The sequence below is a fragment of the Uloborus diversus genome, chromosome 7 (genome assembly GCF_026930045.1).
Source record: "Uloborus diversus isolate 005 chromosome 7, Udiv.v.3.1, whole genome shotgun sequence".
NCBI lineage: Eukaryota > Metazoa > Arthropoda > Arachnida > Araneae > Uloboridae > Uloborus > Uloborus diversus.
The window spans coordinates 93,568,187-93,712,365 of record NC_072737.1 but is presented as its reverse complement, the minus strand read 5'-3'; the positions used below and the strand labels follow the sequence as shown (position 1 = coordinate 93,712,365).

At 36.0% G+C, this 144,179-nt stretch overlaps 2 protein-coding genes across 2 annotated transcripts; one reads left to right on the top strand and one right to left on the bottom strand.

Moving 5' to 3' along the window:
* Positions 1-24,328: 24,328 nt before the first annotated feature.
* Positions 24,329-92,748, bottom strand: LOC129225977 (uncharacterized). The gene is made up of 24 exons (XM_054860547.1): positions 92,644-92,748; positions 86,885-86,963; positions 85,728-85,804; positions 82,423-82,546; positions 79,009-79,148; positions 78,707-78,809; positions 76,792-76,964; positions 71,242-71,382; positions 69,914-70,001; positions 67,878-68,029; positions 65,717-65,824; positions 61,860-61,946; positions 59,936-60,065; positions 54,312-54,427; positions 46,489-46,552; positions 44,041-44,167; positions 39,097-39,206; positions 37,483-37,601; positions 37,312-37,366; positions 35,688-35,957; positions 32,512-32,757; positions 30,041-30,292; positions 27,587-27,655; positions 24,329-24,682 (listed from the first exon to the last, which is right to left on the bottom strand). Exons 2-24 carry the CDS (start codon positions 86,949-86,951, stop codon positions 24,543-24,545), a joined length of 2,958 nt encoding a protein of 985 aa, XP_054716522.1. The 5' UTR covers positions 86,952-86,963; positions 92,644-92,748; the 3' UTR covers positions 24,329-24,542.
* A 12,968-nt stretch (positions 92,749-105,716) lies between these two features.
* On the top strand, positions 105,717-123,753 carry LOC129226793 (E3 ubiquitin-protein ligase RNF146-B-like). Its single transcript, XM_054861422.1, has 4 exons — positions 105,717-105,732; positions 110,298-110,446; positions 119,169-119,338; positions 122,955-123,753. Exons 1-4 carry the CDS (start codon positions 105,717-105,719, stop codon positions 123,217-123,219), a joined length of 600 nt encoding a protein of 199 aa, XP_054717397.1. The 3' UTR covers positions 123,220-123,753.
* The last annotated feature ends 20,426 nt before the right edge of the window (positions 123,754-144,179 follow it).

Sequence of the window (144,179 nt, the reverse complement as noted above, 5' to 3'; positions counted from 1 at the left end):
CTTCCATACTTTGCATTTCCTCATAGATATGCATGGTTTACCTAAATAAAAATTTTCATTGAAATCTGTGACATGTCAGCCACAGCTGATTTGCTCATTTCGCATGGAATGACCCTAATACTAAATCTATGTTCAAATCTGTGCGCCTCCTTTTTTCATTTTGCGCCTTGTTAAGAGGACTCATTTTTGTCGTCATGCTTGCAAACGTTTGCGCTGTGAACTCCGACGCGAGCGGGACCAAAAGTGGGTGGTAGCGTCTATGCTGTACACACACACTTCGCACACACACAAGGCCGACGAGAGGATATGTCAGCCTAGATGGAAACTAGGTGCCCGTTCCTTGAGGCAGTCCGGCTCGGAATCGTAGTATTGTCAATTTTTATTTGACAAGTTTTAGGGTTTAAGGAGTGTCCGGCAACCAAAGTGACGGACAAGCACAGTGGCGTAGCTAGGGAAGCGCGGAGGGGACGGACCGCCCCGGGCGGCACTATTTGAGGGGCGGCAATTTCACACTTTTGATGCGAAAAAATTTAACGCGTTATCACAATAAGGAAATCATGCTTTTGATCTATTACTGGAGGCAAAAAAGAAAAAGGTCTTCAAATTATAAGGTTTTAGTACGACTGTGATAGTAAAATTACTCTAACACAAAACGTATGTTTTTCTTGTGGACATCTCAGCACTGTTGTTTGTTTTTCTCTTCCTTCCTCTGAAGTTACAGACTGAGGGAGGTGGGAGTGTACAGTCAAGGGACCATGTTTTATTTATTTATTTTTTTGCTGTTAAGGTAAACTATTACGAAGGAATCAATAAATTGCATAACCTTTCATTATATGATGAAGCAACCACTTGATTTTAAGTAAGTTGCGAGGAAACCACCGTATTAAATTAAAAAAAATAATAATAATAAATAAATTATAAAAAAAACCCACTTTTTTGAAAGGAAAGTGACAATAAGAGTAAAAGGAGAGAGGTCTCAAATGGTGGGCGATTTCTTGCTCACTTTCAGGGTAGCATTATCTGTTTCAACAATTGCTTTGATTGGTCATCGACTCAAAATTATCATTAAGATAGAATGCATTTTATGTTCCTTTTATTAAAAAATTATTCACAACTCGAATAATAATTCCTTGTACTACTGCATTATATCAACTAATTCCTTTATACAATGAGTGTCACATTTAGTCATTCATTTTAAGGAAAGGTTTTCAATTAGTAAAATAACCTCTAGGAAAAGCCTTTCACATTTCGACCTCTATTAGTGAAAAAGAAAATCATTCAAATTTGGTCCCGAAACATTTCAAAGGGATAACTTCCACCCCATCCCTTCACATCTCATCTTTTAGCCTAATATTGATTATTGGGTTTTTATAACATCAATACCAACAAATTCCTGAGGGCGATCAAGCCCTGACTCTTCCTGCATAATGATCAAAGCTAGTCTTTAGGAAATCATCGAACTTTAAAATCCCCATCTCATCCAATGTCTCCAAAAACAGCTTAAAGTTGGATTTTTGAAACTTAAACTTCAGAAATATTCTGAGGCGCTTGAACTACGTGCACGAAATTACCTAACGTCATCACAGTGGGCTCCAAATTTCGCTTTTAGAAATGTCTGAGGGAAGACCGCAAATCCTTTTTTTTCTCAGTGGTGAAGAGCTTAATATGAGCAACAGTTTCGAAAAAGATTCGAAAAGATTCGAAGGGGGGTGGGAAACCCCCCTTCGAACTCTCTCTCATAACATTGTCAGTCAAACAATGGCTGAAGCCGCATTTTTAGGACGTCATTTTCAAAAAGTCTTAAGGGGAAACGGAAAACCATCTGACTTCTCAACATTTTTGGAAACATTTGGAAACTTATGCCGTCAAAGATAGCCTACAATTGCGTTTTTGAAACTTCGGCATCGAAAAATTTCCAGAGGGCTCCTGAACGTTCCCTATTCTCTTTAATGTCATCAATGATAGACTAAAATTGATTTCAAGCTAGAAAATATTTCGGGAGGAAAATCCAGTCTTTGTTGGAGTTAGACCCTTACACTACTAGATACAGCCTACATTTACGTGTTTTGAATTTTGTTGAAACGCTTTCCGAACAGCGTCCCTGAACCTTCCCCAAAATCTTCACGTATCCAAAGATAGCCTAAAATTGCTTTTTTAACACTTCAGCTTCTCAACATTTTCTTGCGAAGTCCCGACCCCCCTACGTCACCGAAGAATGCATAAAACTATTTTTAATTTTGAAAAAAAAAAAAAAAAAAGGAGGGAGCTATAGTCATCTTTACTATAAAGCGTCACTAAAAATTGCTTAACATTCCGAATTTGGACTTAACTTTTGTAATGTTTCTGTGGGGCTCTGAATTACTTTTTTTTTTCTTCTGCAATAAAAATAAAAAGAGAAAAAAAAGTTTCTTTTCTTGTTTATTAAAATATTATTTAAATACTTTTGACTCTTTAATGTGTTACCTATTTCCCATCAAAAAGGGCGGCAAATTGAGGAACCTCCCCGGGCGGCAGAAAGTGTAGCTACGCCACTGGACAAGCATTGGCTTTTGGTGGCACTGCGACACACACTCATCATATACACGTACTCGTGATTGCGAAAAATATAATTTGAATTCAAGATGCAAAAAATTCCTTTTTTTTTTTTGGCACCTTCAGGGGTTTTTATTCTCTTGGAGCCTTGTTATTATTATTATTATTATTATTTATTTATTTATTTTTTTTTTTTTTGTGGGCCCTTTGGTCCACCCAAGCCATCACGTTTCTGTAATCAAGCCGATCAATGAGCGAAGCCAACTCCGACCGATTAGCAGTCCGATCTTTTGAAAGAAAAACTTTTAAAACTTCATATATGCCTTATTTGTTCTTTCCACCAAAGATAAAGATCATCCACTGCATTGACCTTCTGTGTACAGAACTACCCTATTTTATCTGGACAAAAATAAAATTTGTTTCGTCTTTAAATTCCATAATCTTTTCCTTTAATAATGTAATGATTAGTTAGATAATCCTTAAAGTATTCTTGACATTGGTGCCAAAATTCAGATGGATTTGAGCCGAGAAATAAATGTTGCTAGGTACAGTACTTTCCGATCTTTTGGTTAAGAAAACCTAAAGCACCGATGCGGTCACATGGTTCAACTACGACGACAGAACACGTTTTGCGTGAACCTTCCAGTACTTTACTTTAAAATATATCACGGGACCTAAAATCGTTGCTTTCAAGAAATGAAGGCTTCCCTCTCTCTCTCTACGTTTTATCTATTCTCAATTGACATAATCACGTAAAGAAATTTCATTACAAAAAGCAGAGCTGGCTTTAATATTGTCCTTTGGCAACGGGTTGAATATTTCTTTCCGGTCTCGCTCAACAATAGGTTAAAATAAATATTAATCATTTGGGAGATATAACCATCCAATGTTTAAATTAATTAATTAATTAACAAAAACGTTTCCGATTCGATCCATCGCGCTTCGAAACCATGCTCGTCACAACTGAATTACACCCAAAAAATTTGATCAAAATCGGTCCAGCCGTTTAAAAGCCTTATGGTGACAAACGTCCGCACAGATGATTTTTATATATCAAGATTATAGAGGCCTCGACAGACGTTGTTCTGTTCAAACCATAGACTAATAATAAGAATAGACCGAGCTATGGCAACACTTTTGCTGCTCATAAACCAAACCATGTGACTGGTGGATATCCTAGCAACAGCGGGCGTTGATCGTAGCAGACGATCGTGTATGAATTAAAAATTCAAACAAAACTTTATCAAGATGTGAAGAAGAAATGATATTTAAAATAAAATAGGGTGAAACAAAAAAGATCATTAAGGTTATTTAAGGTAACCAAAACACCAGATCACTTCAAGAAAAGTTTTTTACCTGGGGCCGCAGATAACTCGCATTTCAAGCAAATAAAAATACTAGGCTGGAAATTGAAAATTTTATTATGAAAAATCTAAATGTAAATGGTTTTGAATAAGAACACTGTTGTAGGGTATTTCATATTTTTTATCAATAAAATAAATACAAGATTGGGACGTTGCTAAAAGGGGGGAAGAGAGGGATCTAAAAGCTTATATCTTCCTTTTAAGTCACCAAAGCTTGCCTAAAGTGCGTTTTTGAAACTTTTAAGGAATTCCTGGGAAAAACTCCCGAACCCCATTCCCTAGTTTAACGTCATTAAAGATGGCCTACATCAGCGTATTTGGGATTTCAGCTCCGAAAAATTCGAGGAGAGTATTTCCGCCGCAATCGACCTTGAAACGTTCCCACCCCATCCTTAAATAGCGTCAGAAATCAGTGTCGAAACAACTTCGGAGCATCCTTAAGCATCTCCTTCCCATAATATCATCGAAAATCGCCTAAAATTACCTTTTTTGGGATTCAATCTTTTTGACCTATTCCCAAAAATTAAATTAAAACCTCAAATTTAAATCTAATCACCACAAACCAAGCAATTTTTGCAACTGGTCATAGTCCTTTCCCTATCGATCTACTTGGTTTCTTAATTTCAGGTTCTGTATCATGTAAAAGTCCATGTCATGGTGTCATGGACTCACAGGTACACCAGACCTTTATATCTTCCATTGTCCACTTACATCATCTTTTCGCATTAAATATTACCCCTCTAATTTCTCTTTCCGAAGTTTCGATTGTTTACCTGGTGAAAGCCCTCGATCCTCTCTTCTTAGTAACATTATGAAAGATCGTTTATAACTCCGTTTTCGAATCTACATCCTACAGTATCGAAAAATTTAAAAGAAAGTCCTCCCCCCTCCCCCTTTGTCATCATCAGTAAAGCACGTCAGAAATCTCTTTTTTTAATGCTTCAAATTCGAAAAAATTCCAATGAGAGCCTCGCAATAACTCCTCCTCCTAATAGTCCAGGATCTGAAGGGGGTTGAGCATGCATGGAAAGGCTGACGTAATATTATTTCTGATTATTGTTACAGGCACGATGATGATTATGAAACCACATGTCGTCGCCCCCTGGGTGGTCGACAATCCCGGGGGAGGTGGAAAGCAGTGGGGGGAGCCGTTTGCTAAAATACTGATAACTCGCGCACTAGTTGAGATAAAACACTGAAAAAAGTGTCAATCGACGCAACAAAACAAGGGCTTCATAAAAGCTAAATATGATTGTGGAATTATCTTTTTTGGTTTCTGAGTAAAATTCCATTTTTCGCAAACAAGCAAAATTTTTGAATAAAATGCGCAAAACAAACTTTTTTTGACCAAAATAAATTCGAAATCAAAATAAGTACTGTTAACGCGTTGACAAACAAAATGACAGTAGCAAACTAGAACACTATTCATAGAATAGTTCAGGATCTGAAGGGGGGTTTTGAGCATGCATGGAAGACCTGACGCAAAATTATTTCTGATTATTGTTACAGGCACTATAGTGATTATGAAAACACATGTCCCCCCCCCCCCTTGGCGGTCGACATCCCCGGGGGAGGGGGAAAGCAGCAGGGGGACGCCGTTTACTAAAACACTCATAACTCGCGAACCGTAGGAGGTAAAGCGCTAAAAATGTGGCAAAAGATGCAACAGAACAAGGGCTTGAAAAACCTAAATATGTTTATAGTTCTATCTTTGTTGGTTTATAAGTAAAATTCCTTTTTTAGCAGCCATGCAAAAATTTTGAATAAAATACGATAAGCTTTTTTCCAAAGACAAGTTCTTTTTTAAAGTTATTTAACCGTTTAGGGAATCAATAAAATCGGAACCTTCATCATTCAGTTAGTTTAAAACTACTTAATTATTACCAACGTGAGCGTTAAAAAGCGAAATAGAAAATGCAAGCACTGCCTAAGTTAGCGCTTTGAATAAAACGGCAGTATGCTAAGGAGAAAAAAATAGCCTTATTACCCTTATGACGAACTATTCATTCTTTAGTTTACAAACTTATTCTAATTGCAAAGTATTCAATTATGGCTTTAATTTTGTTATATACTGCTTTAAATTTGAGAGGAACTAGGGAACCAGGCCCACAGTAGTTTCAATTCAAATATAATTTTAATTTATTTCTATTAATTTATATTTTCAATTTGCACAAAAGAATATTGCGGGTATTGTTTTGCGGATATTGTTTTTTATAATTTACCCAACAAAGAACAATGATACAAGAAATAATATGTTCGAAATAAATATAAAAAATGAGAAGCATCTTTGAGCTTTTATGAGAAAGAATATAAAATTATACACTAGAGTTCTAAAAAAACTAATTAAATAAAAGTAGTAAAATAATGCGTATTAAAAAATAATTGCAGAATATCAATATGCGTACATAAAGCATTAATATATCAGAAATTCATACTCTTTTTTGTTGACTTGTAATTGTTCTGTTGAATCGTTCTCTTCCGAGTATTTTATAGTTTATGGGTTTTTGCTTTAGTCTTAATAGCACAGTATTTACAGCAAAGATGAATTATTAATAAAACATTTACAAGATTTACAGGTCTTGCCTGCGCAGGGTGGAATTAAACTCTCTGGTAACACTGGCTGCATCATAAGGTGTGGGGCTTTATTTTCATCCAAGTGAAACCCAAACTTGGTTACATCTAAAGGAACTGCTAAGGTACAGGGGAATTGATTCAACAGCACAGTTGAGCAATACTTCTTGGAAAACACATGTAACGTGAGAGCACATGTTGGAAAGAATTGCAGGAGCATGGTAGAGAGCTGATATTATATTTATTTCTGATGGAAATGATAAGAAATTATTGTGTGTAGTGGTTGCATTCGCAAGAAATACCGATTTTCTTGAAATTTTTTTTTTTATAATACAGCTTCTAACAGTTGAAATTCTGAAGCACTCAGATATTGTTTTAATGATAACTCTAGTGTACAAAAAACAGTTTCCGACTTTTTTGGTAAAGTGAAAGCATACTTTTTTGTTCCTATTTTACTTGTTGAATCGCAGACGGAAAATGCATTAAAAGCTTGTAAAATTTTAGATGTTTTTTCCGTAAGTGCTCCTGAAGATAGATGCCATCGTAAAGCTCTTTTCCTTTCCACAACACCAGCGCATGAAATGGCAACCTCTGTCCTTTAACAAAGATTGCCAATAAGAATTCATTAGTTTCTGATCTATAAACTATTAGTTACTTTTTCCCCTATTTTGCACTGAATCATATGCAGGAAGATAGATTCTGTTGCATGCTTCGTCCTGGTTGGACTCGGGCATTTCAGAGAAATTTATTACTTGACTCTCAGATTTTAAATAATATTCATTTTCGTTTAACGGATATGTTACGTATTACATACTCTGAAATGTACTTTTAAAGGTTCTTTTTATTTTCAGGAATGGCTATGACGCGAAACCACTGGTTTGGTACCTAGTGTTTTTTTTTTTATTAGCGAAGGAGATTTTCCTGAACTTCTGGTTTTTAAGTTATGAAAACGACAGTGAGATGTACTGATCGTGTTTAAGGTCCACTCGTGTAGTTTGACTATTGGAGAGAAAATTTTATTATTTTTTATTTGGAAACTTGCAAAATCTTTGCTGCATTTGAAAGTAGTGTTTGGGACATTATGGACCAGAGTCATTCCATCGATAATTTGAACTTTGTTCTTAAAATAGGGTGCTTCTTCTAGAGTTTTGCTGCAAGAAGTATCATTTTCAATTACATACACGAAATCGGACCTCTCGCTTTGCTTCAGTGAATCATACTGATGAACCTAACCCAGTGGCGTAGCGTAGGGGGGGGGCAAAGGGGGGCACTCGCCCCGGGCGGCACTTTGCTAGGGGCGGCAAATTCTGTAATACTTCATTAACATCGTGAAGGTTTTTTTTTTTTTTTTTTATTGGGACGGACCCTTTGCTAGGGATGTATTACTAAATCAACATCAAAAAGGTTTTTTTTTCTTTTGCTCTTCAGTTCTAACTTGTATCAGGAAATTTTTCTCGTTGAGGTACGAGCACGCAATACTGGAAACTGACATGCATGCGGACCATTATCCCTGGCGCTAACATAGAAAGACGAGAAGAGAGAGGACAATCTCGTTGGAGATTATTATAAATCACAAAGATCGACAAGCAGGCAGGGGCGGACTGGGTCCCCTAAGGGCGCCAGCCTTAATTACCAAAGGGCATGAAAGAGCTGAGGTTCAAGGGCGCAAAGGTTTTAAACGTGAAAAAATTAACAAAAGCGCATAGGTTTGAGGGCGTGAAAAAACGAAAGCGCACTGGTTCAAGGGCGCCAAAGATAAATAAAGTATATGCAGTCGTACAGGTTTGAAGCAGGCAAAAAAAAAGAAAGAAAAGAAAAAACGAAGGCACACAGAGGACGTTCAAGGGCGCAGGCCAGTCCGCCCCTGCAAGCAGTCACTGCCTTAACTAACGTGATTGCGCCTCCACGTGTTTCCCACTAAAAAAACCTTATGCGCCCTCGTTTTTTTTGCGCCCTTGTTCCTGATCTCCTTTTTTTTTTTTTTTTTGCGCCTTCGAACCGCTTTCTTTTTTTCTTCATTTTATTTTATTTGTGCCTTCAAACGTGTGCGCCTTTTTTTTTTTTTTTGCGCCCTCTTTTCGAACCTGTGCGCCTGTTTCTTTTTTGTGCCCTCACACCTGTACGCCTTTGGGTTTTCTTTTTTCTCCCTCAAACCTGAGCGCCTTCTCTCTTTCTTTGCGTCCTTGAACATGTGCGCCTCCGGGTTCTTTTTTTTTCTTCTTTCGTTCTTTTTTTTTTTTTTGCGCCCTGGAACTTCTTTTTTTCATTTTATTTCATTTGTGCCCTCGAACGTGTGCGCCTTCGTTTTCTTTTCTTTGTGCCCTTCCCTCGAACCTGTGCGCATGTTTCTTTTTGTATTTTTATTTGGCCCTTTGAACTTGTGCGCCTTTGTGTCTTTTTTTTTTTTTTTTTTTTTTTTTTTTTTTTTGCGCCTTTTGAGAGTCAAGGTTGGCGCTCTTTTAGGGGACCTAGTTCGGCCTTGGTAGAAAAATCTATTTTTGGGTCCAAAACGTAAATTTCGAATAAAAAAAGAACTATTCATCGAAATTTTGTCGAAAATGTCTATAAACCTTGCACTAAACTCGATAAACTGAAAATTTTAACGGAATCGGTCCGGTAGTTTCTGAATTTACCCAATACATATCGATTTGGATGTTGTGTTTTATTTATATAAAGATATTAATGCTAAATTACAGGCACACTTTATTTCATTCGTAATCTTCAGTGCGATCGTAATTTCAATAAATATACATAATTCGGGAAGGTTCGGACATGGGGCTCATAGAAGTGAAGCCGATACTTAGATTTTACATCGAAAAGAAAATGATTGTACACCAAAAAGTACAATCAAAAGCAAATTGCGAAAAAAAAGAAAAAAAAAAGTTCGTTTTGATGATTTTTTTAAATATTGTAGGGGGGAGTGCCACCTTGAGGGTCCCTCCTTGCTACAAATGCTCATCTTCTTAAACTTTTCTTTTCTCTAGTCCCCCAGAAGAATGTTAAAAATTTATATAATGCTCCCTCCCACACCAAATAAAAATATTGGCTTAGAAAAAATTGGGAGGGGGAGGAGGTTGATCTCCAGAGCTCCAAAGCGGAGCGGGTAATAGGGTGAAACAGTGGTCATATTTGCAGATTCGGATCTATAAATTTTGGACCCCCTGCAGCTAGCAGTGTATATTTGCAACGTGAATAAGTCTTAGCGCTATTTTTTTTTTTTTTCAGTTTCTTGGGCCGTCGCGCCCTTCTACGCCGTGCCCTCCCCCCCCCCCGCACTGCGGAGTCTACGGGTACGCAGATCCGGGCTTGTATATTTGGATTCAAGGAGTCATTTTAAACAAGAAGTTCTGCCTAGAACTAAACGAGCCTACTTTCCCATATAGCTATACTACTTTCTAGTACCTGAACAATATTCTCAAAAAATAGCTAAAATCGCAAATTGTTTCAAAAATATTTTTTAAATATTTTAAGCTGATTTCTAGGAATAAAATATTCCTCACTTATCTTAAAAAAAGCAGCACCTTTTAAACAAAGTAGCTAATACACTTTTTTCCATTAAAAAAATTCTTTAACAGCTTTCGAAACGAAAAAATAATAATTAAAATTAATAAGCTTATTAAAATAAATACATCATATTAAAAAAATCTTTTCTTTTTCCCCTGTTGCCAAAAATAATTTTTAAATGAATTAATGCAATTACCAAAATAAATAAAAACAATAAAATGTCAACTTAAAGAAATAATTTTCATTGTCAAAAAAAAAAAAAAAAAAATCGTCTGCGTATATCTTTATGTAGAAACATGAATGACTTCGAGTTTATTCGCCGAAAACTGAATGCCTAAATTAAAACTTTAGCGTGAAAATAAAAACAAGTCATATCATCAATAATTATTTCACAGTTAAAACCATAGCTGTGGAGTCGGAGTCAATCTCATTTTGGGATAAAGGAGTCGGAGTCGAATATCCAAAAATCGGAGTCAGTCATCTGTCCTCCGTGTATAATTTTTTGCCAAAGTTACGAAGTCAGGGTCAAAGTCGGGGAGTCGGAGTTCGATTAATTATCGGGCACAGGAGTCGAGTCGGAGTCAGGTGCCCCTAAATTGTCGGAGTCTGGAGTTTGGCGTCAAGAGATGTTTCCAACAAAATTTGTTTGAAGTAAATTCGCCTTCAAGTACGGAATCTACATTGACTTTCAGTTTCCCCGTAGGCGCTAATGTTAAGTTTTTTTGAATTGTTCAAAATTGAACAAAAAATAGTTCAAATCAAAAATAGAAATATGGGAATGAGGTGTACTCGCCGAGATCTTTCGAACAAAAAAAAGTTTGTTCAAATCGGACTATTCATTCAAAAGTTATTAGGGGGGGGACAGACAGACCGACAGACAGACAGACATTTTTCCCCATCTCAATACCCTACTTTCCGATTTTTAATTTTTCAATATTTATTTAATTATTTTACTTATTTTTGATTTTTTTTTTTTTTTTTTTTTTTCGCGATATTTTTAAGATGCATTTAGCCTTCTTTCATGCTTTTTTCTTCTTTTTCTGACTTTTACTGGGAAAGTAGGCTAAAAACGACATTTTATGCAACATTTTACAGAAACGACTAAGACAATCAATATTGATAGTGCCGTTAAAAGAATTTCCGTTGATGAAAAGTGGAAAACTAAAATTTTAGGTTAAGAAGAAAAAATCTTTTCAAGTATAAAAAAATGTATCGATCAGGTAATTTATAATCATATTTTTTTTTAAGCTTCTTCTTTTCAATAAAAGGTTTAAAAAATACTATTAGTATACACAGTTTTAGATCATGTTTTAAATGTTTGTATCTGGGGAAAATATTATCTCTCATAATGCAATGATTTTTGAAAATATTTATTAGAATTTTTCGATCAACAGTATTTCCTGTTGGAGTAAGATTATATTAAAATGTAAAACATGTTTCGGATAATAAAATCTTGCTTTCGTTGTGTAAAATATTAAGCATGTCGTTTTTTTTTTTTTTTTTTTGTGTGTGTGTGTGAAGGGGGGGGGGATTCATATAGGAGGACAATGAAAGAGGGGCGACGATTTTGGTGCCTGCCCCGGGCGGCAGAAAGCTACGCTACGCCGCTGACCTAAAACCTAGCATTGGGCTTATTGTATGGGAATGATTTTTAGATGTACTAATATCACTTTCGATTTGTTTCCCAGGTTAAATGTTTTTTTTTTTTTTTTGGTTTTCATTTGCTGTTTTGCAATCGCTATTTGAGACATTGCCATTGCAGGACTTCTCTGCATAAGAGGCTATTCACATTTTCTTTAACGTTCCACTGAAACTTTGATGCTGCTTATGTGGCAATAGCCTCGCTCACTATGTTTCATAACTCAGGTGTAAAATCTGCAAAAGGGTTATCCTGATAGTTTATCCTTTCCCTAATTACTTCGTACTTGCAAGCTTGCATGTTTTAATTTTTTAAAAAGTGCTGTTGTGACCCATACTAAGCAGCTATAATGCGTTAAAGGTTAAATAAGTAATTACTTAACTGGGACATTGTTTTGATAATATTACGAAATAAAACCGCCAAAACAGGAGAGCCACAAAATTTACTTTGGTTTATGTCGAGTCTTCAAGGTACATTCCGCAAACTTTTTTTTTTTTTTTTTGTGAATTACCTCAAATGTTTTTTGAGTTTGCTTTTATTTCACTTTTCAACGCTTTGATAATAATTAAGTAATTTTAAACAAACTGGATAATGATATTTCAGATTTTATTGGTTCCCTAAACAGTTAAATAATTTTGGTAATGTGAAAAAAAAATGCGTATTTTATTCAAAATTTTTGCTTGTTTGCGAAAAATAGAATTTTACTCAGAAACTAACAAAGATATGATCATAGTCATATTTAGCTTTTATGAAGCCCTTGTTTTGTTGCGTCGATTGCCACTTTTTTCTGTGTTTTATTTCAATTAGTTTGCGAGTTATGAGTGTTTTATCAAACGGCTCCCTCCATTCCTTTCCCCCCTCCCCCGGGGTTGTCGACCACCCAGGGGGGGGGGGCGACGACATGTGGTTTCATAATCACCATCGTGTCTGGAACCATAATCAGAAATAATATTGCGTCAGTCTTTCCATGCATGCCCAACCCCCTACAGATCCCGGTCTATGAGCTTGAGAATCAAAAGTTATCCGAGCCTCTTTCTCGAACGACTCTCGAACTTTTATGGCTGACTGCAACCGTCGTAGTCATCTCAATTCATGAAGGTTATAGAAGAGTGGATTGCTATGCTTAAAACATCATCTAAAAGACTGCCGATACCCTGTCATTGCTTTTAGAGAGAAAAGGTTTTTTTTTTTTTTTTTTTAACAGAAGTAACTGTAAAAGTATCATTTGCTCTGGAAGTAATGATGCTTCAAGAGCAAAAAGAATTGATCTGATTTTTAAGTATTGGATTCCACGAACAAAATATAAAATATGCATGCCACAACGTCGCAAGATAAAATGGCTGACTCGAGCTTCATTCTGCAGTGTCGAAGCATGGTCCCGCTAGAAGACGCTGACGCTTAATGGGAATAGACAATTTATGACTTTTCTGTGTTAAACCTATGCAACTCATGCTTCCACAAATCTATGTCAACGTTTCAAAGTTAGTTTATTTATGATTGGACTTCGCCCATTTTGACCGCAAGAGACACTGAACGAAACCCCTGCATCCACCAATCAAAGGCAACTTAATGGAAACAGGGGTTCCCTGTAGCATCCTCTTTGTTGCTATGAGTTTCAGTGACTGTCACGGCCTATAAGAATTAAGTGGGGCCATGGTCAAAGACAGAGTTACTATCTAGTAGAATTTTAATCAAGAAAAAGTACTAGCTGGAGGTAACTCAGCTTGCCGCGGACAACTTTTCTGCTTAAAATAAATTGGTAAGAAAAATTAAAAATGGTCATTTTTCTGGGAATATAGTTAACAATTTATGAATAAATATCACTCATGAAAATTCGTAGCATGTGATAAGATTGTGAAAATAGGTAGGGTCAGTTGGGATAAATTGGAACATGGGGTGAAAGGAAACAAACTATATTATCATTTTTGTGGTGATTTTTAAAACTAACTGCTGGTGCGTGGAGATTAGACAACATAAAGAAGGTATTCTGAGAACTGCGCAGGTTTCCAAACAATTGTGCAGGCGTCATCATTGCTGAAGAAGACACTAAAAAAAGTTGCTCTTTAAAATATAGTATCCTACATTTTTCTCTCCAGCTCGTTTACAAGTGCAAAGTAACTGGTTTCAAATAGTTTTATTTGTTACATAGAAGGTTACCAAAAACATTTAGCTATGAATTTCACTTTCCTTGCTATTTTTGATATGCAATGTAGGTGTTTCCGTTTACTCCAGGCATGCTGAACTCCGGGGTAAACGGACACAGCCATGTTTGTCATTCTTTTCAATTTTTTGGAAAATTAATTGCTGGTGTACAATTTATTCATTTCTCTTTATTTAATTTTTCTTTTTGAATGTTAGGTTGCGCTTAGAGAATTCAGTGAATCGTATGTGACCCACGGGCAGGCGACTGAGTACCGTTAGGGTAGAACTTCTTAGAGTTCTAATACAAAGGTATCTGTATTCTGCGATACCTACCTCAACCTCATGAAAAAAGAAATCAAATTTCCCTTACTGCGAGTCTCTAGGGCAATGACAACATACTGAGCTAAATGTAAACAGAAATTCATTCACTATTAATCATGAAATCAAAGTTTTCATAGTTACTCTGAAAGAGTGTGTAATCTTGGGCACAATGCTCAAAATTTTATCTCTCAATTCATAAGAAAAGAAGGGACTTATCTAAAGTAGGAACGAGGCCTGTCATTTCAAGTTTTTTAATACAGGGGGAGGGAGAGGGGGGGGGGGTAACTTAAATGATTGGGTAAAGGGCGTGAATACAATGCATTTTGAAGGGAAAAAATACCAAAATACAAAGAAAAATGCAAAATTACATTATATTTTGAAAATCCAGGAGGGTCAATTAATCCACCCCCTCTGATTATCCAAATGCCAAAACAGACATGCTCTAGTTATAGAACTTTAAACTGTCTTTTGAAACTAGTATAAGCGAAGCATGATACGTGATTAATATCTTTCCAAACATTGCCTTTTCTGCTCTTTGAAAACTTACTTGTCAAAATAAATGAAAAATTTAAATGTAAGTTATTTATTTTTGGATCTTTCAACAGAAAGCTAAATACACAGCTAACTTGTGACCCTGTTTTGCAAACTATCGCACTTTTTGTTCAAGTATTTCATAATGTATAACATGTATTTTTCTATTCTAAAACAGTTAAAGGCTACATTGACCTTCCATTTCCTAGAACTCTGGACTTGAACTAGCCTCGTCATAAAAAGTTGATAATTTTGCGTTTGTTTCGTAGTTTTCCAGACGACTTGAGTTCCTGATTGAACTTGTTCTTGACTTTTAGCTTCCTAACTGAACCAAAATGACGCCGTAAGTAACAACCACACCGGCTGTTGTTAGGATAAAGCCACGATTGATGATGAACAATCCCCATCCGGTAACACATACCTCGTCTGCAAAGTGGTTTGCTAGCTGCAGCAAGGCGGCAGCCGAACTAGGTCGCATTTCTTGAGCCCGACGAGGCAGAGAGTGGAGTACGTTCTTCACATCTAGGGCGGACTCGTTCACACCAGCACCTCTTAAACTCAAAGCCAAAAAGCAGAACACAATTTGGGCCAGTTGACAGAGCTGATAGACAATAGCACATGCGTCCTTGGGAACCAATGACTTGGAGACTAAGTAGCTGGTGACGGAAAAAATTCCGGTGACCATGTACCCGTATAAGAAAAAAGAGATCAGGGAAAAAGCACCCTCTGACCTGCCCAAAATCCTCGTTATACGGTTATGCAGAGAAGAATAGTCTGCAAAGACTTCTTCTGGAGTATTCAAATTTGCCTTTTCATGGAGTCGGCACAAAAATGCTCGATTGATGTCCTTCAAACGTCTGAATATCAGTCCGGTCATGAGTATAGAAAGAAGCGGGAATGATCTGAAAAGCAGAACGTTCGTTAGTCTTAGAAAGATTATGGGAACATATAAATTGCCATCTTGGCGATGCCCAAAGAAGAGAGCAAATAAATCTCTCCAGGCTGCGCTGCGTCTGTCTCCAGAGAGAAAACCTAACAATGCGAGGAACAGTGGAAATATGATGGAAAATCCACACCCGATAATGACCAAACGCGACGAAGTCTTAGATTTTTGAATCTTGAGGTGTTCACTCAGTTCAGCAATGTCTTGTACACATTTTCGGATCTGCTTCTGCTTCATCAGGACAGCAAAACGTACACTCATGGCAGCTAAATACGCGAATGTGGAGATGAAAACATGTCCAGAAATATGGGAAGCATTCGAGAAAGCGACATAGAAATTCGAAGCGATAATGTAAATGGAAATCAGGCTGAGAAAGATATCAGAGCAGAGGACTAGGAACACCTTAATGCCATGGTAAGAATCCCTTCGGATGAAGAAAAGTCCTGTAAACCAAAAGGCTTTCATGATATTTTCAAAATCTTTATCTTTTATTGCACTTCGCCGGGGAGAGATGACTTTGCACTGTTTTCCTGGAGTCATGTTGATCAAATATGTTTCTAAACCTCCAGAATTTCTTCAAAACGTTTTGTAAGTGAATTATATTTTCGACAACAGTTTCAGCTTTTTCTGAATAAGATGTAATTCTAAGTAAATATCTTTCATGGCAAAATTTTGCTTTTGAAATTCTTCTTCGATGTAAACCAGTTACACACAATCCTACCACAATCTGAGAAAAACTGGACTTAAGTCTTGCGTTTGAATTAAATGAATATTTCTGACCATATAAACTGAGGTAGACTTTCATACGTAGTCTTTTTATTGGGCATGCGTAACAGGGTATTGAAGAAAATGCAGCTCATAATTGAAAAGAGAAGTAATGTCACGTAAGAAAAGAATATTGATTGAAGTCAAGAAAAGACGACGAGAGAGGCAAATTATATCATTTTGTCACTGGACAGCCCTTTCTATAATGATTCATTGCTGATGATTGTTTCGGAATCGGTTATATATCTCACCAACCCTATTAAAAAGTGAGAAGGTTTCTTTCAATCGACAAGGCAGTGCTTATTATTTGTTCCGAAGAAACGTTTCGATTTTATGACATCATTTTGTTCATGAGAATTACAATTACTAGAATACATGGACGCATCCATTGTTAACGTCAAATATTGCTGCGGAGAGAAAGAAAAGGTTTCAGAGCCAAGTTCTTAGAGCAATTAATTATTCTTGAAACATAATGGAGAAGAACTATTCCTTAATTTAACTTTAGATGGAGATTGATGAATATTTTGAAAGGTAAAAGCCAAACTAATTTCTTGATTAAATTTTGATGTAAATTACAATTTCGTGTATTGCATAATTTAGTTTTCTGTATGAATTTTCTTCAAACGATTTCAAGTAACGATGGGAGGATTCATATGCATTATGCAGCAGTTTGAGTGCCGCAGGTGCATTAGTACAAAAATTCCTAAGTTTCTGTACTAAAGCTGCAAATATTGCGGTTATCTGCTGCCTACATGCACCTCTTGGGATAAAGTCACTGTTTCTAGCTACACCTAGTCTCTGGGGGAAATCGAAACCTTGTGGGGTTAAGATTAGCAGGCTTTTTTTGCTAGCATATAGTCATAAAATCAAATTTTTCACTTCCAGGCTGCTCGCAGCGGGAAAATAGTCTTTTTATGCAAAGTCAAAAATTTCATCTTTCAAAATTCAACGAAAACGAATCAAATGATCTAAAGCTGTAACAACGAAATTCCGTTTCAATTTACCTCAACGGACCCAAACTTTTTTGGCGCAAACAAGAGTGAAATTTCAGCACGAAACGGAGTTAATGCTGCAGAAGTGTTGACTATAGTGACGCTGACGCTCTCCATAAATGATGTCACACTTTTTTTTCATAACTTTTTACCCCCTCCTCCCCCCAACCCCTCGGCACGTCGCGCTACTTCTCATAAGAATTATATATTGCAAAAAATGCGTGGTGTCACACTTCCTGTAATCCCCTCAGGCTCAGGTGTACCCCCGAAGTTAGGACAGAAGTTCTCAATTTGACGAATGGCACTCCAAATTTTTCCGAAAGATAAAATACTGGTATGCACATACAAGTACATCTAATGCAAAGGAACGTTCGGGCATTTAAAAATTGCAATACTGTAATTATGTCTCCAAATTTGCGGAATCGTCTGGCAAAATTTGCTGAAGGGGGAATTTTCGGAAGGTCACAGTGATCTCCCGTGACCCCTGAGCGGAGATGAGTTCGGGTTCGAAAGAAACTTTCTTGCACCAAAAACCCTCTACAGTCTGACATGATTTAATGAAATGTTAGTCTCAGCTGTTCATATTGCAATAGTAATCGTAAAAAATAAAAATAAAATAAAAATAAATTCACATTGATTGAATTGATTTAAATGATTGTTTCTTTTTCTCACAGCATGATAATGTTTTTTTTTTGCTTTGAATTTGTTTGGAGATGAACGATTGAATATCTTAGCTTCAGTCCGAGCCCGCTTCGGGCCCCGGCTCGGGCTGTCGGACACGAAATGAGCCCGTCTCATCTCTGTTTAGCGCCCTATCCCTTGTTATTCAAACTGTCACAATTTCACGAACTCCCCTTACCTCTGAAAACGTTACATGATTTGTAAACAATCCCTAATAACTTCTCTATGGGTTCTGTTTTAAAGCTATGATTTGTTAGATTCGTTACAATAAACTATCACTTCGTTACCGAAAAAAAAAGCATTAATCTATATTTGCTGGCCATCTGGACGAAAAATTAGTTTAATGTGTCTTTTCCCTCATTTTCAAACTCTGGGTAAAAACTAACTTGTTGGTATCGCACATTGCTTGCACAAAAAGCATGCCATGTTGAAATTAACATCTCATCTTGATTAAAATTTTTCCAAAAGAAAAATTCATGTTAAAAATTATGAACTTAATTCAAACGTTTATACTGAGTACTATAAATAAAACTATATACTACATATTAGATAATTTTATAAAATGTCCATTATCATTTCTATATTAGTTACAGCTTTTTTGAACTGATCATTGAATTTTCTGTTCTTGTCAAAAATGTTTTGTTTTTGGTTCTTTTCATGAAAAGCCCCCAATCTTAGTAGTCTTTTAATGACTTTCAGATAACAATGTGCTTTCTCTGAAACAAAAGGTAATTAGCAAAACAGAGGCTATCTGTATAATGGGTGCATCGTTACAAAAATTCTGAAGTGTGTAGTATCATTGTTTTAAAATTGGCTGTTTGGCTTACCTTTAGTTTCAGAAAAGCTCATTTGATCTGAAAGTCATCATTTCACTACTACTGACATGAACGTACTTTTCAAGTCATTTTTTAGTACATGAACGCTATTTTCCTAATTTTTACTTATCAGCCGATGAGCAAAAATGAAAGCGGAAATTACTTATTTTGGGCTAGTTAATCATAGTTTTGTTTTTGCACCACTTTGAGTGCCTGAAAATTATTATGCAGGTAAACTAAAAGTTCCCCTACCATAGGTTCAGGTTTTTTCTTTCTTTCAATTAAAAAAACGGAGAGAGAGAGGGAGAGACTACTATCCCCCGAAGAGGCACACCCGGCTAGGCAGGGGAAAAAAATGTTTTGTATTCGATTTTCAGCCTAGAAGGATCCTCACATCCCCACCGAAGTAAAGGGTACGGGAGGGACATAGGGACTGCGACATGAAAACGTTGCATGATAAGGCGGGACTAAAAAACGAATCGATGGCTTTTAATAAGGTTTCTCGATAAGGGCAATTCTACATATGGGAACATTCATTAATTTCGTAAGGATGATTTTGGTAATTTTGACCTCAACTCCCCATGTAAGGGTACGTAAGATTTTTTAACCCCTCCCCCACCTCTATTCTTACGTAAGATTCCATTTCTTTTCCAAATAATAAAATAACGGATTTTACATCACAGAAGCATTATTAAATTCATTATCATTAAATTAAAAAGAAATATATACTAAAAAGTTGAAATCTAGACTGAATGTTTTTTCGACATTTTTTTCGTATATGATGTCATACTAATTAAAAATAAAACATGCCACACAATGCAATAATTTTATTACTTAGCTCCATTCATTCTTTGTAAAACAATTAAACAATAGCTCATCCTAATACGTTTTTACTTTCCAGACACAAATGGAATATCATCCCTGCTAAACCACTTGACCGCGCGATTTCTAATGTAAAATATCGATTTAGAAGATATTACGTAAGAATCGGTTTGACCCCCTCCCCCCCAACAAAGTAAGGGTACGTAGAAAATTTTCAAAGCCCCCCTCCCCCTCGGAACCCTTACGTAATTAATGAATGGCCCCTAACGAGTGAAAATTACTCATTATGGTGATCTATTCCATACTTTTTGGAAATGCAAATCCAGATCTCGGGCGTCAGTAAAAACATCATTTTTTGCATTTGAAAGTTCTATTTCTCCGTGTTCACTTTTAGTACATATAATACGTTTTAAATACTTTTAGAGGTGTAGGAAAGTGTCTAATAAAACATTGAAAATTCTTTTTTGATTCTCAAGACTATTTCTGTAAGCTTGGTTTGCACTAAAAAGTATGAAAAAAATAAGCATATGATTTCTTGATTACAACACTCAAAAATTTATATTTATGTCAATTCTAAAGCAGTTAGTAAAATTTAAATTTAAATTAAAAACTGAAAGAAGAAATGTAGACGGTATTGCAAAAGCTATCTGTAGAAAGTTGTATACCGTCGATTCCTCCCTCAAATTTTTAGTTTAAATTTCATCGGTTGCTTTAAGAATTTTCCCTTATGTAAATATATTAATAAGACTGACAGCAGTTTTTGAGTGTTGTAATCAAGAAATCATATATTTATTTTATTTCACACTTTTTAGTGTGAACCGAGCTTATAGAAAGTTTTTAGAATTAAAAATTTTTTTTTTATATTTTATTTGAAAGATTTTTCGTTTTTAAAATTAATTTGAGGTGAAACTTTTTTAAAATTTTAAGTATATATAACTGTTACCTATTTTCATTTTTAGAGAACGCATTGACTTTCGTTTTAATATAAATGTATTGCGCATAAAGAGAGAATGACGCATATTATGCATTATCTGCTCCAAATATTGCAAGTTTGTATGCTTTATTTAGAAACGATCTTGAACAAGTATAGAAAAAAAAAAAAAAAAAAAGCTTTTAAAAACACTTTCCAACTGATGATTGGATTTGAATCAAAGAAATCTCGTACACCTGCATTAATTGAAAAGTTTAAAATTCCCAAAATTCAAACATATGCTTGCTTAGGTTCAGCCTTGAAGTTCCATGGTTAAATCTTAATATATAAAAATCAATGTCCTGAGATAACATATATATATATATATATACATATATATATATATATATATATATATATATATATATATATATATATATATATATATATATATATATCAACGCACAGCCGAAACCGCTGAAGCTTCAGACTTGAAATTTGGCAGGCATGTCCGCATGATTACAAAAGTAACCACTAAGAAAGGATTTTTCGAAATCTCAATTAGTTCAGGAGAAATTAATTAAAATCCCTTAATTTCTGCGAAATTAAAAACCTGTCATTGAAATTCAAATCCCTTATTTTCGAAGGCTTTCCTCCATTCAAATCATTATTCAGTACTTCATCTCAACTTTTGGTCGATAAAACGAACTGTAAATTTGATATTGTTTTTGTTTCTCACGTGGTTCTTCGAGGCTTTTCTCAAGTCAAATCATAATGTTTCTGTCTTTTGCTTTTATTTTTTCAAAACTAGAAACGAAGTTTTTACGAAAATCATCACAGGCGGACTATCCTTCTGAATTTAGAAGAGTGCAGTTTCCTGTTAAAGTTTGCTTTGCAATAACCATTAATAAGTCACAAGGACAGACATTAAAAGTAGCTGGGATCGATTTAAGAGAAGACTTTTTTTCACACGACCAATGTTATGTAGCTTGCTCCAAAGCCAGTTCATCAAGCAGTTTAATAATTTTAGCAACAGAAAAAGAACTAAAAATGTTGTATACAAAGAGGTTCCAGCTTAAACATAGGTATAACAATAAAATGTGGATGACCTGTGTTTGCAAAGATAATCAATACTTTAAAAGGATCGTTAATAACAGTTAAAGATCGGTTGAGGACAAAGGCATATATGTAAGGAGTCCAGGGGCACCGGGATCTTCCCCAAATTAGAAAAAGTTATTGGTAATAAGTAATTATTATAGGGGATTTTCGAAACTAGGTGCACCAAGCACTGTTAACCCCTGCTAATTCCATTACGCAAGCAATGCCGGGTACGGGAATGCTAGTTTAATAATAAAACGTTAACTTTATAATTACAATTATTTTTCATTGTTTTTGGCAATAATTAAAAAGCAGAAGATTTCTAATTTTATAATTACTACTAGCTGCGTCGCCCAGCTTTGCACGGTCTACCTCGAAAATAAAAGTTGTGTCAAGTGACGTGTGTTCAACACTCAGGTTTGAAAAAATCAATCAATCAATCAATCAATCAATGAAATTGTGAGGCAGATTGCGGAAAAATAACCAAAAAGTAAATATTTTAATTCCCCCGATTACAGGAAAAGCCTTTAAAACAAAAGCAAGAATTTTACTTGTTCATATTCGAGAAACAAAAATGGCAACAAATATTTTATCTCAATGATTTTCTTCACGCTATAAATTTTAATAAAAGCATTGTTACGGAAAGTTGAGTTGAAGCACTGAATAATAATTTAAATGGAGCCTTCAAAAAATAGGAATTTTATATCAAAATCTAAGTGTCTTAATTAATAGTTTTTAATTGATAACCTGTTAAATAGCCAAACATAAAGACGGGAAGATTATGAATTCATCGATACCTGGTTCGATGGTCAGTTCACTGTCGTTCGAGAGAAGTAACTCGGACATAGATGACTATACATAGATGCATAAGCTCAGTTTTTAATTATATAAGATTTTTTCCATTTTTAGGCTACCGGAAGTAGAACGCTGGCTTAATTACAGAGAATGTAAATTAAGACATAGTCTTTAAATAAAAAAGACATGTTTTGAGAAGTATTACTACTAACACATAAAGCACATTCTTCCAAGTTTTTAAACGCAGCTATTATTCAGTAGGCGTGTAAAGAAGTAGTGCAAGGTCCATATCAGATTTTGTATTACAATTTTAGTAAAACCTACTCATAAATACCCAGATATGATGGAGAGAAAAAAATCCTTTTATACACATAAACATTACACATCATTCAAAATTTCTGACCTTTCTGAACTTGATAAAATTTATTCTAATTTTCTATTTGTAAGAGCAAGAGTCTACTGCAAATTCTCAGTGCACAATAGAAGCACGTATTATTTTAATGCAGAAAAAATGTTCCCGTCTCCTTAATGTGTACCGACATCTATTCCGAATGTGCTCCGTTTAAAAGAAAGTGTACTAAAATGTTTTTAGACTCTATTCCAAAAGTGTGTTTTGCTGAAGATGGTTATTAAGTTTTTCATTGGGAATAAATTTGAGAAAAGACCGGGACCACATTTAAGAAAAGGTAGGAGACACATTTGAGAACAGATTGAGAACTTTTGGGCACGCTTTTGAAATTATTGCTTTCTTACAACTTTAGGGACTTTTCAACCGACGAGGTGTTTAACTTGAATCAATGTTGTGATTAACCAACAAAATTTATTTTGTCTCATCACATTGGTAGACCTTTTCATTCATTTCCCCTGCTTTTAATTTCTTAAATGGATTGAAACAGTGAGAAGCAAAGGAATGTAAGTGTACTTTTTAAAGCTTTAATGCGGGCAACGTACAAACCCTAGGCATGCTTTCTTTGAAAAGTTTTCTAAATCTTGCTGTGAAGCAGCAATCAAAGCTACTAGCACCATTTCATGCCTCAAAGCAAATAAAAGTTTCTTTTACCATTTTTGCTGGTTATCTAATTATCTCCACACTTTTAATTTGGAAACTACATTCATCTGCAGGAAATACACCGCCAGCTCAGTCATTTCATCCGAGGACTGCAATCGTGCTTATTAGCACTCATCAGCCCGGCTTAGGCTCTTAAGGAAGCAGAGAGTGCCAATCACACTAGTAGCTAATATAGAATTAGCACTGATCAGACGAGTGACCGAAGCAATGGTTCGGTTCAACTTTAAGATTGAAGGTCTAAACATGGTATTTTCAGTAAGTTACCGCCCTATAGCCAGGGCTAGTGCAGAAATACATGAAATACACCGCCAGCTCAGTTATTCCAGCCGAGGACTGCATGTTCGCGATTATTAGTACTCCTCAGCCTGGCATAGGAAGTGACTGAGCTGGAGGTGGAAAACCTCTTAAGGAAGCCAAGAGTGCCAAACAAACTGGTAGCTAAAATAGAATTAGTTCTGTCCAGACGAGTGACCGAAGCAGGCTAGGGCGGTAACTTACTGAAAATACCATACCTTGCCTTCATTCGTCGAGTTGAACCGAACCATTGCTTCGGTCACTCGTCTGGTCAGTGCTGATTCTATATCAGCTACCAGTTTGTTTGGCACTCTTGGCTTTCTTAACAGGTTTTCCACCTCTAACTCAGTCACTTCCTACGCCGATGAGTGCTGATAAGCACGAAACTGCAGTCCTTGGATGGAATGACTGAGCTGGCCGTGTATTTCATTTATTTCTGCTTAAGCCCAGGCTATAGGGCGGTAACTTTCTGAAAATACATTCCTCCGCTTCTAATTGATTCAATTACGCATTTGTTTATTAAAGACTACTTCAGAAGATTTCATAATGGAGATTTATTTGTGACTACATATGATCTATTAATAGTTTGTTGCTAGCTGATTATGATAATAACATTACATGAAGTTTTCTTGAGCACATGTCAGCATTCAAACACACAATCACAGACAGTACATGCTGACTTCGAACCAAAATAAGTCTGTCCTTTGGAAGGGAGCAGACGCAAAAGTAATGTCTTTGAGAGATAGAGCATGAACTACGTCTCCTGCTTCATGAATCGAACTGTCATGCCGGAATCCGTGTGTCTTGAACGGAAGTAGGAGTATCCTACGAAGCCAAGACCTCCTAGGAACAGGCCTAGGAACAGCATGCCTACCACCATACCGGTGAAGCCCTCTGCAATAAAAGTAAGAACGTAAGTTGTAGATAAAAACTATACTTTATGCGTGTTTGAAATCATAGAGTAAAGAAATTACATAGAGAGGCCCCTCTCTACTAAGAAATTGAAGCCGAAAGTTGCACGCTGTATCCCAAGATCCTTAGCTTCTTGCTAAGTATTTTGGGATACATCTTGATTCAAAACATTCCATTACTGAATCTCAATTGGTTGTGAAACTAAACTTAGATATTGTTGCAATTTTATGAAGCACGTTTTTGAAATTGCAATAAAACATGAATTAAAATGCAAACCAATCCACCAGCTACTTTATTCAGTCCCTTTGCAAGATTGGTGAAAACTATTTTCACGAAGCGATCATGTTATGATAACCCCGCCCATCATTGCACCGCTGTATTCCACAATTCCGGCTTCAATTTCATCTCCTTTTTACCATAGACGGTACCTCTCTATGTATATTTCTTCACTCTATGGTTCGAAATACAGTGAACTCCCGATTATCCGCCGAATGGAGTGGTACAACTGCCACAAATAATAAAAGTAATAAAAATTCGCGGATAAACCACAAAAAGGCTAAAATGAGGGGGCAAGGACGGATACAGGAATCCTTGGAGGGAGGGGGGATCAAAAGAGGGAAATTAAGGGAGGGCCGACATTGCCAGTTTAGAATTTTAATTCTGGAAAAATTACAAAGTCTCCGAACCCTATCCCCTAATGTAATCCAATATCGTTTAAAATTGTATTTTTGGAACTACAATTTTGAAAAATTAGCAGAGGAAAGAGCTTGAACCTCATTCCTTCCTCTAATGTTACCAAAGATGGTTTAAAATCGCATTTTTAAGACCTCTGAAATATTGCAAAAGTTTTCTGGTTGAGAGTTCCATTAATTTCTTTGCAGATTGACTGAAAAATACTTTTGGAACTTTAATGTCGAAAAATTGCCTGCAGAGCACCTCAAGGGATAGCCCCTCCCTTGTATCCGTTCATGAATGAAGGACTAATAAGAGGAAAATTATTGTTCCTCAAAAACTAGGCTGCATTGATGCATTATACTTTCTACAAACAGTGAAAATATATGCAGTATAGTACAAATGCTTTGTATTTTTACCCAACAGAACTTAACATCAAAAAAGAAAAGGTGTATATACGATGAAGAAAGCGCAATAAATAAGTAAATAAGTAAGCAAATAAATAAAACAAAAGCAACTAAGTTTAAAACTTACAATTTTTCGACCAAAAAAGAAAGAGTCATTGGTGTTTCCGTTTTGCTACGAAAATATATGTTCCTGATTGTTAAATGACTCGTGGATAATAGGGAGTTTACTGTAGACAACTTTCTACTCATTATTTTCATGGCTAACTTGGTCCCTTTTCTCTGCACTACTGATATTGCAGCTAAAAGAGTTTTAACTATTGAGAGTAGAGATGGAGAGAATGTAGCTTTCAAGTCTTGAAGCAAGGATCTCAAGTCACGTGATATATTTTGAAGTAAAATATCGGAAGAAGTCACGTTTCTTTCACTTATTTCAGGTAAAATGCGTCTCCCGTTCGTCGATGTAGAACCATGTGACTTGGGTGCCTCAACGTTTTCTAAGCCAACGATTGACTTGCTCCCTTCAGTTACTAGTTAATGTTCGAAGGTTTTAGCTCTGTATTACGGGCAATAGAAAAAGTTGCATAACAAGTTTAAGAAGGTAAAACTTTTTGAGAAGTAATTCGCAGACTAAATACCTAAATATTCAGATGGTATGAAAAAGCGACATGCAAACGAGCGATTTCAAAACTGTTTACACGTGCTCCAATAGAGAAGGAGAATGCATTCAACTTTTATCTATTGCGTAAAATTATGTTATTTTAGTTACTACTATGAAATAGGGGACTTTACAACGTAAAGACGATGACAATTAGGAGGCTGCCAGGCCAGGAAGAGTTGTCTGGAGAAGTTTTAAATTATTAAGATCTCTCCTATCGCCTGCAACTATAGGTCTGCAACCTATCGTTTGAAAACATTTTAGTGTGATTTATTTTTCACATTGTTGATTTAATTAAGCGCAAGATATGACCAAAATCAACCTCTTGGTGCGATTGGTGCTAAAATTGATTCAACGCCTGTTGTGTAAGTCCAAATTTATTCCGAAATTTCATCTAAAACGTAGAATTACTTCTTGAGATGTAGCATTCACTGTGAACAAGAAAGAATATACCATTGCACCACCTCTTATGAGCTATTGGCATCAAAACCAAATCAGCTTTTATACCCTCTAAGGTTTACTCGTGGAATAGTTCTTGTTTGATTCCTTTCATTACTTCTAGAGTCAAAAGTAACAGTCAAAAGTAACGAGAAAAAACATTCGTTCGATTTCTCAATCTCCATTTTAGCTATTAGAACAAAAATTGAATCAGCACCTATTTCTTTTAGGTTCAACTTGTGGACTAAATTTTGTGTGATTCCGCCCGTTATTCCTTGAGATATAGTAGTCATATGTAATGGAGAAAACGTTCGATTGATCCACCCCCTGGAGGAACTAGCGCCAAAAATCAATGGACACCAATTCACATTTGGGCGGATCACAGTCATGCAAACACACACAGACATTTTCGAAAAATGGTCATATAGACTTGCAAATCCGCCAAAATTTTAAATTCGGAAATTCAAAATTTTTGCGAATCTACTTTATTTTATCTATTAGATATCGAAGACATTAAAAATTATACTATCTTCAAAAAAGGAAGTTTTTCTCAAAAAGCTATTGTTTAGCAGTTGAAATCGCCATTATTTATTTTTCTTTAGATAAAACTTATGTATCTACCAACCCTATTTCGATCCAAGAGAAAGATCCTTAGACTAAAATGAAATGTTTCAAGAAAATAAGTGAAGCCTTGTCTCCATAATATTTACTCACTTTTAGTGTATCCAGACTTTTTTACTGGCATCTGTTCAGGGGTTCCGTAGTCTTCAATGTTTTTATTCTCTAAAAGCAAAAATAAACAGAATGTCATTAACATATATATGAATATATTACAAAAATAATGAATTAACGTGTATGTTTGCGGCGTGCTTCCCAGAAAAATGGTAAGGTCTAAATACATGAAATTTTGCACACAAGTGTATTTTCTGCCCACGTTGCTCACCTGTTATCCAACAGATTTTCCATTTGCGGCAAGTCTGGTGGTCTTGGAAAACAAAGAAGCAGAGTAGTGGTTTTTGTTTTAACCTCTGCTTTTCTTTCAAGAAAGAAACACTCGATTCCCTTAAAAGCTAAAGCAATCAAACACATTCTCGTATAATTAAATATTATCTTCCCGTTAATTAAAGACTTAAATTACAGTAGAAGCTAAAATGTGCGAAAAAGGCGGGACATGACGATTGTGAATTCATCAATTTTTTTTCATAGTTAATCGCTTATGAAAAAAAAAGCGTGTTTAATAATGCTACCAGAAATTCAAAAGGAAAATGTTGTTATTTTTTATTCAAAACACATTTTGAACATAGTTCCGATCATTTCAAAGGAAGTTCCAAACATTTTATTTCCCTTCTTTTCAAAATAATTTATTTTCTGTAAAATGTTCTAAACTGTAAAAAGAAAAATTAAAAAACATCGTATGCGCCGCACCAGTATCCGCCACATCGGCAAATTATAAACTTTTTTTCTCGTAAGTGCCGCGGCTCTAATGCCCGAAAATACGGTATAGTTTTGAAATCCTTGTGCGCATCAAGCTATTAAGGGATCAAAGACACATGAGGGACTTGCTCCTAGTGGTATCTCTCATCTTCATAAATAACTCTTGCTACTAGATTTATTGTACTTGTTTTCGTCCCCTCCCTCAACATAACATTTCCAAGAAGCAGAGAATTGTTAGTTTTTTCTTTGTTCACAGAAATTTTTGTATCCTATTGGTTTCTTGACTTGACAGCTTAAGAAGAGAAAGGTCCCACCAATGTATGATCTACAGTGAAGATATAATTCTTCAAAATATGTGAACTTAAGAATGCAAAGATATCTGCTAAAAGAAGCTTAGTTTTAAAACTTTGAAATTTAACTAGGTCTTAGACCCACCATAGGCTTACATAATTGGCATGAAAACCAGTTCCTTGTAACGTCAAAAAATATACCTGCAGTTATTTGCAATTTTGTTCTTTATAACATCAACATCGTTTTAGCCAACGAACTTTTGCAAAATGTATTTATTTCTTATGATTATTATTATTATTTTTTTTTTTTTTGAATCTGACCCATCCTCCCCCTCTTCAGTTTTTTTTTTTTTTTACGTGATAGACAATTATTAGCTTGCAGATACTTTTGAGTTGCATGCGCAAATACTTTATATTTTTATCTTACTCTGCATGAGGGACACATAAGAGTTTCCTACCATGACGCTCACGAAATGTCACGAAAATGTCTTCACCTGGTTGCAGCAAAGCGTTTACCCCCCGTTTCGCCGACACTAGAATTTTTTTTCCCCATTTCATAAATCAAAAAAGTATGCTTAAACGGGAAAACAGGTAGGATTGAAACATTGTGTCGGCGAAACGGAGGGGTATCAACTTCCGACTGTCAAACTCACAAAAGTTACGTAGCAGTGATTTCACAATTTCATAAGGATATTGATCACAACTTTATTGTTGCAGCAGAGTTCACATGTAACGCGTCGGAAATGTGTCACAACGTAATTCCTGTGAGTGAGTTGTCACAATTCTGTCATTTTATGACTGTGATCGTTGTCACCCCTAGTGATGTTCGTGTAACTTCCTATTGACACATTGAGCTATCAGCTGGCTCTGTGCCTCCGCGAAGTAGTATGTAGCACGTTCCCCTAAGATCTCTCTAGTTATTTTCTCCATGAGTGAAGCGGAATTCAGTTCTGAACCCTATACTATTGCTAGAACGCCTACTGCCATAATGTTTGGTAATGACACCAATCCGGATGATGTCATTGATGTTAAAGAGTTCCTTGACATCAGTCCTTGACATCAGTCAATGAAGCTCAATGCTCAATTAGGACCCAAAGACACTTTAATTCCAAGTAATTACAGAAAATGGGAAATAGTTCAATTAAAACCGTTTTAGAGTTTCATTTTACTAAGTTAAAAATTAATTTTTGGTTTAAATTCGTTGGCATAAAATTAGTTTAAATTATGTTATTACAAATTTGTAAGCCCTTTTACTAGATGCCGCTTGGGAATTTTAGACTTTTTCACTTTGACACATTGACATACTATATAATAAATACTATATATCGTCGCCTCAGAACAACAGTAGGATATCTTAGTGTTATTCCTGGGATTAGATGTCTTAGGGTAGAAAAATACAAGTGGTAATCGAGTTTTGGCTCGTTCTTAAAATTTTTGCACTTACTTTCATAATGTCGACATTTTGCATCTACTCTTGTCTTGGCACCTTTGTCGGTGATAGTGCCCGTGCTGAAAGTGCAGCTGCTGTCTGTGCCCAGGGGGTGAGACGGGGGGCAGTAGTTGAAAGACTTGCAGTTTTTGATGCGCTCTTCAGAGCATGCTCGGGCGCACTCTTCAAGGGTGATCTCCACCCGTTTATCATTATCATCGTCTAGCAACGTGTGACCCATGTTCTTGAAATCAGCTGCGTATCTTGCTGCAACGATAGACATCAAAGGAAAATTAATGTACACGTAAGTATTACAATATATGGAAGCAAATATAAAACAGTTCGTTGAAACATCCAAAGTCTCCAGTATCTCAGTTTTGTTGGGTTTGGGCGTTAAAATCTCCCATGTTTGGGCGTTAAAAATAGGACCTTAAAGTCTGGAATGGACAAAAGAAAAAAAGCCTAATAAAGAACCTGAGTATATTTTTATACTGGTAGCTGAAAATACATATGCACATCAGCGAGGAGTCCGCCAAAGATGGTATTGCTCCATGTTCAAAAGGGAAGAAAAAAGCTCATGTATAAAGACCAGGGTTGCCAGATTTAAGAACAGTAAAAACGGGAAGGCTTCTAAGAGTGAAAGCGGGGGGGGGGGGGGGGGGGGGGGGGTTGAGGGTTGAGAGCAATTACAGGATATGGTGTATTTTTCAAGGGGTGCTTTACGACGTAGAACATTTCTTCATGAAAAATCTGAGAAATTCAATTAATCGTATCAAATATAAAAATCATTTTCATTGCGATTGCCGACGCATGCGCAGGGATATATTTCCAACATTAGTCAATGAGCAAAGAGGAAGCAATAATTGGTCTGCCGCTTATGACAGAACAAAAACCAAATTGAAACGAAAATTAATTTTTGCGTTTGCTGCCACATGATTTTCTTTTCGCTCTTTTTGTCACATTTTTTGCTTTCCTTAATTTTTTCCCTTAAAATAATGCCTCGTTTTGTAAAATATTGTTACAAGGTAGAATACGAGACTTTAGCCGTCCCGTATGGAAGTTCCCCGGGACGCGGGACAATTTTCCGAAATACGGGACTGTCCCTTGAAATCCGGGACGTCTGGCAACTCTGATAAAGACACAAGTTGCCACCCCCATTTCAGGAGCTAAGGCAGAAATGGAAGCACATGCCTAATAGCTCATTACAGCATTCAGAGACTGCAATTAAGTTTTGTTTCGACAGCTCAACTATGAGATGGTATGTAATTGCGGTATTTCTAATACATGTTTGTTTGTTGCACTTTTTGCTCAAATTAGTTTGTTATTAATACATTTCCCGTTTAAGCATTTTGTTGATGATGTTTCAAATCATTTTATTCTCATAACTACTTAAATTTTTTCCAGCATGATTTCTTTATACTTTTGCATATGGGAATCTATTAAAAGCAGAATAATAAGGAATTAAAAAGGAAAGAAAGAAGAAGAAAAAAAAAGGCTCGTCTTGGTTAAATATGTATTAAACTACTCACATGAAGCGAACAAAGAAGTAAAGGAATATATAGGGTAAACCAGAGGTCCTTATGTACCTAGGGTCACTCTACTTGAGTTGAAAAATATTTAACTCCGATTTGCAAACGATTTTTTTATAGACTTGTGTAATACTCTCTAATTTATATCGTAACCCTAAAGCAAAATAATAATCAACATAGCTGTCTGATTGAAAAGCTGCGCAGCAAGGTATACCATTATATAAAAGCTTCAAAAGGTACGCTAGGAAACAAGGAATAGTCGCACTGGTGGCACTGGAAGCGTTCGGAAACTCAAAATGTTGACGTCACCCACCAGCGTTCAGAAACACTTCTCTGGCGGAAGATCCGGCTACGACCGCTTTCACCCACATCTCACCACGGTCTCAACGTAATTAACGAGATCATATGGTATTTTTTGACCAATTCGGTGTTTCAAGTTTAGCCCTCCTTTTGATTGGAGCGTGTCAGCTGTTGAGCTAGAATAGCCTCGCTGTGACCACCAATGTTTTTAATCACAGCTGTTCTACCGGCCTCACCAGAAAAGTGCCAGTGACGTCATAACCGCATCTTGACTAACTACGCGGTCTAACCCTCGGAATGTTGCCGATCGCAGCTAAATTCATTAGCTCCGTTCACATAGACCTTTTCTACCCCTGAAAAAACGCGAAAAAATCGCATCCCGGTTATTTCCTGCGCAAATAAGGATCTTTCTTTCACCTGTTTTCGACTGGAGTAAGTGCAAGGGTTTGTTTAAGCGAAATAAGTTTTTTTACTCGCTGGGTATATTTTTTAAGAATGCTGGGTAAAACGGCTTTCTCGGGTACAACTATACTACCTCTTTCCACTTGCGAATGGTAAATTTTCTAACCGGTTTTTTTCGGAGCTAGAGCGGAGAAAGCTGAGGCACAGAAGTCTCATGAGAACGCGGCTACTGTGAGTAGCATTTACTGGACTTACCGGAGTAGTGCGAGCAGGCCTTGTCTTTCACGCTTCCGATTTCTGAATCTTTGATATCAAGGATATGCTTGGAATGGAGGTCGCAAGTCTTTTGTCCTTTGCAGTACTCGAATCCCCTGCAGATGAACTTGGTCTCTAAGCGACATTTCTTGGCACACTCATCCACGTTCTTCACATCGTAGGTGGCATCTCTCTCATGCGTTATCACTTTTCCAGGATACTCGTTGTAGTAGCTCATGAACTTCACTGGAAGAGAAGCATGACCTCAATTATTATGACAGTTCATTAACCCTCTTAGTGGCAGGACCAGGGGCGTGCACAGAAAGTCAAAGACGGGCACCAGGGCCCGTCACAAATGACTTTTACAGGCCCCCTCCATATTGTTTACCCCTACGTCTTTTAACCCCTCATTTCAAAAATCTTGGTCCCGGGCCAACAGGTGTCCATTCTCACCCCCCTGTGCACGCCCCAGGGCAGGACACGCTCACTCAATGTTAAACTTCATAGACCAACCCAAGTATATTCCCTGTTACAACCGTGCTATATCTTCTCACATGTGAACGGTAAATTTTAAAACCGTTTTTTTCCCCCGGAGCTGGAGCGGAGAATTGCGAGAGGCAAAAGTCTCATGTGAACCCGGCTGCTGTGATTAACGTGTTCAGGACTTACCGAACTTGCCGCCATAAGAGTTAAAAACATACGTACACAAACGAAAGTGCATATAAAATGACATAGATATAATATTTCGGAAATAGCATCTATTATTATAAAAATGCATTGTATGGTCTGTTTAAGGCCGTATGTGTCAATATAAACAAACACTCATGTGGCTAGCACAGGGAAGGTAAAAGCAGTGCCTAATTTTTGATTTTTCCGAGCCGGGAAAATCTTAAAACTGCCACTCTTACACACCTTCTTTCAAGTTTAATCGAAAACCCCCACATAATTAGGGTGAATTGCTGCCTGGGACAAGGGCTAAGGCTTGATCTCCCCTAGATCCGCCACTGAGTAAAAGTGACATTTTTGGAGATGCATAAGTGCATGAAGTCCTGAGCTTCAGAAGAAGCTTGCTTCAAGGACACATAATTTACTTGCTTAAGAGCAATTTAAGTGGCTTATTTAAGAAATACACGAATGATTTCATTGAAATTAAAAAAAAAAAAGTAAATAAACCACAAATTGTCAGGGAAATGTAACAAATAGCTATACTTTGAGGCTGAAATTAAGCCCTTTCAACACTGCTGAAAGAGCTGAGAACTCAAAAATAAAGTTTTAAGTGCACATAGTTCAACGAAAATGATTAGATGTTGCTACCGAATTGGTATAAATGCCTGTGTATTTTGGTTTACGTTTATTAAGCCTTTTTAGCACTAATGAAGAGATTTCATTGAAAGTCTTGAAGTAGCTATTTTCAGCGTTTTCTCGAGGATTTGGGGTTTATTTGAGTTATTTTTCCATTTTAATCACTAATTCCCTCAATGCATGTTGAATAATTTTTAATTTAGCATGAATAGTTTGTTTAAGTCCTGCTGGTTCGTTGTAAATGTGCATAAGAGGATCTTCATAGATGGATAGGCAAAAAGGGTTTGTGAGATTTAGGTATACTCAGAGAGTACAAGAGCACGATGCCTTGCAAGAGAGACAGACATGGTTTTGTGAAGGATACACAGGTGACTTTTTCAAAAGACAGAGTCGTCCGATCAGTAAATGAGCTCTTAATCCCAATTTCATTTTCAGACACTCAAAATATCTGAAAAAATTTTTGTGTTTCGTTAATGACAACAAAAATATTTTTATTGATTCTTGTGATTATTTAAGAAAAATAAAACTATGAAACTTTGTAAGTTTTCTGCTTTGGCTATTTCGGGCTTTCAAATGAAAAGTGGTGTAGCAACCTAGTTAATGAACTCGTCTATCCAGCAAAAAAACACAAAAGTTTTCAGTCACTTTCCTTTAGGAATTGTACAGAAGAAAGTTGCTGTTGCCAATTCTCCTTTAAAAAAAGACTTTCGGGATCTTTTATTTTATAAATACCTAATACGAGATGTTCATTCACTAATTGAACAACCCAATAAGTATATTCTGTAAGTTACCGCCGTATAGCCAGAGCTAAGGCAGAAATACATCGCCAGCTCAGTCAATTCCAGCCGAGGACTGCAGTTTCGTGCTTATTAGCACTCATCAGCCCGGCATAGGATTAACTGAGCTGGAGGTGCAAAACACCTCAAGGAAGCCAAGAGTGCCAAACAAACTGGTAGCTAATATAGAATTAGCACTGACCAGACGAGTGACCGAAACAAAATGTGTCAGTGCTAATTCTATATTAGCTACCAGTTTGTTTGGCACTCTTGGCTTCCTTAAGTGTTTTCCACCTCCAGCTCAGTTAATCCTATGCCGGGCTGATGAGTGCTAATAAGCACGAAACTGCAGTCCTCGGCTGGAATTGACTGAGCTGGCGATGTATTTCATGAACCCAATAAGTGAATTTTTCAAGCGGTGATAAGCCGTAAGTTACCACCCTTTAGCCAGGGCTAAAGCAGAACTACAAGCATATCCCAACGTCCCAGTTATGACACACAGAGATTACAGTTTCGTCCTAGTTGTGAACTCGTGCGTCTGAAATGGTTAATAACCGCATTGGAGACTGATGTCCTTTCATTGAAGCTGAGATTACTTTAAAAATGGTTGTTAAAAAGCTGGTATAATAAATTAATTTTAGCAACCAGTCTGAAGTTAATCTCAGCATTAGCAGCAATTTTGTTGACTATTCCAGATTGACAAGTCCACAACAAGGACAAAGCTGCAATCTCTGGAAGTCATAATCGAATTGTGGGTATATACCACTGAGAAGGGATAAAAGGTGGAGAGAGTGAAGCAGTCAAATATTGAAACAAGGATCTCAAGTCACGTGATACATTTGAAAGTAAAGAATGGGACGTAATCAGGTTTCTTTCATTAGCGTCACATAAAATGTGTCTACCATTTGTCGTGTACCACGTGACTTGGGATCTTTGTCTCAGCGTTTCCCTAAGTCAATGCTAAGACTTGCTCCCTCTAGTTACTAATTCCTGCTTGAAGGTACATACTTATAGTCTTTAAAAGGTGGTTTATCAAAACAATCACGATACGAAACTCCCCGGTATCCAGTAGAAATCGGTTTGCAGAATTGTACTCACGGATGTAAATGTAGCAGTTTTTGTCCTGAACAGCAAGCTTGTTCTGGTCCTCGTCGGTGGAGATCATGGTCGAGCTGATGCGGCACTGTTTGTCTCCTCCGTCGGGACAGTAGGAGAAGGATGCGCAGTCTAGACCCTTGCTGTTTTTGCAGCTCAAATAGCACTCGTTCAGCGTGTTTGCCGATGGAAGCTCATCGACGGTGGGGTCTTTCTCATTCAGCTTCGCAAAGTCGATCACCACGTTGTAGGGACCTTCTTTCTCGTCGCCACCTAGTGATTGAAAAGAAATTTAACGCTAGTCTAATCTTTATTATTATTACTAATAATAAAGCTCTAAGTCTCTCTGTCAGGAGGATGTCTGGATCTCTGTGACGCGCATAGCGCCTACACCGTTCGGCCGATTTTCAAGAAATTTGGCACAATGTTATTTTGTAGCATGGGGGTGTGCACCTCGAAGCGATTTTTCGAAAATTCGATTTTTTTCTTTTTCTATTTCATCTTTAAGAACATTTTCCGGAGCAAATTATCATAAGATGGACGAGTAAATTACGAATTATCATGACGTGGAATGGGAGAGCGAATGAACATAGCCAATTGGCGAGAAGTTCGTCATCCATTATTTGTAAATATACATGCAAGCCGAATGACTTTTTAATTTTCAACTACGGGCAAAGCCGTGCGGGTACCACTAGTACAAGATAAAGTAGTAGTTGGCAACTTAAATGAGCTGAAGGTCTACTTTCCAAGTTTGGTGTGAACACAAGGTCGACTTGTATGAGGGGGAGGGAGCATGACGCATACACAATGCTGACATAAAATTGTAGGTCATGTTTTACTTAAAAAATAATAATAATGATAAATGAAAAATACTTCGTTTCTTCTTAAATAGTTGCTTTAAATTGTAAAAATGGTGTTTTGATACCCAAACTGTCCTTTCAACCGAGTTTTAACCTGAGATCAATTCATGGAGATTCCTTTTCAAAGGGACTGGGGTCAGAAACAATGTCCCTTAAATAGAGGTCTGAGCTGTCCAAAGAGATGACGGTACCCGGGCAAATATTTTCTGTCGTCCCCCCTCCCTACCCAACGCAGAATAGTGAACCTGATATGGAAAAGTACCGAGCATTTTTATATTACTTTTCACGTAACTGAACATGCCATCTGAAATCTGTGTGTACCATCAAAGGCAAGAATTAAATATAGTTGGAGCAAACCTAACCTGACAGCGCCGTAATGCTATGATTAGGATCTGCGTAACCTTTATACAATGCTGCGAGGCTAGGTTGACCCCAACTATAATGTATTTGCATTTTAATATTTTTTTTAAAGAATAGTACTTGAAAATAAATTTTAATACATCAAAAATTTAATTTATTGCACCCTGTCATATTTTAGCTCCTGGGGCGATCGCCGTGCTCGCCCCTCTTTAGACGGCCCTGATATAGAGTACCTTAAAGGGAGAACTACTGTACAATCATAAGTATTGCGAATGCACACTAATCCAAGACAAATATGAAACTGACTTAAATATCTTAATAAAAAATAATTTTCCATCCGAAATAAAGAGTGTTAGCGATTTTTCAACTCTAAGTTGCACGATCATTAGTCAAATGGAGAAACTCACCTTCGTTTGGTCCATTTCCATACTCGATGTCATCCGCTTTCACGTTCTTTGTTTCCTGTAAAAGAGGGTGAGATATCAGAATGTTTCTCAAGTGATTTTGCAGTTATAGTACAGTGACTTTATAGTTCAGGATGGGGAAAAAGAGCAGGAAGGATAGAATGCTGCTATTACTTTGAGAGCTTCGTCAATGACGACTGTTACTCCAAACGTTTTCTTGCTAACAGCTTCTTCCAGTTTCAGAAGAGCCTCGCCTAAGTACTGCTCCTTGTTATTCGAGTTCCTTTCAGCCCCTTTTAAAGATAAATAGAATGAAGTGTTTTAGAAATGAAAGATAGAATGGACGATTTGTTTCCGATATGAACATTTCAATTAATGGCTAAACCAGAGGATTCTAAAATGGGTGTCGTAGAGAGAGGCAATGGGTGGCACGAGTGGGAAAAATTTGGGGTTGGGAACCTCTGGGTCTAATATTCAAGCTGAATGCGAAAAAAATGCCCACTAGGTGCACAGTTGATTAAATAAAGTAAAAACATAATGTACAAATAAAGTTCGACTTTTCAATTAGGTAAAACTTTACAAGCCATGGTTTAACAAAGCATTGCTAATCTTCTAATAAATTTTACTTTCATATTTTGTTACAAGGGAATCGCTCATTAATAGCTCAGGGAAAGATTACATCTCCAGTTTGTTTACATGCTGCCTCTATTTTGCCGTAGTCTAATTTTACAAAACGTTCACGGTTAAGAGAGACTTGGAAAGTTTTTCGCAAAGTTTACCGAAACTTTTTTCGGAGCATTTTACGGAAACGTCACTTTTACACAATGCTTCATAATATCTACCCATGCCGAAACAATCAATCTTGAAAACTCTAAAACCAAAAGATGCATTGTGAAATTGTCGAGAGAACAAAACTTGAATTTCAGAGCAAAAGCAGGCCCTGAAATTCAAGTTTTCAGAGATGCTCTAATTTTGTTTATTCAGAAATATTAATACCGCATTCCGCATTCTATCCTCTGCCAGTGAACGAACGTACCGTGAACTTGGAAGATGACTTATGGTGAAAATTTCTTCTTTTTGAGTTTATGAACATTTCAGCTTTCTGCCTGCTCTTAAAGCTGATTGCGACTTTACTACCGTAAAAATATTTTGTTTCACTGATATAATACTACTTTTTTAGTATTTTGCGGAGATATGTATGGGCGTAGCCAGCAGAGGGCAGGGAGGGCCAACTGCCCTTCCTAGAAGTGAGCCTTTCTTTCTCATCCTCCCAATTGTCACCAAAAATAATTTTAAATTACATTTTTAGGACCAATTTAAAAAGTGGCCGATCGGATAGGTAATTGTACTCCTGCTAAGTTGTAAACAAAATGCTAGAAAAGGGCACTTTTTCTCTGACCCCCCCCCCCCCCGTAATTGCCGGATTCTTTTGAAATTTGTTTTCTGATTTCATCTATTTTTAAGGGAAGAAAAAAAAATGTCAATCAGATGCTCGCTCCATAAAGACTTGTCACCACTAAGTTCAAAATAAGTTTAATGCGTATGGTGGCAGTACTTGTACTAGACAGGCTTCATTTTTTGTCCGCTTCTACTTCAGTCCAAATGCTGAAGTTTATTCCTATTTGGGGAATTATGTCACAGTTAATAGAGGAGGAGCTATTGGCGCATGCTGAGTTGGGCTGTTGTCACAACAATAGTTCTGAATAGTGAACTCAGCTCAACTGAACGCCAATCTTGACATTAGAAAGGATATTATAAGAGGACTCTCAATAAAGTTATCATACTTACTGATGTATTCTTGGCATTTGGTGCCGACGGGTTTCTCTGGATCAGCACCATCTGGTTCCAGGAGGTCTTTGGACTTAAGAAAGCAGCCATTTTGGCAGTAGAAGAAACCTCTGCAAAAGGAAAAAGGAGAGATCATCAAATCGAGTCACAATGCTATTAATAAGAGCGGTTATAAGCAAACTGAATCACTGTCCACATGTTTGATTGGCAGCGCATTACGTGCAAATTCTAGTTACTTTTATATATTCTTACGTATCAAAACTTTCAACTGTTTTTTAGCCTATTTTCCAGTAAAGGTTTTTATTTATTATTTTCAAAAAGGCTTGGTAAATAAATTACAGTGGGTGGCTAAATTATTAGAGACAGTTCTCATATTCTAGTATTTTCTAATTTAGGCCCACTTTTTTAAGAAACAAAGCATGAACCAAAATGTTTTTTAATTCTGAATTGCTGCTGGTATCATTATTATGGTTTTTAGAAGTGGCAACATTAACATTCTGCGTCATATTTGAGGTTATATCTGTTTTATTCAATAATGCATAAAAACAGCTGTTGTCGAAAGGTTATATTAATCATCTCTTTATAGTATATAAAAGTAAGGTTTTATTGGATGGAAGTCTGTGGAGAACGTGTGTCCAGGAGCCCCATAGCGCCTACAGCCTTGAAATTTTGTACAAAATTACTTCGAGCCCCGGGGGTGCGTATCTGGGGTTTTATTTTTTTAGAATTCGAATTAATTTTCTTGTAATTAATTTTTTAAGCTCAAATTTTACGAAAATTGCCAGTTATTGCCTATTAAGGGGTGAAAAATTACTTGCATATATTAATATTATATATCATAGGAAAGAGTGAAATTTTCCGCGTTCTACGCAATTTGTTTCAATGCTCTAACTTAAATACGGCGGGAGTTATTTGCGTTTTTAGCTCGAACTTTTTTAGGCTTAGCTAAAATTTAGGCATTACTTTCTTCATTAAATCTAACAGTAAAAAGCGAAGGAATTTCCCTACAGTTTTCTTTTTGACACCACTGAAAAGAGCAGCTTTTTATACTCCAGATCTAACTCGACCTATGGTCGAAAAACTGAGCTTCTATCTCTAAAGGGAGAAAAGTTACAAGCCGTTAAAAATACAAATTCGAATAATCCTCATCTCCATTAAAATTATTGATGTTTTATTTGGCGTTGCCATAGTTACGTCTTTTTGATTCGCATGTTTCTTCTTTCCCTTATTCACAAACTTTAAGGGTTTCGATTAGGCTCAACTCAGTTCAAGCCCCGAGCTAAAGAGCATAATACACTCCTGTTTTGAAAATTGTAACACCACGAAGGACTTACGCGAGTGAGCTGAAAATTGCAAGAAATGTAAAGTAGGGCATGATATGCAAATGATTATAATTGCAGGCCGGTAGCGCATGCGTATGCTGAGCAGCGCCCTCTGAACGGTGGATCGAACCGAACATCAATAAACGGCTGTAGCGAGGCGTGTATGATTATCGGTGGTTTTATGCTAGAGTAAACGCTAACTGAATCTTTACTATGCCGCTTCGACGAAAGAAAGCGAAATTTGAGCAAATTTCGGAGTTTGAACGGGGCAGAATCGTCGGCCTTCGTGAACCTGGATTGTCTTATCGTGCAGTAACCGCTCGTGTGCAGTGTAAAAGCAGCACAATCATGCGTGTTTGGAAGTAATAGACGGACGAGGGTCGGACAGCTCGAAAATCCGGGAGTGGACCCCGAAATGTGACGTCAGCTCGCGATGACAGACACCTGTTGCGTATGGCGCTGACGGACCGCACAGCTTCTTCTAGACAATTGGCAGCACAGTGGTCAACAGCTACAGGTGTTTCATTGTGTGCTTCATAAATTCAGAGACGTCTGCTGCAGCGTGGGCTGCGCGCAAGGATTATTTTACACAGGATTCCTCTCACGCAAAACCATCACCGTCTGCGGCTACAATGGGCCAATGTACATAGGAGCTGGAGTGCTGATTGGCAGCAGGTCGTCTTTTCTGGCGAATCCCGCTTCAATTTGTGGCACCATGATGGCCGAATCTGTGTCAGGCGCTATGTCGGTGAACGGCACATTCCGGAGTGCATTATCGAACGCCACAGGGACGAACACCCGCAGTAATGGTCTGGGGTGCCATAGCATATCATGGACGATCACAATTGCTACGAATTGTGGGCAATTTAAACAGTACCCGATACATAAACGAAGGTTTACAGCCCCAAGCCATTCCTTTCCTGCAAGGATGGCCAGGGGCTGCATTCCAGCAGGATAATGCCCGTTCACACGTCACCAGGACTGTCAAATCCTACCTTGATTCGCAGCAGGTACAGCTTCTTCCTTGACCTGCATATTCCCCGGATATGTCACCGATTGAACATGTGTGGGATTCGTTGGGCGGCGTCTCGCTCGTGATCCTCGTCCTGTCGCTTCGACAGACGAACTTTGTTGCGCATACAAACAATATGGAATACTCTTTCGCAGGCAGATATTCAAACTTTGTTTCACTCCATGCCGAGTCGTGTAGCAGCTCTTATTGCGGCGCGTGGTGGCCACACAAAATGCTAATTTCTATCTCTTTTTATTGTTTGTTTAATTTGAAAATGTAATCATTTATTTGTACCATTACTACTCAACTGTGTATTAAATTTCATTCAACTATGATGCTTCCTTCATTGTGTTGCAATTTTTACAAACAGGAGTGTATATTACTGAGACCATAAATATACAAAACTGCAGTTTTGCAATGCTCAGGAGCCCATTAGCCCTTACGGTTGTACAAATTGGTACAAGTTATTTTGAAACCCGGGAAGGGGTGCTTTTTGATCCAAAGGGAGCCCATAATACGTTTTAAATCTGTTTCTTTCTAACTGACGATTTAAATCAGCGAATCAAATAAGATTGCGAAGCAATTTTCGGGGGTTGGTGAGCGTTAACGAGCAGGGGGCAGAGCCCCCTAGTTCTAGAAATATTTCTCAGAAAGTTTTGGTACCTGCTGTAATTAATATTTAAGTAACGCTGAAATTAATAAAGCAATATTGCTGCAGTTTGCGATTAAATTTCAATATTTGATTTATACTGTTGCTTGATATTGTCAAAACTGCTTTTTTTTAAAGAATGGGAAAGGCTTTAGACGCGTCCTATAGAAAGTGTACGGAAATAAAACCATTACTACTCCCTTCCTTATATTTACTGAGAGTTATTGCAAATTTACCTGGTATCTCAAAATCAGTAGTTACACGTATCACAAGATTCAATTGACTAAAACAAGTCATTGAAAGCGAATAGCGTAGGCAAATGTAGTACAAAACGCATCACTACTTCTTGTACCTGCCGAAGAATCAGTGAAATTTGCTTTTAGAACATTTAACGCTCTCTACAAAACATTCTTGATGGAATAGCTCCCTCCAGTAGATAGCGTTCATTGTTGACACAGAGTAAAGAAATTACATAGAGAGGCCCAGCTATACTAAGAAATTGAAGCCGGAAATTACACCGCTTTATCCCAAGATCCTTAGCTTTTTGCTAAATATCCTGAGATACATTTTGATACAAAACATTCCATTACTGAATTTTAATTGGTAGTTAATTTAAACTTAGATATTGTTGCAAGTTTATGAAGCACGTTTTTGAAAGTGCATTACAACATAAATTAAAATGTAAACCAATCCGCCAGCATTGTATTACTGGCTACCATGTATTTTATTTGGTTGCTTTCCTAACCCCGCCCATAATTGCACCGCTGTATCCCATAATTCCGGCTTCAGATTCATCTCCTTTTTACCATAGACGGGGCCTCTCTATGTATATTTCTTTACTCTATAATGGTTGACCACCTTTTCGTTTTTTTATTCTCCTAAAACTAGTTTTACCAGTAAAACAGTTAAGTTACTGGATCCAGTTCAGGCTCGTCAAAATAAAGCATTTCCCTGCATATCAAACATTACCAAAACATATTATCGAAATATCATGTTATGGCCTGAGTTTCATTGTTGGTGACGTCAGAGCGCTAGTCGATCAGAAAATTCGCTGTTATACACATGAGGATATCGCTAAAATGCTACCTCACACCAATCATGTAAGTCAGCATTGTCCGAGTCTTGTGGAAAGAGAGGCAGAGGGCATTAGATTTAGATTTTAAATCAATAGCTAGTACGTTTTCCAAATTTTAGTTATGTCACTTTCTTTACCGGGATGCGATTTGTTCTAGTGCCATCCTTCTGGGTCTTCGTTCCTTGGTAGAGTTTCGTTCTATAAGTCTTGTTTGCAATGATTCTATTGGAACCTCTCGCGGATTAAACAGGTAGAAGCCCAACCCCTCCGGGGGCTCTGGTAACCGTTTTTCCATGGATAGTCTATAATTCTTTCATTGTTTTTTTAAATGGAAAAGTGAACTAAGCAATGGGAATGAATATGCATTATACCAGACAGCCCAGTTATCACATCCTGAGACTGCAGTTTCGCTCCTTTCAGAACTCCTCAGTCAAGAATAATGAATAACCGAGCTGGAGGCAAATAAGAACGAAACTGCAGTCTCAGGATGTGATTGATGACCGGGCTTTCTGGTATATTGCATAAAGTTCTGCCTTAACCCTGGCTTAGGGGCGGTAACTTACTGCTAAATACCCAAGCTTTGCCTTCAATTCACGAGTCGAACTGCACCAGGCTGCGAACACTCGCTGGTGTGATAAATTCACTTTATCTACCAGTTTGTTGATACTCTCAGCTTCAATGAGATGACATCTACCTCCAGTTTGGTTATTCACTATTCCTGACTGAGGAGTTATAATAAGAACGAAACTGTAGCCTCAGGATGTAATAACGAGGCTGTCTGGTACACTGTATAAAGTTCGGCCTTAGCCCTGGCTTAGGAGCGGTAACTTACTGCTAAATGAGAATACATTAGTATCTCGAGGGTAATTTTACAAGAGTGACTTACGAGCAGGTGAAGGTGTCTTCGTCAACACATGCATAAGCACACATTTCCTTATTGGAGGCAGTCAGTATCTGCTTTACGTCTGGGTCGTGAGTTGTAGCATCCCATTCAAGTTCAAACCAAAATTGCACTGAAATGAAAGACAGATACAGTTAAACCTCCCAACAGCGGACACCGTCCGGACCAAAGTTGATGTCCGTTAACGGGGAGTGTCCGCCATTGGGGAGTCTTAATTTACAATGACATTTCAATTTTTTATTTTAAACCTACACATACTGTGTATAATTCCAAGTTAAATTAATGAGTAGTGCTTATATAAGTGTACTTAATACTTAGTGCTTACATAAATATACTTAATAGTTTACTTAAGTTACCCAGTAAGTAAACAACACACTGAATATTTCGGAAAAATAAAATAGGAAGGCATTTTTTGTTTGCTACATCATTTATTTGAAAAAAAAAATGTTAAAACTGTTTGCTTTGCATGGTTAGAAGTATAATAAACAATTTTTTCAAAATGAATTTTTAGCTTGTTGGCTAGTTCCAATCCTTCAAAATCATTCGCCCTCATGAAAAATTGCTCTAAAATTTAAGTGATGGGCATCTTTATAATTGGCTACTGTATAGCGAAATGACCTCTCTATTTCGTCATAATCTTCTTCTTCTTTTTCTTCCCCACCTGCTCCATCGTTCATTTCCGGAAGACTGGTGATGTCGAAGCTTACATCTTCAGTAACCAAATTACTCTCAGCGCACAAGTACTCCCCAATTTCTATGGAAGAATCAATCGGCTACTTTTTACTTATTAATCTGGCAATACTGTGCCGATTCCTCATGAGTGTCTGGAGGAAAAGGACACGGCGCTGACTCTCGTCTCCCGAAATCTAGTGAGAGAAACAAGCCTGTTGTAAAAATTTCCCCGCAAAGAAAACCTTTAACTATTCCCCACAAAAAAGAAAGTCTTCAGCCTAAACCAAAGAAAAACCTCAGCCTTAAAAAGTCATGATATCTAGTTTGCACGCCAAGTATCTGCCAAACTATCATCCTCCCTGTTCTCCTCTTTCATCACACCTACTTCCGTTAGATCCTCCTCCTTCCTACAACTTCTCAGAAATGTGGATAGATCCTTTAAATTATTTATCATGTTTGGCGGGAAGCTTTTCTAGTTGAGGTGGTTGCTTAGTGAGCAAAAACGTTTGGTTTCCTTGGCGGCGGGACGCTCCCGCGTCCCGTGATTTATCAATGGAGATTATCCCCTTAAACGTAAGTTAGGGGACCTAGAGCTCGTATAAAAAGTTAAGGGGTCTAAGGACCTTTAAACTTCAAAATTTTCGATTTTCTGGAAAAAATATATGTTATGCACAGTTTAATTCTGAACAATTTGATACCTTATTTATTACTATACGCCAAAAACTTTTCGAGTTATTGTAAAAATGCCTAAACTTTCCCCATAGAGATTTATGTTAAAAGTAGCTGTTTAAGCCTCTTTTTCTCAGGTGCCGGTTTCTTCTGTTTGATGATATCTCATAAAGTTTCTTATATATGTCCGTAAAACTTTTAATGTATGTTTATCTGGTTTATATTTATGACCTGAACCTAAATTTATTTATTTTTTAAAAATTATTTATTTATTTATTTTTTTGAAATTTGGTAAATTAATATCGAAAATTTCCAAAATTTTGGGTAAAAAAATATTTATTTTTAAATATTAACTTTAATTTTTTTGTTGAAATTTAGGTTCAGATCGTTAAGATGTATCAGACAAACAGACATGAAAAGTTTTACGGAAATATATAAAAAACTTTCTGAAATATCATGCGCGCAAAACGAGAAAACCGAAGAAATCGGCACCTGAGAAAAAGAGGTTAAACAGCTGCTGTTAACATAAATCTCTACGGGGAAAGTTTACGCATTTTTACAATAACTCGAAAAGTTTTTGGCGTATGGTAATAAATAATATATCAAATTGTTCAGAATAAAATTATGCATAACATATATTTTTCCAGAAAATCGAAAATTCTGAAGATTAAAGGTCCTTAGACCCCTTAAGCTTCGTATTTTTTGACTCATTTTAATTTTCGCTTAAAATTTTCAATATCTTAAATCTGCATATGATTTTGAACAATTTTGCAATTGGAAGTTCGCATCTAGGAAAAACGGTTGCGAAAATAAGTTTTGCAGATCGAACAGGATCACTCTCTATACATATGCATATATATATATGTTTAAAAAATATACCTCCCTGAACCCAAAGAAGCTCTCATTTTAGCTTCGTGATAATAACGAAATGTATGGATATTTCTCGGATACGTTACGAATTAAAAAATATATTTAAATATTTCTCTTAAATATATTTAAAGCAGAGTTTTGAATTCAAAGTTTTTTTTAGCATACATACCAATTTTATGAGTTTAAATGTACAACTTATACCATCACTCAGCTTATACTTACAGAGTGCAGGCGGCCTGTCCAGAATTAAACCTGTAACGAAGACGCCAGTTGATTTGTAGTCCACCTAAAAGACAAAATTAAAATCATTTTCAATAAAATATACAGTAAACTTAACCTGAATAATGAAAAAACATCAAGCTTTACGAAAAAAATGAATTTTAATAATGAGTTTAACATACAACATCTTTATTTATGTCAAGTTCGTATAATTACTAAAATAACAAGATTTTCTTTCCGTCATTCAACTGAGACGTCATGTTAGTGAGATGCATTGACCAAGGACGGATACTAGAAAGGGGCGATGGGGGCGATCGCCCCTTCTTGAGCCGAGTGCAGGAACTCTCTTTCGGCATATGAAGTTCAAAAACCGTGAATTTTAGATGATCTTCAATAATGTGACGAAGAAAAAAAAAACGCTCTCCCTCGGAAGTTTTTCAGAATTGTGATGGGAATCGGAACTTTGCACAAGAAGTTTTTTGAAGTTCCAAAAAGTTCTATAAACTAATTTTAGACTATCTTCGATGATATATGATGGGGTTAGGGGGCTCTCCTCTAAAGCGTTTTTAAAATTAAAATCCAAAAAGAGCAATTATGGGACACTTTTAATGACTTTTTTAGAAATGGAAGTTTGAAAAAAAAAAAAAACTTCAATTTGAGACGATCTTCCATGACGTTAGGGGGATGGACGATTGGAAATTTATAAAAGGGTAAGTATCTGAAATCAATCGCCCCCTCCTTGAATGTTTTCGGGATTCGTCCTTGGCATTGACCCTAAGCGATGGTATACCATCTTTTTCGCGATAAAATGGGACCAACACCAAGGAATTATCGCATCTTTCCGACCGAGTTGGCTGTGGATACGCCTGTTTCGATTTCGATTCCGAGTCACAACTGACTACAACTGTATTTATGCCGAGGACTGCATACTAAGTGCCTTGCCTCCATTATTTTTTTATACCGATAGATGGCAGCACCATCACCCGATCGAACAGTTAATGAGAATTTAGAACTAGACCAGGAGCTAATAGCTACCTGGTGCTAGCACCCCCAGAGGTATCGTTTCACTTGGATGACATTGAGACCACGAGCATATTTAACGTCGCCCAGTCCCCTTTAATGACGACGGTGGATCTTCGACCATCGAGGTTCGAACTCAGGACCCTCCGCCCCCGAATCCGACACTCTACCGATCGGGCTACCACGGTCCTATACGCCTGTTTGACCAACCAGATTCTCGGAGTTCTCCTTTATTTCGTGAGCTTCTTCTCAAAGTCCGCCAACTGTTTTTTACTGTTGCAGGTTACGCCTCAACGACAACTCAAGTCACAAACCGGTTAAACACCTTTGAAACCAACACTCTACAATTTCGGTCTCACTGTATATGTTAGGAACAACCTACTAGAAAATTGTATTTTTCAACTAAGAGTTTTATTTCTCAAAATGTGTATCATATATCTTTTCTAGTTGAAGAAATTGTAGCTGAAAAATATTGTTGCAAATCCTGTAAATAGTAATTATTGTAGTAACGTAACCTGTAAATAATTTCCCGTAATGAATATACAACCCCTTAACATATGGCTAAAGTATACAACCCCCTATTCTTTTTATTTTCATTGATAAAATTTGATAACGGTCTACGCATTTCTCGAAGCAGAAAGAATGTTGTAGAAAATTCTTGGATGTTTATAAAAGCCGTTAGCGATGGATAAACGGAGAGTTTCGATTGATATTTCGAACTGGGAGAAGATTTTTGCTCTGTTTATAGCGAGGCATTTCGCTGTGTTGTTTTCGTATTTGGAAGTAAATACGTGTGTAAACGTTGAGTTTACGGTGTTGTGTGATAATTGCTTAATTGCTGATGAATAATTTAGCAGTTGTTGAAGATCTTTCCTGTACATAGTGTAAATAAATTTCCTGTGTTTTTATCAAGAACTGTGTCTTCATTTCAAAAAAGTGGAAGTCGCACCGAATCCGTTACAATTTGGCGCCCAACGTGGGGCTTCTTCTGGACTTTCTTGGAGTAAGTGTGACTTTGGACATTTTTTCATAAAGACTGTTTGAATTTATAGACTTTGTTTTTATGGTGATTACTCGCGCAATGGATGACCAATTAAAACAACTTCTGGAAGCAATTAATGCTGTGAAAAGCGACTTGACTGAAAATATGGCGGCTAATCAAGAACAATTAAAAAGTGATTTGACTGCAAGTTTTACTGCAAATCAAGAACAATTAAAAAATGACATTGCGGCTAATCAAGAACAATTGAAAAGTGATTTAATGGTACTGAAAAATGATTTAGCTTCTAACCAAGAGGATATTAAAAACGACCTTACTTCGGTAAAGACTGTGATGGAAAATAAATTTAATGAGATAGAGCATCGAGTTGATGCTTTTGATGAAAAACTTGAAGCAGTAGAAAACCGTATCGCAACAGTTGAAAATCATGTGGATGAGAAAATTAAAAACATGGAAAGGAGATTGGCGACCGCGGAAAGCAGTTCTGTACAGTTTGGCGCTCCCACATCGGTTGCTCGACCGTCCATTAAACTTGCCACATTTGATGGGAAAACTTCGTGGCAGGTTTACAAAACTCAATTCATGATAGTGGCGGAAGCGAACGGATGGGACTCTGCTACCAAGGCCTGCCATCTTGCAGCATCCCTGAGAGGTGACGCAGCGGACATTCTTCAGACCCTTCCGGACAGCCAGCGCCTGGATTTCGCCGCCCTCACAGCTGCGTTGGAGCTTCGCTTCGGTGAGAAGTGCCAGAGAGATTTCAGCCGACTCCAGTTGAAGTCCCGTTTCCAGAAAACCGGGGAAACCCTGCAAGAGCTAGCGGCGGACGTCGAGAGACTGTCTCATCTTGCTTTTTGCGACTGTCCTGCGGATGTTCGGGACAACCTGGCACTCAACTACTACATCGACGGGGTTCGAGATCCGGAAATCCAGAAAGCTCTACGGATGGCGGATGTCAAAGACCTGAATTCTGCCGTTGTGTATGCGATGAGATACGAGGCCGCCCAAGAAGCAACCCGTGTGGATCGCCATCTAATCCGGACTCAGTAAGCTGATGAGTCTGATTCCAGGTCGTCCCACCTCGCTGAACTTGAGAGACAACTCGGTGACTTGACAAGACATTTGAGCAGCATAACAGCCCGAAAGAAACAAGAGCAGAAGTGCTGGAAATGCGGTAGTGAAGGACACCTGCGAAGGAGTTGTCCGGCTCGCCAAGCTACGCGAGGGAAGGAAATCACCACCACTAAAGCTCTGCAGATTTCCTCTTCTAGTAGTGGCAGTGATGGACTTTTCATTTACGCACATGTAAATGGGAACCCCTGCAGACTGATTGTTGACACTGGAGCCAATGTGACAATCATTAAAACAGATGTGGCTCGTGAATTTGGATTGAAACTGCTGTGGACATCGCCACGCGTAAGTCTCCAGACTGTGACAGGTGACAAAATTGAGATTGACGGTAAAGTGGACTTGGAAATAGTGTTTGGGAATGCCACCTACCATCATACGGCATTCGTCGCTAATATCACGGACCCCTTCATTCTCGGATTGGACTTTTTGAAGAAATATGACTTCACTCTCGACTTCAAGACTAATGAGCTGCACTCGATGAGAGAAGACATAGCCGTTTTCCCTGCAGAGAGTGATGTAAAATCCGCTCATCAAATAATAGCTCAAACAGATTTATCGATTCCCTCAAGGTCAGAATCATTAATACCTGGCTCCCTTGAAGAAAGCAATAGTTTTCGATTTGGACTCATTGAATACCCTAACCTAAGCAATAGCCTAAAAGGAGTACTGGTAGCATCTACGCTTGTGGACCTTTCTAAGGATGTAATTCCTGTGAGAGTCGCCAACGTGAGTGAAAGGCCAAGGAATATCCGAAAAGGTGAAGTGTTGGCAACTTGTACTCCAGTAAACTGCATCATTAGAAGAATCAATTCCCCTGAGACTGTGTCTTCTGAGTCCTTGACGTCGAAGTTAATTGGGAGTGCGCCATTATCGAAAGATCAAAGAACTGCTGCGGAACAATTGGTGGACGACTTCAAGCATCTGTTTTCATCTACATCGGAGGATGTTGGCCGTACGAATTTAACGCAGCATAGGATTTACACTGGAGAACACCTCCCTATTAAACAGCATCCAGGACGACTACCGTTCGCCAAGAAGGAAGAGGTTGAGACCCTCCTGAAAGAGATGAAGGGGAATGATGTAATCGAACCCTCATCCAGTCCCTGGGCTTCTCCTATCGTCTTAGTCCGAAAGAAAGATGGCTCCGCCAGATTTTGTGTCGATTACCGACGGCTGAATGAAATCACCAAGAAAGACAGTTACCCTCTTCCACGGATAGACGACACCTTGGACACTCTTTCCGGACACAAGTGGTTTTCGACCCTGGACTTGAAGAGCGGCTACTGGCAGGTTGAGATACACCCTGATGACCGAGAGAAGACAGCATTTACAACTGGACAAGGCTTATGGCAGTTTAAAGTGATGCCCTTCGGCCTCTGCAATGCACCAGCTACGTTCGAGCGTCTTATGGAGACAGTGTTAAGAGGACTTTCCTACGAATCCTGTCTGGTCTACTTAGACGATATCATCATCGTGGGACGCAGTTTCGAAGAACATCTGGCAAATCTTAGGAAGGTGCTGCAGAAGCTTAAGGAAGCCAATCTGAAGTTAAGTCCGTCCAAATGTAATTTGTTCCGCCGGGAAGTGAACTATCTTGGTCACATCATCTCTTCTGAGGGTGTGCAAACCGATCCAGAGAAGGTATCTGCGGTCAAGAGTTGGAGTCGTCCCGAAAACATCCATCAGCTGCGAAGTTTCCTGGGGCTCTGCACGTACTATAGGAAGTTTGTGAAGGGTTTTTCCAACATTGCACGACCTTTGCATAAGCTGACGGAGAGCAAGCAAAAGTTTGAATGGTCCAAAGAATGCGAAGATGCATTTCTACGACTGAAGGAGGCTTTAACATCAACGCCTATCCTCGCCTATCCTCAGCCTGAAAAATCCTTCATCCTAGACACTGATGCGAGCAACGAGGGCATCGGAGCTGATTTATCCCAAGAAATTGACGGAAATGAACATGTCATCGCTTACTGGAGCAAATGCTTATCAAAGTCGGAGCGGAATTACTGCGTCACCAGAAAGGAGTTACTGGCCATAGTGAAAGCTGTAGAACACTTCCATCATTACCTTTACGGCCGAAAATTTCTGCTTCGGACAGATCATGCCTCATTAACTTGGCTTTTGAACTTCAAAAATCCGGAAGGTCAGATAGCCAGATGGATACAGCGGCTCCAGGAATATGACATGGAGATCAAGCATCGAAAAGGGTTATCTCACGGTAATGCTGACGCTTTAGGGTTATCTCACGGTAATGCTGACGCTTTATCAAGGAGACCCTGTCCTGAGAACTGCCACTATTGTTCCCGAATCGAGGAACGACTAGCCCTACCGCCTATCAGGTGACACTGACTCCAATATCATCAGAACCTGATCCATGGAGTGACGACCAAGTTCGAAAAGATCAACTTGAAGACCCCGACATAAAACCAATTTTGGAGTTCATGGAAAGTGACAGTCGGCGACCTAGCTGGCAGGACGTTTCCATCTTCAGTCCTGCAACAAAAAGATACTGGGCTTTATGGAACTCGCTCCATTTACGGAACGGCGTGCTACACCGAAAATGGGAATCTGATGACGGCAAAACTTCTAGGTGGCAGTTACTACTTCCCCGATCAAGGATTTCAGATGTTCTGAAAGAAATACATAGTAGTGCGAGTGGAGGACATTTTGGTGTCTTGAAAACCCTTAATAAAGTTCGGGAGCGCTTCTTCTGGAGCAAGGCGAAGGATGACGTGGAAATGTGGTGCCATTCTTGTGACGCCTGTGCTGCTCGTAAAGGACCGAAGAAGAGAAGCAGAGGGAAGCTACATCTGTACAACGTTGGAGCTCCTTTCGAACGAATTGGGATCGACATCCTGGGTCCTCTACCAAGAACTGCTGATGGGAACAAATACGTTCTTGTTTCCATCGACTATTTCACGAAATGGCCCGAAGCGTATCCCATTCCAGATCAAGAAGCTACCACCGTAGCAGAGACTCTAGTCCAACATTGGATCTCGAGATATGGAACACCTTTGCAGATTCATTCCGACCAAGGGAGGAATTTCATCTCTGCTGTTTTTAAGGGCCTATGTCAAATTCTCGGAATTGAGAAAACTAGGACAACACCACTACACCCACAATCGGACGGCATGGTGGAGAGATTTAACCGCACAATCCTGAATAATCTCTCACTTATGGTCTCCAGAAATCAACAGGATTGGGACAAGAAGCTGCCTTTGTTCCTGCTGGCCTACCGCAGTGCTGTCCACGAGACTACCGGATATGCCCCATCTCAGATGCTCTTCGGACGAGAGCTTCGGCTACCTTGTGATCTCGTCTTCGGTCGTCCTCCGGATGCGCCTGCATCGCCTGAGGAGTACATCCAGGATCTCCAGGCCCGGTTGGAAGACGTTCATAACTTCGCACGAGAGCGAATCAACATCGCGGCGGAGAAGATGAAGACCCGATACGACACAAGGTCTACTGGACATGAATTCAACGAAGGCGACAAGGTTTGGTTATGGAATCCCATCCGACGGAAAGGTCTGTCACCCAAATTGCAGTCGCATTGGGATGGACCCTACAAAGTCCTTAACCGACTGAATGACGTCGTAGTGAGGATCCAAAAATCACCTAATGCAAAACCTAGGGTTGTACATTATGATCGGTTAGCCCCATACTATGGCCATAGTTCATGAGTATTATGTAAACAACCATGGTTGATAACATAAAAGTTGTAGATAATTAATTTTTGCTTTTAATGTTTAGTAATATTTCTTGTTATTATTGTGTTTCCTTTGCACTATTGGTTATTATTTAATGTGTGTAATTGTGAACTTGTGATAGAAGTTTGGCACCCTTTCTGGGGATTGTACTGCCCGGGACGTGCAGTCCTTAGGAAGGGGGCAATGTTACAAATCCTGTAAATAGTAATTATTGTAGTAACGTAACCTGTAAATAATTTCCCGTAATGAATATACAACCCCTTAACATATGGCTAAAGTATACAACCCCCTATTCGTTTTATTTTCATTGATAAAATTTGATAACGGTCTACGCATTTCTCGAAGCAGAAAGAATGTTGTGGAAAATTCTTGGATGTTTATAAAAGCCGTTAGCGATGGATAAACGGAGAGTTTCGATTGATATTTCGAACTGAGAAGATTTTTGCTCTGTTTATAGCGAGGCATTTTGCTGTGTTGTTTTCGTATTTGGAAGTAAATACGTGTGTAAACGTTGAGTTTACGGTGTTGTGTGATAATTGCTTAATTGCTGATGAATAATTTAGCAGTTGTTGAAGATCTTTCCTGTACATAGTGTAAATAAATTTCCTGTGTTTTTATCAAGAACTGTGTCTTCATTTCAAAAAAGTGGAAGTCGCACCGAATCCGTTACAATATCTATCTTCCTTATCTAACCAGTTTAATCTCTCTGAATTCATTGTTTTTCAAGGGCATCATTGTCTTAGATTTTTTTTCATCGATGTTATGTTTTCAAAATCAATTCTTCCAATAAAACAGCCACTTATAATCGTCAACCAATTATACATCACGTTTAATAGGTGTTGGAGAAAGAAAGAAAAAATATTAGGAAAGATTTTAAGAAATGATTTTAGGGATATTCATGGCAAGAAATCGGTCCATGACGTATTTTACAAAAGCACCGGATCCAAAATATGCTCTTTCGTACTCACCCTTATAAAGGGAATCCTGATCTCCGAGATACCGGTGTGTTTGATGATCTGATCCTTGACTTCCACCTGGATGGCAGCGTCCTGTGATTCCATGATGCGGGCCAACTCCTCAGACACTGGAAAGGACATAAGTGTCATCATTCATGATTGATCGCGGGTTCAAATCCAGCTCCAAGCTGTTGAATTTCAAGATGCAGAAAGTCGTAAAAACGTCCTATGATTATTCCTCATTTAAAAGATCCACTGAGTATTTATTTGACTTGAAGACTCTAAGCAAAGTTAAATTCCTAGTCAGTTTGTCACCGTGAGATCCCAGGTGTCTCCATTTAACAACCCCATCAATTGCACACAGAGAGACACAAGTAGCTGTCGGAGCTAGTGCTTCTAACCACTCAATCATGGAAGTTTCTAACCAGAGAACCATCGAGGAGGGATAAAATGTGGGGATGAAGACTTTCATTCGAAAAGCAAAGACACAAGTCACGTGTTAGATTTTAAATCAAACCATTGGAAGAAAACAGGTTTCGCTCTCCAGTTTCACGCAAAGCGTGGCAACCATTCGTTGTTGTTCGGTCACGTGATTTGAGATCTTTGCCCAAGCTTTTGCTTAACCAATGATCGGAGTAGCTCCCTACATTTACTAAATCCTGCTGTAAGCAAGGAACCACGCAAAAAATAGTGTACAATGAAAAAAGTTCAAATGGGTAGCACTCGAAATAGCATACGGAGGTATTTTTTGACGCAAAAAGTTATTTCCCTTGTCACCCCGTTTTTAAGATCTAAGGTTTTAAAGTCTCGAAATGTTACGGAAAACACCAAACTACCATGAAATTTCACCGTCTGCATGTGGCAAGACATTCATCTGCAAAGCACGTGAAAGATGTCTTCCATTACTTACCGAAACTCACTAAATTTGGCGACTTTTCCTAAAATTTTGGCAGTTTTTACTATCACATATATTTTGATAACAGAGACAAGAGGGTAAATAATTAATGCATCCAGAAATATGTTTTACTATGCTTTTTCAATAGATACAAATTATTACAATACTAGTCGACCCGTGCGGAACTCCGCATTGTACTTCGAATCGTTTCATAAGGCATTTTGCTCTTTAAAAATTTCAAAGAAAGAATATTATGAAGAAAAACCGAAAAAAGTAAACGGAAAAAAGTAAGCGCACAAGAGAAGGCACGTAATTTGAAGACATCAGTAACAAAACCTCGTTAAATACAACGTTGTGAAAATTTGATCATCGCTCCCCTTTTGGTTGTACGTATTTTCATTGCAAATATAAATATCATTAAAAGTGTGGCTGAGTGACACGTGAAAAATCAGTAATTTTGCATGTGAAAAAACAGGTTGTGGCAAATGCAGTCCTGCCCATGTGAGCATCTGACGGAAAAAAAAAAGAAACATTAAAGTGATATTTAGTGGCACGGATTCGAACTGGCGCCATTCTGATTAACAGTACGACGCTCCAACAAACCTAGCAACTGTGCCTTCCTTTTCGAATGCTATTCATTGAAGGAATGCGTAATAAAACACAGTAAAAAAGTTTTTCGCCGGAAAAAATATAATAAGATCATGCGTCTATGTTTTGTCATTAGCCAGCATGATACGATTTAAAATTATTCGTAAAACATGGAATTTGATTAAAGAATGAGGAAAATTCCACGTAGCGATTGAAACAAACATTCTAGAGAAGTAATAAATTCGGTTGAAAAAATAGGTGTTTTTATTTTTGAATATTCAACAATTTCCCATAGCAGGCTTCTTTAACCTGTAGGGCTTAAAAGCCCGCACTTGTTTTTCTTTTAATCGAACACTTAAAATTCAAAACCAAAACCAGTTGAACTGAGTCCGTTTTTTAAGTAATTTTTCGAACGTAGACAGAATGTTTTTTTTTTTTTTTTTTTTCAGTCGAAAGCAGAGGAGTAGAAAATGATTTCTTACTAATGAAGTTGATAATAATCTTAATGTTTTATATCGTTTTCGAATAAATAATTAAAGATTTACTGGTTGAAACTCGTAGTTTTAATTTGGCGTAGTATATTTTCATTTGTACAAAAGTTCGAAAACTGATATTAGAAAAATGTACATTTCAGCATACAATGAAAATGTTTTTCTGCACAAAAAGGATTCCCTTGAGGTATATCTAATACTTTTTTATGCTTACATTCTGCTCAGTGGTCTGGACGGAGTCAAAGCTTAAAAAATAAAAAAGGAAGAACACCCTTCGATTAGCAGTCAACTTATCTGAATGATAACTGTAGTCTGCATAAAGGAGTCGAAACACCAAATGGCATTCCCACTGCATTTATTTTATTACGTGTGTTATCTGTTGTATGTTATGAGTACATGTAATGCGTAATATTACTGTAAATTTGCTATTATGTCGGACAGCCCAAACTGGCCCGAAGTTCAGACAGTTTATAGCCGAATGCTCTACCGGAAAAAAAAAAAAAAACCCCACAGGTAATTTTAATTTTTTTTTCTTGCGGAGAAGTGTTTTTATTTTTGCAATTTTTTACAGTTTGTTTTCGCAGGCTGTTTGAACCGTTATGACTTAGATGGCAGCACGTGTTCATCATTTAACAGCACAGTTAAAATACAAAATAATTTTAACTAAGTTCTTTTTTAGGCGTAGCTTTTCAAATGTAGTAAAAATGTGATACGCTATTTGTTTTTTTGCAAAAAGAAGAAAAATATATATATTACCCTTTAAATTGAGGTAGTATTTTTTTTATTTGTACAAAGAGTCAAAAACTCATTAGAAGAATCTATATTTCAACATACGATTTATTGTATTTTACTGAACAAAAAACAATTCCAATGTAGTCTGAAATCGTAAACCTGATACTTATATTTTCGCTTACATTACGCTTTAATTTTCTTCCCGGAGCCAAAACTTAAAAAAAAAAAGAAAAAAAAACTTACAATTGAGTATCAATTTAGCCCCGTATCGCATCAGGTTTTCATAACAGCTAGGAGCGTTTCTACCTCACGTATTCCCTTATATTTGTTACTCATTGTTCATGTAATGCGTGATATTTTTCTAATTTTTTGATGCAGATTGTCCGGACGTGGGACGAACACGCATTCTCCTGGTTACCAGTCGAATGCACTGCTGATCAAGCTATTCAGCTCTGTCGGTAACAGTGCAAGTTAAAGTTATAAATTTAACCGAAAACCTCATTCTGGTTCTTTAAAACAGGTTTTTTAGCCCGAAAAAACAATTTTTGGACCGTGGGTCTATTTTTCGTCAGTAGCCTGCACGATAAGCTTTAAAATAAGGTGTAAATCAAAGAAATCGATCAAGAATTGAGGAAAATCTCGCGTAGAAACCAAAAACAGGCTACAGAAATAATATATAAGGATTTTAATAAAGTAGCATTAATGTACATATATTTATATTTCTGGGGATGCACCGGCTCCATTGTTTGACTTCTTGATAAATTGAAAAATAATGGGGGCAGTGCATCCCCATAAATATAAATTTTCATTGATGCTATATTATAAGCATATTTAAGATCATTTTAATTTTAATTTTCTCTGTGAATTCAGTTGAATAATAGGGAAAGGTTCCTTTCTGAAAGTCTGCGATGCAACTTAGATTATGCAAAAAAAAAAAAAAAAAAAAAAAAAAAATGCGATGCTTCTAATAGTTTTTATTTATTTATTGACTAGTAGTACCTGCACGGCTTTGCCCGTAGTAGAAAATAAAAAGGTCAGTTGATTCGCCTGTATATTTACAAATAATGGATGATGAATTTCTTGCCAATTGGCTATGTTCATTTGCTCGCCCATGTTACGGTTCCACGTTATGATAATTTCGTAATCTTCTCTTCCACGTTATGATAATTTGCTGGGTAAAATGCTCTTAAAATTGGAATAGAAAAAGAACAAAATCGAATTTTCGGAAAATCGCTTCGAGGTACAAACCCCCATGCTACAAACTATGTGTCAAATTTCTTGAAAATCGGCCGAACGGTCTAGGCGCTATGCGCGTCACAGGCATCCAGACAGACTTTCAGCTTTATTATTAGTAAAGATAAAGATTTATTTTTTACTACGGGTGAAAGGTTTTTCGCATGTGTGGTTCATAGGAGGGAGTTCCATGCTCTGGTTTTATGCCTAAAAATAAGAGAAAAAACTGCAAAACAAGCCCCTAGAAAAAATGGTTGTGATGATTAAAAAAATATTTTGGGGAAGGGGGGAATAGCCCCATGAGTTTTCTAACCTGGCTCAAATGTTCCTGCTTGAGAACATTGCTCCTCTCTATACCCTCAGAAGAGTGTTAATGGTTAATACTATGCTCCTTTCACCTCCAAATAAAAAGAATGGCTGCGAAGCTGTCGAAAACCGAGGGAAAAAAATAATTTGAATTTTGTCATTTTGAATTTAAATTATGTTTTTCACAATCACGAGTGTGTGTGTGTAGGGGGTACGTGTATGTGTCTAGGTATGTGTGTTTGTGTCCGTGGGCAGGCATGAGTGTGTGGGTAGTTGTGTGTATGGGTGTTTGTGTGCGTTAAGGCGGGATATGTGTATGTGTGTAGGCATATGTGTTTGTGTCAGTGTGCAGGCATGAATATGTGGGTAGTTGTGTGTATGTGTATACGTTTGTGTGTGTGTATGTGTTTGTGTATGTGTGTGTAGGTGTATGTGTTTGTGTGTGTGTGTGTGTGGGTGTATGTGTGTGTAGGTATATGTGTGTGTAGGTGTGTGGGTGTATGTGTGTGTAGGTATATGTGTGTGTAGGTGTGTGTGTGTGTAGGTGTGTGTGTGTGTAGTTGAGTATGTATGCGCGTAAATGTAGGATATTGACGCAACCTGGAGACGGTTTTCACTATAGGAAGCATCGTGAAGAACCGGTCGACGGTGATACTGCAGAGGGTGCTGGCGGGAAAATAAAATGATAGCACGCCAAAAACAATCAAATGAAGGCAATAAGCAATCGTGATTGCTCAAAAAAAAAAAAAAAAAAACTGACTTGTGGGATATTATTTCCAAAAAGTGGGACGTATAGGGCAAAAACATAGGACTTGTTTGAATTCAGGAGGCCATTTTACATAATTATAAAGAAGAATTACGTCAGAAGCATTTTGAAGGGGTTTTTTTTTTTTTTTTTTTTGGCCGCACAATGTTTTTAATCAATTTTATCAAAATCAGATTTTTTACCCAGGAATTGCATGACGAAGTAGGCTTTTAAGAACAATAAAATACATATGCTTTCAAAAACTTAATATCTGCATTAAGTGTTTAATCAAAATCAGATTTCTTAGCCAGGAACTGCGTGACAAAGTTGGCTTTCAAAAACAATAAAAATTCATATACTTTTAAAACGTAATATTTGCATTAAATATTTAACAGACTTTTTCAACATCAGATTTCTTACCCAGGAATTGCATGACGAAGTAGGCTTTTAAAAACAATAAAATACATATGCTTTCGAAAACTTAATATCTGCATTAAATATTTAATCAATTTTATCAAAATCAGATTTCTTACCCAGAACTGCGTGACAAAGCTGGCTTTCAAAAACAATAAAAATTCATACACTTTTGAAAACGTAATATTTTCATCAAATATTTAACAGACTTTATCAACATCAGATTGCTTACCCATGAATTGCATGACGAAGTAGGTTTTGTCGTTGACAGACGGGAAGCACCTTCCGAGACGGAAGGTCTGGTAAATTTGGGGCCAGGTGATGTCGTTGAAGCCGAACACGTTGTACTGCACTTGATAAACCTGCAGATATAGAAAAAGTTTTACCGGGTTCGGAGGAACTGGACAAATTCAAAAGTTCTCAAAGTTATAGCCGAAGTATCTCAAAGTATATAGCAAAGTTATAGCCCGTCATTTAGGGCAGGAGTGGGGCAATCGCCCCCAGGGGTGCCCACAGGGGGGATTTATGGCGGAAGTTGCGTCCTCAAGTTTTTTTTTTTTTTTTGGAAGGGGAGTATTTATTTTTTTTTAAATTTAAATGCATTTGTTAATTTATTTTTACAGTGCTGGCCAAATTATTAGACTAAAAAGTTTTTTTTGGTTTTTGTACACTATTTGTACTAAAATACTACTTATTTTACTGTTAAAGTACAGTACATACTGTACACTGATTATTACATTATTTTAGCATAACTTAATGTTTGCAGGTGGCAGCACTGTCTGCTTTGTTTACGTTCTTTCTTTATCTACCTACCAGGAACATAACCCCAATCAGCTTAAACAGTTCACTAGTTCTTTTTATTTGTGTGTTCTGTTATATTTAAAGTTAGTTTTAGGTAATTAGTGAGTATGTGTATGTGAGTATATATAATAGTGAGTATAAACAATTTTTTATCTCTTTTTTTAAAAAGTTAAGAAATGGTGTAAACCTTGTGAAAAGTATGCCAAAAAGACTTAAAATGCTCATCAAGAACAAGGGAATGCATAATACTAAATATTAGATAATTATTTCACTGTTCGTTAGTGTGTCTATAGTTATGTAATCAATAAAGATTTTGCTTTTAAAACAGTCTTAGTCTAATAATTTGGTCAGCACTGTAGTTTAAACCATTTAATTTAATTTAATTTAATTTTAGGTGTGGAGGATTTGCGCCATCGAACTTGGAGGGGGAATGGGCACCTTTGATCGCCCCCACTCCTGCCTTTGAGAAGTTTATGTAATGATATGTGGGCGTAGTTTTGTTATTTTTCGACTATATATACATTGAACATATACCCTTTGATCCACCCCCTTGGAATAATATAAAATGATGGGTCCAGTTATCGCAGTTTGTGAAAAAAATGAAAGACATCAAGTCAGTTTAAGTCATATGCTTAAAAGTCAGATACTTAAAATCCTACAACTGTTTCGATTTGTAGGTTTTATCCCAGAAAATATGGTGCAAATTGTCGTCCACTGAAATTAAGATTTTTTTTTTGTCTTTGAGAATCTTTGGGCTTTTTTTGCCCTCAACTGTGAAACAGTCTGCAGACAGTCTCAAAAACGTCCCAGTGTCACGCTGCTTCTGCTATCGGACTCGGTTGAAAGTTAAATATTTCCGCTCGCCAACAGTAGTGGTCAAAACTGCTTCAATGTATATGGACGAAATATTACCCGAGCTCAAGCACTAGCTAAATTGTAGCTGTATAGTACAACCATAAAAATTAATCATTTTGTTGAAAATTGAAACAAAGTGAGAAAATAGAATTTTTATTAAGTCATTTCATGTAAAATAGGCAAAGCCATTTAATGTTGAGAAGTTCAGGTAAGTATTAGAAGGAGTTGCCATTATTAAACGTTGCCACAAATTGGAGAAAGTCTTCAATTGAATTCGAACTTATTCTTAGTTGAAAAATGAGTTCACTTCAAAACGAACCCTTTAATCAGAAGCTGTCAACATTGTGTTTTTATTCACGCCATAGAACTGTTTAGATCTCCACTAATTTTTGTTTTTCTCCCGTAACTACTGTGACCTTGAAAACAGCAAAATTGTACATTTTTTGTTTTTAAATAAAACGACATTTTATTCACAAAACGAATGAATCTTCTTTACTTACTATACTTGTCTCGTTCCATCCTGTGATCATGTAGTACATTGGAACCTGTTTCTGTGTCTCGCCTCCGGTATTTACTTCCAAGTATTCCTAATCATGAAAAAAAAAAAAATATATATGTATATATATATATATATATATATATATATATATATATGTGTGTGTGTGTGTGTGTGTGTGTGTGTGTGTGTGTGTGTGTGTGTGTTCATACACTGTAAGTTCAAAGTTTCAACAATATTAGTTTTATCTCTTAATAATAAAAATTGATGTATCTTTGTATGTGACTATCTATGTCATCGCTACTCCTGGTGAACGGAGAAGAACAAGAAACAGGTATCGATAGATTCATTTAATTCGACTTTAATTAGCGGAGGAGATATTAATTAGAAACGATTTCTGTTCTTCCTCGAAAATTAATTAGTTCTTAATTTTTCCTTTTGAGATATTCGTTTCTCCGTTTCTTCATTTCCAATCCCATATCGCTGACATAAGGTGTGTTTTTTGAACGTTCTGGAATTGCCTCACCCGTTCCGTTAATAGAAATTTAAAAGTGCACGAACCTTGGAATGGTTTTAGCGAAAGTGGGTCAAGTTGGAGGCATGCCACGGCGAAAAAATTAATGTACTGTCCATCAATTAATGTTCCACCGCAGCAGGCGAGGTGAGGGCGAAGCTCCCAAAGTACACCGCCTTCGGAGGTGTTCACCAACGCGCCGCCGCAGGAGGTGAGTTCGAGGCGGCCGCCCTGGCGGCTAGTGTATTTTTATATTCTGAGTTAAATGCGTTTTAGCATAGAAGACAGCCTTGACCGTGGTTTAAACTGCAATAATATGAAAGGAAAAGTAGAATGTATTTTTAGATCTATAGGGAAACCACGTTTTTTTGGTTCTCTCTGATAAACATCGCTCACTCTTTTCAGGAACGTCATATCCCAAAAGACGTGATTTTTTGGGAGAGCGGTTTTAAGATATCATGCAGTAAAACAATATATTTCAAGTCACTGATTGAACTTTTTCTTACGCATAAGGTCTTCTTCAACAAAATCTGGTATTTCTTCTCTGTTACATAAAGAAGAAGGGTAAAAAGCGTAAGTTTTATAAAGTTGCGTTTTATTTATGACGGTCTTAGACTAAATTTCAAAGATAGTATTTAAAGTATCTCAAAATATGTCATTATTGTTGCTAATTGTTCTCCTTACAATACCGACAATTCTGACATAAATTTAGATAATGCCTTCGTGATTAAAAAATAAGGATGAAAAATGCTTCTTTTTTGTATGCAATATACTGTTTTAGTAATAAATAATACCATCTTTCATTAAACGGCACAAATGTTTCATGCCTAATGGATCAAGCACAACTCAAGATGTGACATAAAAGAACTTTCCGAAAATACTTAAAAATGCAAATACGATACTTTTACTGGCCAACGGCGAAATATTAAGCTATAGAAATGCAGGTCTTGCAGACTATGCTACTCATTCATGGCGGTTCAAAAAAAGGCGTAACCCGAAATCGCTAGTTTTTGAGATGTGACGTTTCTGAAAAGAATGAGCAACATGGCCAGTGGACAGGGGCGGCATTTCAGCATTTCATTTGGGAGGTCGAGTTTTTTAAATATGTATTACAATAGTGCGGTCCCAAACACACATTAGTTAAGAGGAAGTGGTCATAAAATCGGTTTAATATGAATAAAAATTTGTATTTAGAAACAATTAAAATTTTAATTCCCTTTTTAATAAGTTATCGTACAATACATCTCGATGCTAAAGTTTTAATACCTTTTGGAAAAGTGTTATTGCATGATTTTTGGATTTCGGACGTGTTACTAGTCTATCGGTGACCAGTGTCGTGCTGTTTTGCCAGTACAGCAAAATAGAAAAGTTTTTTTTTTTGCCCATTGTGCTTCAAAAATAATTCTTTGACCTCCTGAGACACAATAAAGAAAAAACTTTCTCTACTAGCTGAGCTGATTGGAATAGTTAAAAAATAATTGAAGTAATAAACTTATGTATGAAAACACTTTTTATATCTTGCTCTTCAAAATCACCCAGGTAACTTCAAAAATTGTGAGGAGCTTAATTTTTCATTATTGAATAATCTAGTCTCGTCGGTGTTCTCAGCTTCAATGAGATGTCATCTGCCTCCAGCTCTGTTATTCACGATTCTGGGCTGATGAATCCATAACAAGGACGGAACTGCAGTTTCTAGGTGTGATAACCGGTCTGTCGGTTTATTGCTTGTAATTTTTCTTGCCTCATGTTAAAAATTTTACACATAATTGAAACATTTTATTTTTCGTTTTGAAAATCCAATCCAGATAATATAGAGCCAACCATACAGAAAAAAATTATCAACAAATCTTGTGTTAATTTCATTCTAAACTGAATCTATTACTTCATACAATTATTAAAAAATCAATGTTTGACTTCACATCATCATGTGGATTTTTGTCACCCCCCCCCCCTTTTTTTTTTGATTGAACTAAGATTTGAATAGCCAGAAAATTAAGGTTAGCGGATTGAAGATGTTTTGATAGGCTGAACTTTTTAAAAACCTTTCCTCAATACAAACAAATTGAATAAAAGTTCAAACGAAGTCATACTTGCTAAAGGGCATGAGCTTTTCCCACCATTGAAGGAATCGTTTTGAAATAATTCCTCCAGTCGTGAAAACACTGCTTTGAAGTTACGGAGAAATGGTTTCATGCTTTTAACTCTTGAATAGTATCTTGTGTCACTCTGAGATTGCATAATTATAGAGTCCCATAAAAGGTATTTGTTGAAATGTTTCTTTTTTTTTAATTCAATAACCACATGCATTATAAGAAATTTCTATGAAAGCATATGATGCATGAGCAGCTGAAACGTGTTTCTAGCAGAAGAAAGCGATGAACACTCATTAAATAAATATACACTTAAAAAATAAGCGTAAAAGTGAATGTAAAATATCAAGGAATTTTCTTGTGAAAATCATGCATCCACATCACTTTGCAAGGGCCTCTCATATTGGACATACCATCGATACACTGGGCACACAAGTATGAAATATTTAGCCTATATGAGGAAATGTCTTTTTCAGTCAAAATTAACCATGGTTCTCTATCAGTTTTCTATGTTCTAAAATGGCCGGAAAATACTTCATCATCCAAATAACGGAAAAACACTTTTTTTAGTCTGGGAATGTGTCGAGTTTCATCAATAGTTACTGAGAACCAGTGCGTTTTTTTTAAATGAACATTGAATATCGACTTACCTAAATTGAATTCACCCATTTTCTATCATTCTGCTCAAAAAATTTGGGGGTGCGACCGCCCCCTCTTGACCCCCCTATTTGCCGCCCCTGCCAGTGGACAACCATAGAAAAGGCAAAATGTTCAGGAAATTCTCGAGAAGTATCCTTTTTTTTTCTTCTATGATCTTACACTGAAGCAAAAATATTTAAAGATTTTTTTTTTTCAATCTGAAGAAAATGTCTCTATCTTGATACAGCCACCCTGGTACTGGATGCCACAGCTCTGCAGCTATTCGGTATTGTCCGTTTTTCACGAGAAGGCACTTCACCCCTCCTTCTCGAACGCAAAGTTCCATTTTACGCGGGGGTGATCGGTAAACATATCCACGCGTTCTAAATGAGACAACCAAACAACCTGAGCTCAGGCGTGCATTTTAATGTGCAAGAAAGTCTTAGTGTCCTTTACATCACTTGCGTCACTTGTCTGTTGCCATTTTAGTTATTCTTACATTTTAAAAACTGCTGTAGAATCATCGGATACCACGTGATGAAGGTAGTGTCAAGTGCCTTCTCGTAGAAAACGGACAATAGTTGTTCGTTGCACAGCTACTGGACATAAATCACTTACCTGAGTGAAGAAAATGGTGGTCACTAATCTTTTCATTTGTTTCCCCATGAATGTGACATCTGGTCTGGCACTCTCGAATACGTCGCATAAGATGCCCCTTATCATCCTCTGAAATGCAGGAGAAGAATTATATCAGACTTTCTATAAAAGTGGGTGATGTAATTTTTAATTATGTATCTGGCAGAAGCTACCGTTCCATAACGTATGAATACCATACAGTGTATTGTTCAACATTGGATCTACAGGGAAAATTTTCATTGCAATAAATATTGAGCATAGGGGTAAGTGGTTTTTAATAGAAGAGGTTTTTTGGAAAGAGCTAGCTGAATAAAGGAGTCGGCACTACTGTTGACAAATTATTTAAAAAATCAAATTAATGTATTAAAGAACAAATTATGTAAATAAAATCGCGGATCGGTGATGCTTTTTTTTTCTTTTAATCTTTTGTTATATTTCTTTTCTTCTTTTTTTTTTTTTTTTCAACAAAAGGAAAAAAAAAAAACTTGCATTTCGGGTTGTTAAAAATATATTTTTTTTACGGGACAGGTGAGGTTTTTTTTTCCAATTTTCTTTCTCCACCTTCTTTTTCCCCTTTTCTTTTCTTTTTTAATTTTAAGTAACCTGAAAAATCAATAACCCGCCTTGTGGTAGCTACCACGTGGTAATCTCTAGGCATCTTTTTAAAATCTACACCGCGTGGAACGGTGCAGCATTTCACTTGTTTTCACCTATTCCTGTGGTTGCTAGCCATTCTTTTTCTTTTTCGACAATGAAGTTCGAAAAAAAACTGTAGTCTATGTAGTTTGAAAATTATAGCAACAAACAGCACGATCTCACTTCTATGCATTTTTGAATCAACACACGGGAAGACCGATAACTCTTCGTCGGACTCTAATGGTAAAGAAACTGAACTTCAAAATATTTGAGACGTTCGCATATGCTCCATGTAATGTTTTCATCAAGTTCAATCAACTTTTCCGACCAAAAGCTTCTGAGGAAATGAGCGCTTTCAAATTCTTTCATCTGAGAACATTGTATTCACAAGTAGAGCTTTTTCAGCATGGCTCCCCCCCCCCCCCCCAAAAAAAAACATTCTCAATGAAAGCGCTAAAACCGGCGCTTTGAAATGACGGGCTAAATTCGTTAAATGTAAAATATGTCAGCAAGTATGCAAATATTCTCATGCTAATACAGTAAAGCCTGTGAAGTTGACCATCCTTGTAAATTGACCACCTGTCTAAATTGACCGTTTTTTTTTTAGTCACGGAATTAACCCTTATTATATAAATCAACCTTTGTAAGTTGACCACCTCTTTAAGTTAACCACTTAAGTAGTGCACCGCAAGTGGTCAACTTACACAGGTTTCACTGTAGTATCGAATGTGTGAGACCAAAATGAATAAAAAAGTAGCAAAATTTGCTTGAAACCGCTTGAGCATGAGACTTTATCAGAAATATGCATGTTAAAGCTCCGCCATTACAATATTTTTTGAAACCGCCTTTATGAACCCTTATGAACCACCTTTATGAACCACCGATTGGGAACCGCTGGATTTGAAGATCCTTACTCTCAATGATTTACCGGCAGAATAATACTCATTCTTTCTACTCGACAAGATTACTCTATAATTTAAGTTAATTAAAACTATTTCAGGTTTCTGTCAATTTTTTCAATCTTCATTTCACCGTTACCTGAATCATATGTCTGCATTAGTAGTGAATAATTTAAATTATTGGTAGCAATAAAAAATATATTTTCCTTTATTTTGAGGCAAGGGAGAAGGGCGTAAGAAGTTCCATATGAAAGGATTAATGCCCATGGACAACTAACACACCTTGTGGTCATAAAATGTGCCTATAATTCTAATTGGATATAACAAGAGGGTTAACTAAAACTTTGTTTATGGCAACAAGTTCTTGGCGTCTATAGACGTAAGGATTTGAATTATCGTAGAAAAAGTTTTTAAACGACTCCTTGAAAATTCCAGTGCATACATTTGACATTCATGTCAGAAAGCAACAAAGATGATCTTTCCACCATGATTTCTTGTAGTCTCTCCTATAACAGGATTAGTCTGTAATCGTTTTCCTTTAAAATGATCTCTTAAACAACTAGTATTTTATGTCACAGAAGGTGAGGGAAAAACATGAGGAATCTTACCTGTCCCATACTGTAGAATGTTCCTTCTAGGCCAATTACCTCTTCAGGCTCTTTGAGATGTCCCATAATTTTACCATCGTAGCTTTCGAACATAGAATCTCTCAAAGGTTGGATGACACACGTGTCCCAGTTGCGACTGCTGTATGTCACTCCTGGGGAAAAAACACGAGGTAAGACTAACTCGTTCGTGAAAGCATTTTTAAAAGTATAGGCAGTACTGGATGGGACGAATACAGTACTGGATTCAACAAAACTCCAAATTTACACCCTTTCTGAATAACCTGTGCACTGTCCAACCACGGATTGTATGGAATTGGCAAACGTCCAGTTAAGCCGAGTCTATCTGAATGAGGGCGAAAGTAAAAATTTGATGCGCGTGTTCCGCTCATTTGAATGAGACTCTGCTTAATTTACAGGTTAGCATGCATCTGCAAAAGTTGACATCCCTAAAAACTAATAGGTGCGTCAATTTTCACCTGCGAACCAGATGTCTGCCTTTCCATACAATCCGTGGTCAGGCAGTAGCTACTGAAATTCTTAATTAATAGCTTATTATTTGTTTTAACAGTCACCGTGTTAAAAATCTCACTCTTGAGGTTGTTATCTTTAGCATGACCATTAAAAATGTGTGTACAAAATATTAAAGTTGGTCAACCACGATTGTTAAGCTCCTCAGTGTTCTCCAAAGCGGCCTGTAGTGGATTGCGGTGCCAATGAACATGGAAATAGGTCGACCCTAGCACACATCACAGGCACACTGCTGCCTTACCTTCTGACTGAAAAAAAACCTTTCCTGCAGGACAACGCTACGTCACACACTGCAATCGTCAATTAGGTTCAAACAAGCCTTGCAGTGTGCTTACTTGCGCTTTTGGTCTGTTGTAACAAAAAGTTACTGAGAGAAGGCGAAATATTGGTGTATAGAAAAAGCTATTTGCATAAAGTTGTATACTGCCGTGAGCAGGTAAATGGCAGTATCTCCAGAAATGAGTTTTTGAGATATTTGAAGAAATGTGTCTTGGATTCAATACTAACAAAGGGAAATGTTCAAACTAGGTTTTTTTCGCGCCTTTTTTTCATCGGAAGCCAAATATGCAAGTTTGTACTATAAAGCTAACGTACGATACATGACAAAAATGCAAAAAAAGGAAAATGAAAAATGTGCAGTTACTGCCCTTAACCTGCCCACGGCAGTATACCGCCTATTTCGTTTCTCAAATTTGAATTTAAATTTCATTGGCTGTTTTTTAATTAACCTGAATATATAAATATATCAGATCAGTTGCAATTTTTGAGTGTTCTAATCAAGAAATCATAGTTATTTCAATTCGCAAATTTTTAGCGCAAACCAAGTTTTCAGGATTGTTCGTAAATTTAAAAAGCAGTAATACATTTTGAATTTTTTTTTTTTTTTTTGGTTTTGAAATTTATTTGAGGTGAAAATTTTTGAAATTTAAGATGCATTAACCTGTTTCTTATCTTTAGTTAAAAAAAATAAATAATAAAAAAAGACTTTCACTTTCGTAGTAAGCGTCATAACTGTGTGTAGATGACGCTGTGAAAAACGTCGCTTTTAAAAGTTTATTGATCTTACATTTTTCTCTACAAGAGATCTACTGGCTCATTCTCATGAAAATAATACTTTTGAGTTGAAGAAATTCAAAAAAATTAAAGTAGAAAACCGTCGGTATATTTTGTGCAGATTGATTGACTAAAGTATTCACAGTATCTAAATAAATAAATTAGTTTCAAAAATTCGAAAGTTAGTGCACATTCATTTACTGAATCATTCAGTAAATTATACTTAGATCAATTTTGAAAATCAGGATGTACAAATAAGTAAATAAATAAATGTTTTGAATGAGAAAAATGTTCGAGGAATATTATTTAAAAAGAAAAAAAAACTTTTGAGCAGATAATACAGTTACGTAACGTTCATACTTAACTTATCGTCAGTTATTTCCCTAAAAGCTGGAACTTGTTGCGTTTAGGTAATACATGAGATGTGTTCAAAAAAGAATAAAGAAATTTCTCACCTGTGTTAAAATCGTATAACTCAGATTTATATCCTGCTTTTGTGTAACTATCCAATCTCGCCATTTTTCTGAAAGAGTTGTACCAGACCTGGAAAAAGAAGAAAATAAAAAATACCATGAGGGCGTATTGTGTGGCTCAGCATTGATGGAGCTTAGTGGTGGATTCGAAAATATCGAACTCATAGGAAATAAGGAGGGAATAAACGCAATAAGTAAATCAAGACTTCTACAACCTGCACCTTATCTGTGAGTTCAATTGAAGTGAAATTCTTATTGAAGACACAGACAACGACGGTTCAAAAGAAAAACTTTGTTTCGCCAACGCAGCGAAAAAAAAAAAAAAACAAACCCTCCAATGGGTGCGGGGGGGGGGGGGGGGAGGGTCAACCCTCCTGAACCTTCGGGTTTTTATAATACATACTGGAGATTCTAATATGACAGTTAAAATGCATACTATTGGAACTGTCATGACAAACCCTCAACCCTGAGAAGGTAAATTTTGGCTGCTTTAGTGGGAAGTTGAAAATCATCTAAATCTTCTCGGAGCTGCAGAAGGTGCACATTTAGAAGCGTCTTAACATTGTGAAGTATAATTTTTGAGATAAGAATCAAATTAAAAGAAAAATTATGTTTGAATCAGAAGTATTTTTTTTAATGATTTTTTTTTAAATTAATGCTAGTGTTTATAAACACCAAGTGAATGTTGTGTGCGAGAGAACACATTTACTGTCCGTCCATCTTGAGAAAAGCCCCGCCGAAATGTCTGTGCCTGTCTACTGCTACAGTAACGGGACACGTCTGATTTTTCCAAGGGAAGCTTAATGTAGGAAAAACACGTGCGACTGCACAAAGGCCAGAAGACGAGTGGCGAAATGGTGCCGAAAAGCCTTCCTGCCAACCCTTGCAGAAAATAAAAGAAGTCTGTTTCTATGGCAGTAGACGTTCTCAGACTTGACGGCGGGAACTTTTCTCGTGAAGGACAGACAGTAACTCTTTGCATGCAAAAGTTGGCAATGGCATTGCTTCTCTCACTTGGGTGCGATCCTAGAGCAGGAATTAGTAACTGGAGGGAAGAAATCCAATTTGGCCCCCATTGGCTTAGGAAATGCTGAGGCTAACATCTCAAGTCACATGTTCAACGTCGACGTATGAGAGACACGTTTTAAGTGAAACGAGTGGAAGAAACTTTTCACCCTATACCTTACTTTCAAATATATTACGTGATTTGGGGTCCTTCTTTCAAGAATTGAAGGCTTCACTCTTTCCTCCCTTCTCATTGGGCGAGATACAATTATTGAAGGAAAAGTAGAATAAATGCAGAAACTTACCTGCTGGAACTCGATGTCTCTGTCAGCCATCTTGCTGTTCTTGACGATGTCGTAAACTTCGGCAGAGTACCTAAAAGAATCTTTGATGCTTGGCATTGTGAGGGTCGCTTTTCGGAGGGGACAACCAAGACCCAGGGGAGGCTGCGACAAATGAACATGAACTCAGGGTTAAAAAAAAAATGAACAGTGATGAAAATTTTTTGATGCATTGAACAAAAATATAATGCACATTTTATTTAAAAGAAATCAACTTCATACTAATTTGCTGGTCAACATTTCTTTTTTTTTTTTGACTTTCCGATTCTGAGTCACAACTGACTACAACTGTATTTATGTCGAGGACTGCATACTAAGTGCCTTGCCTCCATTATTTTATATACCGATAGATGGCAGCACCATCACCGGATCGAACAGTTAATGAGAATTAGAGCTAGTCCAGGAACTAATAGCTACCTGGTGCTAGCACCCCCAGAGGTATCGTTTCACTTGGAGGACATTGAGACCACGAGCATATTTAACGTCGCCCAGTCCCCTTTAATGACGACGGTGGATCTTCAACCATCGAGGTTCGAACTCTGGATCCTCCGGCCCCGAATCCGACACTCTACCGATCGGGCTACCACGGCCCTAATTTTTGGACTTTAAGAATCTCTTTGTTTCAATCCTAACCCTGTCCTGAGAACTCACCCTGCTTGAACTGACTACCAAACGGGACGACCTTGAGAGTCACAGATTTGGACAAATTCTAGGTATAGGTCAATTCCCAACAGGTATGAGCACAGGTAAAGCGGTTTGACTGCATAGGCCTAATTCGGCTGCAACGGGGGTCCAAAGTTGTTAATTTTTACTCAGAATGCAATGGAGTTTCCTTTGAAGTTACCATTTTTATCCCCTTTTCTGCTACTGTACTTCAGCATGAGCCATTTGCATGCTTAGCTTTGAATTAATTATGTTGGATACTAATTTTTAATAGGCGTTTCTCAAATTTAAATTGGCTTTCACTTTTAATTTCAATAACTTGAAAGCCAAAATAACATAGTTACAGGATATTTATCGTTTTCAACTGAAACTAAATATTTTCGTTTTGTATTAATCGTCTGCTAGTCAAAAGTATTTATCGCTTGCAAAAAAAAAAAAAAAAACATTTACTTTAACTGGATATTTATCGTCTGCTGTCAAAGATATCCCACACTGATAATCAAAAAATGGGAGAGGAGAAAAAGCTCTGATTTATTGCACATGGTACAAAAATAAATATATAAAAAAATAAATAAAATAAATAAAAATTACAAGATTGCGTCTCGACTTTTCAAATAACTTAGATAAGCCATAAATAAATACATGTTCTCCCTCATACTCAATTTACTAACATAAAATGCCAAAGGTGTTGGGAGATCGAACATAGTGTCGACGTCTGAAATTTCAATGGAAACGCCATTGCATTTCTGAGGCCAAACTAGCAACTTTGGACCCTCGTTGCAGTCAAACCAGGGCCTATACATTCAAACCGCTTTATCTGCGCTCATACCTAGAGGACCTATAGCTAGAATTTTGTCCTAATCCATGACCCTCAAGGTCGTGAGCTCGCCCTGTTGTGAGCTTCTTTACCATTTATTCTAAGCACCAAAACTTAAACAAAATACCAGTATTTGATGAAATCAGCGAACCGCCTAGTCTAGTGGTCAGAGCAGTCTCAATGCAATGGGGAGGTCCTGGTTTTGAATCCCGGCTTGGGCATGGATGCACCTTCTCTCTCCTGTCCTTGTCCTTTCTTTGTGTGAACGTGTTGTTATGCGGTTAATGGTTGCCTACCCTATAAACGGGTCCTTGTGGAATGTGTGTACTGTGGAAGTTGAACTTCACACCAAAAGAAGTTGGAAAAGTGAAGCAGCGCACCCCAAATTTCCACCCTGTCTTGCACACGACAACAACAACAGCATTTAATGAAACAAAATAAAAAAAAAAGTTTCATGTCTTCTTGGTGTGAGTACCAAAGCGCGAGTTTTGAAGAGTTAGGGCTAGTTACCAGTCAAATCGTGTTTGATCGCTTAATCGGCTCAAGCTTAAAAAAGATAATTACAAAGTAGCTTGACAACGATTTTTTTACGTGTTGTTTTATTTCCAACTATCTGCGCGTGAGAACAATAGTCCCAAAAAATTCTCTGCGCGTGAGAACAATAGTCCCAAAAATTCTCATCACGATGAAGACAATAGTCCCCCTAAAACTAACCTTAAGAAAAATAAAAACATTCCTTAGAATTTCTCTTTAGAATAAGGACATCAGTTTCAAGAGCTATAATTTTGAAATAACTTCAACAATCCCTCTGAAACGTGTTACTGAATCATGAGAATACATGAAATACACCGTCAGCTCAGTCATTCTAGCCGAGGACTGCAGTTTCGTGCTTATTAGCACTCATCAGCCCGGCATAGGAAGTGACTGAGCTGGAGGTGGAAAACCTCTTAAGGAAGCTAAGAGTGCCAAACGAACTGGTAGCTAATATAAAAATAGCATAAGAATAGTTCCAAAAGCCTCTTCAGAATGAAAAATAAAATCAAAATAACACCAACATCCACAATTTCAAACCCAATCAGAATCGGAGCAATAGTTTCAAAAAAATTTCTTTCGAACAAATTGGATAAAAATTCCCATTTGAATAACGAAGTCAGTCCCTTAAAAACTACATCAGCATCAACCATTCTGAAATAACGTTAACAGCAAATCCAAGAGTCTCAATTAGATTATATGCAACAGTAATATTCTTCATAAATACAACTAAAACCATTGATTATCTTCTGTCAGGAGCATAAAAAAGAAACATAAATAATTAAAATTAATAAAAATAATTAAAAGGGAAAGTTTATTAATTCCTTCATTACAAGAAAAGAATCAAAACAAAAGCAAGAATTTTTTTCACTCCCTGGCAAAAAAACGACAACATATATTTATTTAGCTATTTCTTTTCAATGATTTTTTTTTGCGCTCATAATCTTAGCTCAAACATACGATAAATTTCCAATTTAACATTTATTTTCCCTTTCTTAAAAATGCTGGTAAAATTTTTCCTGGTTAATTTAAGAACTTTTGAATTTCCCAAATGAAAGAAAAATACCTTCTTAGGGGATATTTTTCATGGGCTCTCGATTAACACTAAAATGAGACTATCCAATAATCATTTCGGGTAGAAAGAGTTATTTTATGCCATTTTTTGGTCCCAAAACTGAAATTTGAACAAATCGGTATTTTTTTAATATTTGAAAACCTACCTACGATCCTTCCCGGATGCCAAAGTACCTACGCACCAAATTCGGCCAAGATCCGACATAAATTGTGGATTTGTATAGAGTGCATACCTGCAAACGTACATACAGATATCGCTCGTTAGGAAGAAGAGTGCCACAATACGAAGAAATTAAATTTTACAGGGAAGCGTTTGAAGTTGAACTCTTCAGGATATTTGCTGTGCTCGCCAGTGGTTAATGTTAGAACAAAAAATCGGTCGTTATTTTCCAAAGAAGATATTGTCATTTGAAGGCCTTTAAGCGAAAAAAAAAAAAGAAAATTAAAAATTTTGTATTGTAGCATTCTTTTTTCAAATGAGAGATATCTTCTGCCTTGTTTATGTGAATATAAAGTTCTTTCAAAAATTAATTTTACGTGTAGCATTTTCGTTTTACGCTGTTTTTTCTTTTTTTGCTTTTTGAGGAGAAAATTTCTTTTGAAAAAAGTTTAGTCATTCATTCATATTTGCAAAGACCTAAATTTTAAAATAAACAAAAAGAAAAAATAAATAAATAAAAAGAAAAAGAAAAAAAAGAAAATTAATTTTAATTCTGAAATTTTAAATTTAAATTATATTTTTCGCAATCACGAGCTGCGGCGGAACCCAGCTCATTGGAGTTATTGTTTCTAGAAACGGTTCCTGTCCCCCTAAGCCTGCCCCTCCTCCTGAGCGGTTACGTGTGAATAGTTGCGTGTGTGTGTGCATAGAATTGTGTGCATGCACGTGTAGGCGTGTGAGTGTATGTGTGTGAACGTGCGTGTGTGTAGGATATCGACACGTCCGACCAGGAGAAGTGGATAGCTCAGGACCGGAGGAGCCGCGCCTGCAGAGGCCGGTGGGCGGTGGTGCTGCAAAGGCCCCTGGTCCAAGCTGAAATAAGAACCACAGCATCAAGGACGGTCAAGTGAGAACAATAAGCAATCGTGATTGCTCAAAAAAGGGGAAAAAAAACATTCCAACCGTGCTCCAGATCACATGACTGTTTTGTTGGAATGCGAAACCTAAATGATCTTCCTCCCATCCCTGCTCCCCGAAAAACATGGCTAGGTGATAAAGATCCTTGTTTCCATCAGTCAAAAGTGCTACTTTTAGTAACTGAAGTTGATACAATAATCATGAAAAAAAAAAAAAAAAAATAGAGCAAGGAAAAAAAAAACTTTTATTTTCAAGACGTTTAATTTTTGATCATTTTTTTAAAATGTCCGATTTTTCAAACAAGGCTTGATCTTTATGACGTCACAACTGATGAACTTTAGCGTGCTATTTCACTAGCGTGCCGAATGTTTGCGCTTGCTGTCTACCGCGTTTCCACGAGATGATAGTCAAGAAGCGAATGAAATATTGCTCTCTATGCTTGTTATGAACCATATCGTTGCCAGTACATGAGAGTAAAGAAGTGAATTAAATATTGCGCTCTGAGGTAATGACATTTCGTCACTTGTGATATCATGTGGAGAAGCGTAAAAAATAAAAGTGAGTCTGTGCACCGATTAAAATAACTGTTAGAAAATATTGAACTTTGACAAACAATTTTAAAAATAGTCAAACCCTGCGTTTTTAAGCAAGGACGGACATAAGGGAGGGATCTTGCACCGGCAGTTTTTCCGGATTGAAGTTCTAAAACGAAAGTGTAGGGCATCTTTAATGACGTCAAGGAAAGGAATGAGGTTCGAATCTCCCTTTCGAAGACTTTTCGGATTTGATGTTTCAAAGAGGCAATTTAAGCCTACATTTCGTGATGTTAGGAGAATAAGTTTGAAGGCCTTCCACGGGGGCATTTTTAAAAATTTAAGTCTTAAAGACCCACATTTTGGTTAGTGTTAGCGGAAAGAATGGGTTGAGTGACTTTCCTCCAGTAAGTTTTCGAAACTGGAGTTTCAAAAAGCGCAATTTTAGACGACCTCCGATGACGTTAGGGAGAGAGGATTTTGAAACATTAACCCGGAATCATCACGAAATTGAATTTCTTGAACACAATTTTGGAAAACTTTTTCAACGGAAAAGGAAAGGAATTGGTTCGGGGACCGCATTGGCTAAATCTCTATGTTTTAGTTGTTTTAAACAAAAATGATGGGACAGCCTCCTCTCCGAAGCAAGTTCAAATTAGATACATAGTAAGAGGTAAAGTAAAAAAAAGAATCGCCCCCTTCTTGAGAAATTTATGGATCCGTCCCTGTTTTTAAGCATACTCTTTCAGAAAAAAAATACGTTTAAAATTTCGGAAACGACCCCATTCTCCCAAAGGCAAGATAAAATGAGTACGTACCTGGAAAACGGACCAGTCTGAGATGCTGAGCTTGAAGTATACGAAATCTGTTATGACATCTATAGGCTCCATCTGATCTGGCTTCTCAGAGTCCTTCGACGACTTCCCAAAAGCATGAATTTGTACAGGAGTTCTGGTTTTTGCGTCTTTATAAGGCGGAGTCCAACCGGTAACTGAAAATAGAATGCCCATTAGACATGAGTTGTTTTGTATTGCTCCATAGTGAGTCAAATTTACTTCTCTACAGCTCATGGATCAACTTGAAGTTTGCTGCCCCTTTTCTGAAGAAAAAAACCTTAGGCCAGACACAAAAATGAGATGACGCATAAGGCATTTTGGAATAGAGTTTTCCTAGTTGTAAACCAGAGGTTACAAAAGCAAAATTTTGGGATATGCCAGATCTCTGATGAACTATTGATTGCTAGAGAAAACATATATTCACCTTACTGTACTGTTAAAAAAGGTCCTGAAATTTTACGGTAAAAGTTACTAGCATCAATGTTGACATTAACTTTACCGTAAAATCATATTTTACCGTAAAATTTTACGGTAGAATATACGAGAGTTGCAAAGCGTTATGTGCGGACAGCAGGTTCGATCTCGGAACCTTCGCGTTGGCAGACGGCCGTGGTGACCACTATACCAGTTGGGACACATCGAGTGGGGGGGGGGGGAGTACGGTGTGAAGAGCTTTGCACTGTAAGTAACGTGATGCATCTATTGGTCTTGCAATCGTTTTTTTTTTTTTCGGTACAATTTATTGTAAATATTTTCTGAACTTTAAAATCCTTAAAAAGAACTCAGAGCAAAATACTACCGGAGTTTTAAAATCCAGAAAGTTATCGCCTAGGCTTTTCAGTACCGAGCATGAACTGAATCTAGAACGCGTCTTTTTCTGCCCTGCCATCAAGACAGCAATTGAGTGCCGAATGTGGATCAAGGCCGTGGTAGCCCGATCGGTAGAGTGTCGGATTCGGGGCCGGAGGGTCCTGAGTTCGAACCTCGATGGTCGAAGATCCATCGTCTTCATTAAAAGGGACTGGGCGGCGTTAAATATGCTCGTGGTCTCAATGTCCTCCAAGTGAAACGATACCTCTGGGGGTGCTAGCAACAGGTAGCTATTAGCTCCTGGTCTAGTTCTAAATTCTCATTAACTGTTCCATCAAGTGATGGTGCTGCCATCTATCGGTATAAAAAATAATGGAGGCAAGGCACTTAGTATGCAGTCCTCGACATAAATACAATTGTAGTCAGTTGTGACTCGGAATCGAAATCGAATCGAATGTGGATCAAATTTGACTTGAAAGATTTAGGGTAACGGCACCAGTAACAGACATGCTTAAGACATCGCTCTCAGGTTAACTCAGTTTTCTGAGCCTTTTAATGTATTTAGACTTTTTAAACTATTTTTTTTTCATACTACTACATCTCATCAAACGTTTGGCTGCTTCTGAATCCTCTGAATTACTTAATTCTACTTTTATTTGCTCAATTTCAAAAAACGGTCCGACACCCAGTAAGAGACACCGACACTTGTGATGATACCCAGTGACAGACAGGATGAGGAAAAGATGGATAATGGACATAATTCCCCTTTTCTCTTCAAAATGTGCAAAAGATTTTTTTTCTTTTAGACCAAAAACTTGATTTAATTCAAATGAACATGAAATACCAGCTGACCTCTTGGTGGCTGTTCATAACCATCCACCACTGCCTTGTAAATACCAACTGACTCATAAAAATCACTCTGATAACACTAGATGGTTGCACCGCATTCATGGTTCGCAGCAACATCGACCGCCTAAAATTCTTATTATTTAAATCCTAACTTACGACTGTCTGTTACTGGACCCTTGTCTGTTACTGATGCCCCACTGTGTCTGTCCAAAAATAAGATTTTTAAAAATTCACTAACCAGCAAAGTAGTAAGTGAGGGTCATGTCGTTCTTGTCATCTTTGATGGGCAAGGTGTACACGTCGCACTTTATACCTCGCACAGGCTCCTGGCCCTTGTACTCCTACAGAAAAATGGATGAAAATCTTTAGAAAAGAGCATAGTCTGAAAACAAAGAAAACATCTTTCTCCGATAACCGGTACTTTACAAACACATCTACTTATTGAATGACTCCTCAAGTCACCTCAAATGGTATATGAGTTGCTAAATTTCAAGTCAATGACATAGTCCTTAAATATAAGATTGAAAAACTGTGACTCACAATTTTGTCTGTGAAGTTTTCGGCATACCAGAGGGCAGCAACCGGTCCGATCCTCAGTGGTTGCTTATTCAACCACCCGTAGAACACTTCGTTATAATCGAATATTGACTCATCTGACAGCCAGGCAGCACAGGAACTCTCTAAAGAAGGAAGCAAAATTTACTTTTAAAAAATTATAGAGTAATATAAATTTTAGCCTAAACATGACAGTGAGAAAGACTTCCTAATGGTATGTAACATCAAGGACAGTAATCCTCAAATACATCATTCGCTTAAGGGGCGTCAACTTAAAAAAATATAGGGTGGGCAAAAAAAAAAAGATCATGAAATCGAGTGGAAGAGTAGGATAAAATAATTGGCCTAAAGTAAAGTATAAATACATTTATTTTTTAAACACCACCAAACACCACTGCACCAACCCTGGTGAGGGTTTAACCGGATGTGGTGTTTGGGGGGAACAGAACAGAGGTCACCTGCGACCTAGCACTCGCTAGAACAATCTTGATATATGTACAGAAACGCATACAAAAGCATAAAACATTAAAAAACAAACAAAAAAAAAAAAAAAAAAACAATAAAATATACAAGTTAAAAAGAAGTTAAGTGAGACTGGAATGGCTGGAAATACTATATAAACGGCAATAAAAGTTCTTTGAAAATTTTTAGGCTGGATATTTAGTTTCATGCTTGTAATATGAGTAGCAGGATTGCCAACCTTGGAGAAACAATTTGAGGAGTATCTGTGCTGATTTTGAGTAGCAATTTAAAATTTTGCGAAGCAGTTCGGAATTTTGTTTAAAAAACAATACAAATAAATAAAATCACTTATCTAAAATTGTTTTACAGCTTTAATAATCATTTTATGCACTAGTATAAAAACAATTATTTTTAAATTAATAAAACAGCTTTAAACACCATTTCAATCTTTGAGTGTAATCATCTTTAATTTCCCATATTTACATGTTTGTTATGATAAAATAGGAAAATTTAAGTTTGAAAGCGTTCAGCCGGGAAATACGGAGGAAAAGAACCTCTTTGCGGAGCCACAGAGTTTCGCCATTTTTGCGGAGCTACTCTGCAAAATGCGGAGCAGTAGGCAACCCTGTTAGGAACATTATTTTATGGATATTCTTGCGTGAAACTGGATGAGAAAGAATATGTGTAATATTTTTTGAAAAAGAAAGGTTGGAATTGTAAGTGCAATGGAAAGAGCAGGCTAGAGGACAATTGAATTTGTAATGTTCAGATTTAATAGGAAACCCCTGGGAGGAACTCCGTGAAACTGTATGAGGTAGAATATGTGTAATACAAATACATTCAGTATACCGACAGTGGTTATGACATTCAGAGACTGTACTTTCGCTCTTGTTATAAACTCCTCAATCTGGAGTAGTCAAAAACCATGATGGAATCAGATGTCCTCTCATTGAAGCTGAAGATATAAAAACCGCAATCTTTGGATGTCATAACCGGGCTGTCGGCATACTGCATGCAGTTCTGCCTTATCCCTGGCATAAGAACGGTAATTTACTACTTAAAGTATAAATCGTAGGTTTTATCAAATTATATTTTTAGAGAGTTTTCCTATGCATGTATTGTAATGTTTCTTTCAATACTACGAATCTTAGAGCAGGAATGGGTGGAGCAATGGAGGGAGCAAGTCCACTCATTGGCTAGGCAACAGCTTGGGCAAAGAGCTCCAGTCACGTGACTCAACAACAACGACGAATGGTTGACACGTTTTGCGTGAAACTAGCGAAGAAGACTGATTTCTTCCAATGCTTTTCTTTAAAATCTATCGCGTGATTTGGGGGTCTTTCCTCCACGAATGAAAGTCTGAAATCCCTCCATTTTATCTCTTCTCGATGCTACAAATCAAAGGGTAAGTGATCAAAAACAAACCAATCAATTTCGTAAAGGTTGCTGAAGGAAATTTTTTGCTTCGATGTCTCGAAGTTAGTGCTATTCTCAATGTTTTCAATGACGTTCTGGGAGCGTTTAAAGGATAACTAAAAGACAAAGAACAAAATCAGCAAAACAGAACTATGAAAATTCTGTCATCAGCCCCGGCCCACCCAGGGCGGGAATGCTGCCCCTGGTATAATTCGCGAGATAGTGGTCCATAGTGAAAGCAGGATTCGAGTCGAATGATTTTTGTTTACATGTAGATGTAGGTTTTTACTGAATGACGTCATCTTCTGTCGTCAGTCGGGGTGAAAAAATGGTAAATTTAGCATTCATTTCATACACACAAAAGTTTACTCTATTTGGCTTCATTTGAATTCACCTTATAAAAACAATGCCTTACTTGTTCAGTTAATGATTTCTTAACCTGCTTTCCATGTTAAATAGAGAGGAAAAAACAATCAATTGGATTGAATGATTTCTGAACTATCGATCCTGCGTGATCGAACCATCGTACACTTATATATCCTGAAATGTTCACTTCAGTTATCTCTAGAAGAGGAAAATGATAATGAGAACTGCTTGTTGCTTGGAGCACAAAGTCTTTTAGCTGTGAAATTAACAGTTGAATTTCACAATTTGGAGCTCGCAGTTGGTAAAATATCGATTCTTCAAAAGGATCTTAACTTCAGTGTTCCGTTAAAGATGTTTTGCAAAACCAAAATGGCCGTTTGAAGTGCGTTTACTGTGATTATGTTATTCTAGGAAATAAAAGCCCTTGAAGATGATGAAGCCAAAAAAAAGTTTTCTAAAGTAATACAAGAAGTTCAGAACTAAACGAGTCTACTTTCCCGGATACGAATATCGACATTCCAGTATGTAATCAATATCCTCCAAATTAGCTAAGACAGTAAATTGTGTCCCTTTTAAGCATTTTAAGCTGATTTCTAGCTCGCAAATTTGATGAAACAGGTACGTAAAGAATGAGTAAACGAACAAATAAACTAGTGGCACCTTTTAAACGAAGCAGCAAATATATATTTTCAGTTAAAAAAAATCGTTAATATCTTTCAAAAAGAAACTAGTATGTTGTGGCCATCATACAAAATTTTCTTCTATATCTACATTCTAAATTCTTAGATCTTACGAATTGTTACAAATTTTGTAAATAATAATAGTTTTTGAGTTTGTTACGTGCTTAATTTGTTTTAATCTAGCTAAATGTTTCGTTTGTTACATTAATTTTCGCTTGAAATTACCTCAGTAGGTCCAAACAAATGCCATCAGGGGCGTGCACAGAAATTTTGAGGCCCGTCTCAAATGACTTTTCTGAGTCCCCCTCCATAATGTTTACCCCTATATTTCACCCCTAGTTTTAAAAATATTGAGCCCCCTTCAGGCTCAGACCCGGGCTAGCAGGTATCCCTCTCCCGCCCCCCTGTACACGGCCCTGAGTACCATAGACAAGGAGCTATTGAAAAATCGAGTGCCATAAATATTCATACTTACCAGTAACTTCTAAGATTTCATTAGTTTCCAAATAGTTGAAAACAGAACTTCTTTGTCCGAGGGACAGTATTTCCAGTCGTTGACGGTCTTCATCAAAGTACTCTGTGGCCAGAGCAGAAGATTGCTGCAACATAAAATTCCCACCATTAGAGTAACGGCAGCAGTCACAGACATGCTTAAGGCATCGCTCTCAGGTTAACTCAATTTTCAGAGCCTTTTAATATATTTAGAATTTTAAAACTATTTTTCCCTCGTGCATCTACATCTCATCTAACATGTGGCTGCTTCCGGATCCTCTGAATTAGTTAATTCTACTTTTATTTGCTCAATTTGGAAAAAAGGTCCGACCCCCCCCCCAGTAACAGACACCGATAATTTTGATGATATCCGGTCACAGATAGGATGAGGAAAGGACGGGTAATGGACAGAATTCCCATTTGCTCTTCAAAATGTGCAAAAGTTCTTTACTTTTAGAACTAAAGCCTTATTTAATACAAATCAACATGAAACACCAGCCAACCTCTTGGCGTCTGTTCATAACCTTCCACCACTTGTAAATACTAAGGTTGCATTCGACGAACCTCACCGGTCAACCGGTGAGTAACCGGTTACTAACCGCAGCGTTCCATCATCTATCGGTTACTGCACCGGTTACCATTTTAAGCTGTTGATTGGTTGAGTGAAGCACGTGATCATTAGCTGTCACGTGATCGGTTAACCGGTAGCTACCGGTTGAGCTCGTCGAACGCAAGAAAACAGTCTCATAAAATTCATTCTGATAAACACAAGAAAGTTCCACTGTATTCATGCACCACAGCAATATACGTATTTCCCCCTTAAAATTCGTGTTATTTAAATCCAAACTTATACATGTCTGTTACTGGACCATTGTCTGTTACTTGTGCTGTTACCCTAATTGAGCAAAATTTCTATTGAAAATGCTGTTCCTAAATCTGTATTTTGGAAAGACAACCAATGCCCTGTTTTGATCAAATTTGATTTATGATAGCCATCTATTCACGCAGAAGAGACTTTTGGGTGCAGTAAGCCTCAATATGGTGTAGTTCCCTGGTATTGAATTAAAGCAATCAGATTTATCTATGTCCTTAACTATTTTTATTTGAAAGTAAAACAAAGATGCCACTTGGAATTCAAAATTAATTAAAACATTATATATACACTCCTAATGTAGCATGTGACAATGATGTCTTGTTGTGATCAAAATTCCACTGGGCTTGAGTGTAAAAATTAGACTTAAGAATAAAATAATTAGGAAATTTTACAGCCTTTTTTGAAAAACTGATATTTTTGATATTGGGTGCTGTGTGCTGTTGTTCTAAAGCACATATATAACTAGCCAATGTTAGCTCTCAAAGCAAGCAATCACTTTGTAGGTGCATTGACCCACGAAAACAAGTTATTAAGACCATTGAAAATGTAAATACACTATGTGTCTTTCCTCTTTGCTAATTTTCAATCCTAAAAATAATTTATACACTGTATTTCAAGTCATCTCAAAGATTAATGCTGCTACAGCATCAGAGAGAGCTATCCAGAGTAAATCACTTTTAAATGGTGCATATTGTTTCTGAAACGTTTCTTTTTCGATATTGTATTCTCGGGCTCAAATTACTAATAGGGGTTTGTGTAGACAATGCATCGTGTCGCCATTTAGTAATATACACAATTTAGTCTTTCATATATAGCTAGAAAGTCGCCCGTCAAAGTATGACGGGTGAAAATTGCTTCTACTCTCCTACATTTAAACGAAGCAATTGCGTGTTTGGTGATATTTGAAATTTTAACCCTAAACTCCAGTAGGTTGCGTTCATTGTTGACCGCTTTTTCGTTTCTTCATTCCCCTGAAATGACGCAGTCTTACCAGTAAAACATTAAAGTTACCGGATCGAGTTCAGCCTTGTCACAATAAAGCATTTCCCTGCATGTTAAACATTACCAAAACATTATCAAATTATCATGCCGTGGCGCGAATTTCATTGTTGAAGCACGCGGATTACTCGATCAATGACTATCATTTATATGAAGATACTATAAGAACAGATTGAAACTCTGTAGTTGCCAATAACCAAGAAAATATTCACTGAAGATGCAAATAAATCAATTTTAAACTTGCAAAAACTACTAGGACCTTTTCAGGATTCTTATCAATGTTTTGGGACATTTGATGGTAAATTACACTATCCAACACCAAAAATGCACCCGGCTCAAAAATAGCCTTTACCGAAATATTTTTCCCCACCAAACTCGAAAATCACCATAAAAATTTGTTATTAGAAAATCACGTTTTTGATAAAAGCTTTGAAGGTGAAGAGAAAAACACCCAAGAAGCCTTTAAGGGTTTATTACAAATATTTCTAAATAGCAGAGAAGACGAGAACAACAAACAGTAGGTAAAAAAATCCCTACTGAATTTCTGTGAAGATTGATGAAATATATGTCTCTGAAACTCTTCTTCGTTCACTTCCTCCAGCATACTTTGCTTAAAAACTGGAGTTAGAGAGCTGAGCATATGGAAAAGTTTCACAAAGATATCCTTACAATGGAGAGTAGGTATCAGATTCAAACACTCAAAAATGAAGGTTTTTACAGCAATGTGCCGAAATCAAGCACTGCTATTAGAAAAACTAACATTCTTTAATGAAACACGACGTATTTAATTACATATATTGCACAGGATTGTTTTTTCTTTTTAACTTTACCCTCAGATCAATGTGTCGTTGTTGTGCACCATTCTCCCGTGGACTTTTGTGTGTCTTGAAAACAAGAGCTAATAAAAGAAATCTACTAACATATTCGTTTTTCTCAACCCTAATTTCGAGGAATTGACTGTTTAAAACCAGGACAAAAGTTTTTTTTTTTTTTTTTTTTTTTTTTTTTGTGTGTGTGTGTGTGTGTAGGGTTGTTAGTTGTTTTTCCTGTTAAAGCTCAATGTTGCTATGTGGTTTTTCAACCATAAACCATCCCTAAATTAAACTATGAGTTTTCTAAGCTTTTTTTTCTCATGATTTGAACAGAAGTTCAAAGCCAAAGAACATATTTTAAAGTGTTTATTTTTTTTTAACTGCGCATTTAAGGGTTAAAAGAAATTTGTAAGTAGATTCCATTTTACTGAAACTTACAAATTTACCATCTGTGAGAAGAAAAAAGTAAATGTAGAAATTCAGGGGCTGGTATTTTTACCAGAAGACAAATAAATGCTCATTCTGCGAAAAGACAGGATTGCGCATTGACGTGTCTACACTAGTTTAAGTGCAGTACACTAGTTTTAGTAGATGCATTTCTACCTGTTTAACGTCAGTCACTTGCACTTTTGTCTCGTACATCAGCTGCTCCAGTTCTGAAAGCGTCGGAAACGGAGGATCTGTAAAAAATAAATAAACAAATACAAATTATTTGTTACTAATAGAGAATCTGAATCACTAATCAAATGCTACACGTTCATGCAACTATCCCGAACACATATTGAACGATTACGCTAATATTAAACATCTTCGGAAAAGGTTCTCTTTAATCCAGGAAAACTGTAAGCATTAGCAGTGATTGGTTATGTTTATCTTGTTTACTCTGAAAAAAAAAAAAAAAAAAAAAAACTGATTTATTATCACTGTTGTCTTCAAACTTTATGGACCTCCCAAGCCATCAAAGCAAAGTTTTAATTGAGAAACCTCGTCCCACTCTTTGGAAAAAAATGTCTCAAAATAATGTTTCAAAAGATCTTATATTATGTTCATTTTATGTAAAGGCTATTAAAGAAATGTCCGTTTTTAATTAAAAATATTACCATATAATATACATAAAATGCCCTCAACCCATGCTCTAAAGCACCCTAGGTTTCCTATATAATTGCCCATTATTTGATGTCTGGAGTGCCATGCGTGCATTTTTCCACACAAACATTCTATTTTTATTCTTATTTTTTTTCAGCCTTTTGTAATATTTTTGTTACATTTTTAGTTAATAAATACTTGTCAGTTAGTGTGTGTGTGTGTGTGTGATTTGTAACTTTTCCTCTGAACTTTCTTTTTAACTTGAAAAATCCCTAAGAGATCTACAGAAAGGAATGAGATTCGAGAGCCCCAATTTTTTCACCTCTGCTAAGTCCAATCAGAAAGAATCATTTTAGCTGGGCTCTTGCCAATATTACACAGAAAACTTGGGCCTGATGACTAAATAGGCCATGGTTCAGGGCCCCCGCTTTTTAGCGGCCTCCAAATGGCTAAAATTGTTTTTATGAGATGGCTAAAATTGTAACTTTTAACTACATAGCGGACCCCCAAAAGCATTTAACATAGGGTCCCCTAATACATTAATCGGAACCCTGTACGGACAGTGTGTATGACGAAGAAAAATTGGTGAACACTCGAACCCTTCGCAAGAGGGTAAGAACTAATCCCCGAATTCCCCTTAATAGATAATGATACTCGGTTCACTTGATTCATACCTGCAGCAATGGCTCCACCAAGCAGCACCAGAAGGGCCCATGCGAAGCAGCCCCTGCCAACAACCATTTTTAGAGAGAACTGAAAAAAAAAAAAAAGGTTTTACAAAAAAAAACAATATCTACTTATGCTAAGCATATTTTTTTTCATAGTGAATAGCACGCTTATCAAATCCTAAACCCAATCTCAGGAAATATTATTTTCCATTTTAACAGTTAAAAATATACGATTACACAGCTCTACATTTTTTTTCTTCATGAAAAAGTGTTTCAATTTTAATAGGTGCCCTATAGTAAATAGGGTGTGCTGATCACGAATCTGAGCTTAGTTTTTTTCCCAGCACGTCAGGTTTTCAAGAAAAATGTGCTTGAAAATTTTCATAGAAACTACCAAAAATACTGAGAGAATATTTATTGAAACTATATTTAATAGAAAATTCTTACGAAATTGAGTTGTTCATTAAAAAAAAAAAAAAAAAAAAAAAAAAACAGTGCAGTTTTATCAAAGTTAAACAATTATTAGGTTTCTTTTTTTAAATAAAATCGTTTTTTTTTTTTTTTTTTTTTTTTTTTTTTTTTGCTTTTTCTTCATCGGTTTTGTCGTTTGAACTTTCATCTGATGATTGCTGTTGGATGGTTGGAAAAGGTGGAAGAATGAGGATTCTTGGTTATGAGGTACAGATCGTGTAGCAGACAGGATACTGAATCAGGATACTGAATTGTATTTTTCGAATTGAAACCCTTGACATAGCAGGAGCAAAAGTAACAGTCGTCTCCATGGTTTTTTGTGCTCTATACGAATATACCATAGAAATGCCAAAAGGTAAAGAGCTACATGTACCTTTTGTCAATTTTCTCAGTAGCTAAGCACACTTTGTGTCGAGCCCAACGTTTGTCCTGATCACCAAGCTTTACACCGAAGTAAGCGTGATAAGCTTTCTTGATAAATACTGTTACGTTTCGTTGAGCTTTGTTATCGTTAAATCACCCACCACACACGTAACAAAATGTATCAGGACTGTTTTTACACTTTCTTGATGACATTATAACGCACTAAACACTCAGAAAACAAACACAACTCGGTGCTTTTTAATTGGTGCATCAAGGCTTCATCAGGGGTCACTAGAGATTGAGTACACCAAAAATCAACTCTGGGGGGTGTTCATGGGCTCAGATACAGAGGGGTGAAGAACCCAACTCGTTCTGTCCTGTAAACTGTCCTTAGTCGCGTGTTTATTTTCTTTCGTCTTTCTTGGTGATGGAATTTGACTTTTTGGTGGCCGACATTTGTTTTTCTTGACGGTATTATATCTTAAAGAAATAATTGCAATGTAATTCAGGAAATATCAAGAAGGTACGTTTTTGCTTTAGTACAAAATACCTCAAAGTTTTTTTAATTTTGTGAAAAATCTGGACGTGATGGGCTCAAGCCAAATTCATATTCAGAATCTGCGTACTCGCATTAGCTAAGGACACTTATCAAATTCAAAACACCAAAAAACATGTAGGCCAGTGTTATTTAACACCGAAAAAAAAAGTTGACAACTGAATTATTCCTATGAGTAACATGATGGAGAATCTTCGATAAAAAGCATGCTAAAAATTGCTGTGATTACACAGAGAAAGGATATTCAATTCGTTTAGTGCAGTCCGATTTATACACTACTTTGAACTCCTTCACCATGAGATTTATCACTAACGTAGTATTTGACCCTCTGTCGCCGTTTGAATCTTCCTATTGGTTTAACAACGCTTTGACCAGAAGGTTGGGTATCTGATCGAGGACTGAATCGTCTGGTAAATACGGGCGTGACGGTGCGTCTACGGTAGGTGAACCTCTCCTCTGTCTTGGGGCAAGAGATGGTACTAGTAGCCCTGGTAGTTGCTGCTATACAGCATGATTTAGAAAAAAAATTCAATGAAAGCCTATCCAGGACGTTATCTTTAAACGCGTTTTACTAAAAATTTTAAAATGTCCACTTACATCCCTTTGCAACTCACTGCCTCATATATTAACACAAAATCCAACATGACATGCAGTTCAGTGCAATGTTTTGTACCTAAGTATTTTGAATGCGTAGATTTTCCTCTGTAGTTTTTTGTAAGTCATTAACGCATCCATTCTCATTCGTGTTCAACTCCGACGTTGTCTTCCTTCACTAACAAATCAGAAAGATCATTCGCCATTGTCAAAGAATGACTCAAAGTTTTCAATGTGAACATTTTCGGTTGTATGTCATCGATGTCGGTATGTTCGTTGCTTTCGTCCTTCTTTGTCACTTCCATAAGTTCTGAATTATGTGAGTTTTGTAACTTTACTTCCGGAAGGAGTTCTGAAACCAATCGCAAAAAAATGTCTCCAGTAGCCCAAGCTCGCCTATTAGCAAGTCGAAATGCTTGTTTAGTGCATGTTATCTGCAATCTCGAAAGTTAGGATTTTGAAGAAGGGGAAAATTTTATCTGCGTGCAATGCCGCATCCTCGTGAAATCAAAACTAATCCGCTTAAAAAAAATAATAATAATAATAATGACTTCAAACCTAAAACCATGTATAACCAATTCCGCGTAAAATTAACACACACACACACACACACACATATATATATATAAGAAATACTATCATATACTGTATTTGTAACCTGTACAATTCAATTTAGAGGTATAGGACTTTAAGTCGGGAACAATGTTTGATCTGTGGGACATTTTGATAGTTTTATATATTTATTTATTTAGAAGTTAAACAGCTTCACATACATAGAGGACTGCGTGCCAGGCGCCTTGCCTCCGGACATACACAGGAAAGATGCACTATACAAGAGAAATAAATAACACCCAGGACACCGGCGGGAATCGAACCCACAACCTCCGGCTTAGAAGATGAAGCTTCTACCACAGAGCCACGGACAGGGCCTGATTATCGCACGGTCCGGCGGGACCGCGGACCTGGGCACCACAAATAAGTGAACGTTCCTTTTCAGCTTTGAAAAGAATCAAAAATCGTTTGAGAAGCTGCGTTTCTCAGGATAATTTACAGGCGTTTTTCTTATTGACCATTGAAAATTCTGTGACATCAAAATTAGATTTCGACGATGTGATCGACATATTTGCCTGTGTTAAAGCCAGAAAGAAGCCTTTTTAAAGCTTAATGTCAGAACTAGTTTTTTTTTTTTTTTTTTGATATTTTTGCAGTTTTAAATTGTTTTTTAATTCATTTTCACCTTTAAGGTGAGGCAATTTTAACTATGATTAGTATGGTGACTATCAAGTGTTTGGTATTCAAATCCCAGGTTTCTGTAGTAATGTGTAGGTTTCTAGTATATTAAGTTTCTAGTATAAAACATTGACTTTGAAATTGTGCTGATTTTCTCATGGGGGGGGGCACCAATTTTTACTCAGGACATGGGCACCAGTTTTTCTTGATCGGGCCCTGGCCACGGAGGACCCGTTTTGATAGTTGTCACTTGCTTTGTGTTTAGTTTGGTTTGCCATTTCATCATGAATAGACAACTGGACAGTGCAACACGCCACACAGCGCGTGTCACAATTGATTTATTGAAAGAAACTTTCGGTGAACGAATAATTTCGCTTAATGAATCCGTGAATTGACCTGTCAGATCATACGATGTAACTACGCTGAACTATTTTTTGTGGGGCTGCGTGAAGTCTCAGGTCTACACCGATAAGCCACAGACGATTGATGCCTTGATATATATATATATATATATATATATATATATATATATATATATATATATATATATATATATATACATATAAGGGGAGGTAACATGAAGTGTGACTTCACGCATTTTTTATGATAATAAGCTTATGACAAACAGCGTGACATATGACAAAGGGAGGGGAGGGGAGTAAGGTAAAGTGTGACACTTAAGTGACAAAAAGGAGGAGGAAGGGCAGAAATTTTTAAAGAAATTGGGACATCACTTTTGTACAACCTTTCAAGTGTTATTCCATGAGATTTTTTAAATACATATCACACAAAAAGTTAGATAAATAAACAAATCTTTCACACTCCCCCTCCTCTTCACATGTTGTTTATCAAAGTTAAAAAAATATTTAAAGCTAATCCCTTTCTCTCTCTCTTTCCGTGTTAAGGAGACCCTAGCAGCACCACCTATAGTTGGAGCAAACCTACCCCCCCCCCCCAGGTAGCATTTTGAAGACAATACAGATCCTTGCGGCACTGCCAAGTTAGGTTTGCTCCAACTATAGAAGCTTGCTTTCTAAGTTTTTTTTGGCCGCTCCCCCCTCTCCTCACTTTTTTTCACCTTATTTCTGTATATGTTGGCTATATTTTCTTCATAAAACTAATTTAACTATTTTTGACAAATCAATTTTCATAAGTATTACAGAGGTAAAAATCTGAAAAATTGAGCCTGGCGTCTGGAATTTCAACCAAGTAACATAAAAACTTTCTTATAGCTCATAGATGTACAGTGTTAGTGATAACATGAAAAATTATTGTAAAAAGTTATTGTTTAACCTTATTATTCTTTTAAAAAAATCAGCATTAAACATATTTTAAGTATTTGCATCTCTCTACTATTAAATCGCAGCAAAAAAGATTCTAATAATTGTTTCATAAAAAGTAATCCCAAAAAGTCTTTGCAATGCCCATATGAAACAGTATAAAATTGTTAACAAATTATTATTAAATTCAGACCAAAACTTCAATTTTTGTGCTTTACAATACTCGACGTCAAATCCCGGTTATCACAAATTTGCCATTTCAACAGCGCTTGCGCACGGACTTTGCTTTTTGGGCTTTCTGTTTTAAGATTTCGTGTTGCTAGTTTATATTTAGTTTGTGCTAGAGTCCCAACAAATTAATGAATGCGATTAGAGTATTTTCACAGCGATTTCGGGATACATTATATGAAACTACGGATATGAATAACTGATAATCTTTATAAAGAAAAGAGAAAAATTACACTTCAATATTTATTGGTTTGGAAATATTTATTTAACGTAAACGTAAAACACGTTATGTACTTCAAAAATGATCGGAATATTACAAAGATCCGTCTTTTGCGGATATTTTACGCTAGGCGTAAACAGCTTAGTATTATACATTTGTATTTAGGTTGAGGGTTCCGCTTTGTATTGGAAGTGATGCTGCAGATCGAGTAACGCTCTTCTGAGGTTAAAAATTTGGCCCTGAAAAGGGCCTTTGTTTGATAGAAAATTCAGGCTCCGAATCCATTAATAATTAAGACGCAAAACTCAATCTTTACCGAGGCGTAAAAACTAAATCAAAGACAGCTTTGTAATTTCTAATTTTTATCTGTTATTTTCTCATATTAACAAATTTAAATGTTTTTCATTAGTTTGAGCAAGAGTTTCGAAATCAGCAAAGTCCGCGCGCAAGCGCAGTTGAAATAGCAAATTTGTGATAACCGAGATTTAACATCGAGTCTTTACAATCATGCTTCTACGCTTTTGAAAATTTTTAATTCAAAAATATTTTTAACTATCTTTATGTTTAAACTTTAGCCAAAATATAGATAAATAATGTAAAATTGAGTGCAATAAAGTTTTTTTTTAAATTAAAAACTTTTCATTACAAAGGTCTTTTTTTTAAAGTCATGTTTAAATAAATTTTGTTTTAAAATTTTGAAGCATAAATTATTTATGGTTTTATAAAACTAGAGAAATAGATTCATCAAATATCAACTCTTTTCAAAGAAAAAAAAAGATAAGCTTACTAATTATACAAATGGAAACGCGAAATATACACTTACATTCAGTCAGATGCGGGGTCCTGGAACATCGGAATGGTTTGGCGGGTGTGTTAAGATGGAAAGTGTGCACTGAAGCCCGAAACACCCCCAAGACTTTGGCCCGGAAGATTTCAGAGTAAAATCATTGTCTTTCGTTGGAATGGGGGAGCCTATTAACTGTGATAAGGTCTATTGTTCGCATCATCCGATAAAGAAAAAACTGAATAATAGAGAAAATGATAAATGCCGCCGTTATCTCTAACTGATCTGCAACAGTAGAATTCATACTTAATGCAGGATAATCGATTCTGATATGATTTTAGCAAATTAGATGGATAGAAAAATCTATTTAAAACGTATAACACCCATACCTATTCCTCTCAGAAATTCGTAAAATAAAACAAAAGTTCAAAAAAGCATCTTGAAAAATATTTTACTTATTTATTATTTTTTATTTTTATTTATTTATTTATTTATTCATTTTGTATTATTTCTTTACTTTTTTAAATTTTTTGAACTTTTCACGTTGCATGTTTTGAATTGCATTATTTCGGATTCAGTTTTGAAATTTTCATGCTATGCAATATTTGAACAGCATAAGTACAATCTTTGATAACTTGAGTTATTTTTTAAACAAATATACATTGTTATAAAATATGTTTTTCTAATGATTACACAAACAAAACCAGTTTTTTTTTTCGTCGGAACCAACTCTAGCGGATTTTCAGTTTTGGCGGTCCGTCGAAATGCCTTTTTTGGGGGTGAGGGCTAGAAATAAATAGAACTACGAACAATATTTTTCATGTGTCGTGTTGGATCCTCTTAGAGTCCCTATTGTCGTACCTATTGTCCTCCCTATTGTCGTGGAGGCCGCTCCCAATTGCGACATTTGCGAAATGGTGAATCCGCGACTAAACATACTCAGCAGCACTTTCTGAGATTTTAATCATTTTATGTCGTCTCCTACGAAAGTTCAAACCACGAACATTGATTTTCAAACATCATACTATTGAAATATTTTTCTTCTTTAAAGTAGAAAAATGACATAAACTTAGCAAATAAATAAATGTTTCACTTAATCAAACAGAAAAGATGGTTTTTTTTCCCCTGTCTCAAGTCGATTTCATGTGCTGAACATCTCAACTTTCTCTTTTTAACCAAGCACTTTTATTATATTTGGCCTGATTGTCACGGAGTAATCTGAGGCCTGCTTTTTCTTATATCTCAGCAACTAGACCAGTTAGAGACTTCGGGATTTCACTAAATGATTTGCTTAATCTTAAGGTACAACTTAATGCTGAAAAATTAAAATTCTGAAATAAAATTATTTCGGTTAGGATGGAAAATAGCAAATTTTATGTCATTTCCCTATTAAATGTTTAAATATAAAACCCATTATTACAAATTTTGCTACCTTGCAACAGTAATGTTAAAAGCAATTACAGTAGAACCTCTCAATAAGGGACACTAATGGGACCAGACATTATGTCTCTTAAATAGAGGTGTGACTTCTTCGGAGGTATATTTTAGTTTATTCCTGCAATATGTTAACTCAGTATATATATATTTTTAAACAAACTATTAACATTTAAGTTTAAATACCATACATTTTTCGCATACAACTAAATAGGATTCACACTTAATGATTTTTAAAAGTTTTTATTACTTTATTAATTTTATTTAAGTCAAATATTTAGTAAGTCCAAAGCTTTGCCGCATAAAGCAATTATTTTGAAGTAATTCATAGAATGAATTTTGTTCATGTCATGAAATTTTCGTAAATTACAATTAGTGTTCACATTTGAATTTTTATATAAAAAGCTAGTCAGTTTCTGTGCCCTCTTCCTTGTCCTTGAGCCTACTTGATTAATTATCTGGGTAGGCAAATCATGCATGTAACTTTCTGCAAGACTTTTACATTACATGCTTGTTTCTTTAACATATGTTAATGTTAAACTCTCCTCAATTAATTTTTAGAGGAAAAGGTGAGCCTGAACTCCAGTAAGTTCACTTTTTTTACGCACTTATACATAATTTTTGGTCATTTTTTTTCTGTGACTGTCACTTAAATAGAGTGTCCCTTAATTAGAGGCAAATACATGAAGGTCCCTATTCAAAAGGACTGGGACCAGAGAAAATGTCCCTTAAATAGAGGTGTCCCTTATTCGGAGGTGTCCCTTAAGGGAGGTTCTACTGTATAATGAAAATTTTGAATCAAGGCTTCTCTGAAGCAAGCATGAAATTAGCAAGCATAAATCCTGGAGAGGAACAAAGATTAATTTTTTGTGCCAACTGCTTAAAGTTTTAGACACTTATATAGGTTTTTTTCCTTTTAGTACCGAGCATTTGTATGAAAAAATAAGGAGAAGTTTCGTGATGGTAAAATTATTCTATTTCTGAAATACATTTACACTAAAAAGAATAAAATACCAGAATTTTTTTAAAAATACTAAGCACTTTTCATAATGCACTCTAAAAGACAAAATAGCTTTTCTGGGTCAGAGAGGACGATTTAAGAATTCCTGTAGTTTTCGAAAATTCCAAGAAAATGACACCACGAATTGTGAAAAGTGCGGTTCTAGTCATTTCAAACCAAACTTTCCGAATAAGAAAAATATGCAACACTCAAAGTTATGATTGGAGCAATCACGATTGCTTATTGTTCTCACTTGACTATTTTTGGCGTGCTATCATTTTATTTTCCCGCCAGCACCCTCTGCCAGCACCACCGTCGCGTCGACCGGCCTCACGATGCTGCTCCTCTTGCGAAAACCGTCTCCAGGTTGCGTCCATATCCTACACACACACGCATACACACACATACACACACTCATGCCTGCGCACAGACACAAACACACACTCCTACACACACATACACATACACACACTCATGTCTGCACACAAACACATATATAACTACATACACACACACACGAACGCCTACACACACACGCGAGTACACACACAGCACTGCATACACAACACGCACCCACACACATGCGCCTACACAAACACACACGTGCCCACACACATGCGTGTACACAAACACACACACATGCGCCTATACAAACACACACACATGTGTCTACACAAACACCTACTCGCATTCATACACACACACGTTCGTGATTGCAAAAGACATAATTTGAATTCAAGATGACAAAAATTCAAATTAATATATATATATTTTTATATTTTAATTTTTTTTGCAGGTTTGATGGGGGAGGGGGTGACACCATAAATTATCATCTATGTAATGGAGGGTGGGGCACAGTGAGACAAAGTCATTTTTTGAGCGATCACGAGTGCTTATTTTTCTCACTTGACGGTTTTGAATTCCTGTGATTTTATTTTCCCACCGCCTCCCTCTGCAGCACCACCGTCGGCCGGCCTCACGATGCTGCTCCTCTAGCGAAAACCCTCTCCAGGTTGCGTCCATATCCTACGCACACGCGCATACACACACACACACCTAATTTACACACGCATGCATACAGACACATACACATACACACACACGCATACATACAGACACCTACACATACATACAATTACCCAAACACTCATGTCTATACACAAACACAAACACACATGCCTACACACACATACACATACCCCCCCCCACACAAAAAAACATACCCCCCGCCACACACACGCAAACACACACGCCTACATACATACACACACACTCATGATTGCGAAAAACATAATTTGAATTGAAGATGTCAAAGTTCAAATTATTTTTTTCAATTTATTTTTCAATTATAATTTGTAAATGATGCTAGGCACCCATGAAAAAGCAGCAATTGACCTTGTGGATTTTGGGATAGGAAGTTTTATCTAGGTTTGCAATGATCGTTATTTTTCTGATTTTAGGCAAGCAGTTTTTTTCTTGACTCTTGCATGTATCGATTAATAACATTTTCTTTTATGAATAAAATTTAGCCATTTGATCATTTTCATTGTTATACCTATGTAGATAATTATCATTCAAAACATTTAGGATAAGCTTTGAACTAAATACTTAAAATGTTGAGTTAAAAGAAAAAAGCGGAGTGGGGCAAAGTGAGACAGTAGTAGTTGGGGCAGGGTGAGACAGTTCCACTGTGAATCTTGAATTCAGAATAGAAAGGTAGTTTTTTTTTAAATTTATTTTATGATTTAAGAGGCCTTGTTGTTTAAGTACTTTACAGGTATTTTTACTTCATCAATGCAAATTAAACCACGCGAGGAGAAAAAAAAGAGACATTTTCTGAAAATTCCATGAGAAATTCATTTGTAATTAACCTTTTGATTCCAAGTGGCATTTCAGATAACGTAGATCATAATAATCTACAAATTATAGATAAAACTGATGCAAAAAAAGCCCGCTTCTTCTAGTGTAGCAATGAGTTTTCTTAGATTCTTAGAGGATATCCAAAAACCGAAGAAGGAAAAGGTTGAAGACTGAAGAAATATTATAAAAATGGTAAAAGAGAGAGAGAGAGTATCCTTGCAAGTGATGTTCCTGGAAAAAAAATTTTAGCTGAAAAAAACACAAAAACTAGAAAAAATTTTAAAAACTCAAAAATATAGAAAAAAAAGTAGATTTATTTGGCTTTGACGCAACTGAGGTGGCAAAAATAAATAAATAAAAGGGGGTTTGGTATTTTATGAGACTATGTTAAAATGTGCGAAAATTTATCTTCTGGATTTGAAGAGTTGGATAGTGAGACACTTGAAGGAGACTTTGATGTTATGATAGAATTTGCATTAAACAGAAATACTTTTATGTTGGAAATGTTCTAATGGTCGCTGATAACGATAGAGACTTGTGTATTTGTTTTTTGAGCAAAAGTAAAACCATTTTGACTATTATTTGACCATCTGTACTAGATGTTGCATTCGTTCCGAATAAAGATATTAAATTGTTGCTAACAGCTCATAAAAAGAGAAAGTATACAAATTGAAATCAAACTTTTTGTGGTTTGAAAATTAAATTTTTATCTAGATGTGCGATGAAATTTGAATCTTATTTTCATCGTGATTTAGTTTTGATTTTCAACGTTGAACATATTATGTGTCACTCAATCATAGATGCTGTCTCTCTGTGCCTTGTATGCTGTCTCACAGTGCCCCTTGCGTGGGGCACAATGAGACGAAATTTTAGGTTTCTTTTTTTTATATTATCTTAAAAACTCTAAATAGTAGTGATTTTTTTTTTTTTTTTTTTTTGTCTCTCAAAAGTGTTAGTGCACTTAAGTGGCATTACAAATCCACCTCAAATTTTTTCCGATTGAAACAAAGTTTCCTTGAATTTTATATTTTACTTCTCACTGTACCCCACCCTCCCCATGCATATATAGTGGCAGATTCACGGAGGACTAAGAATTATGTATCTCTCTCCCCCCCCCATAAGGTTAGAACCTCAGAACACTAGATAAAATCGAAATTTCAGAGATCTTGAAAACTACAATAGGATACGAATTTTAATTTGTGTTTGTACATAATATATTTAATTAATATATACAATATATAAGGGCCGTATATACAAGGAAAGTTTCAAACAACCTCCAATTTTTTTTAAAACCATTCTAACAAATGAGAATGATTTTTATAATACTTTTTTACCATGGAGAAATGATTATTATTATTTTATTTTCCATTACTTTTTTATTTATTATTTATTTATTTTTTTTTCAGTTTCATTTTAAAATGGATTTTTTTTAATTCAAAAAATTGTGAAAACTTAATGCTGTATCTGCAGTATTTATTCTAATTTTTGCAGTTATTGTGAACATCCTTTCTTACAAAATAATACAGCGATACATACTTCATATCAGATTTTGAAAATCCGACACTAACTCCATCGAAATTATTTAATTTTGAAGGGCCAAACACTAAATGTAACATTTTTTTTTTTTTGGCCAGAAATGAATTTGAGAATCTGCATATATGATACACGCATCTATACTTTCATTACTAAAAAGGCATCGATTATTTAGTAGAGGTACAATGAAATATAATGTAGATTTTTTTCTTCAGTTAATAGATGCTTCATTTTTTACATTTGCTTTAACCTATTATAACAAAAATCAATAAAATATATGAATGAAATCAAATTTAATTGATCATATAGTTTTCACGAGAAGAGTGTATGGTAAAGCTCTCCTCGAAACAAAACTACATACTCACCCCCTCCCCGCCTTTGAGTAGAACTAATGGTACCACAGCAAAAGGAATCGAACCAAGGGTGCCCATATAGGGGGAAAAGGAGGGCTCGAGTACCCCCCCCCCCCTTTGAAAGTAGAACTTGTTTGCTTTTGGTACCTTTTTCTTTGCAAAAATGTGAAAACATTTATTCTCCAGCCATTAATGAATAAGCTATTACAAATGAAATATTTTAATGACTCTAATCTGTCCTGTAATCAGTTCCCACGGAGAAAATACCCTCCTAACCCATGGGGAAAATATCTGAAGCCCCCCCCCCCCCACTTTCAATTTTGCATATGGGTGCCCTTGAATCGGACCCGGCATAAAAAGGACCCGGAAGGGGGAAAAAACTGGGAACACTATTATTTATACACCTTAGTTTTTTAGCTTAGCCAAAACGAAAGGGGCCCTTTGCATGATTTAGTAGAGGGTCTCGGAAGGAATGGGCGGCCATGGTTGAAGTATATCGAAAACAATAACACTGTCAATAAACCATACTGAAAATACCAGACATAAATGGAAAACACAACAGGCCCAGGTTTGCTTGTCAGCCCTCCAACAAAGTTTGAAAGTTCGAAAAATTTCCGGGATAATGCCATCGAACCTCTATATCTTCGCCTAAGCATCTCAAAAGATCATCTACACTCTCGTTTTCAAGACTTTAATTCCATTCCAAACATTTTCCATGAACCAGCCCCGGATCTTCTCTCTCACTGTAATTTTTGACTGTGTAACCTTTCAATTTTTCGGAGCTCAACTTTAAAAACGACCGGGAGAGATTCCTTGAAGCAGGGGCGGATACAGATTACTATTTTAAGGGAGTTCATGCGTCAGAATGCCCCCCTCCCCCCAATGAACGAACCAACGGTTTTGGGTTCAAAAAACATTTTGAAACTTCTTGGGTGTAGAAAGCTCCAAATCGGCCAGGAATAAAGCACCAAAAAGGGCGAAAACCTAAAAAATTAATCTCATAAGCAATAACAAGAAGTTCTGTCTAGAACTAGATGAGCCTACTTTCCCGTATACCCATACTACTTTCTAGTACCTGATCAATATTCTCAAAAAAAAGCTAAAATCGCAAATTTTTTCAAACATATTTTTAAAATATTTTAAGCTGATTTCTAGGAATAAAATATTCCCCACTCATCTAAAAAAAATTTTATGCGTAAAAAAAAAAAAAAAAAAAAAAAAAAAAAAAAAAAAAAAAAAAAAAAAAAGCAGCAACTTTTAAACAAAGCAGCTAATACACTTTTTTTCCATTAAAAAAAATCTTTAACAGCTTTCAAAACGAGAAAATAATAATTAAAATTAATCAGCTCATTAAAATAAATACATCATATCAAAAAAAAAAATCGTTTCTTTTCCCCTGTTGCCAAAAAACATTTTTTTAAATAAATGAATGCACTTACCAAAAAAAAAAAAAAAACAATAAAATGTCAACTTAAAGAAATAATTTTCTTTGTCAAAAAAAAATCGTCTGCGCATAGCTTTATGTAGAAGCATAAATGACTCCGAGTTTATTCGCCAAAAACTGAGTACCTAAATTGAAACTTTAGCGTAAAAATAAAAACAAGTCATATCAACAATAATTATTTCACAGTTAAAACCATAGCTGCGGAGTCGGAGTCAATCTCATTCTGAGATAAAGGAGTCGGAGTCGAATATTTAAGAATCGGAGTCAGTCATTTGTCCACCGTGTATAAATTTTTGCCCAAACTACGAAGTCAGAGTCAAAGTCGGGAAGTCGGAGTCCGATTAATTGTCGGGCACAGAAGTCGGAGTCGGAGTCAAGTGCCCCTAAATTCTCGGAGTCGAAGTCTGGAGTTTGGCGTCAAGAGTTATTTCCAAAAAAATTTGTTTGAAGTAAATCCGCCTTCAAGTACGGAATCTACATTGACTTTCAGTTTCCCCGTAGGCACTATTGTTAAGGGATTTGAACTGTTCAAAATTGAACGGAAAATTGTTCAAATCAAAAAGATAGTTTATACACAAGTTTTTCATCAAAATCTTTTTCCTACAAAGCTTGTTTGAAGCAAATTCGCCTCATAGTTCGGAATTGCCTTGAATTTCCCCGTAGGCGCTAATGTTAAGTTTTTTTGAACTGTTCAAAATTGAACAAAAAAATAGTTCAAATCAAAAAATGAAATATGGGAATGAGGTGTCCTCGCCGAGATCGTTCGAACAAAAAAAAGTTTGTTCGAATCGGACTATTCATTCAAAAGTTATTAGGGGGGGACAGACAGACAGACCGACAGACAGACGGACAGACAGACAGACAGACAGACAGACCGACAGACATTTTCCCCCATCTCAATACCCTACTTTCCAATTTGTAATTTTTCAATATTTATTTAATTATCTTATTTATTTTTGACTTTTTTTTGTTTTTCACGATATTTTTAAGATGCATTAAGCCTTCTTTCATGCTTTTTTCTTTTTTTTTCTGACTTTTACTGGGAAAGTAGGCTAAGGAGGGTTGAGGGGTATTTTCACTTTTATGGAGGGCTCTTGCTCTGGGGAGTTCCTTCGTGGTATTTAGGGGGGGGGGTGCGCCCTTACTCTTAGGGGGCAAGCACCCCTGGTTTGAAAACAATGTGAATGGCTAATATTGTCGACGTTTTAGAGGGGTCATGACCCCCCCCACGACCCTTTTTTTTATATATCCGCCACTGCTGAAGCCTCTCTTTGCTAAAAATTGTCGAAGACTTCTTACTCTAACAACCCCACCTATCTGCAAAGGTCATCTATTGGAGATCCAACAATCAAGATTTTAATAATCTATATTCGAAAATTTCCAGATCTCCGATGATCAATCAGCGTCTAAAATTGCGTGTTTAGAACTAAAATTTGGAATTTTTTTTAAAGTAAAATTCTTACCCCATTCCTTCCTCTAACTTTATTGAAAATGGCTACAATAGTGAGATTAGGACTTCAATTTTGAACGTTTTCACGAGAAGCGCTCCAAACCCGTTTTTATATATATTTCATATCTTGATATTTATTTATGCTTGAATTCAGTATTTTGGGAGTTATATCGTTATTGGTAGCTTTTATCTTAATTCTATACTGTTAATCTTTTTAGAACAATTAAAAAATATTAAACTATACTTCAATTTTTTTTACAGCGCTACTTTTGTGTTTGTTGTTATTAGAAATCTTGAGTTCTATTTTAGAACATGAAACAGGTGTTTCTTACAAATAAGTTAGAAACTAAACAATTACACAGAGACTGGAAAATGAAAATTAACTACTACAATTAATTTGAATTCTTCTTTAGTCTTTGAAAGCGAAATGGGAAAAGAATGGGCGCCGGGAATATTGGGCGCAGAGCATTTTGGGCCCAAATTTCCCGGCGCCCAATGTTCCCGGCACCCAATATGCTCGGCGCCAAAAGTTTTAAAAACTAGAAAAGTGCTTCAATTTCCTATCAAGTAGTAATTATAACCATTAATTGGCGAAATGGCTAGAATGTTACTCTCTCGTTACGTATTTCGTAATCTACACCATTTCTTTTAATGTATTTTTTTTTTTTTTTTTTTTTTTTAACTATTGATCATTTTACTTATATTTCAGTATGTTGCTTTTCGACGGGTTTGGACACCCTTACGAAAATTTTCTCTGGAATTCTTTAGTAAAAAACAAAAAAATAAATACATATGCTCTGTAATAATCTATATAGAATTATGGCTCGTTTTTCCTACAGGTTTTATAGGAAGTTCTTCTATGGAAAACTTTATAAAATATCTTTGAGAATAAAAAGAGAAAGACAGGCTACAATTAATATAGGACTCTACAGAAAGCCTTATACAGTATTTTATAGAAACATAATGAATTTTCTATAGAAAATTCATCACATTGCTACAGATACGATAAAATCATTGATAAATGCAATAAACCTCTAACTGAAAAAAAAAAAAAAAAATTAACTCTAATTTGAATTCCGAAACTTTGAATTCAAATTATGTTTTTCGCAATCACGAGTTACGACAAGACTCTACTGGTTAGAGTTATTGTTTCCAGAAATGGCTCCCCCGCCCAAGCACCCTACTAGCAAAATTTCTTGCATCAATCTTGACAGATCTTGATATTATACTGACGGCGTCAATATTGACGTGTTTCATACTGCATAAAGATTGCATAAGGATTAAAAAGCAATATTACAATAACAACACGTATGCAACATTGCATTCATCTTAAAATATCAATATTGATATTACCTTACAATAGCAACATTGCATACATGTTGACGCCGTCAAGATGTATTGATTTCATGCTGTCGCCGTCAAGGTAATTAGTACACAATAGAACAGGTGGACCTTCGTTGATACTTGCGCATGCGCGCAGTTCTTTCTACCCAGCGTCCCTCGCATGCTGACCTACGATTCAGTCGGTTCAGAGGAGCTGCACGTGGCGTTGGCGTTACGTTCTTTAGGCTTCGTTAAGTAGGTTGCTTAGTTATTAGTGTGGAATAGTATTGTTTTAGGAATAACTTATGAATGACTGATAACTGCATTTGTTTATTAATATAGTACTAAACAAGTCATATCGCAGACGATGTGCGATCAATGTTAGAAATGGCCGAAAATAACTTTTTTCGTCCCTAGACTTTGAAACAAAGGACATGAAGCCCAGAATTTCGTATTATCACTTCAATCTCATGAGTAAGATTAATTTTATTCAATGGTTATTTATGTTATTCTTTAAGATAAATTCATGTGTTTTGTCCATAGGATATTTTCAATGCTGACATCCATTTGGAAATGTACTTTATTGTATTTATTTACTTATTTATTATTTTGCTTTCTTTACTCTTAAATGTGTTATAAAAACTTCCTCAATTATTCCTAACTAGGCATTTTATGTCTTTATAATACAATTAGAAGCATGAATTTAAAAAATAAACAGTAATAACAATAATTACGCAAAACGAAGAAAGTTTCATTTTTTAAATTAAATTGCGAGTGCTATTAATACCTTTATATGAATTTCCGATCAGATGTCAGCTTTAAGGAAATATTCTTCGGCTAGAAAACTATCTTGAAGAATAACAGAAATAATTAAAGAATGAAATTTAATTCTCGAGTTAAAGTGAAAATAATACAAATAAATAAATACATAAAACACCTTGCAAACGTGCTGATTTCATACTGTCATGTCAATGTATCCTGACATTTTCCTGTCATATCAATACGTATGCAATATTACAAAAGCAAGATCATCTTGCCTAGACCTTGATTTCATGCTGTCATGACAACATCTTGATATTATCCTGTCATATCAATACGTATGCAAGATTACAAAAGCAAGATCATCTTGCTTAGACCTTGATTTCATGCTGTCATGACAACATCTTGATATTATCCTGTCATATCAATACGTATGCAATATTACAAAAGCAGCCTACCTTGATATTTTCCTGATATTATGCTGCATACACCTTGTCAGTCAATATTGTGGCAGCCTGCTGACAGCATAAATGGAGTAACATAACAACATTGAGGCAGCATTAATGCAAGATGATTTTTCTTGCATGTCAACCTTTATGCAATACTGAGGCAAGATATTTTGCTTACTGGGGCATGTCCCTCCTCCTGGGTGCTTACGTGTTTATAGTTGTGTGCGTGTGTGTAGGCTTACGAGTGTGCACGTAAGCGTGTGTATGTGTGTAAAAGGTTTTGGCGAGTGTGTATGAGCATGCGTGTGTAGGACATGGACGCCACCGCCCAGCAAAAGTGGATTCCGGGGACAGTGCTCAGGACCAGCCGCGCCGCCGCCGGTGGACGGTGGTGCTGCAGGCCTGGTCCAAGCTGAAAAAGGAACCGTAACGTCAAGGACTGTCAAGTGAGAACAATAAGCAATCGTGATTGCTTAAAAAATCATGTATATTTTTAACTGTAGAGTCTCGGGGAAGTGAAAATTAGTTTTTTAAAAACTGCAGATATAAACAATCAAAAATATGACTTAAAAATCTCGGTCTAGGAAGATTGGGCGCCAGGCATTTTGGGCGCCGAGAATTTTGCATTTTGAGCGCTGAGGACATTGAGCCCAAATTCCTGCCTCCCAAAATACTCGGCACCCTAAGTTCCGGGGCCGAAAATGATCGGCGCCCAAAGTTCCCAGCGTCCTATCTTCCCATTTCGTAAATTTCTATATTGGCTACTTTTGGCAAGTTTGGCTGAACTTTTCTTCTTGAGACACGCCACGCCTCGTATGTGACATCACGCTCCCTGCTTGCTTCTTCCTGAACGTTACGATGAAAAAAATCACTGCACGATTAGCCACTTCTGTGGTTAATTTTCAGATTTGTTGTTTTTATTTGAAAAACAAACATATTCGAGGATCCGACTTTGATTTTAAAAATTGAATACTCTTGCTTTGTTGTGTATCTAGAAGTCGTATTTGAACAGAATCCAAAAATTCATGTTCTAGATCGAGTATTTATTTTTAATTGTTTTAAAATTTTAACGGACTGATTTTCAACTTGGTAAGTACCTTCTTTTATTGGAGTGAAATTAGAGCTGTTGTATTACACGAAAGTTTGTCAAAGTATATTTGTCCTTTAAAAGTAATAAGTCTAACGACTGATATGCTATCAAAAGGAATTCGTAATGTGCTAATAAATTGTACCATTTCTATTGATGTTTTCAGTTACATCATTGCTCTGTGATTTGATTTCATTTTAGAAGACTTCAAATGGAAGAAACCACATCTACCAGCAGTGAAGGTAACCAACATTTTGTTATGGTTTTCATTGGGTCAGGTGGGGTAAAGTAGTCATAAAAAGCGAAGTTTGGTGTTTATGACTACTTTACCATAAATACCAAAGCGAATACCAAGCCATACCAAAGCAAATTCGCCAGGCGACTTTTAATTAAATAGGAAAATCAATTAACATAAGCACAATGACTTTAAGAGAAAGTAATAACAGTAAAATATTCATTAGCAATATTGACAACTTTCTCCAAAATGTTTAAAAAAGGAATTGAAAATAGTCAGGAAAATGAACCTAGTGTTATATACCTTTTTCTCGAAAGAAAAAGCCTTGAAAATTGGCTCAATTAGAATCTCTTATACCTCCTCTTCTAATTAATTTGGAGAAATAAATCAAACATCATCTTGTTTGGGAAGGAAAACCCTTTCCAACAATATATAATTTTAAGGGGGGGGGGGGTTACCCCTAATAAGGCAATATTTAGCTAAATTAGTTAATTAGAAAAAAAATTAATTCAACATTTAGAATTTTGACTTCAAGATGCACGGCGCCTGGCTACGTTTGAATTTTGTGCCAAGTTTCAGGTCTTTAGGTGCTATGGTGTCTTCTGTTCAGATACAAAGAAACGCTGTCACCTTTATATATTTGGATATGCCATACAAAATGGCATTGATTTCTCCACATGAGAAATCCAAAAAGACAAAACATAAAGTTTGGCGTTGAACATTTTTAGAGTCACTAGAAAAAGTACTTACTAAATGAAATTGTGTAAGATAATCAGTCTCTAAGTAAGGGACTGTGTACTTTTACTGTGTACTTTGTCGAACATTGTACTTTTACTACTAAAGCAAATGAAGGAATTGGCAGATTAGGAAAAAATTTCGAAGCTCTCCCGGTTGAAAATCTGATTTTTTTAAAAATGGTTTCTCAAGTAAATTTTTCCTTACAGAAATTAATTCATCAAATATTTGTATGAAGTCTCTGTATTTTTCCGAAGTTCATTCATTTGTTTAATTATTAATGTATAACATGTTCTCACAGAACATACAGTAGCATTGTAATTTTTCTTTATGTTCAGTTAACTATGAGGGTTTTTTTTTTTTTGTTACATTTTCTTTAAAAAATGAATCACATTTTGTAGCAGTATGTACTCAGTGTTGTATCTTGTGATATATTTTTTAGAAGTTCATTCAGTTTTCGTTGTTTAATGTTCGTTGTCCGACTCAATTTTACCAACATTTTATTGTAGATCTTAATATTTCTTATTAAACTGGAGTAAGCAATTTTTTAAATATTTACATCATTTGTTATGAAGATACTCCTGACGCAGTATTATTTTTATTAAAGAACTTTGTTATTCAAAATTTAATTTATTTTTGTGTAGAGACGTACCGAGTAGCACTTTGGCCGAGTACCGAGTACTCGGCCTTTCACTACTCGGCCGAGTTACCAAGTACCAATTATGTTTTAAGAAGAACCACCGACACACATGTGATGAATTTTGAACTTATTGGAATAGTAGTATAAACCTCCTTGTCCATATAATAGTTTTTGAAACTAAATTCCTGCTGAAATTTAATTACGCATTATATAAACAATTTTGTTTGTGTCAAAAATTTTACAAAAAAATTATTTTTAAAATTAAAAATAAATAAAAGGTATGATTAATCAAGTTAGAATTAAAACAAATTACAGTGAAATCCCTCTAATGCAGACACTAACAGCACAATTTTTTTTTGTCCGCAATAGAGAGGTGTCCGCAGGACAGGGGTTTAATAATGTTATTTGCATTGGAACTGGTTAATTAAAAATTTTCCACATGAGGGGGTGTCCGTTAGGAGGGGTTTCACTGTATACCAATCAATTATAGTTCTAGTCTGCCAAACATAAATAATTTTTAAAAACAGATAAAACAAATGTGCAGGAACACTGCAGACACGTGTTTCTGACCCCCCATTACAAGGAACGTCTTTTTCAGTGCATAACATGTGAGCTAAAGAATGTAAAGACATTCGACAAAAAAAATCCGACTTTTGTCGGATGCCTTTAAATCCACGAACTCCCATTTTGTGCATTGCCCCAAAGCAGAATACTTGACCATGTTCTGCAACGCAAAATCATTTGACAAAAATTGTTCTGCAAGTATTTCAAGCATTGTATACACAAGTAACCAACGTGACCTTTTCCACAAATGGGGAGCCCTAAATCAAAATCGTGTCATACAGGAGGTTTTATAAACTTCACTGTTACCGTGCATTTCTGTGGAACCTAAACCGACTGAGATTCTCCAAAAAAATTTTATATGCTTTCTAAAATGCATAGAAAGAGCAAAGATATAAAATTTTATAAAAATCCAAACCTAGGTGTCAAACCACTTTTTTTTTCGGGGGGGGGGGGGGGGGGGGGGAGGGTAATTTTACATGACATGAATGAGAAATTAAAATAATGTTAATAAATGAATAAATTACTAAAATAATAAATAAAATGAATTGAGGGGTTAGGGTAGCAAATAAAACAATTCAGAATATGAAAGAGTATGAAATAGCTGCAGAAACTGCTGGTTTTTAACAAATATCTTCCAACTCAAGATAGAACTGTTCACAAATTCTACAGATTTCTTTTAGTTCAAAGTATATCTACAGTTCTTGCATTGCTTATGTCTTATCGAATTCAACATTTTTCGAGAGCTTTCCGCCGAATTATCGTAATTTCTGAGAAATTTAGATTTTTTTCTAATTTAAAGAAACCTGCAGAATTTGGTCAAAATGTTATCTTGAGTTATTGAAGATATTTGCAGAAAATCTGCAGTTTCTGCAGAAAATTTGTCTGAGTTTTACTCTCACATTTGAACAGAATTGTTCTGCAGCTCAGGCATCTGTTCTGCGACGTACGTCACAAATTTAGTAGTATTCTGCTTTGGGGGTGCATTGAAAAAGGAATTCCTTGTAACGCCAAAACACGTATCTGCAGTGTTCCTGCACTGTGCTTTTAACGTCGTTTTATTTCCTTTTATTATTTTTTAAGCAAAGGTATTTTTATATTTTTTTATAACTAATTTTTGTAGCAAAAATCCATTTTTAATATAAAAATTCCATATTTTCTATACTTACCTGTTTTTGCATAATTTTTAATAAATAAGTTTTATTAACTTTGGGGACATTAAAATAAAGATTTATTCCATTGAAGCATTACAAACTTCATTTTTCTGAAAATTTAAATTTGACTCATAAATTTTATTTGTAAATGATTGCAGAATATAATGCTTGCTCTATTTTTCTTATAAATTTTAGTATCTGTCTTGGACTCGGACAATATTCAATTTTTTGCAACTACTCGGTATTGGCCCGAGTACCAAGTAGTTACCGAGTACTCGGTACGGCTCTATTTCTATGCGTCACATGCGGGACATCCAAAGTCAACCTCATGTTGTATGCTGTATGATTACATATGGTGACATATTATGATGCATTATATGAAGTTGCTTACATTTATTACTTTCTTCTATATCTAATATATAGAAGAAAGTATTGGATTCGTGCAAATTTTTGAATTTTGAAGGATTTGAATGCTTTGATGTGTGCCGAGTCCATTTCGACCATTTTTGGAAAATGTCTGTCTCAGTGTGTGTGTGTGTGTGTGTGTGTGTGCGTGTCACGTCTGGTGTGTGACCAGTTTTTGTGGCCGCTCTACAGCAAAAACTACTGCATGAAATCGAACGAAATTCGGTACACATATGTGCCACTATGTGAACTTGTGCCCATTGGTTTTTGGCGTGAATTATTCCAAGGGGGGTGGAGCAATGGGACGTTTTTTGAGTTATAAGTGCCTCCTGTTAACCAACAAGTAACCGGCAAAATCTAACAAAATTTGGTCCATATGTTGCCCTTAACAGGTACAGGTGCCGATTCAATTTTGGTGACAATAGCTCAAACGGGGGTTGAGCTATAGAACAATTTTTGTTGTCAATTGTGACTGCTGTATCTCAAGAAATAATGAACGGAATCAAACAAAAATTTATCAACAAGTAGCCCTTAAGGGTATAAGAGCCGATTCTGTTTTGGTGTCAATAGCTGAAAAGGGGTTGGCGCAATCGAACGTCCTTTTTTTTCATTGTGAGTGCCATATCTCAAGAAGTAATGCTACGTTCTGGATGAAATTTGGAATAAATGTGAATCCATTTGTAACTAGGCGTTGGTTCATTTTTGGCACCAATCGCTCCATGGGTTCTGATTTTTTTTTTTTTGTGTAAATAAAAATAGCTTTATAAATGCAACAATAAGAAAGATAAATTATAATAGACTGTCGTTTCACGTGATTTTAACTGTTGGAAAATAACCAGAAAATTGCGATGAATTAAAATTTTTAACTGTTGCCATTTTGTGTTTGTTAACAAATAAATGTTTGTAATTATTTTAAGCAAGACTTTTAAAATAATTTTCAATTTTCATTCTTTGCTTTGCTTTTGAGATAAATGGGGAATTGGGATGGTCGTCAGGTTTTGGCGTGTTTAATTTTGTTTTTATTGGGGGAATATTGCTTCCTCGTCAAGCATGGAGATCGATTAGAATTATAAGAAAGATATAGAAGAAAGTTTCGTGATGGCCACAACGTACTAGTTTGATGTTGATGCATTACTTATTATCTTTGCTCTATTAATATAGCAATGACGAAACCTAAATTTTTAGGATCTCCATCCTCTCTTAGCAATTTATTAGCTTAAGTTCTCCCTTTTCATGAACTAGCTTAGCTAACTCAAGCTCTTTTATTTCAGATACTACAGAATGCACTAGCAGGTCAGAGTGTGCTGTGTGCCTTCAACCCTATGTCCAACCTGTGCGTCTTCCCTGCAATCATATATTTTGCTACCTTTGTGTTAAGGGAGTCACCCAGCAAAGCAAGAGATGTGCTATGTGCAGACAGGTAGATGCTTTTTTTCATCATACCAGTCCCCTCTGGTCGAAATTTTACCAATTGTTTTTAAACTGTCTGACTTATATATTCACATTTCAATTAGTGATCCAACAGGTATCAATTTGGCCAGATCCCAAGCATCTAGCTGGAATTCCAGCCATATAGATACTTATGTTTCTCATTTCTTTCTTTAAAATGAATCAACCATTTCCTTGAATTGTAATTGTTTTATTAAATTTCCCCACTTACTATGGTATTTTGAATTATTTTCAGTACTCAATATTTTAATCTGATAATGAATTGTATCATGTTTTAAATCATGACCATTAAAATAGTATAAGTCGACAAAGTAAATTTGATGTATATATCAGTCCAAAAATACTTTTCTTCAGCAGTGTATACAGCAGGCGCGGATCCACGGGAGGGGAACTGGGGGAACGTTCCCCCTCCAAAATCCCAAGTGTACCTAAAATTTTTCAGAATAGAATACGGGAAAATTCCTCCGTTTTTTAAAACTTGAACTTGAAGAAAGGCACTAGGAAAAGCGAGAAGAGAACTGTAAAAGCGGATCCAAAGAGGGGATAACTTCGGGAAGTTCTCCCCCCTCCCTCAAAAAAAAAAAAAAAATCCCAAGAGTACCCAAAACTGTTCAGAAAACAGAGTACAGGAAAAATTTTCCGTTTTTTAGAAAGAGAACTAAGGAACCAGGAAAAGCAATTAGACAACAGCAAAAGTGGACCCACGGAGGGGAACAGGGGGAATACTCCCCCCCCTCGAAATCTCAAAGATACCTAAAATATATCACAACAGAGTGCAGGGAAATTCTTCTGTTTTATAGAACTTGAACTTGAAGAAAGGCTCCAGGAAAAGCGATAGAAAATAACGGAAACATTCATCCAGTTTCCACGGAGGGAAACTGGAGGAATGTTCCCCTCCACCCAAAATCTCATGTGTACCTTAAAATTTTCACAACAGAGTACAGCAAAATTCTTCTGTTTTTTAGAACTTGTGAACTTAAAGAAAGGCACAAGGAAAAGTGGAGAGAGAATTGCAAAAGCGGATCTCAGGAGGGGAACTGGGGAATGTTCCCCTTTTCCCTCAAAAAAATCCCAAATGATCCTAAGACTGTTCAGAAAACAGAGTACACAGGAATTTGTTTTTGTTTTTTAGAACTTGACGAAAATCTTCAGGAAAAGCGATTAGACAATAGTGAAAGCGGATCCACGGAGGGGAACTAGGGAAATGTTCCCCTGCCTCCAAAAAATCCCACGTGTACCTAAAAATTTATAAAACAGAGTGCAGGAAAATTTTTCAGCAGTTTTCCAGTACTAATCTTTTAAAATAAGTCTTTTCGAACACAAACCTGTTTAAACTGTCTTTTGTATTTATTTGGTGTAGAGTATCATTATATGGTAAAACTTCCACAGTGGCACAACCAGAGGGGAGGGGGTGTACCGCCCCAGAAGGCAGATTACAATGTTTTAAAAAAATTATTATAATTAAAGAGAAGAATATATAGAACGTGTCTGAGGAAAACGAAGTTATTTTAATAAGAGGGGGAAAATGTTGCGAAAATAATCTAAATTTCTATTGAAAAGAATCTTGAAAATTTTTAGTCGTGGCAGATTTCTGATCAGTTAAATACATCCCGCGCCTCCTATTTCTTTTATCCTTCTTCCCTTTTTTTTTCTTTTTTCCTTTTTCCTATTTGGTTTAAAAATAAGAAAGTCTTCATGATGCTACGCTTTGGAAGTATCCTTTCCCCCGCCAAAACCTTTCAAGAGGCCCTCAAATTTCGTTTTCAGGCCTTCATTTTCGAAATATTTCCAGGGGAGACTTTACGGCCGGATTCAAATGACATGCATTTCAGGTGCCCACTGAAGAGTCTTGAGATGGCCGTTTGGTCCTGTCTGTCGGCCTTGAAACGTAATGCACCTCCTGGTTTTGGTCTACTGTACCAAGAATGAGCTGGAGGAGCTAGCCAGACATGCCGGTCTCTATTTTTCGCCGCAGAGAAAATTTCTTCAAAGGTTAGGTCGTAATCAGTCGTGGCCATCTCAGAGCAGCCTCTTTTTGCCAAAGCATCCGCGGTTTCATTTCCCGGAATGTTGACGTGGGAGGGGATCCACTGAAGGTGGACGTCTCTTCGCTTTGAAATAGTTTTAAGCATATTGATGATTTGAATGCTTACTAGGTCATTTACTTGGTTCCAGTCCTGTAGATGTTGAATTGAGCTACGGCTGTCTGTAAGAATCCAGATGTCACTACAGTCTGTGGAGTGGAGAATTTGATTTAAACCCTCCTTAATAGCTATTAATTCGCTCTTAAAGACCGAGCAGTGGTCTGGGTTGCGTCGAGAGAGACGTACAGAAGGATTCTCAATATATATACCACTCCCAGTATGATTTGACTCGTCTTTACTCCCATCTGTATAAATAAGAGTAGCGTAACTCGGGATACTATTTATGACCTCCAGAGCCAGTTGTCGTAGATATTCAGGGACATCAGAGTTTTTGTTGGTTTGAGACGGTAGTTCAGAGTGGAAGTGAACTCCAAGGAGTCCCTCAGTCGGACTAACACAGGGTGTTAGAGATGAGTACTCCACTGAATGGGATATAATATCCAGTTTGTCGGCCAGACCAAGTGGGCTATTCCTTTTGAGTCTCTGGTTGCTACTCCAGCTGGACAGATATTCAGATGTACGGTTCTGATTTTCATAGCTTTTTAGTTTGTTGAAGTATTTCACCAGTTTCGAGTTTCTAACGAGGCCAAGGGGAGGGAGATCAGCCTCATAAAGCACTATATCATTTGGGCAACTGTTTTCTTAGGCCTGTTATGATGCGAGCCGCACTCAACTGGACTCTCTCCAACTGGAGAAGGTTAGATGTCGAGGCGCAGAAGTATACCGGCAATCCATACTCAAGGATAGGCCTGATTAGTGCAATGTATGTTGATCTGAGTGTTTTGGCGTCAGCACCCCAGTCTCTGCCAGAGATGTACTTAAGGATATTCAGTCTCTTACGGCTCTTGATCACCAGATTTGAGATGTGTCCGTTGCTCGTAATCTCCTGATCTAAAACAAAGCCCAAGTACTTTGGATGTTTAACATATGAAAGAGGCTGATCTTGAAAGAGGACTTGGGGGGGTGGTACGAGTACAGGTGTTTATTGGTGGTAAAAAGTCCAACATATGATTTAGTGACGTTAAAATTCAGTTTGTGGTTGTTTGCAAACTTCCACACATCCTTTAACGTAGCGTTTAAGGTCGATTCAATATTTTTCACATCAGGGCCAGAGCACCACAGCACAATGTCGTCAGCAAATATTCCGACATCACACTCCGGAGCGATGATACTTTCGAATCCAGCCATAAACAATGAAAACAGAGTTGGGCTAAGGACGGATCCCTGAGGGACCCCCTGATACGTTTTGAACCAGTTAGATAGGGTGTCTTGACACTTAACACGAAAAATTCTGGCTCTTAGAAAGTCAGCAATCCAGGCAAGGGCACTGCCTTTGATTCCAAATTTGTCATGCAGTTTCAGGATGAGTAGGTTCCACCACACCCTATCAAACGCCTTGGAAAGATCCAGAAAAACCGCAATGGTGTGATTTGTTGGTTTGATGTTTTGGAAATCTGATATTTTGACAAAAGTAAAGAACTTGATCTGTGGTACTATGTCCTCTCCTAAACGCAAATTGTTCTTTAGGTAATAGGTTTTTGGAAGTCAGATGGTAAGAAAGTCTGGAGAGGATCATTTTTTCCATAATCTTGCATGGAATGCTTGTTAAGGCAATGGGTCTGTAGCTGTCTGGTGAGTTTGCGCTTTTAGCAGGTTTCCTAATTGGAACAATGGTAGCTTTTTTCCAATTTCTTGGTAGCCGACCCTTGCTCCAGGAGATATTAATGATTTCTAGCAATCTCTTCTTTGCCTTCTCACCGAGATGTAGGATCATGTGTCCGTAGATGCCGTCAGGGCCAGGAGACTTGGACAGTTTCAAGTTTCCAATAGCGAACTCTAATTCTTGCAGAGAGAAGTGAGCGCTGAATAAGGGGTCACTTGCTTTCTTGTTTCGGTGTCTGTTAGCAAGGATTCTTGCCCTACGTGCAATAGTCTTGTCTGGGTTAGTGAATGACAGTTTACTGATATTACTGTAATGCAGGCCTAAGATGTCCGCTGCTTCTTTGTGACCACTAGGGACACTCCCGTCCGGTGCTAGAATAGTGTTACAGCTCTCAGATTGAGGTTGACTTTTATCAATACTTTTTACTAGTTTCCACAGTTTGGACTCGGGTGTCCTAGAGTCGAGAGAAGTGCAAAATTCCCTCCATCTCTGCCTCTTTAGAAGGGCGTACTTGCGTTTGATTTCTGCATTCACTCTGTTCAGTTCGGTCTTGTCAGATGTGTTACCGGTATTGGATGAAATGAGATTTGACAGTGCTTCTCTCCTTTTTAAGAGTGGTTTCAATATGTCGGAGTTGTGGGAGAAGAATGGAGTGTACTTTTTTACTTTACCACGAGGGACCGACTGCTTTGCTGCGCTAATAATTCCGTTTTCAAATGCCGTCCAGTTACTGTCGATGTTGTTGGTTAGAGGCTCATTAAATACTCCAGAATTTGTCAAATCATTGTACCTCTTCCAGTCGGCTTTCCTAAAATTCCAGTGGTTCCTACGGTCCCTGGAGACCTTTTGATTTATATCTAATTCAATAAGAATGGGGTAGTGATCACTACCAATATTACTTAACACAGTCCAATTACATTGTGGGTAAATATCTGGACTAACGATGGAGATGTCCAGTGCTTCTTTGGTATTGTAACTATGGGAGGAGTGTGTTGGGGATCCATCATTCAAAAATAGAAAGCTCTTATCATCCGCGAGATTAAGGAGCGCATTTCCCCTTGCATTGCTGTTGGAGCATCCCCAGTTAGGGTGTTTAGCGTTCAGATCTCCAAGGAAAAAGATGTTATTTTCATACCCTTGAAAGAAGCAGTCGGGCAAACCTGAGGAGCAAGGAGGATGGTAAGAGTTGAAGACTTTAATGTTCTTACCTCTCCAGGGGAACGAAATGCCTTGGATTTCCAGTTTAGTATTATCAAATTGTGGGGTGTCGATGCTCTGATACTGAATGTTCCTGACGAGGAAGGCTAAGCCACCACCAGCTCCTCCAGTTTTTCTGTCTAAACGGAAGACATTGTACCCCTTTACCTTCAGTTTAGAGGTCTCTTTAAGCTTGGTTTCCTGAAGAGCAATAATCTGAACTTCTTTAGTTTCGGCCAGCTCAAGAAGCTGGTCAAGTTTAATCCGCGTTGCTGCTGTACCAAGCCCATTAATATTGCATTGCAATATTCTAAGAGGGCGATGCTTGAATGGGGAAGGACGCATATTTTTCGAACGAGGCCCACTTCCCAAACCTCGAACGCGTCTCTGATTATCCAGCGCGACAGACGATGCTGTATGGCTTACTAAGGGTGACATATTTTCATGGAGAAGGGAAAAAGCAGCTTCTCATGGTACTAGGTACCTGGAGCTCCAATGGAGAGAAGTCAAGTTTTTTTTAAATATAAACATTCTGGTCACCATCTGTTTGTCCTAATTATTTTTAAACAGAAACCTTAAAAGTGGACCAAGGTACTCCAAGCGCGAGGTACCTTAGTTCACTGTAGAGGGCGTTGGAGCAATTTGACTGTACATGGTAATTTAGGTATAAGTTATATTTTATTAAACAATTTGAAAACTGATCATTTGATGTCTATGAAAATTCAGTTACAAACAACATCGTTACCACTGAAAAAAATTTCTCATCACAACAATTGAAATTGATCAAAAATAATTTCAGCTTTCTGGAAATGGCAATACAATGCAAACAAACTTCTTCCAAATAGGGCTGCTAATTAACCTGCTGCCCTATGTTTTCCAAATTTAAGCAAGTATTCGTTACATATTTGTCATTGAATTGAAACATTTATCATAATTAGTTATTATACAATTAATGGCTTAAAATCATGGGGTAATTTGGGTATACATTACATTTTACTTATCATAAGGATAAATAATAATTTTATTGGGCTACAAAAACAGGCATTTATATGCACCCTCACTACCCAAGGTTATATATGCTGAAAATGAGTGAAGATTGTTCAAAGTTGCTTAAATAATCTGTGCCAAAAACTACTTCTCGTCATAAAATGATTTATCATTTTGGGCTTTTTTTTAACATTTTCAGTCTAAATTTATATTCATACTCATAAAAATTAGTATTCATAGTATCTCACCCATTATTTCTAAAACCATGCTTTGCTCTAACCATTACTGTACTTAAATTCCCCCTTCCACGGGATAATTTGGGTATAGTAAACTTATGTTTGCCTTTTATATCAGGGGTCTGGCCAGAGGATATTTGGGTCCTTTAACGGACCCTTCACAAAATTCGAATGAACCAAAACGGACCTTTCACAAAATCCCGATCAACCAAAACGGACCTTTCACAAAATCCCGATCAACCAAAACGGACCCTTCACAAAATTCTGATAAACAAGATCGGATCTTTCACAAATTGTTTATTGAAAGAGCAAATGTGAAAGCAAAATAATGCATATTTCTGTGTATAAACCGATAATTTTTGGAACCTTTTCTGAAGTCGAATTAGAGGGATCAGCTTATACAAAATCGTTTAATTTTGCACAAAAAAAAGGCACTCTAGCGATGTTCCTGCAAACGATAAATAATTGCTACTGCCAAATAAATGTAATGCTTGTTGTTTGTTTTATCACAGCTAATTAGCAGCGGTGTTGTTGTAAACTTTTCTGAAAAGACGTTGGTAAGCACTTTTCTCCCCACTCATGATTTAATAAACAATAATAATATATATCTGCGAAATGAACTTAAAACTGCAAAGGGATAGTAAGGGTGGGGGGAAAATATGATCGCTTCAGATAGGGTTACCAACTTCAAAATTATTACCACTTAGAGTCTGATGTTGAACCTTTATAATGACTTGATTAGAAAAAATTCTCATTTTGTCAGCTTGTCAATATTTACGTTTTTAAGGTGCGGTGCGATGTTTAACTGTTATTTTGGGAGAAAATTATATGGGATTTGATTTTTCGATGCTTACAAGGATGATTAACTTTAAATAAACTCTTTTAATTAACGGCTTTTTTTTTCTTTAGATGTCTACCCTTTGAAAAATGCAATTTTTTAACATCCAATATGAGAATCATATTTTGTTCCTTTTTCAAACTAACTTCTCTTTATTAGGATGCAAATAAATGAAAAGTCTTTTTATTTTTGTTAGAACTCTCATTTCAAGTTTTTAAAGCGAAATTCCATTTTCTTTTATGAGGATAGATATAGATGATGGTTTATTTATTTTATTTATTTTTTTTTTTGCTTCAACTGTGTCCACAGATATTAATGAAATGTTTATCATAGGACTCTAAAATGCAATTTTAAAATGATTTTATCAAAAATATTTCTTTTACAAACCGTTTTTATACTTTTGATGCCTTCACTTTGAGATTTGCGATCTCTTTGCATCCGCTATGGGATTCCGATTTTTCGAATTTTTGATGTTTATTACGCTTTGTTAAGAGGTAAACAATTAAAATATCTTTTTATTTTTGTAAAAATCACGGAATTTATAAGTTTTAAAAGAAATTCTGTGCTTTTTAAGAGCGTCTTGGGTCAAAAAGTTAAAAATGCTGACTCTTGTCTGAATTTTATTTTATTTATTTATTTTTTTTTGTTACAAATATTTTAAATACTGTACAGAAATGTTTCTAGTATAATTTTACATAATGTAGAATGGTAGATAAATGTTGATACTTGAGAGAGCGATGCCCCCCCCTCGCTAAATGTCCAGAACGATATAAAAAACACTCCAGAATGATATTCTCGACATAGAAGAGGAAAACACTGAACTTTAAGTTTAATTGGTGCAGTTTGTGCCATCTCTAAATTCTAAAATTTCGTTTTAACAATTTTTTTTTTTTTTTTTTTTTTTTTTTTTTTTTTTGCGAAATAATTTGATTTTTCACAAAATTAATTCATTTTTCACAAAATTATTTGATTTTTCACAAAAAACGGACCCTGTGAAAAATCCTGGACAGACCCCTGTATATGCAAATGGATCTATTAACAAGAAGTTTGTAGAAAACTATTCTATGTAGAAAATTCCAATGCTTAAGCTGAGTTAAGGAAAAGAAAAGTAAATTTATTACAGTTTTAAAAAGTTATAAGTTGGTAATTTTTACACCCAAATTACCCCAGCAGCTCATTCAAGCCTCTTTTAGGTACTAAAAACTTCTGTAACAAAATTGCTGATAAATGCTATTCAATAGTGTTACTAAATAAGCTATTTCTTTTTCTGTTTAAAATAAAAAATCATTTTTTTAAGGAAAACTAAACTTTAAGATACATTATTGTATATTTGAAAAATATCTTCGATTGTGGAAAGAAGTATAAAATAATAACTGCTAAAAAAAATGATGCAATTAGTAATTTTAAAAGAAAAAGAAGATATTTGGCAATCAACACATTTATGATTTAAAATGATATTTAATTCATGTTTTAGTTAGCAAATATTTTACTGAAATTAAATTACATAGATTGGTACACTGCTTCTGAAGTGTCTTTGTACAGTCAATGTATGATGTCTGAATGATGAAATGTAAATGTATCTTTGTACAGTATTTGTATCCTTTTTTCAAAGTTATTTTGTCTTTTAGGCAATCCCTCTAAATTATCTGGACAACCCCCAATTGATTGCAGCACCCCATCAAAACATCACTTTTGATGGTTCCTACCAGTGGTTTTATGAGGGCAGGAATGGATGGTGGCAGTATGATGATCGAACCAGTCTTGAAATTGAATCTGCTTACAGGAAGGGAGAGAAATCGTGAGTGCATCTTAATTTTTTCAAATTTGAAATATCCTGTTTTGTTGCTGCTGTCCCCCCCCCCCCCTTTTTAGTTTGAAATCAAGTTTGCCGCACCACAGAGAAACCTGAATAAACAGGAAAAATACAGAAAATTCAAAAATCAACAAAAAGACAGGGATTCTGAAAATTTCCTTGAAAACATGGAAAGTGCGGGGAATTTTGTTGCAACAATCATTACCCAAATATGTGCACTACAAAAAAAAAAAGGAATGAATATAAATAAAACAAAGAATATATATATTTAAATGTGTGTATGTTCCCTATATAAATCCAGTTTACCTTGGATCTCGACCAAATTTGGCAGGGAGGTACTTGGGCACCCAAGAAGGAATGCAGGGGAGGGGTTCAAATGCCAAAAAGGAACTGAACCATTCAAATTTTAATTTTTTGGGACTTAAAATAACTTTTTCTACCCAAAATAATTATCCGACTAGTTGGAATTTATACGCCATTTGAAAGACCGCAGGAAATAACCCCAGAATTCATTTCCTTCCTTCGAATTAAAAAAAAAAAAACAAGGTTGTAAAATCACCAGGAAAAAGTTTAAAAGCATTTTTAAGCCTAAATGCAACAGAATTTCATGTTGGAAGATTTGCTCGTTTGTAATGCTGCCTATTCCTACAGGAAATTTTTGAGATGTCAGTCTTTTTGCATATTGTTAATTTTTCAGCTATTTAAAAGTTTGAAGCTATTTTAACATATGCTACCTTAAACTTGCTTATTCTACTTTTTTATTTTGACAATATATATATTTTCTTTAAATTACTACAGCAATCAGTGCCATTATGTCCCAACTCTGCAGCTTCATATTGTATTACTCTTATAAACTGCATGTGGCTCAGGGGCGGCAAATAGGGGGGTCAAGAGGGGGCGGTCGCACCCCCAAATTTTTTGAGCAGAATGATAGAAAATGGGTGAATTCAATTTATGTGAGTCGGAAATCAATGTTCATTTAAAAAAAATCTCGCTGGTTCTTAATAACTATTTGATGAGACTATTCGGAGTGACACAAGATGGTCTTCAAGAGTTAAAACCATAAAAAGATTTCTTTATAACTTCAAAGCAGTGATTTGACGACTGGAAGAATTATTACAAAATGATTCTTTCAATGGTGAAAAAGCTCATGCCCTTCTTCATGTATGACTTCGTTTGAATTTTTATTCAATTTGTTTGTATTGAAGAACGTTTCTGAAAAATGCTTTACTCTATCAAAACATCTTCAATCCGCTACGCATAATTTTCGGACTATTCAAATCACAGTTCAATCTATAATTGATCTGTGCATCATACTACTATAGTTCAATCTATAATTGAAACTGAACATGGATTTTACATAGATGTATATTTCAATCCATCGTGAAACTTTTCAAAAAAAAAAAAATCTACCTCCGAGCCACTTTTAAAAAAGCGCAAAAAAAAAAAAAAAAAAAAAAAAAAGTGACAAAAATTCACATGATGATGTGAAGTCAAACATTGATTTTTCAATATTTTGTATGAAGTAATAGATTCAGTTTTGAATGAAAGTAACACAAGATTTGATGATAATTATTTTTCTGTATGGTTGGCTCTATATTATCTGGATTGGATTTTGAAAACGAAAAATAAAATGTTTCAATTATGAGTAAAATTTTTAGCATGAGGCAGGAAAAATTACAAGCAATATACCTAAAAAATGGTTATCACATCCAGAGACTACAGTTTGTCCTTGTAATGGACTCATCAGTCTGGAATATTGAATAACAGAGCTGGAGGCAGATGATGTCTCATTGAAGCTGAGAGCGCCCACGAGACTAGATTATTCAATAATGAAAAATTAAGCCCCTAACAATTTTTGAAGCTGCCTGAGTGATTTTGAAGAGCAAGATATAAAAAGTTTTCATACATAACTTTGTTACTTTAATTGTTTTTTAACTATTCCAATCAGCTTAGCTAGTAGAGAAAGATTTTTTTGTCTCAGCAGATTAGAGACTTATTTTCGAAGCACAATGGGCAAAAAAAAAAAAAAAATCTATTTAGCTATACTGGCAAAACACAACGGCACTGGGCACTGATAGATTAGTAACACGATTCCCTGCTATCCCGAATTCCAAAAATCATGCACTAAAAGTTTTCCAAAAGGTATAAAAACTTTAGTATTGAGATGTTTTGTATGGTAACTTCTTAGAAAGTGAATCAAATTTTTAATTGTTTCTAAACACTAATTTTTATTCGTATTAAACCAATTTTTTGACTACTTCCTGTTACCTAATGTGTGTTTGGGACCGCACTGTGGTAATGCATATTAAAGAAACTCGACCCCCCAAATGAAATGCTGAAATGCCGCCCCTGATGTGGCTAAAAGCAAGGTATTTGATTCCAAACTTTTGTGGAGATTAATGACTCAAAAATCATGGCTTGTATCAAGCAAACAAGCGTTATGAAAATATTTCATCATATATTTCTGCATAGCAGTAAACTTTTTAAATGAATTTTGAAATTACTTTGAAATTTTTTAAATTATTATGCCTTTATTGCCATTTTGTGGGTGGTAATCAATCTGAAACTTACTTGCATGTTTTTACTTACTCATAACTTTTGAAGATTGATTTTAAAGCTTTTGTAGTGTGTTGTAAAAGATTTGTCTAATGCTGAAACTTTTATGTGAACTGAACTGAATCAGCAATTGTTATTTATTCTAAAAAAAGTTCTTGCTTTTAAGTAAGCCTATCTAGTCCTTGAAAAAACCTTTTTTTATCCTTGAAAAGTTCTTGAAAACTCCTTTAAAAAAATTCCAATTTTATGTAAGAACCTGGCATTTACTGTGTCCTAAACAAATATTTTAATCTAGGTTATTTGCTGAACGTTATTTCAGATCCTTTTTCTTTTCTGATTACCAACCTGAAATTTTCAATTTTTTTCCCTAATTTTCTCTTTTTGTAAAAACCTTAGTGTTTATTTTTTTTAATTTTTTTTAAAGCTAAAAAAATATAAACAAATAAAAAACTGAAAAATATGTATTGATTTTAAAAATATGCAATTTTTATGCCTATATTCACTAATGTCGAAAAATTGTCATTGCATCATCCAGGCTAGTATAAAACCTGCTTTTTATGCAAGCACATTTTTGCATATTTTGAAATTAAGTTACATCAGCTTCCATAAAACTTATTAATTTTTCATTTAGTTGCTTTTACCATTTGGACATCACTGATTCTATGTTTACTATTATTTTGAAACCTTCTGTTGTAGAAGACTTCCATGTATGTCCTTTTGTCATACATTCAAAAATTCCATTCCAGTTGTCTCTGAGTTCATTCAAATCATCTTCATCCGTGGTCAACAAAATTTATAAAATAAAATGTGTTCTTTAAGAAAAATTATAAAAATGGAGAAAAGGAAATCTTTGCTCTCGGAAATGAACAAACTTTTAATTAATTCTGAAAAACTGAAAATGTAATTAAAAAAATCGATAAAAAAATTGTTAAATAAACAATATAATTTATCTGCAGCCGATTAATCAATAATTGCCCAATTTGCATATTGGTGTATCCATAGTTCATATGTAAATTGCTAACGATCATGTGTCACTTTTCAGTTGTGAAGTTCTGATAGCTGGTTTCCTCTACATCATCGACTTCCAAGAAAAGCTGCAAGTCAGGAGGTGCGACCCTCATCGTAGACGAAGGATCAAGCGGGACTTGACCTCCATACCCAAGAAGGGCGTGGCGGGAATTAGGCTGCCTCAAGAGCTCCCAGAACCCTCTGCCCTCCCACTTGAAACATTAAACATTGAGGATGAGACAGAGGAGGACTGTGTGCTAGTACAGGAGTGTCAGAACCAATCCGATGACAGCAGCTGATCTATGTAATCTCTGTTTTATTATTTAAATTATTTCAGTCATGTGTGCTTTATTCAAAAAGAAGCTACAGACTTAAAAAAAAAAAAAGAGCTTCTATGCTACAATGATTCATATTCGAGTCAAGAGTCATGTTGCGAAGTTTGGAACAAGTTGTTCAAATGAAAACTAAAATTATGTGTATAATATATGTGTTAATATTTTGTTGAAGAGGAAATCAAACTGTCAAACTTGGTGAAAATGCGAGACAATTTCAGCTTTTTTGTCTTCAAATGATTGTTGGAAGCAAACATTTTTAAACACAGTCAAATTTAATGATGTAAAAATAATCATATATGAATTTCTCAACTTACACCAATAGTGTGAAATCTGTACTATACTGAGTACTTAATTCTAGGAAATGCTGTAAGAAACTAAATGGTGCTTCTAAACTTTAAGACATATAAACATTAATAATGCTATATGAATTCATCTTACAAGAAATTTAAAAACAAAATTAACATTTGATGTAAAAATAACATTGATGTAAAAATAACATTCATGGCTAAGTAATTTTATGTTCTATTTCTGTTGATAATTTGCTAAATCATTCTTTTAAAAAAAAAAAAATCAATTCTTTTTAAGCCAATATCTTTCTGAAACTATTTTTAACTAAGAGGACATGATTGCTCCTTTCATTTTTTATGTCTACGTCAATGTTTGCATGTCATGTTAACTCTTTAGGCCCTTTGTAGGCTCTCTGTTTTTCATTGGAATATAACTCTGATTTATGGGATTTTGCTTAAGAGAAAAACGTATACTCATCACTTCTTGAAGAAACAGATTTTTTTTTTCAATAAAAAAACTAATGAACTGCCCAGCCTTTGAAATACTTTTCAAAAGGACTTTTTGTTAACTATTTGATGTCACCTTCAGATTTTTTTTTTTTTTTTTTGCTAGTTGACCAGCAGTGAATTAACAAGTATAAACAAATCTCCTATTCTTTTCTTTTACTATACTATGCTCTTTTACTATACTCTGATATTAAAAATACTTTGCATTTTTTCTAAATCTTTATTCAAAAAAAAAACTGTGTCGTAAATTTATATATTTCTATGGCTGCAAAACTGAATAGAGTTCGTTTATCTTAAAGATATTTTCACCATGTGTGTTAAGACATAGATTCTACAAAATCTTCATTAACAAATAATGTCTTCATTCTTCAAATTTAATAAAATTTTATTTAGTTGTCATGAGAGAAATTCTATTTCCTATTACTGCTTGTTTTCAGTCTCCTCTTTTCATTAAAAAAAATATATATCATTTTATTTTACTGTTTCAGTCGAACCTTATTATCGCGTTACACCTGTGACTGTCACCTAAGACTGGTCATATCTCAAACGACTTCTTGACTGGAAATAGTTTTAAAATACATAATTAAGTAATATTTTGTAATAAAATTAGAGTTAGTAAGTTAATATTTTGATAGTATTAATTAGACCGAATTAGTGTAGCTTTAAATCATTGTCATACAAGGCTAAAATCATTTTTTTTAAATCACTTTTTAAAAATTTTTCCTTAAAAATTCTTTCTAACAAGGGTTTGCTCTCTTTTTAAGCATTTTTACTATACTTGGCTTGATTGTCACAGAGTAATCTGAGGCCTGCTTTTTCCTATATCTCAGCCAGGACTGTCCGAAGAGCTGACGGCGCCCGGGGCAAAAGTTTCCTGGCACCCCCCCCCCCAAACCTCCTATATATACAGAAAAATCAAGTTAGCTATAACATCAGTCCATCATATGCATGAACGTGTTAAACTTGCATTTTTTACATATTAATGAACAGAACAATAAGAGGGCAATGCATAATACAAATTTAAACACAAGTAATAAATCTGTTACTTGTGAAACATTAACATCCCCAAAAACTTTTTGAAAATTTGAAGGTTGAAAATTCAATTATTTATTTAGTAAAATGTTATCCCACAAGATAAAAAACAAACAATTAAAACTGAATTAGTTACTTATATTATTCAAACTAAGAACACGAATAAATAATTTGCTGATTATACATGCAAAATGTATTTATCAAAGTAAATTACAAAATTAAATTTCGATCTGGACTAAACCAATGATTATTTTCAAGAGTTTTTTTTTTTTTTTTTTAACTTAGGGAGTTTTTTGGTTTGGTACTAATTTAATACCAGCTTTCATATATACGTTGAAAACAAACATGTCATTCTTTTGCATTATTTATTTAAGTTTTAGGGGAAAGCCCCCAATTACTCAACAACATCAAAAATTGCTCAGAATTGCATTTTTGGAGCTTTAATTTCGAAAAATTACTGGTCAAATGTTATAAAATATAGCCTAACAATTGCATTTCACGACCTGAATTTAAGAAAATATTCGGGGACTGGTCCTCACACTGCCTTTCTTTACTATCACAAGCAATGGCTTTCGTAAACGACACTTACAAAAAAATTAAGTGTAATAGCCCCTGAATATAAAACATTGCTTTAAGTTTTTTTGTCCATAATTTTGAAGAAAAAAAAAATCCATGGAAATGCTCCAGGTTCTCCTTTCCATAAAATCTTTAAAGTCGTCTATAATTTTGGTTTTTGAACTTCTATTTTGAAAACTTGCAGGGGGGGGGTGAAAAAAGTGATTTCAATCTATTTTTTTTTTAAAATCGATCGGAAAGAGTCTCTGAGCTTCCTCCGTTGCTTTAACGTCAAAAAACATCTCCTATAATCGTGTTTTTAAGGCTTCAATTTCTAGAAATTTCCATTGAAACTACTTTATCCTTTTTTACCATTGCATCTGCAAAGAAAGTCTAGAATTGCGTTTTAAAGCTAAAAGTTTCAAAATTTTGATCGCCCCCCTCCTTCCTATCAGATTAAAAAAAGAAATGTTTTTTGTTCTTTCATTGTGCCTCCCTAAAACTTGTTTCTGGTTACAGCACTGCACGCAGGGGCAGAAATCCAAGAAATTTGGTATGAACTAAACTAAGAAGTACCTTAAGCAATAAATAAATACCTTTGTGCCGAGGAATAACAGGAAATATCCAACGTTGTTTAGCACAACAGTTTTTTCTCAGAAATCGTGTCTGCTTCAACGATGCAAAGGAAACGAATGTTTTGGAGACAGAGAGAGATGAATATTCTCGTGCCCTAGGAAAAAATAGAGAATCATTACAATCATTCGCAACACAACGAAAAATGCAAAACTTCATATGAGACAGTGAGAAGTAAAGGGATATAAGTGGCAAAATTAAAAATTTTGAGATAACCAGTACAAATAGTAAAGGAACATCTCCTCTGTCTTGGGGTAAGAGATGGTACTAGTAGCCCTGGTAGGTGCTGCTGTTTCACATGGTTTAGAAAAAATATTCAATGAAAGCTTACCTGGGATGTTGTCTTTAAATGCGTTTTACTTAAAACTTGAAAATGTCCACTTACATCCCTTTGCTTCTCACTGCCTCATATGTGGCCCATTTTGACTGCAAGAGGCGTTGAACCCAATTCTGTGTGTGCACCAATCAATGCCAACGTTTCAAAGTTTGTTTATTTTTTATTAGACATTTTTATTGTAAGAATGGAAAACAGGGAATGCCTGCAGCGCCCTCTTTGTTGCCATGAGTTTCAGCAATCGTCACGGCCTATAAGAATCAAGTGTGGCCATGCTTGTATAAAATGTTGGAAAAATTGAGAGGGAAGTAGGTTCTGTGTGACCTAAATGTTAAAGTTCTTTTATTATATTCAAGAGTTATAAAATATTCTAGATTTTAAAATGATCTGCATTATAGTGGTGATAACTGTACATAATATATTATTGTATTCTTGGACTGATTTTGTAAATGCTTTTCAGCTTTGTAAATTTGAGTTGATAATTTTCAACCCTTAATTTCAGCTGTAAATAAGCATGTTTTCAAGCATTTTTGATTTATCCTCATTTTTTAAATGTATGTTTTGTCTATTAATTTTTAAATTTTGAATATGACAAAACTATGGAGAAAAGGGTTGCTTTATTGCTTTACTCTTTTAAATTTATTGTATGTAAAAACTTTTTCTGTCTATTGTCGAATATGATTTTTAATTAAATAAATTTTATTTTTTTAACAGGAATGAGGCTCTTTCATTTTGATTTTTTTGAACTTGTTGAACTTAATAATGTATGAAATTGAAACATCTTTTGATCTGTAACATAGAATAAGATACCAAACATCAATGAAGGACAGGTAGTCAAAGAAAATAGCATATAACTGCTTCCAAGCTGCATTTAACTTCTTATTTCCATATAGCTCTCAAATCGTTATGAAATTTGTACTTATGTTATAAATGAGAAAGTGTTTGTTATGCTTTCATTCTTTAGCTATGCGACTGGTTTTTCATAAAAATTTTACATACACGCTGTTAAGGAGTACAGGGGTTCTGCCATCCAGAAAACATTTTTCAAAGTGTTTGTGACGGGGTTGGGTTTTGGACTGTCTGACACTGGTTTAGGACAGGACAGGTGGTTTTTGGTCCGAGACTGTCCTAACTGTCCAAAAGTATGTTACACCTAAAGGGGTGTAATCTAATCAATTTGTATTTACTGCAATATTCATAATGCATAAATTTTGATATTAATAAGGTTTAATTTAATAGTATTTGAATAATATTTTTCTCCAAAATGTTCATTTAAAAAATATTTTACTTCAAAAAATTGCCAGTAATTGAGTAAATGCTTCATATAAAACATTACTTTGATACATTTTATTCTGTTTTTGATGTTTTCTCACAAAATATTTTTTTTCTTCTAAAAATATAGTTTTGTACAGGACGGTAAAAACCAGGGCTTTTACCGTAGTGCCCAAAACCTTGCCAACCCTGGTTTGAGATAAAATATTAATATTTAGTATTTACTGCTATGAACAACCACTTGGATTTGCAGTAATGATAATAACAACATTGATTTCATAGATAAAATGAAAATATTTTAATAACAAAATCACTTTGTTAAAATATTGTGATTAAAAATTTGCTAAGCATATCTTGTGTCCCTAAGTGCTCCACCTCCACCCGTCCCAAGGGACACCATACAATTTCTTAATTTGTTGAATTTAAAAGGAGAAAAAAACCTTTAAGCAAACTGAGTACTTAAATGTAAGTCAAGTTTTATGCAAGGAGACGTGAAGCAAGTGATTTTTTAAAAGTGGTACCCATGGACATATAGATGTCATTGTAGGACATTTTTTCTTATATTTTTTATGGCATGCAGCTTTGTAATTTGATATTTAAAAAAAATTGAAAATATAATATTTTTTTCTTTTAAAAAGTGCAGAAATAAAAACTTTGAAAACAATACTTAGAACATTTAATATTGACCAACATCACAGACATATCTTTGGTATAATAACTTCATTGTTGAAAAATAAAACTGAAAACTGAATCCCCATTAAAATTGACATTTTCACGAAAATAAACGTAGGCGTGAGGGATTAAAGATTCCACCAATAAGTCTAAAGCTCTAAACCTCTGCTAAATTAGAAATTATTACATTTTCTTTGAATTGAAAAAAAAAGTCATTAAATTTAAAATTAAAAGATAATTTTTGATGTTGGGATGAGTGGTTGAAAAAAAGCTCACATCAGTGACATAAGATAGAGCCATACCTTAGAATTGTTTTTGTTTCAAAATAAAATATGTAGATACCGACAGTTCTGAAGGTTATCTGGATGGAGTGAGAGTAAAGGGGGGAGGAGGGGTCACAAGATTCACTTTGTCAAAACATCCGCAATAAGATTCTAGGAAGCTACAGAGGGATAAGTTTATTTTTCTGTAGCACAAGAGACCAGTTTGGTAGATTACAGCTGCGTTGTACTGTAGCCAGACGTTTTTTCTGATTTAAGTCGCCAGGAATTTTTTTATTATTTCCAGTTCATAGGCTCAGGCTTGGGACCAGGATTTCTCGAAAAGAAAGGTTCTGAAGAATTTATCATCCTTTTTTACAATGCAAAAAATTGGAAATACAGTAATAAATGAACAAATAAACCTAAATGAAACAAAAATAAATTTTAGAATTGTTTAATGAAAGGATGAAACATATTAAGGAATATGAAGCTTGTTTTCCAGAATGAGTGCAAATCTTTGGCAGTGCTCAGATAAGATAAATTAACTTTTTTAGCCCCGATGTGTGTCAAAACAATAGGGAAGTTGCAGCCTATTAAATGTTCATATTTTGACTATTGGATATTGTTAATTGACCCTCAAAACTAAAAAATTCACCATCGCCGAATTTTAAAACACTGTGATTGATTTTTAATGAATTTTTAAAAATCCAGCGCAAGAGTGCGCTTTTCTGAAATGTCATGAGCTTATGTCACAGGGCACTAATGGGCGCCTTCCGCCGAAGATCCCTTGTTTTCGCTACGGACATTTTGAGCGCGCTGATATTTTTATTTTTTAGAAATTCAATAATCTTTTAGAACACACTATGGAGGCCGGGTTGGTTAAAGCACAATCCAATAATCTTCCTCAAGTAATATCAATGATGGTATTCTAATATTTCCGAGAGGATGAGAGGTTTAATGTTCTAGTAACGCGAGGAGGTAAGCCTTACGTTTCGTCTTCGAAGCCAACTGCACGTGCTTCGGCTTCCCCCGCGGCGAACACTCCATAAATACGCTGTATACTCTCAGATATTTTTTAGACATATAGTATATGTCTAAAAGTCCTCAAGCTTCAAACATTTTCATATTATGACACATAATGTATATGGTCACATACACATATTGTGTGTAATGGATACTGGGAGTATACCCTCAGAAAAACTAATTGGAGCATCTCTGCTGTCATCTTGTGTGGGGCCATTGACAATGTGGTTTTAAACTTTCAGTGTATTGTTGACCAGCAAGGTGTGCAAATAGAGAACATGAGTGCATAAAATGTACCATTATTCTTTGATATTTTCACTGCAACCTTCTCTTTTTGTGTGGTTAAAGCGCCACCATTTTAATTATTTTTTTTTCTAACATCTTTTCCGCGTGATCTACATAACAGAAATTTTAAGTTTCATTCGGATACATACATAGAACCGGAGTTATAAGCCTCTGAGTACTGTCAGTTTAATTTTAACCACCCTGTATTACCCTATATGCTCAGCTTTGCCAGAGTGATTCAACTCACTCTACATTGAATTTCTCCAGCTTAATTTTATTTAGCTGCAAAGAGGTAAGGTGCATTGCAGAAACTCAAGCAGTAGCTCTAATTTTAACCTAAATTAAACGTAAACCTATTCGTTAGCTTAATTATTTCTCCAATGGGAGGGGTTCGAAAGAAATTTTAAAAAATGACTAATTAGTAATGAATACTAAATTACCATTGTAACTAATTTATACCATTATATTTTTGTCAGTGGCGGGTCGAACGGTAAGCCGAATGGTGGCTATAAAGCATTGAATATGTTGCTGTTGAGTTAGATATGACAAACAGAAACTAAACAAGCAAGACTTTTGCACATTCGTCTTCTCAAACAAGATAACTACACAAGCCACACGCTGAAATAAATTAATAACATTTAATGATTCTCCGTTTTTCGCCAAAAATGAGCTTTATAAACCACAAGCAGAATTTTTTCTCCTGGAGGACCAAAAGAAAAAAAAAAAAAAAGAACCAAGACAGTTGCTAGTCAGCAAAACAACAAAATCAATTTTAAGCCAAAATTTGTCTTTTGTAGTAGTTATAAATAAAATTTTGAGTAAAACTTGCCTATTAAACGTTGTGTGTATTCTTTGCGTATTATTGAATTAAATAACTCCGAAGCTCATTTTACTCTGCGCAGAATGTGTGAGGTCCCTTTCAAAACGTTTTGGAACCTAACCCATTTCTTTCAGTTGATCTTCTTAAAATTCGGGAATCTTTTCAAGCTGGATACACAGGGGGTGGGTTATGAGGGTAATCCCCTGCCCCCCCCCCCCCAAGGTAAAAAAGGTTAAAAGTTCGAAAAATTTCCAGGAGAAAGCAATTTTTCTCCTTCCTTCCCTAACATCACAAAAAATCACATGCAGTTGCCTTTTTTCTGACTTTAACTCCAAAACTTCTCCAGGGAGAAAGCCTTCGAACCGCCTTCGATATCATCTAAGAAGCTAAGAACCCCGAAAGTTTTATGCTTTTGGGGCTTCCATTTCGAAGAATTGCGAAGGCTTATTTGAATCCCAGCCTTTCTCCTCTAATGTGGAGGAAGGCCTCCAATCATCGAAGATCGTCTAAAAAAACGTTTTTTGAACCTCAACGTCAAAAGCTTTCTGAAGGAAGTTCAGAACACCATTCCGTCCCTAACGCCATTAAAGATGAATTACATTTGAGTTCTTTGGATTTTAATTTAAAAAAAAAAAAATCGGAGAAGTGATGTAAAACAACCATATTTCCCTGTCTTTTAGTTAAACTTTTACAGCTATAATTTCGGGAAAATCCCGAGGTAGAGCCTATTTTTCCAATGTTTTCGAAGAATTCACTTAAAATTGCGTTTTTGGAGTTCCAGTATCAAAAAGTGCCTGAAGGAAAGTTCTTGTAACTTATCTTTTCCCTTCCAAGATGGCCAGCTTTTGCATTTTTAAGCCCCCAATTTCAAAAATGTTGTAGGTGAAGGCATTCGAAATAAAAATCATCTAAAATTGCGTTTTTCAATTTCGAAAACTTTCCTGTGAAAGTTCCGATCCCCGTTCATCCCTCCTAACTTTATGAAAGATGCAACTTGCCTACAGTTGTGTTTGTAAGACTTCAATGTCGAAAAAATTCCGGAGAAGAGCATCCCTTATCCCGTCTTCCGGTATGTCCTAACATCATCGAAGCTCGTTTTTAGCAGCGTTTTTGGTGTTCTGTTCACAGGTGGATGGTGGATGGTCTTTAAACACCACAGATCTTCTTCTCTCCTAACATCGCAAAAATTGTATTTGTGCTTCCTCAATATCGAAGCATTCCAGGAGGAAAATTCTGAACCTCTCGCGTTCTTTTAAAGTTATTGAAGGTGGCATATAATTGTGGTTTTAAATCTTCAATTCTAAAAATTTTTAGCTTCTACAGTAACCCCTCGTTATATCGCGCTTTTCGGGGGACAAAGAAAAAGAGCGATATATCCGAAAGCGCGATATAACGGAGGTCATTAAAAATAATTATTAGTCCAATACACAAGTAAATTAGCATTCGTTCTTTTTGACATGATTTTCTAAAGGTTTCGATGTAGTTCACGAATGTAGTATCACACCGATTGAAATTTAAACAAGATTGAAATTTAAGTAAATTTTCACCGTCAGAAAGTTGAAAACATCAAATGGCGAATAAAGACGATCTTTCTGAGCTGCCGCGAGACAAGAGTGAGCATTCTAATACCCTCTTATTCCCAATAGACTTTCTAATCCGTTTGACTTGCTGTAGAAAGGATATGAAAAGCAAAAGTAACCACATTGTTTACAGAAAACTCTTTTGAAGAAAAGAGCGATATATCCGAATGAGCGATATAACGAGGGGCTACTGTATTTTGAACTTGGGTTCGATTCCCGCCGATGCTCTGGGTGTTATTTCCTTCTCTTGTGTGTGTGTTTCTGGAGGCAAGGCGCTTTGAAGTTATTTAGCTTTTGTATAAATAAATAAATAAAATTTCAGCTTTAGGATTTCAATTTGTACAAATTTCATCGAACCAACCTCTTCCTAACATTGTCAAGAAAGTCTTAAAATGCGTTTTTAGAACTTCGATTTTGAAAAATTTCCGAAAGAGAGTCTTCAAGCCCCAACACTTCCCATAATGTCAGCAAACATACCCTAAAATTTTGTATTTAGGACTTCTATTTCGAAAAATTCTAAAAGGAATGTCCACTATCTTTCTTTGCAAGGTCATTCCGCGAAAAAAATCAACCATTTGTCCCGCACGTGACGGTTTATACATTTCATTAAAAAGTAATAATTTTAAGGAGTAATGACGAATTTTTTGCGTAAGAAATCACACATAAGTTGGTAATTCCTTAAGAAGAAAAAATTTGTTCATTGATATTTTAAAGTATTTTTAATGAAATATATGAGGCGTTACGTTGTGGACAAAATGTCCGTTTTCCGTGAAATGGCCCTACATCATTAAAGATTGTTAAAAAGCTTTTTTTAGGACTTTTAAAGTTTGGAAAATTTCCTGGAAACATACCAATTCTGTCTCACGTCATTGCAGATTTTCTAAAATTTCGGTTTTGGATTTTAAGTTTCAAAATATTTCCTGGAGAAAGTCTTCAAACTCGAACTCTTCGTTGACATCATCGAAGATGACCTTCAGTTTCGTTGCACGGAATCAGTTTCAAAAAGTTAATATTTGCGTTTAAAAAATAATGAATGTTTTCATCAATTGGTTTGTGAGTGAATGAGAAATTAATATTTGAGCTTGGAAAACTGAAAGCAGTTGTAGTTTCTGAATAAGCAAAATATTGATATACACAATGTTCCTCGTAAATCTCCAGTTATTTCGTTGATATTTCGCATTTATTCATAGCTTATGACACATATTGCAGGTCATTGAACTGTCGCATTTTCGTTTAAATAGATTCCAGGTGAAACATACAAAACATAGTGTAGGGGTCATCCACCCTTTTTTTACATGCCTGCCACTTACTTTTGAATTTTATTTAATGTTATCACTTTCCTACCGCTCACTATGTGCAATTTAGTACTTGGCAAAAAATGAATAAAAGAAAAAAAGTGAACCAAATCGATTTCAAAACGGGATTGAGGGGATAAATATTTAATTACCATTCATATAATACTAGAATTGCGTTAAACTGTAATAAAATGAATTCATTCTCCATGAACAACATCAATACTCCATCGAAAATTAGGCAGTTGTCAAAATAATAATAATGTTACAAATTCTGTAAATAGTAATTATTGTAGTAACGTAACCTGTAAATAGTTTCCCGTAATGAATATACAACCCCTTTTCATTCCGCTAAAGTATACGACCCCCTCAATCCTTTTCTTTTCATTGATAAAATTTGATAACGGTCTACGCATTTCGGGAAGCAGAAAGAATGTTGTGGAAACTTCTTCGATGTTTATAAAGGCGTCCTGCGTGATAAAAAGTAGAGTTTCGATTGAGATTTCGAACTGAGAGCGTATTTGCTCTGTTTATTGCGAGGCATTTCGCTGTGTTGTTTTCGTATTTGGAAGTAAATGCAGTCATCGCTTACTGGAGCAAATGCTTATCAAAGTCGGAGCGAAATTACTGCGTCACCAGAAAGGAGTTACTGGCCATAGTGAAAGCTGTGAAACACTTCCATCATGACCTCTACGGCCGAAAATTTCTGCTTCGGACAGATCATGCCTCATTAACTTGGCTTTTGAACTTCAAAAATCCGGAAGGTCAGATAGCCAGGTGGATACAGCGGCTCCAGGAATATGACATGGAGATCAAGCATCGAAAAGGGTTATCTCACGGTAATGCTGACGCTTTATCAAGGAGACCCTGTCCTGAGAACTGCCACTATTGTTCCCGAATCGAGAAACAGTATGGAGCGACTAGCCCTACCGCCTATCAGGTGACAGTGACTCCAACATCATCAGAACCTGATCCATGGAGTGACGACCAAGTTCGAAAAGATCAACTTGAAGACCCCGATATAAAACCAATTTTGGAGTTCATGGAAAGTGACAGTCGGCGCCCTAGCTGGCAGGACGTTTCCATCTCCAGTCCTGCTACAAAAAGATACTGGGCTTTATGGAACTCACTCCATTTACGGAACGGCGTACTGTACCGAAAATGGGAATCTGATGACGGCAAAACATCTAGGTGGCAGTTACTACTTCCCCGATCATGGATTTCAGATGTTCTGAAAGAAATACATAGTAGTGTGACTGGAGGACATTTTGGTGTCTTGAAAACCCTCAATAAAGTTCGGGAGCGCTTCTTCTGGAGCAAGGCGAAGGATGACGTGGAGAAGTGGTGCTATTCTTGTGACGCCTGTGCTGCTCGTAAAGGACCGAAGAAAAGAAGCAGAGGGAAGCTTCATCTGTACAACGTGGGAGCTCCTTTCGAACGAATTGGGATCGACATCCTGGGTCCTCTACCAAGAACTGCTGATGGGAACAAATACATTCTTGTTTCCATCGACTACTTCACCAAATGGCCCGAAGCGTATCCCATTCCAGATCAAGAAGCTACCACCGTAGCAGAGACTCTAGTCCAACACTGGATCTCGAGATATGGAACACCTTTGCAGATTCATTCCGATCAAGGGAGGAATTTCATCTCTGCTGTGTTTAAGGGCCTATGTCAAATTTTCGGAATTGAGAAAACTAGGACAACACCACTACACCCACAATCGGACGGCATGGTGGAGAGATTCAACCGCACAATCCTGAATAATCTCTCGCTTATGGTCTCCAGAAATCAACAGGATTGGGACAAGAAGCTACCCTTGTTCCTGCTGGCCTACCGCAGTGCTGTCCACGAGACTACCGGATTTGCGCCATCTCAGATGCTCTTCGGACGAGAGCTTCGGCTACCTTGCAAGGGCGTAGCTAAGGGGGGGGGGTTTTGGGGACAAAAACCCCCCCCCCCGAAAAGTTAGTCTCAAAAAAAAGAGAAAAAGAAGAGAGAAGAGAAAGAAAAAAAAAAGAAGAAAAGGGAAAAATTCCAAGCGATTATACACACACACACATATATATATATATATATATATATTATATAAGAAGTAACCCCCCCCCCCCCGAAAGTCGGGTCTAGCTACGCCACTGCTACCTTGTGATCTCGTCTTCGGTCGTCCTCACTGACCTGTATACTAGCTGGACCGCACATCGCAGGTTCTGACGCGCGGAGAAGTAGAAGCGAATAGAAGCTCTTGGGATCCGCCATGCTCACCCCCAACTCGAAGTGAAACTAATGATTGGTGTATTGATCTGCGCGCTTTAAATTTAGTTATTTCACTAAATATAAGCGAAAAAACCGTTTCATGTTGAAAAACTAACATCATATAAAGTCTAGCATCGTTTCGTCTGGAACAGACGTTAAAAACATTCAGTTTTTAATTTTAATGAAATAGAAACCTGTCGAAAAATGGGTGTTAAAACCGTGATGAGATTCGTCAGTGCAATATTATACCGATTCAGACATCCCCCCCCCGCCCCCACCATTTTAAAACCGAAACATCGTCTTATTTTGTTTTTAAAGTATTTTTATTTTTTAACTAAAGGCCGGATTAGAAAAGAATTGTTTAATTTAAGAAAAGGTTCCTATTTTTTAAAAATATAAGTAAGAGATACGCCCGCTTACCGAATATTTGATTTAAAAAAAATTTAACAGTACAATTTTTGCCTCTGTCCAATTTTAAATAAAGAATGTTTTATACACTAAAAATGTATTTCCATAGAACTCCTAAATTTGTCTATATTAAATATAATTAATAAAAAATAAAATATGTTTATCAGCAATTCTGAACAAATTGATATTGCTTGAAATATCGTTACAATTTATTCAAAAAAGTCAATTTGCCCGAAGTTTTTGCAAAAAGTTTAAATGCCCGAGCACATTTAAATAAAAATAAGAGTGAATCAATGAAATAGCTTGGAAACTCCTAGCTACTGCAATTAAAAGTGTAAAATTATAATTTTCTTCTATATCACTCACCTATGAATAGATTTTCCTGGAGTTTTTTGCCTGCAATGTTTGTAACTGCAATTTATTGCACTGCAGGTAGGCATACTTTAATAAGAAAAAGCAACAAGCAAATACAAATCTGTGCCAGAAATGAAACAACAAGCAACAAAAAACTTAATAAAATCAACATAAAATAACAATGGCAAAAGAAAATCTTGATTTAAAAGTGAATTTGAGAAAAAATGCAAAGCGATAACAGTAGCAGAACGCTCGATCAACACTGACTTGGGGGTGAGCAAGATGGCGTTCAAATCACTTCAGCTCGGAAACTGCGATGCTCAGTCCAGCTAGTATACAGGTCAGTGGTCGTCCTCCGGATGCGCCTGCATCGCCTGAGGAGTACATCCAGGATCTCCAGGCCCGTTGGAAGACGTTCATAACTTCGCACGAGAACGAATCAACATCGCGGCGGAGAAGATGAAGACCCGATACGACACAAGGTCTACTGGACATGAATTCAACGAAGGCGACAAGGTTTGGTTATGGAATCCCATCCGACGGAAAGGTCTGTCACCCAAATTGCAGTTGCATTGGGATGGACCCTACAAAGTCCTTAACCGACTAAATGACGTCGTAATGAGGATCCAAAAATCACCTAATGCAAAACCTAGGGTTGTACATTATGATCGGTTAGCCCCATACCATGGCCATAGTTCATGAGTATTACGTAAACAACCATGGTTGATAACATAAAAGTTGTAGATAATTTTTTTGCTTTAATTTTGCTGTTGATGTTCTTTTATTTTATATTTTTCTTTGATATATTCAGTTCTCAATTATGGTGTTCTTGCTTGGGGCCAAACAACTAAAAATAATCTAAATAGAATAAATATTTTATTAAAAAGATTTCACAGAATAATTAATAGAGATAATATTGTGGGTAACAGTAATAGGAGCTTTTTAAAGACCGTGGAACAAATTTATAAATATAATGTTGGTATTTTTATGCATGATTTAGTAACAAATGGTTTGAATTCAGAAATAGTAACAATCCGTGAATTGGTTCATAACTACCCCACTAGAAACCGTGAAAATATTATACCTATAAACGCAAAAACAAATCTATTGTTTAATGGCATTAACTCCTACGGACCAAGATTGTGGAACACCTTACCCAATTGTTTAAAAACCATTAATAATCGAAATTTGTTTAAGAATAGGCTAAAAAATTTTATACTCAATTCTACTGCAGTCAATTTAGGATAAAGCAGCATATTCGTAATAGTATGCCTCGGTTCTGTTATAAAATTAGACGTACTTTAATTGAATTACTTGTGTTGTGTTTATGTGTTCTTTGTATGATTATGCATTTATTTTTTGTTAATTTTATATTATGTTATAAACTGGCTCTAAATTAAGCTCTTCTCTGAGTGGTGGGAGCTAGTCAGGCTATTGTATAGCCTTTACTCCCATCTACTCAATCAGGGATTCTCAATTCGACTGAGAGAAATATATTTCTGTTTGTAATTTCTTTTTATTTTATATGTGAAATGCATATTTGTAAAATATATATATATGTGTGTGTATATATGTATATATATGTATATATATATATGTGTATATATATGTATGTATATATGTGTGTGTGTGTATATATATGTATATATATTTCCCTGATTGAAATAAATTGAATTGAATTGAATTGAATTGAATTGAATTAATGTATAGTAATATTTCTTGTTATTATTGTGTCTCCTGTGCATTATTGGTTATTATTTAATGTGTGTATTCGTGAACTTGTGATAGACTTGTGTTTGCACCCTTTCTGGGGATTGTACTGCCCGGGACGTGCAGTCCTTGGGAAGGGGGCAATGTATTGTAGTAACGTAACCTGTAAATAGTTTCCCGTAATGAATTTACAACCCCTTTTCATTCCGCTAAAGTATACGATCCCCTATTTCCTTTTCTTTTCATTGACAAAATTTGATAACGGTCTACGCATTTCGGGAAGCAGAAAGAATGTTGTGGAAACTTCTTCGTTGTTTATAAAGGCGTCCTGCGTGATAAAAAGTAGAGTTTCGATTGAGATTTCGAACTGAGAGCGTATTTGCTCTGTTTATTGCGAGGCATTTCGCTGTGTCGTTTTCGTAAATGGAAGTAAATACGTGTGTATACGTTGAGTTTACGGTGTTGTGTGATAATTGCTTAATTGCTGATGAATAATTTAGCAGTTGTTAACGATTTCTCCTGTACATAGTGTAAATAAAGCTCCTGTGTTTTTATCAAGAACTGTGTCTTCATTTCAAGAAAGTGGAAGTCGCACCGAATCCGTTACAATAATAATAACATTTTAAGTGATGACCCAAAAGAAAAAAAAAATAAAAGAAAGGATAAAAAGCCAATTGAAGATAAGAAAATTTTAAAACAAAACAAGGGAAATGATTCTAAAGTGGGAGGTAACACTTCAACCACAGGTGGAAAAAATGGTGCCGAAGAAATACGTCTTTCAATTTGTCGTCATTAGAAGATGAACTTGTCATTAGTGATTTACAACGACGACAAACGAGATGACATCTATACGCGAAGCTGCCCTATTCAAGTTGTTGAACTTTTGAGTGTATCAAAATAAACTCTTTTTGGAAACTTAAAATTTTAAGTTGATAAAAAATTGCTCCTACAGACCCACATATAAAGCAATTCAAATAAAAAAAATTAAGCATTTCGTGCCTTAAGTTTTTAATTCTCTATTTAAAAAAATCTTGTTTCTATACGTTTTTTAAGTTAAAGAAATTCAAAAAAAAAAAAAAAAAACCAAGTTGACTGATGTTTTTAAGGAAGTCGAATAGTTAAAAATAAAATCTTGCTCTTATGTAATATTTAGGTCTTCTGCGTTGTACTCAAAAATAAGGATTTTTAAAACTAAAAAAGTTTAATTTTTCATTATAAACAAATTACATTGAGAGGTATAAAAAATACTTCTGACATTGTCCTTGCTGCTTCTTGTGAAAAATGACATCGTGAATCCAAATATAACCAGTTTTCCTTCACCAATCTGCCCCTCCCCCTATTTTCATTAGTTTTTAATTTAATTGCTATTATTTTGATTTAGATTGTAACAGAGCGTTATATTAACCGTTAACTTCCTGATGGGGGGGGGGGGGGTAGGTTAAAAAAACATAAAAGCATGAGTATTTGAGCAAGTCGGGGGTCTCACGGGGTATCCCCCCAATGTTGAAAGTCTTCAAAACGATTTTTTCCTTTCTTTTTTTCCAGGTTTTTTTTTTTTTTTTTTTTTTTTACAATGTTCTTTAATTATTTTTCGGTGTAAAACCAGAGCTTCGGCCGCATTCGTACAAGCTCCAAATCCGGAAATACGTTCACGTTGTAAAAAAAAGAGAAAAAACATCTTGGAAGCGTCATCCGTTGCATACGAATAGTATCGTCGATCTCCAATAAAGAAGCACAGATGTCATTGAGATTGAAAAATAAATTAAAGAATTAATCTATATTTATGTTTTTGGTTTTGTACTGAGTTTTCATATTCATTTCTTCTACTATATACTGCTAATAAGGATTTTTTTTTAAGTTACATTTTTCCACAAGAAAAATATTATTAGTTTTTATTATTATTTTGTAAATGTTGGTTTAAAAATGTGTTTCCTTATAAACTTTTTTTTAAATATAAATTTTACGTTCCTTTATGAATAAAGATATTATTAATTTCTGTTTTGATTACACTGTAAGAAATAATTTTAATGAATGAAATCTTAAATCAGGTTTCCTTTCATCGTAGAGACTATTGTATGTGGTAAATGTGACTAAAATATATGGAGACTACTATATGTGGCATCCCTTCATTTCTAGCCTCAGAGGCTGAAGCAGGTAGAACACGTTTAGATCATTTTTGGTGATGTTAGGAACAATAGAAGCTCTGATATAGTCATTTATCTCAAATTTTTCGAAGTTGAAGCCTTAAAAACCTGATTGTATGCTCTCTTCGCTACGAAACAGATGGTATGGGGTTTAAAGGGTAACATTGAAAACAATTTTTTGGAAATTATAGTTTTAAAACACAACTTAAGAGTTTCTTTAGTGATGTTAAGAGGAAAGGAGGTTTGGGACTCTGCAGCGGAAACAAATTGAAATTGTAGTTTGAAACCACTAGTTTGGATAGTCTTTTTCGACGTTAGCAAAAGGGAAAATTTGGATCTATTTCCCGCAAAACTTTTGTCTTTGGTGTTGTTTTCGTACTTTTATTTTTAATATTTATGAAGTTGAAAATGAATGAGTAGGTAACTCGTTTTGATAACCTTACCCAACTGCCGTCCGAGGGAAGTTCAGCACTTTTTAACCAGGTCCTGTGAAGAACTTTTTTTTTTATCAATATAATAAAAATTGATAGCATCTAAAAAATGATAATATACGATAGTGAAATCATAACGGATGAGTAAAATGATAATGAATAGTGTATGAATATTTGAGGTAAACTTGACCCCCCCCCCCCCCGGCCCTTCGTACTACACTGCCATGAATATTGAATTGTGTTTGGTCGTGGTATTGAATCCAGCTATATATATATTAATGATGTATAGATAGAGAGATAAATATATGGATTGGGAAATTGATGAGAAAGTTTTCAATCCTTTTCCAGCTTTTTCGATTCGATTAAAAATTAATTGCAATTCACCATTGACCATCCAATCGATCATCTTGTTAGAAAATCATCACATCAAGTTTGTAGATTAAATTGATAGATCGTAAATTAAAATAATAATAATAGAGAAACTTACAGTAGAGAGATATCCTCGAAATAAACTTCAGATTGAAAATGTTCAGACGTATTTGTTTAAATACAATCATAGAAGAGTATACTATTTCTTTTCCTCTTCTGCAATACAGCAGTCCGTCACGAAAAAGCTTTCAACATCATAAGAAACCATTTGTCTTTGGCTGAAAAGCTTAAAAAAAATTGAACTTAAAGAATACTGTACTTCATCGTTGTTAATAAAAATTTACAAAAACTAATTCATTTTAAAAGCGACACATCAGAAAAGGAAGCTAATAATATCATTAATTACTGTTTTAATCCTATTGCTTCGCATTTCTAGCAGAAGGGAATTGCTTTTTAAAAAGCAATTCCTAAAGCAAAGGATGGCAATGTCATTCATTCTTTTTATGAATTCTCGACCGAAATGAGTTTTAGTCGACTTTTGCCTTCTATAAATCAACGCGACAAAATTAAACCCGACTATCTGTCCGAAAACCTTGGGTTTATCGGTAAACAGAATTAATTTTTGTGAAAAATATAAGATTCTTTTTAAACTTTAGCTTATGAGATGGGGTAACCTACACCTAGTGATATCCCGGATATCCGTATCCGTGGATATCCGAGAGAAAATAAAGATCCGTATCCGTTACTTTTTTGACGGATTCAAACTGCAATGAACCTTAATTATGTACACAAAATGTTGAATTTGATGGTGTTACTGTATTTTGTCAAAATTTCAATCAAGTTGGCTGTTGTTCCGGGTTTCTTAGTAGGATGGCGTTGGAAAGTCACTCCACATCTCCCACCAAAACCGAGAAGGTCTTGTTACCATTCGGGGGAGAAGTGGAGGAGTTGTCTTCAATTGTCAAAAAATTCTTAATTATTTGAATAAAAGACTCTTAAATTCCGTTTAAATTAGGTTTTATTCCCTATTTAAATTATAAGGTATCATTTCAGAAGCCAATTGGTACCCCACGTTGCAAAAAGGAAGGGGTAATAAGTTTTAAAAGTGTGTATCTGTGTGTCTATTTGTGGCATTGTAGCTCCTAAACTGATGAACCGATTTTGATAGTTCCTTTTTCAAAAGGTGACTTGATCGAAAGTGTTCTTAGCTTGGCCTCGTTTTTGTAGAACTTTAATCACCGGAGATATTAATTAAAACCGACTTAACGTTTTCACAATTATGGTAGTAAAAACTTACCCGTACGTTAAAAATATTGGCAGAACGAAGTTTTCTGCGTTTGATATTTATTTGAAACTTCCAAGTTTACAATTAGTAGGAACTATAATCTTGTTAAGTAAATTTTAAATGTAATTCTAAGCCTTCATACGCGTGATTGGTAGCGGTCTCATAGCTCATAGCTGGAAGATAAGGGGGAAAAGCGCATTGATTAAAATTTTTTATCTGCTGTCAATTCATATTTGTTAACAATGTGTGTCCTGAGCTGTGAAATTCATCTTAATATGAGGATGGCCCTCTAGGACATGTTTTTTTTTTTTAATTTTTAATTTAATATTAGTTTTTGTTATTGATTTGGGGTTTCTGTTATTCTTCATTTTGGTTTTTCTCGGAATCCTTCAAAAAAAGTGGGACTAAATTCTCTATTTACTGTTTCTAAAGGTGTTCCGGGCTCTGTTATTTCGTCGGTCGGAGTAAGTTGGGTGGAATGGGTCAGCGTTGCATTTATGCTGAAATAAAATGCAAAACATAATTTCTAGCCTATCCGGTAGCAGCTTTACACTCTTGTTCCTGTATTCTACATCTACCGAGCAAGCTAGAAATAATTTTTCACATTCTATCTAAGCATTAATGCAGCGCTGACCCGTTCCTTCCAACACTCCCCCAATTCCTCAATTTTAACGGAGATTTCTTTAAAGAGTAAATCATAGTCTTTATTGTATTTTCGCCGTAGGTGACATTTTTTTTGAAGAAACTCATTATTCTGACGGGAATACCTTCCGTAACAAATTTTACACTTGAATAGCTGAATTGGATAAAAAAATTTTGAGATCCGTATCCGCGGATCTACTTTTTTTAACGATCCGGCGCATCACTACCTACACCCCAGAAGATTTGGATTTTTGCTTTCAAAGTTTTTGTATGTTTGCATATCGTGGGGATGAAAGCTACAAAAGTAGGTAACTACGATTCGGTTTTTTTCATACTGCTTCTAAAAAAATTCAACCAAGTAATGTTTTTTCAGAATTTTTTTAAAAAATGTGAATACTTGGTTTAAATGTTATTAAACTATCTTTTCTAAATTTTATTTAATTAGAAGTATTTAGGTCTTCTTACGAGAAAAAATTTTCAACAAAAGTATTCTATTCTTTTCAAATTTTGCAGTAACGTAGTTGTAGCAAAAATAGGCCTTTGGTTGTAGTACGCAGCCGGCGACAGATGGCTTTTTTTATGCGTCACTTATGGTACTGTTTCAGTTGTACTTATAGTACAGTGAAACCTGCCTACAACAATACTGTTGGGGCCTAAAAAAATAGTGTTATAGACAGGTTATCGTTATAGACAGTTCGATTATTTGAGCTGATATTTTGTTGGGACCAATGAAAATATCGTTACGTTATAGACAGGTTTATTGTTGCAGACCGTAC

Bases quoted from the DNA above. Each gene is read 5' to 3' on its own strand.
- LOC129225977 (XM_054860547.1), bottom strand. From the start codon at position 86,951: ATGGTTGTTGGCAGGGGCTGCTTCGCATGGGCCCTTCTGGTGCTGCTT. The intron at 71,383-76,791 runs GTACGTACTCAT...CATTTGTCGCAG, and splicing joins CAGACTGGTCCGTTTTCCAG to CCTCCCCTGGGTCTTGGTTG. The intron at 65,825-67,877 runs GTAAGATTCCTC...CCTGCATTTCAG, and splicing joins CATTCTACAGTATGGGACAG to AGGATGATAAGGGGCATCTT.
- LOC129226793 (XM_054861422.1), top strand. The intron at 110,447-119,168 runs GTAGATGCTTTT...TTTGTCTTTTAG, and splicing joins GATGTGCTATGTGCAGACAG to GCAATCCCTCTAAATTATCT. The intron at 119,339-122,954 runs GTGAGTGCATCT...GTCACTTTTCAG, and splicing joins TACAGGAAGGGAGAGAAATC to TTGTGAAGTTCTGATAGCTG.